Consider the following 144,179-nt stretch of genomic DNA (forward strand, 5'->3'; position numbering starts at 1 on the left):
CTGCAAATTTGACAAAATTCAATGAAGATACCAATGTGCAATTTCTAAAGATAGCTACCGCATTTAACCCAAGGTTTAAGAATCTGAAGTGCCTTCCAAAATCTGAGAGGGATGAGGTGTGGAGCATGCTTTCAGAAGTCTTAAAAGAGCAACACTGTGATGCAGAAACTACAGAACCCAAACCACCAAAAAAGAAAATCAACCTTCTGCTGGTTGCATCTGACTCAGATGATGAAAATGAACATGCATCAGTCCACTCTGCTTTGGATCATTATTGAGCAGAATCTGTCATCAGCATAGACGCATGTCTTCTGGAATGGTGGCTGAAGCATCAAGGGACATATGAATCTTTAGCACATCTGGCATGTAAATATCTTGTGACACCAGCTACAACGGTGCCATGCAAATGCCTGTTCTCATTTTCAGGTGACATTGTAAACAAGAAGCAGGCAGCGTTATATTCTGCAACTGTAAACAAACTTGTTTGTCTGAGCGATTGGCTGAATAAGTAGGACGACTGAGTAGACTTGTAGACTCTAAAGTTTTACATTGTTTTATTTTTGAATGCTGGGGTTTTTTGTACATAATTCTACATTTGTAAGTTGCACTTTCATGATAAAGAGATTGCACTACAGTACTTGTATTAGGTGAACTGAAAAATACTATTTCTTTTGCTTTTTACATGTAATAAAAATAAATATAAAGTGAGCATTGTACACTTTGTATTCTGTGTTGTAACTGAAATCAATATATTTGAAAATGTAGAAACATGCAAAAATATTTAAATAAATGGTATTCTATTATTGTTTAATCATGCAATTAATCTTTTTAATTGCGCAATTAATCACAATTAATTTTTTAATCACTTGACAGCCCTAATATATATAGATATAGATACACACGCACATGTCACTTTCAGTATAAGTTTGGGACCAGTTCGTTATGGGTTATATAAGCTGAGCTTGGCCACGCATTTTGTAGGAAGAAAAAAAAAATTCAGGTACAAGTCAAAGCCCTGGCCCTTCTAGCCACCTTCTTCTCACTTCCACTCCAGTAGTTACAGGGACAAGTACCCTGATTTGCACCTGCAGTTCAATTACAGGCCCAGAAAAACAGGTGAAAATTTTGCAGGCACAAAAAGGACAAAGGAGGCTGCCCTTTGGAAAATGTGATTAATGATTTTTTTAGCCACCTTATTTTATTGTATAACCTGATGTTCCTTCGGGAGCTGAGAAACTGCTTCCCTCCCTTGTTCCCTATCAATAATGGGGTCAAGGCACACTGACTGAGAACACTATTTATAGAGATCCTGATCAAAATCCCATTGGGATCTCTCCACAGAGTACTGGATTTGGCCCAGAACGACATCTCCGCTGAAAAGCAGCAGCAACACAAAAGTGCATGGTTAGCAACCTTTGTCAATAAGTGAAGGGAACAGACCTGTTGGATTTGACCCAACCTTGAATATCCCAAGATCTCTTTTGTAGTTTACTGGCAGAGGAAGAAAAATAATGTAAAATGACATGGAAAATTGGAATAGAAATGCCGCCATTTAAAAAGTGGAGATTCACCTCAGACATTGGACCCATTTTGTTCAGCCCAAAGTACGATGGCTCAAGATACAGGAAAACCAAAATATCTGAAAATAAGCCAAGATTTTCAAAAAAATGGGGGCCTAGGATTAGGCTCCTAAATCCATATTTTGACACCCAAGTGAGAGGTTTGGCCTATCATAAAGCGCTGAGCACTCTGAAACTCCCATCAGCTTCTGTCATCAAGGGCCACTGTGATGCTTGGGTGAGAAGATGTGGGCAGAAAAGGAAGCAGGGAACTTTGAAGAGCTTTTCAGCAGTAGATTTTCAATTTCTCCCAATCCTAATGCCGATCCTCTGTATTTACACCACCAGCTGCTTCTCCTGACCAATCAGAGACAGGAGGAGGAGCAACCAGCCTTACTTTGGTGTCTCACACTGGTGCGGCAGTGGTGGGTCCCAGAGGGATTTGGAAGTGGGAGGGTGAGCATTATGCGCCTGGGATCCTTTACTACCAATGTTATTCATCATGGCATTTTTTAAAAAGTGTATTATCATTTGAAGTGGTGGGTGGTAAAGTTCTCTTTCTGGAGCAGAGGGGTCATCCCCAGGGAATTTCCTTTTGAATGTCCCCTCTGGCCTATTTTTAATGTTTAAAATTACCCTTTAGTTGTAGCCTTGTGAGTCAGGATAACGGTCATCCTTGGCAGGGATAAATCCACCAGTGCAGTAGGAAGCAAACCACCCAGGTCTTTCTTTTCAGTGAGCTGGAGGCTCAGAAATGTCCATGATATCTTTACTTAAAGCACTAATTTATGGTGAGCATTAGTTCGCCTTTCACAAACAGCTAGATGAGAGCCTGAACAAAAAGGTGTGGGTTCTTTTCTGCTATCCAATTTTCCTTCCTGTTCTGTTAAAACAACAACAACAACAACTGCATTGCTATTGCACATTAAACACCAAGATAGGATACATTGTGTGTTTGAGGCAATTCAAGTACATTGTGCGGACAGAGAGAAGTCAGTCTAGAGGTACATTAATGAAGAAGCAGCATACAACTGTAATAAAGATTTTTTTAAAAGTAAAGATAATCTGTGCTTCACTGAATCCATTGAGTGGCTATTAAAAATATACTTCATAGCCGCAGGACAGATTTTTTCCCCCAGGAACCTACTTTTGGAGTCACTGAAATCCTCCCTCATCTTAGCTAGGCTCTGCCCGTAGTCCTGATTCTTGTGACTTCCCCAGACTCTGACTACCTCTTCGGACCTCTGACTGTGGCCTCTGGGGCCGTTAGATTCTCTTGTGAGCTCCAAAACTCCCTCTGAAGTTTCTTCACAGCAGCCATGACCCCTCACCGTAGCCTCTGGCTTCCTCAAGAGAGCTGAAGGTGGCGTCACATCAAAGTTATGTACTCACTGGCACAGCGCTACTTACTGTTGCAGGAGAAGACAGTGCTACCTGCCTTTGAGTCCAACAGAGTTCTGAGGTCAGCAATGATGTTGCAGTTTAAGATTAAGTCTGGTGGCCTAGCACCAGGACCCTGCACTTACATGCTGTGTACTCTGGTTTATTTCCAGTCCTCCTCATTCCATGTTCTGGAGCAAAGAGGGAGGCCAGGCTCTCAGCAACTGGAGGGAAATGCCCTAAGTCTTAATTGCAGCCAGTGTCCTGTGATTGATGAACTGTGCTGATAGGCTCTGAAAGGGGGAGCTGTCCAGGCTTGCTTGGCTAGAATAAAAGTAGCTAAGACTTTGGGCCCCAATAGAGGAGGAGGAGGGTAGCAAGGCTGGGGGAATCATCAGACCTTGGGACAGGTAACTCCCCCTTCCTGGGAAAAGTACATACACTTTTTAACTAGTAAAATAAATAAATCAGCAGCTTTTTGCATTTTGATGGGGTGCTTTCCTCTCCTCTAATAGGCTAGAGTGATTCGGAGAGGAGGCAGGTGATCTCACACATTCAGTGTAAATTCATGAGGGGTTATGGCATCTGCAGCAGTGAAGCTAGTGCTTGCTTTGGACAGGGATATAGGGATTAAATGACACCTTGTAGAGTTACAGACGAGTATGACCTGCATACAGCCTGTGTAGCTTAGTCTGGTTGTGACTTCTGCTGCATTAGAGGCCAGTTTTTGAGGTGATCCAGTCGCGATAGTACGTCACTCGTGTGTAGACTCCTGGCTTATTGGGTTTAGCACATTCATCTCCCCAGCTCACTATTCCTGCGAGGTACCACATTCCTCTCAAATCTGGACTAACCAGGGGGCCACCAGAGTCACCCTACGAGAGGAAGAAAAAAGAAATTTAGTGTACCAGAAAGGAAAATATAGCTATTTTCACAGGCAATAGAGTATGGAAAGGGACAGCTTCCTTTGATGAAAGATGGGAAGAGAGCATGATTTAAAGGAACACCATCAACCTGGAATTTAGTCACTTTCCAAAAACCAAGGGTACAGCTATACCGCAAACGAAGGTGTGATTGAAGCACAGGTAGGCATACCCATGTGAGTTTTAATCTAGCTAGCATGGGTAACAACAGTAGTGAAGATGTGGTGACACCAATTTCAGTGTGTGCCAGCAACCAGAGTAGGTATCCAGAGTCTCTGGTGGGCTTGCACTGAGATGGCTAGCCTGTGCCAAAGCCCATGCCACCACAGCTTGGGTGGGGGGAAGGATAGTTCAGTGGTTTGAGCATTAGTCTGCTAAACCCAGGGTTGTGAGTTCAATCCTTGAGGGGGGCATTTAGGGATCTGGGGCAAAAATTGGGGATTGGCCCTGCTTTGAGCTGGGGGTTGGACTAGATGACCTCCTGAGGTCCCTTCCCACCCCAATATTCTATGATTCTAGACTAAAGCTACCATGGGCATGTCTACCTATGCTACACTCACACCTTCATTTGCAGTGCAGATATGCCCTACAGCAGTGGTTCTCAACCAGAGGTACGCATACCCCTGGGGGTACTCAGAGGTCTTCCAGGGGGTACATCAACTCATTAGATATTTGCCTAGTTTTACTGCAGGCTACATAAAAAGCACTAGCAAAGTCAGTACAAACTAAAATTTATTACAGACAAGGACTTGTTTAACCTGCTCTATATAAGATACACTGACATGTAACAGGTTTCAGAGTAGCAGCCATGTTAGTTTGTATCCACAAAAAGAACAGGAGTACTTGTGGCACCTTAGAGACTAACCAATTTATTTGAGCATAAGCTTTCGTGAGCTACAGCTCACTTCATCGGATGCATGCCGTGGAAAATACAGTGGGGAGGATGAAGTGAGCTGTAGCTCACGAAAGCTCATGCTCAAATAAATTTGTTAGTCTCTAAGGTGCCACAAGTCCTCCTGTTCTTTTTACTGGCATGTAAGTACAATATTTATATTCCAATTGATTTATTTTATAATTCTATGGTAAAAATGAGAAAGTCAGCAATTTGTCAGTAATAGTGTGCTGTGACACTTGTATTTTTATGTCTGATTTTGTAAGCAAGTAGTTTTGAAGTGAGGTGAAACTTGGGGTTACACAAGACAAATCAGACTCTTGAAAGGGGTACAGTAGTCTGGAAAGGTTGAGAGCCACTGCCCTACATGATAAGCTGTTTGTGGTTCTTTGCCAGCCATGGAGTCCCCCTGCCAGTTTCTGTGGTTTTACAATCCCATTTCCCAATTATAATTGTTTAAATCTCTCTCTGAACAGGGGAATCTGACTAAGGGCTTGATCTCAAGCCCACTGAAATCAGAGGGAGTCTTTCAGGGGAAACAGTAAAACAGCTGTACACAAAGTGCTGTCAAACGCTTACAGCAAATGGAACAAGAACAATATTTTTCCTGCCATCCTTTTCCTTCTAAATAATCTAGGTGTTACTTGTAACTATAGTAGGTTAAAACTAAGTTTTCAGTCAGAACTGTAGTTTTTAAGTTGATGACATTTCTTAAAATGTTAAACACATTAGCCCCTCTCAGATTTTAAATTCAGACACTGTGTAAATAGCATTACACATAAATCAGATTGGTCTGGGAAGCTTACAGAATTTCAGGCAAGTTAGTGCTGGTATAACAGTGAATATATTCCCGTCCCCTCCCCAACTTTACCGAAAAATATAAATGACAGCCCTTCAGCCCTTTTCTATGTGGAGCAGAATGGGAACACAGGAACTAGGTTATCTGGACTGAAGATATTTAGGCCCCAATCCTGCAAAGACTTTTGCATATAATAATTTTGTGCACATTGAATTGAATGGGAATACTCACATGCATAAAGTTAAGCACATGCAAAACTCTTTGCAGGATTGGGGCCATAGTGGAGAGTTGTTAAGTAGTTAGACCCAACATTTAGACAAACTATTCAGAACCTCAATAGAAATTTTAAAAATAGTGCCATGGAGACAGTTTTTGTCTGTATATGTTCCTGGCAGTCATTGCATGTCAAACATTGCAGCATCCCATGTACATCTTGTTGCTTTATAACAATCTTTAATTATTGTTTCAACCAGTTTTCCTGGTCCTGAAGCTGTCTTACTGCTCCGTAATGCCAAAGATCAGCCCTAGCACCTTTTAAAAAAGATAGGTACGTTTGCTGCTCTCCAGACCAGAAATTGATTTTAATGAGTGATTGCATTTTAATGAGTGATTGCTCAGCCACTTCATCCCTAAACTCCTTCAGAATTCTTGAATGGTTACTGTCTGGTCCTGGCTGCCTGCCGCTGCTGAATTTTTTAATGTTTGACACTTCGGTGTCAGAGGATGCCCCATTTTTATCACCTGAAAAAAAGCAGGTCCAGGTATCACTCAGAGTCAAATCTAGCAGAGACAGTACAAAGTAATTTATTCCTTATGGGACAGATTCTCATTTATACTAAGGCCACTTTATGCCACTCCAGCGGTGTAAACGGGCCTTAAAATAGGCATAATTATAATTAATCTTAACTATGCTGTCATGACTAGCTCTGGCATAACAATTTACTCTCACATTAAGGCCCCTTTATAGAGCAGAGCCTGAGTGTAAATGAGAATCAGGCCCACGTTCTAACAGAAAATAGATCACTTGACAACAAGAAGTCACTAGCTGCATGGCAGGGATGGAGGAAGGCTGAAGCACCAACACGGGGAAGCCAGGAGATGGCAATACTTGTGGGAGCTGATGGGGAGTGACAAACTGTGCAGGCCATTGATGGGAGATAAAGATCACAAGCCAACTTTGAATTACCGGGCTCCAGTTCAATTTTGCACTTTTGGAATTTTACAAGTACTATCCTAGTTCTGTTAATATGAGTTTTATGTGCTAAACTGCATGTAATAAATGTTTTATTTTACAAACCTATTAGCCAGAGTGTCTTGGTTGAATCAGAACCCATATAAACAAAAAACCCAGGGAAGGAGCATACACAGTATTAGTTAAGATTTGGGGATCACTATATTTAATCATTTGAAGTCATTTTCCCTACTAATTCTCAGTATTGAGCTTTGACCTACCTGACAGGCATCTACTCCTCCTTCCAAGTATCCAGCACACAACATCCCAGGTGTGATGACCCCATCGTACACTTCTCTCCTATTGCAAGTGTTTGAGTCTATGAGTTTCACTGTTGCTTCCCGGAGAACATTAGAACTCGAGCCTGAAGGGAAAAAATGACTCTACAAATATAAATCCTTTGCACTAGCTAAGATGTGGAAGAAGCATTTAGCATCTGTTCATGGGTGAGAGTGCTGAGCTGGGTTAAGAGCTGCTCCAGCTTGTACCACTTTTCATAGATGGAAGTAATATACGGGAGGAGTTGTACATACATTCTAATCAACATTATTTTATAGGAAGGGCTTGAAGGGTTCCACAGTAAAGAGCTATGAGAAGATGACACACTCTCATATGAGGACGTAAGGGTAGTATCACTGAGGTGCGAGAGGAGGCCTACCAGTCTATTTACTTCTAAGTACAGTACCATACAATGGAGCACAGGCTAATAATTTCAGCAGGTTACCTGGAGCCAAGATGGCTAGTTCTATGGCTAGTTTTGTTCTGACTGCATGAACCTGAGTAAGCACCTATCTCCAGCTCAGTTTGCACCTCTGCTACATAGGTTATAATACATATCTCACAAAGGTTTTGGGAAACCCCAGTCAAGGTCAGCACCCTGTTGTCATATTCAATGTACAAACACATTGCTAAACAGTGCCTGGAAAAAAGAGCTTGCAATCTAAAATGTTATGGACAGAAACAGAATGTCAGACTCCTCCCTAGTTTCTGTTTCAGTGGCTGGCAGCTTTGTCTTTTTCCAACCCAACATTAGAGAGCAAGTAAATGCGGAATGTGTTTCTAATAGTTACACAAATCTATTCATTTTTTGCAAGTATTAAACAAGATGTGACCACACAGCTGCTCTCAATTAAACAGTTAGTTGGACTCATCATTAATGTAAAACGTCAGATGTTTGGGTTTTTTGCAGATGGACGCACTCACCATCGTTGCTCAGTGCTCCCCAGCCTGTGATGACAGCGTCAGAATTATATGGGAAAATCTGAGATGGATCTGGCAGACAGACGCGATGTACGATATTTGTAAAATCAACTCTTTTCGAGAGTTTCACGACCGCTATATCATAGTTGTGTGCTGGATAACGGTACTTTTCATGGACAATAATAGCCTTGACAAAGTGTTTCATTCTTGAAGGTCTTAAAAGAGTTCCAAAGGTAACGGTCCATACACGTGGGTTATTTGCTCTGGAAAAGATGAAAGAACTTTGTAGATATATTTAAGCCATGGAGATAAAGGTCTCTAAACTTGGTCCAGTGTAGGTAGCTCAAAACCTCACCCATACTTCCCCACAGAATCCTTGGAAGATCTTGGTGGAATGGGGAATTGGACCTACACCATCCCATCTGTATTACTCATTAGCCAAATAATAAATGTGGCCAGGTAGCTTCCCAATACACAAAGTGCATACAGCACACTGCAGCAGGTAACCAGAGGTGTTTGCCTTGTCGTTTGCTGACTCTTAATCTATTCCAGTCTTTATATTGCCACACGCTTCAGAAGCAATCAGTCTTCACTATCTCCTTGGCTATTCAAAAAAGGAGTGATGGAACCGTCAAATTCTAACCTCTGCTCCAGGGAACAACTCACACCACTGTCCATAGAAGGAAAGGGATAAGGTGGCCTAATGGCTCAAAAAAACATGTATATTTGAGCCAAGCTGTGATAGCATAAAGACATTCCTCTTGCTCTACCTGACGTTAGGCAGAGCAGCTTCCTTTGGAGCATCTTTCAGAGCCTTTTCCTCAGGGACTATTTTCTCCAGCATCAGAAAGATTGGTCACCGCTCTCTGCCTGAAACCCTGAAACTTTAATACAGCCCTTCCAGGGCTTGGCATTGGTTCTCAATGGAGCACCATTTGATGTGAAGGTCGGTACATACCACATCTTACTGCAGCCTCTTTCAGAGCTGGGAACTTACTTTCTAAAGCAGTGAGCTGCGGACAGAAGCCACGTGTTGCTGATCAGTGTTGCACCACAACGGTGGATGTTGTTCTGCTGTAAACTCGCTTGCCATGGCCAGTCCCCAAGCTCTGCAGATGCCACCCCTCCGACTATTCTTTTTGATGTTGAGGATGATTTTGATTTTGCTGATCTATTCTGTTGTAACCCGCAGACTGTCAAAATGGGGAGAGAGAAAATAAGTCATTTCTCAATGTACTAATTGTGCTTGTTGATGCCTCTAGGCACATGTACAAAATGTACCATAAGAGAAAATGCAATTAGACCCTGTAATGACATGTCAAACTCAAAACGCTCCCTGAAATGGAGGCTGTCCACACCCACCCCTTCAAGTAAAAGTCTGAGAAAACAGATGAGTCTTGTGGAGAGCCATGAAGGTCAACCAACTCAGGCTCAATTGCATAACTAAGGGGAGCAAATTCTAGAGTCAGGAGCCCTTCACCCTGTACCCCAACCCCAGGGATTGTCAGTTTGAATGTCGCAGCTGGTCTCAGTTGCTGGGATAAAGCATCTCTCTAAGATAGGCGGGACCCATACCATGTAGTATTTTACAGAAAAAGCAGCACCTTAAGTTTCAGCCAGACAGGACGTGGAAGGCAGTGCAACATATGGAGCGTGCATGCAACGCTCTCTCAGTGAAACACTACTATAGAAGCTGGCAGCTGCAATTTGCACCAACTGAAGTTTCCAAATGGTCCTTGAGTGTAGCCTCAAGTAGAGCACGTTGCACTAATCCAAGCCAGAAGTGACAAAGGCATGGATAACTATAGTGAGGTGTGCATCTGGCAAGAAAGATGACAAGATCTTTGCCAAGAGGAGACAAAGACAAGATTCTTGGTTTCTGCTACTACCTGGAAATCCAGGAGTAGCTGACAGTCTGTCAGGTGTAAGGCCCTCAGCTGCACCTACTCAGTACTCCTGATACCTTAATGAGCCAGCTAGGCTGCCTGATGGGCTGCCCTGCCTGATTGGCTGAGAAAGCCAGAAGGCCAGTTCTTAAACCTAGCAGCGGCAGTAGCTTGCTGGCTGCTCAACACACATGTCCACGGACTCTCTGCCTTTTTGTGCTCATCTCTCCGAGCCCTGCTCCTGCTCTGCTCTGCCACAGCTCCAGCCCAGATCCTGACCAGCCTTGTTCCCATCCTGTCCCAGCCCCGCTCCTGCGTTCCCTGACTCGGGGTAATCTGGTTCCAATCCTCGGCTCTGGCTCCTGACTCCGACCCTGTCTCGACCCCAGGCTCTGGAATTCAGCCTCCAACCGCTAGGCCTGACTGCCTGTGACCTGGTCTCCTGACAGTTCGAGCAGCCCAAATTCTAAAACAGGGGAACTAGGCTGACAAGGTTCCAGATCAGTGGCTAGTACAGATCCCTCCTGGCCAATCTTTCCCTGCTCCTATTTCTGCTGTGCCCGCAGTTGTTCCCCACTGACCAATGCAGAGTGGGGCTCGTTATTAGCCGGCTGACTGGGGAAGTTGTGGCCTGGGCATTCCCATTCCTAAAGAAAGTAAGCCCACTCCTGGGCCAGCTTGAAGACTTCATTCAAACCACGGCCATGATCTTCGAGGGTAGAGCCGAGAGCACCCTTCGGGCATCACGGCAGCGACCTCAGCATGTTGCTAAGTATGCCAGAGCTCCGCTGCTTGGTAGCAGAGATTGAATGGAATGAGGCCACGCAGTATTATCATTTCTGCTTCAGCCTAAATGATGACATCAAAGATGAGCTCACACAAGTGGACTCCCCGCCTACTTATTGACCTCAGTATAAAGATTGACAACTGCCTGATGGAACGCAGCCAGGAAAGTAGTTCAGCTTCCCAGCTCCTGCCAGTCCTCCTGTCTCCAGCCCACCAACCTTCAGTGCTTTCCCCACAGCCCAAACCCATTCAGCTCAACAGAGAAAATGCAGCATCGAGCATCGGGACTATACCTGTACTGTGGAAGACCAGGGCACTTCGCATTGGACTGCCCTGTGAAGGTCCACTCTGCACCCTTCTCAGGGAATGCCAAGCTGCAGCCCCCAGAGGGTACCTGCCTCTTATTGGTACCCAGCATCCATACCTGTCTGCCGATACATTGGGAATGACTAGGTGTGTACTGACATCTCCAACTCCCTCTGCAAGCCCACACCCCTCCATCTCCAAGGTCCACCTGGAGGTACTGGTGGATTCTGATGCCTCTGGCAACTTCATGAATCAGGACTTTGTATGAGTCTATCAGATCCCCACCCAACGCAAGGACACTCCAGACTTGGTAGAATCTATTGATGGCTCGCTCATTTCATCAGGCCCAGTTACCCCCCAGACCACACCCCTGAATGTAATGACTCTCCAGGGTCACCAAGAAACCCTTCAGTTTGGACTTATCTGAGCACCACACTTTCCAGTTGTTCTCAGCATGCCCTGGCTCACTACTCATGATCCACGCATTCACTGGCGGGCAGGCACAATACAGTTTGGCTCCCCACATTGCCAACAATTCTGTCCCTGGAATCCAAATATGGGGATCGTAGACTGGGAGCCTTCCTTGAGATTCCGAGTCTGAGCAAGTTAATCCCCAGGGAGTCTTATTACCCACTGCAGTCCACTACACTGCCTCCATGTTACCACTTAAATGTAAAGATTTTCCCGATGTGTTCGAGAAACAGAATGCAGATGTTTTGCCACTCCATTACAGCTATAACTGTCCCATCATCTTTCAGCCCACTCCAATCCTCTTTGTCCACATCTGCTTCCTTTCGGAGCCAGAACTTCAGGCTCTCCACGACTACCTCCAGGAATATCTACAAAAGTGGTTTATCCGTCCTTCCATGTCTCCAGCTGGGGCTCCAATTTTCTTTGAGACGAAAAAAGATGAATCAATAAGGCATTGTGTGTTGACTATCAGGTGTTAAACAAAGTCACAATTCTAAATCAATGTCCTCTCCCTCTCATTAACGTGCTTTTACAAAAGACTCCGCTCTGCAATGGTTTTTACTAAGCTGGACCTTCACGGGGCCTATAACTTTGTCCCGAATAGAGAGGGAGATGAGTGGAAGACCTCCTTCCATATCTGGTACAGACACTGAGCGCCTGGTCATGCCATTCAGCCTGTGCAATGCCCCAGCAACATTTCAGTACTTCATAAACAATATCTTCAGAGATGTGTTAGACTGCCATGTAGTCATTTATCTGGATGACATACTCATCTTTTCTGACGATCAGGCTTCTCATGATCAGCATGTCCATGGCATCCTAGACTTTGCCAATGCCATCTATATGCAAAGCCCAAAAAATGCAAATTTTTTGACCTGGATACAATAGAATTCCTTGGTTACTTATCTCCTCTGAGGCAATAACCAGGGACGCATGCAAGGTGGTAGTCACCTCCGACTGTGCTGCACCAAAGGACACCAGTGGGGTCCAATGGTTCCTAGGTTTTTCTAACTTCTACCGGTAATTTATTGAGGGATTTTCCACCCTAGTTGCTCCTCTGACCACTCTTCTGTGAAAAGGAGTCTGGTTCACCTAGTCCTTGGAAACCCATATAGTAGAGAGAGGGGAATGGTGTTTCTACTGGAAGTGGCCAGGTTTCTTGTCCAAGTGCTCACAGCCCACAAGAACCTGGAATATCTTCGAGCAGCCAGATATTTCAACCAACAACAGATCCACTGGTCCCTCTTCTTCATCCAGCTTGACATCATAATTCCCTGTTGCCCAGGAGTCAGAAATGGGAAGGCTGACGCTCTGTGCCATAAGGCTGAGTACCTGGAACAGGTGAGAAGACTCCCTCTGCAATTCTAAAGGCATCCAACTTCATCAATGGCACAGCAGAAAACAGTGTAATGGAGTCACATCAGCTCAGATCCGCCAGACTCTGGAGAATGTGGACACCTCATTCGGGCAAGCCTCACGCAGGGTGGGAGGCTCAGGTGAGCCCCGTGTAGTGTCCCGTTTTCCCTTTGGGAAATATGGTCACCCTAGTAAAACCAGAAGGAATTGGGAAGATGCATCCCCCATGACTGTGCAAGGCTCCTAAGTTCACTGCGGCTCTGTGTCAAGTGTAAGGTCAAATCATTCAAGAGAAAAAGAGGAAGCTTTTAAAGGGCCAGAAAAATGCTCAGAGACTATTTTTTAAAATAGTCAGGGAATTGCCAACCATGCAGTGCTTTCACTTACAGTCATTGAAGAGGGTTTCAGCTCTCTCTCTCCTCAGATCTGAAATAAACAAACAAACAGAGTGAGTTCAGCACAGCCAGGGCTTTTTAACCTATTAATGCAGCTTAAATTAGTCCCAGCCCACAGTAAAGGGTGGGGTGGAGCTGAACTGCTACAGAGGAATCATCTGGAGGTGGAATATTTCCCGCTGTGCATCCACTACTATATCCCCTGATGGGGTACAACTTGGTCTCTCTCGAAACAGCCAGCCATCTCCTATGGACCAGAGCACAGGGTCTGAAATTCTGCCCGGGCACTGCAGAAGGCTCCGTATGCTCCCCCCACCACACTCTGCAGCAGCGTAAGGGTCAGACACAATCTGGCCCTGAGACTGCGAGCTCTTCAGGGCAGATACCATGGCACAGCTCCCCAGTGGGTGTAGTTCGTCAGCGTTGGCTCTGACTTCAATGGAGCTAAGACAACTTCCCCCACCTGAGGATCTGCTCCCACAGCTTCTTATTTGGACTGGGAGGTGCCTGGCACAATTTTGGAGGCGGAAATCAATAAATAAAATTAATACTAATAATTTGGTGTGTAATTGTGGGGCATTGATGGCACTGTTGAAATACTTTCCTCCCCCAATTCATTACATCATATCTATGGTGTGATTCAGCACTCGCTGAAGTCTGTGTAAAGGTTGTCAGTGATGTTAATGGGCACAGGGTCAGGCCTACAAACATCAATATAGTCCCCTGGCTACAACACCCCCTTTCTAACCGGAGCCCCATTCCTGGTTACTTGCAGGCCAGTGGAAAAACGCACCTGTTCAATAACATTTTGAAGTTGTCCAGTGACTCTTGAACAGCAACCAACACCTAGTATCACCCGATACCGATCCTCATCCACGTCCCTCTCCTCTGCCTTCTCTACCGTCACCGAGTATCACCCGATGCCTATCCTCATCCATGTCCCTCTCCTCTGCCTTCTCTTTACCTTACTCTATCTGGGTTCTGATCGAAAACCAATACCAATCAGTGGGGATCTTTCCACTGAATTCAATGGGCTTTGGATCACACACCTTGTCTGTTGTGTTAATAATCAGTGGCATTCTGCTTCTAGGCTTGACACTCCTTTCTATATGTTCAGTGAATTCAGTTTGTTTGCAGTCAGCAACTACTGCATCTAGGCTAATTAATTTCTTTACATTAAGTTAAAAAAAGGTATGTTATGATACAAAAACCAAAACCCACCTGTCCACACACACGTCTTAACTTCTGCGAGCATTAGCAGAGGGAAAGATAATGTTAAAGAAATAGACTGCTGTCATTGTGCAGCTGCTGTGTTACTTTGTAGGGATGGGGGAAATTATTTATGACTGAATTTAAACAATGATTCACTGTTCTTCTTTGTAGTGGAAGATTATTGGCATAATCAAGGTAGATGATTTTGATCAGTGATCAAGTGGCCACTTGTGGGCTCCAAACACAGTATAAGAGTTCACTCTTGTACACACTCCACTGCAAAGGATAAATCCATAACTAGGCTCAGAAGGGTTTGATTTTAACGTTATGGATTTTGAGGGATAACATTGATGTTTATTTCCAAAATATAGTCATTCAAAATTTACTGATTTAAAACACTAACAGCCAGATTTTCACAAGTGCTCAGCCCTCAGCAGCTCCCACTGAAAATGTTGTTTCATGGGTTACGCAATGAGAAGAATGGGAGTATTCATTTCTTACTAATTTCCAGCCAGATGCAATTAACAGCAAAGAAGTGCCCGCACCTCTTCTCTACAGCTGCAAGATATAAGAAGCTTTCAGCATTCCCTCTTTGTTAATCTCAAATATTGACAACGGACTCCTTTTTCTTTTTGCCACTCTTGGGATGGAGAGACATGTAACTATTAAAAGCTTAAGTATAAAGCCTGCAATTAATTACCATCACTTACATTAGGTTGCAAAACCAATCGGGGAGACAAACGAATCAGCCAGCCTGTTCCAGCCAGTGCCAGAAGCAATTCAGTTGGTATGTTTTCACTGATCTGAGTTTTGCTGTGAGTCTTGCATCTGTACTGCTAAGCAGCTGTCTCTCTCTCTCTCTACTTCCCCTTCTAGCACCTGATAGTTGCCTAGGTTATTTATGTTGGAAGTGGCACCTACCTTATACTAGGCCAAATTCAGCTGTGACTTATACTTGTTGCCTTCAGGGGGGTTGCATGGATGTAACTGAAAGGAGAATTTGGCCACTTACTTTTTGCCTTTTTGGGAAGGTGTAAAGGTCTACAAGGAAACTAATGTATGTTCCCTCTGTCTGTACAGCTTCATTTTTAGCATGTTTTATGATATTCCATATAAACTAGGTCTGTGCAGATCATGCAAAGTCATGTCAACCCTCCACTGGGGCGGGCAGCATGATGGGAGGTGCCTGCAAAGTACATGAGCGTATGTCCTAAGGTAGGAGTGTTACTTTTTTGTGGGGGAGGGGACAGCTGCACAGTGGCCTGGCCCATGCCCTCTACACTGAAGGCTGGGAGTGAAGTGGCATAGGAAACACTGCAGGAGCTCATCCCCACCAAAGGTCCCTCTAGGACTGGGAAAGGGACCCCTCATGTGATCAGATCACTGGCGTCAGGACTGCTTTGAGCCACTAGCGTGTCACAAAGCAGGCTTTGCACTGTAGAGAATTGGAGCTCAGGTCAAAAATTTCAAACATGGGTTTATAAAGTTAGGTGACAAAGGCCAAAACCAGGGGCCTAAAATTAGAGCATCTGTGAGGATTCAGAAGCCTTAAATACGTGGCATGATTTTCACAAGTGATGAGCATGAGCAGCACCCATTTAAAAAAAAAAACAAAAAAACAAAACAATGGGAGCTGCTGGGTACTCGGCCTTTATTGTTGTGCTTCCATATGGATTTAGGTGTCTTGGCTTCATGCATAATTTGAAAAGTTTGGCCTTAGTTTTTCCCCCTTCTCTGTGGTTTTTTTTAATGTATTTTGAGTGAAGTTAAGGCCCTAAAAGGAACTGGATGGATAGCCTCACAAGGTGAATCCACAGCATCGTCAACAGCTGGACTTCCGCATGGTTCCCTGCCAACATGCCTCAGCCCTGTCTCCAAAGGGTGCTTATTTATTCCATAACCTTGCTGATCAGGCTAGCAATTAGGGCCAACTGTGCTGTTCTGTCCTGTCTTCTTGGGCCAAGACCAAACCACTGTCTCCTAATGTCCTGGGACCGACATGGCTACAACAACACTATTTATATCATTCAGTCTTTCTGAACTGGGAATAGTTTCCTAAATGTGTAAAGACCTTTAAGTAATACAGTTGCCCTCACATGTAACCAATTAAGAAATCTTGAAAGCCACTTTGTGAATTATTAGTTTCAGTCTCCTATAAATCAGATAACTGAGGTATAAATTTCATTTTTAATTGCAAGTATATGTACTTAAGCAGATATCGAAAGTGAAAGAATATGTTTAGATTGTTAATAGGGTATTACAGACCAACAACGAAGGGTGGAATTTTCCAAGGAGCTGAAGGTAGCTGGGTACCCACCTTCTGTTGGGTATTTGTACATTCCAGCCTACCTTTTTAAAATTTCAGAGGTATGAATGTTTCAGAGATTTAAAGTTTCATAAACGAACGCTGTATAATGAATGTGATTTGCTCCTCACTAGGAATGTCCAGAGAGGATATATAGAGAAAAATATATTCATATTTTAATGTTGCTAAACAACATTTCAGTGTCAGTATCAGAAAAGCTAGTCTTTTACCTCTTACTGATTTTCTTTTTGGTTGCAGGGGCCATTGTTTGTATGAAGGAAGGAAAAAATAAAGTGTAAGATCCCCATTAACATAAATGGAGCCTGGATTTCACTCAGGTAGTTTACACAGTGCAAATGCATGCATAACTAGGAAGACTCATGCATGTCAACAGTTTTGCACAGGTAACTGCATTATCTTCTAGGCACACGAATTTCCCATTTCAGTTCCACTAGGAACTTTTATTTTCCCCAGTAGTTTCTGCATGCAATTTTTGCATAAATATGAACAGAACTGGTGCTTTTAAAGGCAATCTAATAATATAGCTTGCTCCTGTATATTCGAAAGTGTTTCCAGGTACTGCACCCAAACGTGCAGGGTAGTGACGATTAAAATGAAAAATATTAAGAAAGAAAAATATGGACACCCAAACCATCACTAAGCCATCTGGGGCATAGGACTGAATCAAAGATATTTGTGCTTCTTTATCTGAAATAAAAGTAAGCCCCTCAAAAGCTAAGTCTTCTGGCACTGTAAAAGTGAAATGGGTATTAATTCCAATCGAAACAGCCCTTCTTTAAGTGGCAAATTCTTCACTGTTTAAGATGCACAGATGCAGTTAAACATTTGTACAAAGACCACATATTTCTGTTGGCAAGTGAAATTGGCACTAGGAATAGGCTAGCTAGTGGGGGTAAAACAATAAATCGCCGAATCTTTGCCAAGTATTCAAACTGACCCCACACTACAGCTCTTGGGGGGGAGGGTCCTGAAATTTAGTAATTAACCCCCAATATTGATTTTGGGCACCTCTGTACTTCAAGGTTCCAGGCAGATGAGAAGAAAACATGAACAGGATGATCCAGATGGACAATAAAGAGTACTGGAAATCTCATGACAGACTATGCAGTTTTACAGGCGTATATCCCAATCCTGCAAACTTTTATAGCGCTTGGGTAACTTTAAGTATGTGAGTAGTCCCATTGCAGGATTAGGGCCTTAAACAGTTTGGACAGTTCTAAAAGGGTGTGATAAGAAATCCAGTGTTGTAGGTGCTTAACTGAGCCAACCCTCTTGCCCTTTTTAGAATTTCTCCTGTCACTAAGCAATAGACAATTGATCACCACTACTGAGGTCTGGTCATGCTGAGCAAGCCCCAGACACCCAATGAAATAAAGAAAAGGAGTACTTGTGGCACCTTAGAGACTAACCAATTTATTTATTTATGCTCAAATAAATTGGTTAGTCTCTAAGGTGCCACAAGTACTCCTTTTCTTTTTGCGAATACAGACTAACAGGCTGTAACTCTGAAATGAAATAAAGCTTCATCTTTGCCTTTCGTGATCAGTTAAAAATAGAAAGACAAAAAGTTAAGCAAACTCTCAAGGTTCATCTAGAGATTTATTCACCTTTGTGTTGCGTAGGAAAAGTCGAGTCCAAGCCCAATCTGTCACTATAGTGTGAGGAGAAGGAGTGTTTCTGAAGAACAAGCTCAGGGTCTAGCCATGGCTGCAGAAGCAGAGAAGCAAATGTCATACCTGTAGCAGGAGTACGTGGTTTTGCTGCACAAGGAAAACAGGCCATGAAGAACGCAGCATGCGCTGTTGTAACTGCACAACCAGTCCATGCCAAGCCACTGGCTTAGGTGGAAAGATTCCTGCTCTACAATACTTCTTAGATCCTCTGTACAACACGGCCTCTATACGGGGGGGTAAGGGAAGGTCTGGCCCACTATACATTACCCCTTCTAACAAACAGCACACCTCTGATTTCCAACCATTTCCACAATAAACTCCTCAAAAGGGGACCACAAACTATACCTTGCAACATTAAGCCTTGCCTTAAGGGGACCAGAACTAGCAGTCTTTAATAACAGTTTGTGACAGGATAGGGAGACCCCATCCAGCGCGGGGTGAGTTCACCCTGTCCTTCAAGCTGCCCTCTGTCTCCAGGACGTGAGACCTAAGGGCAGGAGTCCGTAGAGATGCTTTGATCCGTAGGGTTTTAAGGCCCAATGGCTGGAATCTATGGAATCGCCTTGCTCCAAAGGGCAATAGGGTCACGTGACCCACATCCGGGGGGGGGGGGGGCAGCCCTTCTCTGCCGGGCAGTAAGGCCTAGCTGCCAGAGTCCATAGGGGTATCTCGGGGTTTGCAAGGCAGTAAGGCCCAATGGCCAAAGTCAAAAGAGATACCCTGGGTCTACAGGGCAGTAAGGCCTAGCAGCCAGAGTCATTAATGATACTCTGGATTCACCAGCAGCCAGGTCTAGTGGCCAGAGTTGACGGAGATACCCCTCCGGGCATGGCTGCATGGCCTACTGGCTAGAGTCAATAAAGTTGCCCTCCAGGCAGGGCTGTATAGCCTAACAGCCGGAGCCACCTTCTGAGCGCAGCTATATAGCCTAGTGGCCAGAGTCAATAAAGTCGCTCTCTGGGCGGGGTTGTACGGCCCAGCGGTCGGAGTCACTAAAGTTGCCCTCTGAGTGGGGCTGTATGGTCAAGCAGGGGCATGGTGGCCAAGTAGGAGGATCTGGGCCATCCCTGCTCCACTGAGTCCTAGCCCAGGGCCTTGGCAGTGGCGAGTGTGTCTGTCACTGGGTCAGCGGGGATCCATCCGCAACACTCAGGACAATGGTTCCTGTAGTTCTGACCTCCCTGGGGTGTCCATAGGTAGCTGGGCATCTGTGTGGGTCTCAGCACCTCTGGCTTCTGTGGTCCAGGGCCCCAGTGGTTCCTGGACAGGAGCTGGCAAGGAGCTTCCGGCAGTCAGCCCAGCCAGGCTGCTCCCTCTTATACCGCTGCTACAGCTGGAGCATGCCCAGTAGGGATGTGGGGGTGTGGCTTCCTCTGCCCACAGTGAGGAGTTAACCCTTCCCCGTCCAGTGCGGTGTGAGTTCACCCCATCACACAGTTAAATATTATTCAGTCTATTAATGTATCTTCCAGCCAGCTTTTGCATACACGTTGAATAGCGTCTGGTTGTTTCTTTCTGCAGGTGCACTGTTTTTGTACTCCAGTTCCATCCAGACATGTTGAGGCGCAACAATCTCTCACCAATGCTTCAGAAATCAGTCTCATCTCTTGTTTTCTTCTCAGCAGATCAGTAGGGAGGAAGGATGGGCCAGTAGTGACGGTGCTAGCCTGGGGCCATGTCTAAATGAGTGAACTTACAGCAACACAGCTGTACTGATGCAGGTGTGCCACTGTAAGATCGCTTGTGTAGCCTCTCTATGCCAATGGGAGAGAGCTCTTCCGTCAACATAATAAAACTACATCAACAAAACGTTTTTTCACACCCCTGAGTGACATACATTTTACCAGCATAAGTGGTAGTGTAGACATGGCACTCAGAAGACTAGGGTTCCAGTCCTTGCTCCACTACGGACTTGGGCAAGTTCCCCTGTTAGTCTCTCTGTGCCCCAGTTCCCCATCTGCCCAATGGGGATAACAGCACTGCCCTGCCTCACAGGTGGTTGTGAGAATGAATACAGTAAAGATTGAGACTTGCTCAGGAGCTACATTAATAAAGGTACATGGAAGTATCGTGAAAGTTGGGGTCTCTCATTACTGTGGTGTTCTAGGAGTGTACCAGAAAACACAGAGACCAGCTTCCTGGGGGTGGGCAGGGACTCTGGACAAAGCTGGGATAAATTCATCCCACTGCATACTTATGGAATAAACACAGTAAACTCTCTCCTGAAAACACACTTCTGATTCTGCTGACTATGTTTGAATTTTAATTTCCTCCTGAAAGTTGAGCAATTTTGTGACAATTGCCTGAGGGAATTTATCTGCAGATGATATAATTCTCAGCACATGCCCCACTTGCACTGAGCAGGGCTGAGGCAGGCAGAGGATGGTGTGAAAGTTAAGACAAAATATCACTGCTTTTCTTCTCTGGGTGCCCCGTTCACTCCCCTACCAATGTCAGTGGGAGTTGCACACAGACCTATGATTTTTTCTGTCAACAAAATTGTAATCCTGTCCCTCTCAACTTTTATTTAGGAAGGCTGTCCCTATTTTAACTCAGATTTATCGGTCACAATTTATATTAAGCTTCCATGTGTGAAAGGTTTATAAAGGGTTACTAAATGATTTCTAGATTTCACAAGCATGTTACATGAGTATCACGTGTTACAGATTGTTAGAAGCACATCAAAAGGTGTTATAGTTATAAGCAATCTATTGACCTGATAGACTCTATAACAATGAATTAACCATTTACTGGAAATATCTATTAATCATTAAACCACCCATAATAAGTAGTTTATAATTGCATCTGTTCCAGACTGGGATGTGTTTGGAACAAGTTGATTAATTAAATAGTGATACATCACCAGGACTAGATGGTATTCCTCCAAGAGTACTGAAGGAACTCAAATTCTGTACCAGATGACTGGAGGATAGCTAATGTGACATCAATTTAAAAAAACAACAACTCCAGAAGCAATCCTGGCAGTTACAGGCCATAAGTCTAACTTCAGTACCAGGCAAATTGGTTGAAACTATAGTAAAGAACAGAATTATCAGACACATAAATGAACACGATTTGATGGGGAAGAGTCAACAAAAGTCCCTTTTGTAAAGGGAAATCATGCCTCACCAATCTATTAGAATTCTTTGAGGGGGCCAACAAGCATGTGGACAAGAGTGATCCAGTGAATATAATGTACTTCGACTTTCAGAAAGCCTTTCGCATGGTCCCTCACCAAAGAATATTAACCAAAGTAAGCAGTCATGGGATAAGAGGGAAGGTACTCTCATGGATCAGTAATTGGTTAAAAGACAAGAAACAAAGGGTAGGAGTAAATGTTCAGTTTGCACAATGGAGAGAGGTATATAGCAGGGTCCCCCAAGGATCTGTACTGGGACCAGTGCGGTTCAACATAATCATAAATGATCTAGAAAAAGTGAGGGGGCAAAATTTGCAGATGATACAAAACTACTCAAGATAGTTAAGTCCCAGGCAGACTGCGAAGAGCTACAAAGGGATCACACAAAACTGGGTGACTGGGAAACAAAATGGCAGCTGGAACTCAATGTTACTAATGGAAAGTAATGCACATTGTAAAACATAATCCCAACTATACGTACAAAATGATGGGACATAAATTGGCTGTTACCACTCAAGAAAGAGATCTTAGAGTCACTGTGGATAGTTCTCTGAAAACATTGGCTCAATGCACAGCAGCAGTCAAAAAAAGCTAATACAAATGTTAGGAACCATTAGGAAAGGGATAGATAATAAGACAGTAAATAGCATAATGCCACTATATAAATGCATGGTACACCCACACCTTGAAGACTGCGTGCAGTTGTTTGCCCCCTCTCAGAAAATATATTAGAAATGGAAAGGTACAGAGAAGGGCAACAAAAATGATGAGGGGTATGGAACCGTTTCCATATAAGGAGAGATTAAAAAGACTGGAACTGTTCAGGTTGGAAAAGAGATGAGTAAGGGGAGATATGATAGGAGTCTATAAAATCATGAATGGTGTGGAGAAAGTGAATAGGGGAGTGTTATTTACCCCTTCATGTAACACAAGAAGCAGAGGCATGCAATGAAATTAATAGACAGCAGGTTTAAAACAAACAAAAGGAAGTACTTCTTTACACAACGCACAGTCAACCTGTGGAACTCATTGCCAGGGGATATTGTGAAGGCCAAAATTATAACTGGGTTCAAAAAAAGTATTTAGATAAGTTCCTGGAGGATAGGTCCATCAATACCTATTAGCACAGATGGTCAGGGATGCGACCCCATGTTCTGGGTGTCCCTAAGCCTCTGACTGCCAGATGCTGGGACGGGATGACAGGGGGATGGATCACTTGATGATTGCCCTGTAATATTCATTCCTTTTGAAGCGTCTGGCATTGGCACTGTCAGAAGCCAGAATAGTGGGCTAGATGGACCATTTGTCTGACCCAGTATGGGGTGTTATTTCACTGGCTATTAATGAAAATAGTGTACATCAGATATACTCTTGTCAAGTATATCTGAAATTGAGGCTGTAGAAACTTTAATTATGGTTAAATAAAAGTTCCTTGAATTATTTCAAAGTTGACTTATCCTTTGTGCAATTTTTGTCCCATGTTTTTCTTATACGTCTATCTGTCTGTGTGTCTAAAACACCTATCACTTTAGGACCTAAGCGTTGGTCTCCCATTTGGGTCATAAGTACTATTTGCCATCCATGTCATACAAGCTATTGTGTTTTCCTCTCAGTGAATCTGTAATTTAAGACATGGAATCTCCTGGCATCGTGTCTGATTGACAAAGTGAAAGTATCAGTAAATGAGACACGTGTGGTGTTTAGATGTTGCTTGTAATTATTAGAATTGGGAGCACTGGCTGTTGGGAGTCTGAAAGGACAGGAAACAGGAAGGAGGGGGGAGGAGTTAAAGAGGCTGAGGGAGAGCTACTGAGGGTGCAGCAGCAGCTTGGAAAAGAGGTTTCCACTTTAAAAAATAAAGTCCCGTTGAAGTGTGTTAGTCCCTTGCCTGGCTACTACAACAACACACTTCCAGAGCAGTCCGTCATGTTTATGAAGGGAGGGTACAGGGAGAAAGCAGAGTGTCACGCAGAGCCCTGTACTTCACTAGACTCTGGTGTTGACTCAGACTGCTCTGGGAGACTGGCCACTTGAGCATAGGTATTCAGTGTGGTAAACTAACCACCAGTTTAGGCTCTATGACCACTACTGACTGCAACCAACGGGCAATTATTATTATTACAGAAGCATCTAAAGACCCCATTGTGCCAGGCACTGCACAAACATGTAATCCCAACGAGCTTACAAAGTAAATAGTCAAGACAGACAAAGGGCAGAGACAGGAAGCACACAGAGAGCTTCAGGGTATGTCTGCACTGCAGTAAAAACAACCTGTGGCACCAAGTCTCAGAGCCTGGGTCAATCGCCTTGGGCTGCGGGGCTAAAAATAGCAGTCTAGGCATTTGGGCTAGGGCTGGAGCCTGGGCTCTGAGACCCATCCCCATCACCTGGGCTTCAGACTGAGCCCACACATATACACAGTGACTTTTAGCCCCATCGCCCAAGCAACGCAAGCTTGAACCAGCTGAGCTAGGCTAGCCACGGCTGTGCCGCAGGTCTTGTATTGCAGTGTCAATGTGCCTAAGTGACTTGCCCAATTAATTTCCTGAATTCCAGCGCAGCACCTTAACCATGCAGCAAATCCTTACAGAATAAAATGTTAAAAGAAATTTGCCTCTGTTCAGTCTCCTACACTCCAGCCCACCCAGCCTTTCTAAACAGTGCAGGGGTCAATACTGAAACATATCAGCAATGCCAGATCAAGGGCATGTGAGCATCAGGTCTTGATAGCGCCATGTGCTTTTTCAGAGTGGGGATGTATGATCTACTTTTCTCCTCCAGGTTGTTGTCACTTGTATCCAAGTGGAAATATGCAGGCTGCCAAATACACTATTTGAGACATAACCCAATTAAGTATTCAGGAAAAATCCAGGTCAGATACTCATCTGCATGGTAACAAAGGAGGGTCCAATCAGGACAAGTGAGACCATCTACCTCCTAGATGCTGGTCTCTGTGCTTGTAAAGCATCTAGCAAGTTTTGGGTGGTAGATAAATAAATAAAAATAATAATAGATGTCTTCTTATATGAAACCAATTTGTGACCCATGTTGTTCATGGTCAAAACCTCTGGCTCTGGGACAGATGAGAATACGTTCTGCTTACTTTGGTGTGGCACCAATGATCTTCCAACTAGTTTTTTTTTTTTTCCAGACAGAAGCAAATAGGCAGCTTTGCACTTGGCAAGGCCTGCGACCTGGCAGAGAGGGGAAAATGGGTTAGTTATTGCCTTCCTTTTTTGGTCCCCTTGCTGGAGTGGGGAAGGGATCAGGCTGTGAATTGCTTCCCCTTCTAATCCTGCTGACTGAGAAAGGGTGGGAGGAAGGGAAAGAAATTAGGCCATGTACGCCTTCTCCTCTGGTACCAGTTCTGCAAAGGAAGAAGAAACTGGGCCATGATTCACATCCCTCTCCACACCAATTGTCAGTAGGAGAATGAATCTATTACCTCAGGTGTTTCTAAGGCACCTATCATTGCTATCTTCCCCTCCTGCTGCCTTATTGTTATCTGGTGAAAATGGGACTTTTCTGGTGAAAATGGGACCTACTTTCTCTTCTAGGAGAACTTGTACTATGAGCTACTGCAGCCTACCTGGAGCCCACAAAAGAATACGGGCTTGACTGGCTTCCAGCTGCACCTGCAGAAGCAGGCATAATATTGAGAAGAGACAGGAAGCTTTGGAATATCTCCCAGGAGCTCACAGAAGCAGATGAGAGATTCCAGACATCTCTGTATTTTCTACTGTGTTTGGTGTACAAAGACACCATTATCTTTCTGCTGCAGAAATATTAAATACAATTACAAATTATTAAGTATAACTGTAGTATCTTCAGTATATTATCTACCAAATCTAATCTGTTTCTGCAGATCTCTCTGTCAACACTATTTCCTTTCCAGTGTGTAATGATGAGAAAAAACATAGACACCTGCTGTATTTGTCCCTTTTTTCAGCTTTGCAAAATTCCTATTTCCTGGCTGACTTGGTGCAAGGTGTTTTTGTTGTCAACAGACTAGCACAATACTGTCAGTCTTCCCAACAGATCTGTCTCCACCACTCTGGTATGGGAGGGCAAACCAAACGTTGTGCCCGAGCTGGTGAATTTTCACCCCAGCTTTGCAAAGCTGCCCTTGATCCCGGCTGCAGGATCACCGATGGGGCACCAGACTCACGGGCACTTTGTTCCAGCTGCTCCCCAGCATCACTAGTTTTGAACCAAGTACAAGTTGAGACATCGTGTTGAACAACAAGCTGATTAGATACTAGGAGGAAGGTTTACTCATTCTCCCTATTGGAACCTCCTAGTGTGCCATGCAAATGAGTACCTGACCTGGATTTTCAATAAGGGTTCAGCCAGTTAGTGATGCTTTTTTACATATTATGGCACAAACCCACAGGCTTTTGGTAAATGACATACAGTGAAAGGGTCTATGATGGCTTTAAGAAGCCATTAAGAATATGCATAGGAATACCCTTATGTTTTGTAAGAGCCACAAGAAATAAGATGGAATGAGGCAGAAGTTGGTAAGGATACCTCAGAACCGGGGCAAAAGCTTGGTGCCCTCAGAATTTACTTGTCCTTTTTGTTCTAAAGGTTGATGCTGGATAGGGCACTTTGTGTTACATGTTGTTTGAAATAGTTAGGCCTAAACTGCAAACCTGAGATCTTCCTCGGGACTCCCAGACACCCCAAAGTTCAGTTGAAGGATTTCACTTCTGCCTGTTGCAGGGATAATGCCGAAACATAAAACATTTGGATCTGGGTGCAAACATTCCAGATCACCTAGCTCCCTCCAAAGCACAGGGATACTCAGGTCTGGAAGGCTCGGATAAGTCCATCTGTCACTCTAAAGGATTGTTAGAACTGCTTAAAATCTATTTATTTGCCGAGGCGTGGATCCCAAATGGAAACTCTTATTATTCTTTCCCAGAAAGAGCAGGGCATTGTTTTACGTTTACATTGTCTTTGCATCACATATGTAAACTGCACATTGTATGGAGTACTAGAACTATGCTGTCATCATTGTTTCACATTCAGATCAGGGTAGACAAGAAAAAGCAACACAAAGATTAGCCGCAGTACTTCTCATCCTATAAGTAATCAGATAACTTGATAAAACCTATTCTGAGACATCATCTTGCTGTAATAGAGTATTTAATGAACAATCTGATTCCATTTAACTAGTGAGTTACTGCAAGCAATTATAGTATCCTAACAGTCCTGGCCATGATGCATCTGTCGATTAGAAACACAAAGCTTCTGCATCATTTTATCTAATTCCCATCATTTACTAGATTCTGATTATACGCAGCTGATCAGGCAACCACTGTGCTTTCCCCTCTGCAGCTCCTGAAGTGTGAGAACTCGCTAACAAAACTCACAAAGCCAGCACCTTTTGCTCGTCTAAAATCCCTCCTTAGAACCTACCTCTGCCTTAAACCTGCAAATGACTCCTCCCTGCTGTCAGACAGGCTGGCAGCCTCCCACAACTGCGGAGACCACTGAGACTTCTAATTTATGCAAATCTCTCTCTCTGTTACCTAGTCCGCCCTCATCCCCTTCCACCACCATCTGTCGCATTGTTCACCTGCTGCATATGGTTGAAATCCCAAATGGTGAGTTTTCTGGGTCAGGGACCTTAGTTTTTTTGTTTATACACATTCTAGCACAATGGAACCCTGATCACTGAATGGGATCTGTAGGCATTGCTGGAATATGAATAATAATAAATAATAATACAAAGCAGAACTTTTGCTACAAAGCTCACTGGCAGGGGGGTGATCGGTCTGATTTTTAAACCAGTGGAGTCTCCCACTTCTCCACATCACAGGTTACAAATGGCTCGTTCCTGAGGAAACACTTGGCATGAGCCAGCTCACATTTAGGTCTTACTCCATTCCTGCAAGGCAGCCCATCCATTACAAGAGCTGAGAGAAGGAAGGAGAGGCAGCTTGCTGTCATCTGTGACTGGGAGAAACCCTGGATCCAGCAAACATGGAGTCTGACCAAATGCTCCTGCACTGTCAGCACTGATCTTGAAATTTCAACATATCCGTCTGGCCTGCACTTATCTGCAACAGATAGTCTAAATGCACTGTTACGGGAAAACAGGGCAGTACAACGCCCAGGAGCATATTATATCATCTCAGGGAGGATTGCGTGACTTAGAAGTGGCGCAAGAAGAAAGCTTGCAGTGCTGGAAGGTGCAGGTGTTTACTTCTTTCTGTCCAGCTATTTACCCTTGGATAGTCTAAACCAACTCCCACCTCCAAAGGAAGAGAGACTAAGTGAAGCTCGCCTATTCATATGCAAAACAAAGGCCGTAAATCTACATGAAAGTTTCCTAACTGGGCAGCAGCACACAGAGGGAACTGATCCTTAAAGCAACAGTTCTGTAACTTTTACTGTACCAAAATGACAGTGCTGAAACTTTTAAAATAAGTGGAAACATTCACTGGGTTTGATGGGGGAATGATGGGAAACTCACCAAAAAACAAAAAAAAAAACAACCCCAGAAAGGAGGTCAGGAAGGATGTTTTAGAGCCTGACCCATGCATGGCGACACAGCTGGAATGTGTTTTCAGATGCTCTCACCGTGTCACGTTTCTAAGGTTAAGGGAAGAAGCAAAGTGCCCTGGAAGCCAAGGAGCGTGCTTATTTGTTTTACTGCCGGCTGCAGTTCAGCAGTACCAACTAGGGCTGTCCATTCCCACAGCTACCAGCATTGCCCTAGGGGTGAAATTCATCCTCCCTGTGCAGAAAAGGCCAGCACAAAGCATATGGCCCACTGAAGGCCCCCTTAAGCACTAATAAGAAGGCTTAAGGGCACACAAGCTTTATTCTAGCCCTAGGCTCAGGGATGACTTTCACCCAGAGTTCCTCTGAGAAAAGATATACAAAGGAAACAACTCACATTTACGACGCAAAATAATGTGCATTATACAAAGAGAGGCAAAGCACAAAGAACAAACCAAGAGCAAAACAGAGCCATGAGACACTTACCTGAGATTGTAGAAGATGCAAGATCTATTCTCACAGGCCCAGAATATTTATTCAGTTTCTTCTGTAGGACACTATCGACTTTTCCCAGGAATGCTGCTTTGTTATCAGTGGCGGAGAAAAGGAACGTGAGCACAACCTGTGCCATTACTCCGCCAATGTCAGGGCTGCAAACCAACAAGACACAGGTAAGTGACTTACCTGCTTCTCTCTTCCTACACATCCTGGTTTTTCATTAGATCCTACAGTGATTTCAAATTAATTTAAGGGATTATGTAGATTGCCATAGGTTGTGTAAAGAGAGAGGGAAGTGCTGAAAAATCTGAGCAGGTGCCAGGACATTGTGACTAAACAGATTTATGCAAAAAAGCTACACCCAGGGAGAAGCAGCCCTTCTTATGAATGGGCAGCCAGGCCAAAATTCCCAACCCTGGGTGCCTAGAGACGGGTCAGTCATTCTGTATTGGGCACCCAAATAACCTGGTCACCTGCAGCTCCCCTTGATTTCAATGCGTGGAGACTCAGCAATTCTGAAAACATCAGACAATTAGTGTAGGTGCCAGCAGCCTATATATGGTATTAGGGGGCTAATTTTAGGCACCCAGCTTTGAAAGTCCGGGCCACAGTAACTCACAAATAAAGGAATCTACAGGCCTTAGCAAAGGGGAAACCTGTGCAGAAGGGGAGGGGCTGACTAAAACCATTCTGCCACCCCAGACTTGGATGGAGACAAGACTGAGTTCAGTGTCTCTGCCTGGGAACCCTGGAGCAGTGTAGGACTGCAGAAACCACATAGTAATCACTAAAACTCTCCAACAAATCAAGGGTCCACTTTAGTTACAACTGAAAAGTTCCCCCCAACTCCCCATAAGGGGCTTTTAACAACATAACAGTATCATTAAGAAGAACGGGTGGATAACTGGTTCCACATACAGACACCTCTGTAACTTGCAATGACTATTGGAGTGGTCTTTTTAAGATTGGGAAAAGGCAAGAGTAATGAATTAATGCTAAAGAACCACAGGTTTAATCCAGCCAACATTTAGACATGTAATGTAACTTTAATAACGTCAGTGTTCTGCCAGACTAATACTGTGGCTAGATTTTAGAATGAATAGGATAATTTTGAACTGATATGTACATGATCTTTGTTAGTGTGGAAACTAGCTCACTGAGTAAGGTACTCAAAACTTATTCCCCAGGGTATAAACTCATCACTTGAGAGGATTAGGAAGAAACTCCTCCACATATGAATGACGGTGAAGGCTAAATTGACAGCAAAGGATCCCAGGTATAGACTCCATTGAAAGTAGGAAAGTTATACAAGGACTGAATTTGTTCATTATCATTATTTATTTATTACTTTCTCAGCAGCATCAGTTACTAGCCATTGCTAGAGGCAGAGTATTGAACTACCTAACTCATAGGTCTAATCCAGTATGGTAACTCTTATATTCCTACATGCTCTTTGTGTATATACTTTCCCATGACTGCTGACCAATCTCTTTGTGTATATACTTTCCCATGACTGCTGACCAATTAAAAAGAGAGGGTGTGTCAAGAGACTCTCTCCTTTCCACTCAGCCTCTTCTTCCTTCCCAATTCATTAAGTGATGACGCAACCTACAGTTGGTGACATCAGTTACTTCACACTGGATTCTGTGCATGAATTGTGATACACAAGCTTTGTGTTTCAGTATCACTGGATGACTCAGACTGCAAGGAGAAGCTGATTGGAAACAGAGAGCTTCTGATAATTCTGTGACATCTTGGCCATCACAGTGCCCAGCACAATGGGGTCCTGGTCCAAAACTAGGGCTTCGAGGTGCTACTTTAATATAAATAAATAATAGACAGAAAAGGGAAATACATTAAAAAAAACCATGATTCAAACGGCTTATACAGAATTCACTGAATCAGCCTCACAATGACAATCTGCAGCAAGTAAAACACTTCTCAAAACCAGAATTGGGTTTTCCTGTTATCTGCTGGTGCTGGGCAATGGAGAGCCCCATTACTTTATACTACACTCAAAAGGCACCAGGCATTTTACAGTCACATGGTCCCTGCCACAATCTAGACCCCGTAGCTATAAATGTCCTTTCCAGCAAGCTGTTTTGTTTAGCATCAGCATCAAGGTTATTATTATCGTCAAGTGATTATCTTATCACACGTGTCACACTGCGTTTTTCCTCTTCCTTCCCCACCCCTACTTCCTGTGCTGAACCACACAGAAATTATGGTAAATTCTTGCAGGCATACCTCTCCAATCACTGAGATGGGTACCATTAGTCTCTAGAGGTGATCCTGGCAATTACAGACTGGTAAGTCTAACGTCAGTACTGGGCAAATTAGTTGAAACAATAGTAAAGAATAAAATTGTCAGACACATAGAAGAACATAGATTGTTGCGCAAAAGTCAACATGGTTTCTGAAAAGGGAGATCATGTCTTACTAATCTATTCTTTGAGGGGGTCAACAAACATGTGGGCAAGGGGGATCCCGTGGATATAGTGTACTTAGATTTCCAGAAAGCCTTTGACAAGGTCCCTCATCAAAGGCTCTTTTGTAAATTAAGTTGTCATAGGATAAGAGGGAAGATCCTTTCATGGATTGAGAACTGGTTAAAAGACAGGGAACAAAGGGTAGGAATAAATGGTAAATTTTCAGAATGGAGAGGGGTAACTAGTGGTGTTCCCCAAGGGTCAGTCCTAGGACCAGTCCTATTCAACTTATTCATAAATAATCTGGAGAAAGGGGTAAACAGTGAGGTGGCAAAGGTTGCAGATGATACTAAACTGCTCAAGATAGTTAAGACCAAAGTAGACTGTGAAGAACTTCAAAAAGATCTCACAAAACTAAGTGATTGGGCAACAAAATGGCATATGAAATTTAATGTGGATAAATGTAAAGTAATGCACATTGGAAAAAATAATCCCAACTATACATACAATATGATGGGGGCTAATTTAGCCACAACTAATCAGGAGAAAGATCTTGGAGTCATTGTGGATAGTTCTCTGAAGACGTCCACGCAGTGTGCAGCAGCAGTCAAAAAAGCAAACAGGATGTTAGGAATCATTAGAAAAGGGATAGAGAATAAGACGTAGAATATCTTATTGCCCTTATATAAATCCATTGTATGCCTACATCTTGAATACTGCATACAGATGTGGTCCCCTCATCTCAAAAAAGATATACTGGCATTAACCGGTCCCATATGAGGAGAGATTAAAGAGGCTAGGATTTTTTAGCTTGGAAAAGAGGAGACTAAGGGCGGATATGATAGAGGTATATAAAATCATGTGTGGAGAAAGTGAATAAGGAAAAGTTATTTACTTGTTCCCATAATATAAGAACTAGGGGCCACCAAATTAAATTAATGGGTAGCAGGTTTAAAACAAATAAAAGGAAGTTCTTCTTTACACTGTGCACAGTCAACCTGTGGAACTCCTTGCCTGAGGAGGTTGTGAAGGCTAGGACTATAACAGGATTTAAAAGAGAACTGGATAAATTCATGGAGGTTAAGTCCATTAATGGCTATTAGCCAGGATGGGTAAGGAATGGTGTTCCTAGCCTCTGTTTGTCAGAGAGTGGAGATGGATGGCAGGAGAGAGATCACTTGATCATTACCTGTTAAGTTCACCCCCTCTGGGGCACCTGGCATTGGCCACTGTCGGTAGACAGGATACTGGGCTGGATGGACCTTTGGTCTGACACAGGATGGCCATTCTTATGTTATGTTCTTATCAGCTCCACCTCACACTCCAGGAAATGTACATTAAAAGATCCAGAGCCAAACACTTTGAGATAGGGGACGTGTCGCCTCTCTCAGTAAGTGATGAGCATTGGTATGATTTATAGTGCACCACAGAGAGGCATGGCACTTCCTGGCCAAATTACAAACGACTGCCCTGTCCCAAAGAACCTCCAGGCTAAACACATAAACGAGTACTAGAGTTTAAACCGCTGATGCGGTCTCCTGGATCGAGGCCTGAGGCAGGATAATAACAAAGACTGGAGATATAAGGAGGGACCCACCCACACCAATACGATCATGAAGTAGCTTTGGTTTGTCTTGAGGGTTTAGTACATGTGAGTGAGTGTAATATTGTGACTGCCCAGGCACCTAGTCCTTATAGTACACTTTAAGGAGAGAACTGAAAATGAAAAATAAAATTCTACATTATAATGAAGGAATAAAGGCTTGACTCTCTCCCTTTCAGTTTTGGACAGCTCAGTGGCGTGCTTGCAGTATGAGCTACTGCCTACTGCAGATCCCAGCAAAACAATGCACCTAGTTTTGGTGTACATAAATTTCACCAACCTTCTCCGTCATCTACAGGCCACAACCAACCAATTCAAATGAGGTTTAGTGGTTAGCAGATTACATTCCTGCCTTGTTTAACCGAAGGTCAAAAGACCATCATGAACTGCGCTTTCAGGATCGACTTCCAGAGATGTAAGCGTGTATCCCTCCAATTCCTCCAGCAACTCAGATCGTACGCTTGGAAACTCCAGGCATAGTAATGGTGGACTATCAGCTAGACAGACTGTTCTCCATACTTCCTACGGCTATAGTCCTGCAATGAGCTCTGTGTGGCCAGACCCCTGCACCAGCAAGGAGCCCCACTGGAGCAAGGGTTAGCAGGCAACAGCAATCACCGGAGGTTTGGGGGGCCCCACAACTGGCTATTCAGCAGGATAGTCTGAGCTGGAACAGGATGTTGGGGCAGGATGAACACCCCATTACATCTTCTCCTGGATTTCCTGGCTGTAATTTTACATACCTCAGTCTGATAACACGTGACCGGATATATTTTTTTCTTAAAACAGAATTCTGAAATGTCTTGTCTATCTGTTGAAAGAAAGGGGAGGAAAAAAACCAGTTAAAAATACTCAGTGTAAACGGAGCGTGTGTGTTTACAAGGCACTCTGTTATAACAGTATCCAGCTGTAGGCCTGCTGCCTCCTCATGTAACAATTCACAAATTCATAGATAAAAAACCAGAAGCAAGAGTTCCGATCATCTCATCTGCCTTTCCATAGAACACAGGCCACAGGACTTCCTGGAACCAATTCCTGATTGGACTAGAGCAGATCTTCTAGAAAAACATCCGACCTTGATTTTAAAATTTCCAGTGATTGCAGTACCATCCCACTGCTATCCCCTGGCTCTTAGATACATGCAAGTCTCTCCTACATCACACACAGTGCTGCAATCCACGCAAGCCTTGCCTCCTAAGATCAGTTTGCCCTACAGAGTGCCTTTACAAGGACTGAACTGTGCTTACCTGACCCTTAACATGCACGTGTGGCAAGGCCCCTCCTTTACTTAGCTGGGCTCAATGCTCCCGCTCTGGCCATGGGGGTGGGGGTCCTGGAATAAATCAGTCCCACTCCGGAGAGTTTTTATTCCTCATTCGGGTTTTATTTTCCAGTGTGTACTGGGGGGCCTCAGGGTAAGCCCAAGCTGTACTCTTCAGCCAAACAAAGAAACAAACTTGGAACACAACAAGGGAATATCTTTCCCTGCCCCTTTTTGGGGGTGTCATCCCATTATGCTGCCCTCTGGGTGCCAGTCCCTAGTTTCGCTGTTTCCTCTAAAGGGAGGAGAGCAGCCTTCCCCCTCAGGAGAAGCCTCTTCTCCCTGCTGCACCTTGTCCCCCATTTCTCCTCCTCTCTCACCAGAAGACAGATGTAAAGGTCACAGGCAGACCTTAATTGGACTCAGGTGTCCCTAGTTGACCTGAGGTAACCCCTTCTCAGCTCAGAGGGAAAAGGGCCTCCAGCATTCTAGGGACCTCCTTGTCAACCTCCTCCTAGCCCTGGCCAAAATGGCCATCTACAAAACCAGGGAGAGAAGGCTGGCCGATGGGGTTTCCTGTGACTGTGGGGCCTATTTCCGCTCCTCGGTCCGTTCATGCGTCCGGGTGGAGTTCCTCTGGGCGGCGTCTGCTGGCTCCCTTGACACTTTCGAGGAGCAGTGGGCACTGTCCAGGGTTCTCTGTTCAGTGTCCCCGTCCAGTTCCCTTCGTTTAGCCCTGTGACCTCACTCCTGTTCCTGTTATCTCATTAGTTGTCCCCCGCAATTATTTGGAATCCTGGACCTGTGGATCCTCCCCTTAGGCTGGGGGAGGTCCTTTAGTAGTGGGCAGGCTTCCTGGATCCCAACAGGACCACACACACAAGTGACTGTCCTGAAAGAATAGCCTCTCCAGCTCCCACTGAAGGCAGTGGTCAAAGTCCCATTGATTTCAGTCAGACGCCCTCCCCACACACAACGTCCCTGCCTTCCACACCAACCTGCTGCCCCTTCATTTTTATTGTCAAAAACTATTTACATCAGAGGTTTATTTACACTAAAGGAAACAATCCCACAAAATGTGATGTTTGCTGGTGTTTGTCACACATTGCATCCTACATTTGGGCCCTGTCCGGTTGAAAAGGGCAGTAGCGTAAGACCGGCCCGAGAGAGTGCAAGCACACGTATTACAATGTGGCCTGATACAAAGTCTGATCAGCATGAGTTCAGGATCACTGCATTACTCAGAAGTTGCAAAGCCATCAGTCAGCTGTGAAGTGCTGTCGTAGCCATGTTGGTCCCAGGATATCAGAGACACAAAGTGGGGGAGGTAATATTTTTTATTGAACCAACTTTGGTTGGTGAGAGAAACAAGCTTTCGAGTCATACAGAGCTCTCCTTCAGGTCTGGGAAAGATACTCCCAGCATCACAGCAAAATGCAAGGTGGAACAGATTGTTTAGCATATGCAGTTAACACATATTTCAAGGGCTCATTTAGGTGAAGTGGTCTGTTAATACCCCTCACGTCATGGGGGGAAAGGAAGGGAGGGGGGATAGATAGCTTGGCTGGGGGGCGTTGTTAGTGGGTTATAGATGGTTGTATAAGCCATAAATCCATAAATATAAGCCATAAATCCAGCATATCGACTCACCTATGCAGGTCATCACACAAGTACCAATAAAGTCTTCATACCACTATGGATTCTCCACATGTATTACAGAAAAACTGCTTTACAAATGCTTCACAGAGTTTTAAGACTGTGTATTATTAAAGATTTTTCATATCTTTTAGCCTTCCAAGCTAAACCATGTCTTAGCTTGGAACCATGTCTAACTGTACAGCCCGCCAAAGGAGAGAAAAAGAACAACGAACAAAAAGAACATTTAAAGGTCTGATATCTTGGAACCGTTCAGGTCAAGAAACAAGTGCTATGTGCCCCACTGGAAAGCTGGGGATCTTTCCTACTCAGGGATATAAAGCTCCTGTTCCTAGCTGAATTGTCATGAGCTATCAGACACTAAATCTGACATTGGTGCAGGCCTGAATATTGCCGGTACTCAGCCAGCATAATTTTGAGGTGAAAACTGCACATTTGGGGGAAAGACGAGGAATACTTTCTGGCAGGTTTTTTAGTGGTTTTATTTTTTTAGTGGCAGCTGTTGGAAGTTGCTCAGGGGTTTGGAATGTTAGCAGTAGTTCAGCAGGAGACGGATTAGTACACACAGGTGAGGCAATTGAAGGTGTATGCTAAATGCACTTTATCACATAGCTCTGCAGTTCATCACCTGCTTATCACCACAGTTTAAATGGAGGATGGATTTGCATATATATAGCAAGGGGCTGCATTTCCTGCAATTCTGCAGCCAGAGATTTTTTTTTCCACAGAGCCATCCCACTGCTGCAGAATTGGGCCCTATAAACTAAACCTTCACTTTTGACTAATTATGTTTCTTGCCCTTATGGTTGGAAAGAAAACCTTTAACATGTTAACTGCTTCATTGCTGATCGTGTCAGTAGAAACAGGCAGCTGAGGTGCTGAGCCAGCTTTGTTGCGTGTAATGGCGGATCCTACTCTTTGAAGCTCTGTAGGGCAGGGCCTCCCTTGCTAAGTGTTTGTACAGTGCCCTGCACCATGGAGCTTCAGTCTTGGGTGCAATCTCTTGGTGCCTACGCAATACCAATAATACAGTGACTAATAGCAATGGGTTGGCTGGATGCTGTCAAGTGTTGCTGGGGTAGGGAGCTAGGAATCTAATCCCTCCAAAATATGTCAGATCATCTCTTCTGCCAATGAGAAAAGAGAAAAACATCTCCTCCCTGCTGCCAGAGACCTCAATCTCCTCTGGGCTGTCCAAATCCTAAATCATCCCCACTCCTTCCGAGTGCCCCAGTACCATGACTATCTCCTGTGTAGCTATCCAGACCTCCAGGTTTCCACCTAGACCCCTTCTACCATGAATTTCTGCACCGTCGTTAGCAAAAACTGCCATCTGCTGTCAACTGAAAACCTGGGGTCAGCATAGAATATCTCAAATTTGACACAATAAATGGTGCAGGGGAAATTGCACGCATTGGATTACTTGCTTTCATATCAGATTCCATAAACCCCTCCATCCTGCGTTGGTCTGAGGCGGATGCAGAATTCGGCACTGATGTGCTGCACAGACACCTGGGAGCCTTGCTGCAGAAGTTAGGTCCAGATCCTCAGCTGGTGTAAATCAATACCGCTCCACTGAAGATAAAGAAGCTGTGCTGATTCACGCCAGATGAGGATCGGGTTCAAAGACTTTACACACATCCCCACCCGCATCAGTGTAAATGTCTAGAACTATAGATGTATAGATATTTTCTCTCAGCTTTTGTCCATCTATTTAAAAGCCATCAACTCCCAGCTGGCAGAATCACTGCTAACTGTACTGGGAAAGCCTCATCAGCCTTTCAGAGCACTTCTACATGTTGATACCACCAGATATGGCGCCTCCTTATTATCCTTTGTTTTCTTGCCTCTGTTTCTGACAGCTTGAACAACTCATTTGGTTTTGGGTAATTTGGACTCATAACATGCTCAGCTCCACCCTCCCCACATACACCCCATTCTGGAGCAGTATCTGAAAATACCGATCAGGAAATCTGTGACTTGCCAATATAGACAGAGGATGAATCATTGTTTTGCATCATACAGAAGAGTCAAACTAGCCTGAATATGAGTCAACCATTGGAAAAAAGTCTTTGTTTTCAGACTAAAAGAGATCAGGTGATCCAGCCAGACATACCCAGGATGTCCTAGTTCCTTTCCCAATTATGACAGACACTGAACATTTCAAACCTGAGCAATCAGTGTAAGCAAGTAAGGCCAGTACTGGATTTCTGTCTGTCATTTGTGTAATTCCACACTTGAATGTGAAAGGGCATTTTCCCCCACACATTGAATGTTATCACTAATTTTCCTCCTTTAAGAATTACATCAAGACATCAGTACTAGTTCTTTCTTCTAATAACTCTGTTAATGTCTAATGGAACACTCCAAAGGTGTTAAAGGAAATTCCTAAGGATGCAGGATCTACCAAAGGATGTGGCAAAAGGCTAGGAACTTCCCTTTAGGAAGTTTGCCAAAACCCACTTAACTATGTGGGTGAGATTTTCAAAAGCACCCAAATGACTCAGGAGCACAAGTCCTATTGACTTGCAAACATTGGTCCTATATCTCCAACCAGTGTCAGATATATTTATTCCACATTCGGGTTCGGAAACTGCTCTTCTTTTGTACCCTATTGGTTCCTTTGGATCTAGAGCTTGTTCTGAGTCTTTTTTTCCTACTATCACTATAAAATGTAACTAATCATTTGGTTCAATTGCTTTCTTTATAGCTTTTAAATTGAAAGTAATACTAAAATATTAATTACCAATTATGAGTGTTATTATTTACACATGATAGCTTCCATTTCCCTGTGTACTACATACAAGAGAATATACCCATGTAACATAATTTAATAAAAAGTTTAAGAGAGTGACATTTTACAAACACTTACAAACAAATGGATCCAGTTTATAAAGGGGACAAAATGGATCACAAGAGAAGGGAATAAAGGCTCCCATAGTGAGAAGGTGTGTGTTGATGTTGTACAGCCACCATGGGCTATGGACAGGGCAGAGATCTACAGTGTAGCTGGGCACCATCATCGTACTGATGACAATCTATCCTCTGTTTAGAAATGATCTCCCCAAGAGTGTATCTACACTGCAGCTGGGAGCATGCTTCCCAATTGCCCTGTAGACGTGCCCCAAGAGGTTGCATGTCTACAGAAACCTGTTCTTCAGGAACATCCCATCTTAAATACCTTATTGCTGACACATGGTTGGCCAACCCCACTGATTAGCTTCCATCTCAGAGAACAGCTCCAGACATCTCAGCAAGGCCTCTTATTTGCCAAGGCATCATACCATGGAGGATGCATCAAAATCAGCTGAGAGGTCTCAGTGCGGAACTGCTCAAGAGCTGTAGCCAGGAGCAGATCATCTGGAAGTTTGACAAGTGAGTTCTCCACTCCAAAGCAACGTCTTAAGCCAGGACTGAGCTGGTGTCCTCCTCAATCACTTTCTCTTTGAGAAGATGGAGGCTGGGTGGTAATGGGAAAGCATTTTGGCATCAGCTGATGGATCCCTGAGGGAGGAGGGACCTCTGCATGCTTTCTGGAAGCAGATACACCCCCTTTACTAATTGAGACACTGCTAATGCCAGCCAGTAATGACTCCACAGCAACACCATTTGCCTTAAGCAAACAAAATGGAGGGAAAGAGGGTGACAGCAACAATTTGTGGGCTTCAGGCAGCCCAGAAATAGAGAACATCCTCAGCAGAACTCAGATAAACACAACTAGTGTAGGATGGTCCACCGGGGGCCTGCACCTCTCCTAATTGAAAGGGCAGGAAAGAGTAGTCCTCACTCAGACTATGCACAAAGGAGATCACAAGCATGTCAGAAATCAAATGGAAGAGACTCCCAAAGAAATATAATCAGGTATAATCCGATTGTGCACTGCTGTAGAGAGTTCATCTGGATGCTTCCTTGGTGTGTCAGCCATTGAGGACAAAACACTTATCAAGTATGTTAGTTCCTGAAGAGGGAATTTTACTTCAGAATTTAAACAACCACGATCTTTATCCCTAATGCAACCAATTTGACAGACGCTTCATTGCATTATAGCTTCATGACAGCAGTACGATTAGTAGCAGCCACTGTTAAGGTCACCTAAGTGTTTCCATTCCTATTCCCTGCTTTCAGTTGTTCAAAACTAACTTTCTAAAACTTTCACCCTGCAGCTGAAGTTTTCTGGGCCAATGCATGTTTTCACAAATTCCGAGAGAAATGGGTCAGACACTTTGGGGAACAAGGAGAGGGTTTGGTTTTTTTTTAACTGCACTTTCCCCTTTATAAAAACATTTTGCATTTTGTTTTTTGAACTGCCAAAGCTCCAGAGCAGGTGCAGGTGAGAAGCTGAAATTTGGGAGGGAAATAGCCCACTGGAGAAGAGTGGTTTTCAGTATCCCTGGGAAGATTCATTTTAATGTAGTCTAGTTGTGAGGGTTTGAAAAATCATAATTCACACATGCACAGTTTTTTGTTTGATTCTTCCCTCCCCCCAGTTGATGGCATGTTTTAAACAACTGCCTCTTGGGATATCAACTATGGACCGCTTAAGGCTTTTATGAGGGCCAGATTCTGATCTCAGTTATACCCGTGTAAATCCAGAGTCATTCCACTGATTTAATTTTCTTTAAGTCAGTGGAATGACTCTGGATTTACAGCTGTGTAACCAAGATAAGATTCCATTTCAATCATACACTCCAGATCTGATATCCCAATTTATTGGTAATTGCTCTTCATGCCATTTAGCTTATTTTACATTTTCTGTCTCCACTTATACCTGGGTTTCTTGTGCATCTTTTCTAGCCATACATTGGCAGGGGCTCCTGTAACAAATTTGTCTGGAACAGAGCCTCAGGTCAGTTCCAAAAAGTTTCTTTCTAGTCTTTCCTCTTCTCACTACTGACTTGGGACCCTGCTCCAGTGAACAGTCCAATGCACTTGGGGCATCCATTAGACCTGCAGGCAAATGACCTGCTTTTGCCCTTTTTTGTAAAAAGATCCTTCCTGGTACCTTTTCCCCAGGCTCTCTTGTATGCAAGGGAATGTTTATTACATCTTGCACCCTGATAACCCAAGAGGAAAATGAAAAAGCAGCTGGTATGGATGTCATCAGGAAAAGTACTTTCCATTAAAAAAAAAAGAAGAAGAAATTGAAAAGAACTGTAAACTAAGGCAACTATTGGGTGTATATTTGCAGTTCTGGAGATATGTATTGCTTTAGTTAAAGGAACACTGTCAACTTGAAATCATGGCAACTACAAAAAAAATTGATTAATAAGTAGTTTCAGATACCACACTGGATCTGCTAACTCTGGGACCTAAATTACATTTCCCTGGTTTTTGTGACTATTTTTCTCTCCCCTGTTGCTAAGTGAGAGACCTATATAAACACAGGTAACTGACTAAGGCCCTGATTCGGTACAGCATCTCATCTGAGAAAAGCACCTTAACACATGCTTAATTTTAAACAGATGTGTATGTTCCACGGACTTCAATGACACTTAAGCATGTGCTTAACTTTAAGCATATATTCAAGTACTTTCCCAAATACTGAATGAACTTAAGACACAAATAAAGAAATGATGCCTTTTGCATGTTACTGTCTTTCTTAGGGTACAGTGTGCATCAAGTCTCTGTAAAACCACAACTCGGTTATATCCTACAGCTTTATACTGAAAGTTGAGTGTGTTATAAACCTCCAACTCAACAGCTAAATAAATCAGTCATCATCATGCCAACTTCCTCCATTGTTCAGCCACATTTCCCCGGGTGGCTGAGCTGCAGGGAGGCATTTGGTTTTGCTGTTTGGGGTTATAATTCCAGTCTAGCTCCATGCTGTGTGCAGGGGTCAACAGGATACTCTTTTGTCACATTTGAGTAACACATGCCACGAAAGCTTATGCTCAAATAAATTTGTTAGTCTCTAAGGTGCCGCAAGTACTCCTGTTCTTTTTGCAGATACAGACTAACACAGCTGCTACTCTGAAACATGCAGAATAGCATTTTCACCTCTACAGGGAGCCCTCATTGTGACAGAACAGATTAGTAGCCATGTTTTTAGAGAAACAAGAACTATTCAGTTAGTTAACGTTAGGGTGCCTAAGTAGAGCTTGTCGAAAAATGGTATGTGTATTTCAGGGGGGAAATCCCCTCCCCTCCACAAAAATGTTTGCTGTTGTTGAAATTTAGGCACCAAGAAAGAAGTAGAACTTCTATTTGTGTAATGAAAAAATATAAACTAACACGTGCAGTGTTTTTCCAATTGTAAAAGGGAAAAGAGGCAAAAAAGAAGAAAGGCTGGAGAAGGAAAAAATCCTAAATTAAAAAAAAAATAAAGAACCTTTATTTATAAAGCTAGAAAGTTTTCAGTTTTTCAGGATATGCACATATTTTTAAAGCCCAAATCTTCAGCAAAACAAAAAAAGACCATGTTAGTAGGAAAAAAAATCTTTGAATAAACCATTTTGACTGAGTCCACTTCTAAGTCCTCATTTAGATATCTAAGTAACCTGAGCACCCAGCACCTGTCTAAATAAGGACGTAGGAACCTAACTTTAGGGAACTATATTTAAAAATATTGTCCCATTGCTTTATGAAACTTGATAAAAATAGGACCACCACATTGCTGGGGACTTGATATTGCAAGACCCGCTGCCTAGGACTAGCCTTGATGGCCCTTTGAAAGCTTTGGCTAGTGCAGAATGTAGCTACAATACTTGCCTTCTGAGTGAGGCAGATGGAGGAAGCATATTTCCCCAGTGGCTCATACCCTGCCCTCACTGCAAATCCATTTCCAGGTAAAGTTCAAAATGTTGGCCACCAACTAGAATGGCCGAAATGACTTAAGCCCAAGTTTTAGCAAAGTGGGTCATATTCAGAGGGGAGTTTAGGTCGGGAGAGACCACGTCTAATTCACACCTTTTTCCAGCCCTTTCAACATGTAAATTAAACCAAGCCAGGCTTGCTGAGACTCACGCCCACTTCACAATGTGTAATTTACTCCCTCTCACACAGTAGCTGGTTTTACAATTTGGCCAACTCAGTTTGGGTCTCACAGGTGTAACTCATCCACTAAGGGGATGGAAGCAAGAGCTGTATCAGGACAAGCAGTAGCAGGAGGGTACAAACAGGTGTATGGTAAAGTAGGCCTCTGCTTTACTCCACTCTTCCTTAGACCTCCTTCCTCTGTAAATTATTCTAGTTCAGACACCTTTGGACTCTCATATACCCTCCTCCCAATACTAGAGAGACAGGGTGGGTGAGGTCGTATCTTTTACTGGATCAACTTCTGCTGGTGAGAGAGACAAACTTTTGAGCCACAGAGAGCTCTTCTTCAGCTCTGAGTGCCTTTCCCAGACCTGGAGGAGAGCTCTGTGTGGCTTGAAAGTTTGTCTCTCTCACCAACAGAAGTTGGTCCACTAAAAGATACGACCTCACCCACCTTGTCTCTCTAATATCCTGGGACTGACACAGCTACAACTACACTCTTCAGAATATGTAATTCCCACCATCCTGTACATCACCTCCCTCTTCTCCTCTTATCCACCACCACAATTACAGACACTGGGTGTACTCCATCACCCTGTCCCAAAGGGAAAGCTCCTGGAAGCTGGTGCTCCAAGAAGATCTACTCCTGCTGTATGTATGCCTAAGCCAAAACCTGGGCACAGTAAGGCACAGATCCAGCAAAGCACATTCTTCGGTTTAAGCCTGCAAGTGGTTCCACTGACAAAAAGAACAACTCACGTTCTTAAGTGCTTTGCTGGATCCAGGTCCTTAAAGTCCCTTACAAGATACACCTGTTCGTACTAGCTTTTCAGTTAGCTGTTGGCCCTGGAATTCCATGCAGTCAAGTTTTTTCCTACCTTCTGTTCTTTAAAACCATGGGAATATGTAGGTGGTGATTTCATAAGGTCCTAAAAAGGATGAGTTCCATAAAGCAATGGATTCCTTTTTGTTTGTGTTGTAGCAACCAGGCAAGGTACTAACAAACTTCAACAGAAAATTATTTTTTAAAGTGGAAACCTCTTTTCCAAGCTGCTGCTGCACCCTCAGTAGCTCTCCCTCAGCCTCTTCAACTCCTTCCCCCTCCTTCCTGCTTCCTGTCCTTTCAGACTCCCAACAGCCAGTGCTCCCAGTTCTAATAATTACAAGCAGCATCTAAACACCACATTCCCTCCTCTCTTAAGAAACTCTAATTAAAATAAACATTGTTGTTCTAACCACAGAAACAAATATGAAACAAGACACTATACTGTTGGCAGAAATATTACACTGAAAACACTGTAGATACTATATAACATAATCTCTAGTCCAGACAGGTGGTCGTCTGGGTCTGACAGGCTGTCTTTGAAGCCCCGATTCCAGTGCAATGTCTTGTTGTGTTGATACTACAGTGAAGTCATCCAATGCAGATTGGGTGTTGGCATAATCTCCTCTTGATGCATCGGCAGGTGCAAGATAAGAGGCATTCCATACCAGCCCATCACAAAGTCGATAGGTGTAAGGTCCCTTCTTCTCTATGATTTTAAGAGGAGCTGTGAATTTATGGTCCCCTTTGCATAAAATTCCAGGTTTCCGTATTCTAACGAAGGAACCACACTCAAACTTTGCATCCTTAGCACCCCACCACTTGTCTGTGAAAGCCTTAGACTTTGCTTGGTTCTGTTCAACTGTTTTTCCTCACATCGGTTGGGGCATCAGGTTGTGCCTTTAACAATCCAGCAATGTTCAGTTTAGTATTCATCTGTTTCCCATGCAGTAACTGTGGGTGATCTTTGCATTGTGGCATGTCGTGTAGCCCGGTATGCTTGCAAGAAATCAGTAGTGAAGGTTATCCACAATCGCCCTTCCAGTTTAGCCGTTTGCAAACTCTCTTTCAAACTTCTGTTAAACTGTTCGATTTCCCCATTGGCTTGAGGGTAATATAGGGATGACCTTCTGTGTAAAATGTCCCTCTCTGCGAGAAAAGTTTCAAACTCCAGGGAAGTAAATTGACTACCATTATCTGAAACCACTTCTTTGGGGTTACCTTCCCTGCTAAAAACTGAAGAGAGGAACTTAATTACTGTAGCAGAAGAGATTTGCGATGTAAACGCTCCCTCAGGCCATTTACTGAAATAGTCTATTAAAGTGATGGTATAACGGCAGGTTTCAGAGTAACAGCTGTGTTAGTCTGTAATCGCAAAAAGAAAAGGAGTACTTGTGGCACCTTAGAGACTAACCAATTTATTTGAGCATGAGCTTTCGTGAGCTACAGCTCACTTCATCGGATGCATAACGGCAGTCACTTGGAGCAGTATCAAAGGGTCCTACAATGTCAATTGTCACTTTTTCCCATGCAGATTCAGGAAGAGGAACAGGCTGTAATGGAGGGGTACATGTCACTGCTGTCTTATCATGCATTTGGCAAGTGACACAGGATTTTATGAGTGCTTCAGTTTGAGAGTCCATCCCTGGCCACCAATACAGATCCCGTAGTCACTGTTTGGTTCTGACAATTCCTTGATGAGTATCGTGTGCCAGGTGTAGGAGTTTTGACTGTAATTCTTCTGGCACAAGTGTGTGTACCTTGTAGCACACAGCCATTGAGCAAAGAAAGTTCACCCCGAACTCTAAAATAAGGCAACGAAACTGGGTCAAGGTTTTTAGGGTTACTAGGCCATCTCTTTGTCAGAAATTCCCATAGTTTTTGTTGAATTGGGCATGCTGAACAAGCGGCTTGAAATTGTTCTTTTGTAACTGCAGTGAGAGCGCTTGTAATAAGTGCAACTACTATGTCCTCATCCTCCAGTGGACCATCTGGTGAAGGCAAAGGCAGGAGAGAAAGGCCATCAGCTACCACATTTTGGTTTCCAGGCTTATATTCCAGTTCATAATTGAAAGAGAGTAGTCTTGCAGACAATCTAGCAATATGTTATCCTGCTCTTCCCAGTCTTTTCTGCAACGAAGTCACAGCCTGGACTGTGCCTCCTGGATCCATGCTCATTGTTTTGGCTTTAGCTGTAGCTGACTCAATATGAGTAGCAATGGTTATTGCTTTTTCTAGTGTAAATTGTGGTTCTAGAAGTAAGCGTTCTCTTACACTAAGCATGGTTGTTTTCTCAATGAGCTGGTTTCTAATCTCCTCATCTGCCATATTCCCAAAGTCACCAGTTACAGACTCCTCAGGGAAGCACTATACTGCATTATAGTCTCCCCCATTTTCTGCTCACGCTGGCGAAATCTGTAGCGATTTATTTACATCTGAAATCTGTAGCGATTTAAATCTGTACATTTACATTTAAATCTGTAGCGATTTATTTATTTATCTACATTCACTTTTGGCACAAAAAAGTTCTTTAATGCAGTGAGTGCAGTCTCATATTTATCATCTGCAAGGGGAAAAGTGTAAAATATACACTGCCCTTCTGCTCCAAGGCAGTGGATTAGCAGAGCATACTTTCTTACTTCAGAAATCTCTGTAGCAGTGATTGCAAGCAGGTAAGTTTCAAACATATGGATTCAGACAGTAAAAGCAATTGGAGGCTCACCTGGGCTTTGCAGAAAGGGTGCAGGTGGGTTCAGAGGCAGAAGATCCATCCTCATCGCCAAAACTTTGTAGAAACCGGGCAAGGTACTAACAAACTTCAACAGGACTTTATTTTTAGAGTGGAAACCTCTTTACCAAGCTGCTGCTGCACCCTCGGTAGCTCTCACTCCGCCTCCTCAACTTCCCCCCATCCTTCCTATTTCCTGTCCTTTCAGAGTCCCAGCAGTCAGTGCTCCCAGTTCTAATAATTACATGCAGCATCTAAACACCACAGGTTGTTTATTTTACTTAGTCCTCATGGTCATTCAGTTGAATTAGACTTTGCCAGAGTAAGGACTGCATAAAAAAATTAACAATCACGCCACCATATGGCCCTAAATTTGGGATTGTTAATGGCTCATAATCCATGCTATGTAAAGTGAACCCTATACCAGATTGATGGGTACCTTATAAATGGATCTAATAAATAGAACTAGCTGTTTAGTCATTGCATTAACTCAAGTATAAAAATATAATCAGACAGGCCAAAAAAGAATCTGAAGAGCAATTAGCCAAAGACTTAAAAACTAACAGCAACATTTTTTTTAAAATTACATCAGAAGCAGGAAGTCAGCCAAACAGCCAGAGAGGCCACTTGATGTTCGAGAGCTAAAGGAGCACTCAAGGAAGATAAGGTCATTATGGAGAAGCTGAATGAATTATTTGCATCAGTCTTCACACCTGAGGCATTCTTTTTAGATGACAAATCTAAGGAACTGTCCTATATTGAGGTGTCAGTGGAGGAGGTTTGGGAACAAATTGATCAATTAAACAGGAATAAGTCACCAGGACCAGGTGGCACCCAAAAGTATTGAAGGAACTCAAATATGAATTTGCAGGACTACTAACTGTGGTATGTAATCTATCATTTAAATAACCTACTGTAACAGATGACTGAAGGATAGCTAATGTGACACTAATTTTTTAAAAAGGCTCCAGAGGTGATTCTGCTAATTACAGGCTGATAAGCCTGACTTCAGTACCGGGTAAACTGGTTAAATTATAGTATCAGATACATGGAGGAACAGGATTTGTTGCGGAAGAGTCAACATTGCTTTTGTAAAAGGAATTCACGCCTCACAAATCTATTAGAATTCTTTGAGAGGATCAACAAGCATGTGGACAAAGGGGATCCAGTGGATATAGTGTACTTGAACTTTCAGAAAATCTTTGACCAGGTCCCTCACCAAAGGCTCTTAAACAAATAAGCAGTCATGGGATAAGAGAGAAAGGCCTCTCATGGATCGGTAACTGGTTAAAAGATAGGAAACAAAGGGTAGGAACAAATGGTCAGTCTTCAGATTGGAGAGAGATAAATAGTGGTGTCCCCTAGGGGTCTGTACTGGGACCAGTCCTATTCAACATATTCATAAATGATCTGGAAAAAGGAGTAAACAGTGAGGGGTCAAAATTTGCAGAGGATGCAAAACTACTCAAGATAGTTAAGCGCAAAGCAGACTGAGAAGAGTTACAAAGATCTCACAAAACTGGGTGACTGGGTAACAAAATGGCAGATGAAATTCAATGTTGATACGTGCAAAGTAATACACATTGGAAAACATAATCCCAATGATACATATAAAATGATGGGGTCTAAATTAGCTGTTACCACTCAAGAAAGAGATTTTGGTGTCACTGTGGATAGCTCTCTGAAAACATCGTCTCAATGTACAGTGGCAGTCAAAAAAAGTGAACAGAATGTTGGGAATCATTAGGAAAAGGATAGATAGTAAGACAAAATATCATATTACCTCTATATAAATCGATTTTGAATACTGCGCGCAGATGTGCTCACTCCATCTCAAAAAAGATATATTGGAATTGGAAAAGGGTAACAAAAATGATTAGGGATATGGAACAGCTTCCATATGAGGAGAGATTAATAAAAGTAGGACTTTTTAGCTTGGAAAAGAGACAACTAAGGGGAGACACGATAGAGGTGTATAAAATCATGATTGTTATGGAGAAAGTAAATAAGGAAGTGTTATTTACTCCTTTTCATAACACAAGAACTAGAGGTCACCAAATGAAATTAATAGGCAGCAGGTTTAAAACAAATAAAAAAGTATTTCTTCACACAACACACAGTCAACCTGTGGAACTCCTTGCCAGGGGATGTTGTGAAGGCCAAGACTATACCAGAGTTCAAAGAAGAACTAGATACGTTCATGGAGGGTAGGTCCATCAATGACTATTAGCCATGATGGGCTGGTATGATGTCCCTAGCCTCTGTTTGCCAGAAGCTGGGAATGGGCAACAGGGGGAGATGGATTATTTGATGATTACCTTTCTTTTCATTCCCTCTGGAGCACCTGGCATTAGCCACTGTCGGAAGACAGGATACTGGACTGGATGGACTGTTGGTCTGACCCAGTATGGCCGTTCTTATGTTCTTAAGAATTCTTCCACAGACTCTGCCTCAAAGAATTCTTTCACAAAAATGACACCACTCACAATTACCAGGTCCCCACTAACTATCATAAGAAAAAAAATAATCTGACTGGATACCGTAGAGTAGATGAAACCACATGCTTGATCATTATATTGATTGCTTCAGGAAAAAACCTGACTGTAAAAATCTTTAAACTCACATCCACCAAAATCTCTTCACCACCAAGAGGACAGCCATACAGTCCCTGAAATCTCACCACCAGAGAGTGATCAAACCAGCAGACAAAGGGGGTGCCATCATAGTCCTCAACTGTTAAGACCAACCAACAATTCTCTGACTCCAGCTACTACAGTATAAAGAACTCAAAGAAGACCCCACACCAGAGTTTACCCAAAAAGTTGAGGATATCATCAAATATTTCCCCAAACAACTCCAATAGAAACTTTACAATCTCATCCTCCATGAATGCACCCTAAAGACCTTCTATATACTTCACAAGATACATAAACAAGGGAACCCGGGCAGAACCATCATATCTGGCCATAGCACTCTTACTAAAGGAATATCAGGACGCATAGGAACCATCCTCAAACCACTCACCACACAAAGGGCCAGGTTCCTCCAGGACACAACTGACTTCCTCCATAAACTCTGCAACATTAACCTCAGAAAACCGTCCTTGCCACCATGGATGTCACTTCTCTATACACCAACATCCCTCACAGTGACAGCATAGCTGCCTGACTGTAATATTTACAAGACAATGGACAACCCTCTGAGAGCCATCCCAAACACATTGCCAGATTCATCCATTTCAATCTTCACCCACAACAATTTTACATTCAACAACAAACACTTTGTCCAAGCCATGGGAACAACCATGGGTGCTAGGACACCTCCCCAGTATGCCAACCTCTTCATGGGCTGCCTTGAAGAAGAATGGCTGGACAAACGCACCACAAAACCGATGATATACTTGAGATAAGTTGATGATATTTTCATCCTCTGGATGGATGACAAACTCCCTCAGATTGCCACAACTTCAGAAACCGCCACCCATCCATTAAACTCTCTCTGGAACACTCCCACGCTAGCATAAACTTCCTGGACACCACGATCAGCTTCAACAATGGAACCCTACAGACAACTATACACAGAAACCCACGGATCACCACACCTACCTTCATAGATCCAGGAACCACCCCAAACACACCGAGAAATCTGTTACCTACGGCCAGGCACTCAGACACCACAGAACATGCTCCAAGGAGAGAGTCCAGGATACACACCATAACACACTCAAAACTATCAGGAATTGGGGCCTGCAGCAGAGCTAGTTTCCAAGCAGCCTCGTCAGTACAGCTGGCCTGCAACAGCTGCCTGATAACCCCAGAACCTCATTGGCTTCCGAGGCCAGCAGGCTGGTTCTTAAGCCAGCTACAGCAGCAGCTCGCTAGCTTCTCAACACTCATGCCCACCAGCGTGCTTGCTCCTGCTCTACCTTATTCCTATCTGATCCTGCCTTGCACCCAGCCTTGCCTCTGTCCCGTCCCTGCCTTGAACCCTTCCTTGCCTGCTACCCTGCTTGCTCAAGTTCCTGACCTCTGGTTTTGAACCTCGCCTCTGGCTCCTGACTATGGACTCTGGCTCGACCCCTGGCTCTTATATCCAGTTCCTGACTTCTGGTCTTGACCCTGGCTCTGGCTACAGCTCTGACTACAGCTCTGGCTCCAGCCACTTGGCCTGCTGCCTGCTCTGGACACTAGGCTAGACCACCCTCATCCTGGTTGGCTGGCAGAAAACTGCCTTCCCCAAACAAGAACACTCCACCCGAGAAGTAAATCGATTCAAGGAACAGGCCACCCAAATACCCCAAGGGAACCTGCTAAATACAGAAATAACCCCCCTCCCTCCGACTGCACACCCCTACTTGTCACCTACCACCTCACACTAGAATCCATACAGGGTATCAAACAGCTACAACCCATGTAAAGTGGGGACCCCATCCTGAACGAAATCTTTCCTGAACTCCCTCTTCTGGCCTGCAACCAACCTCCCAGCCTCTCCAAGCTCATTATCAGAAGCAAGCTCCACACAAACCAGGCCACGCCAACTCAAAGCAGCACTAGACCCTTCCAGAACAACAGACGCAAAACCTGCAGACATATTTCCACTACTACAATGATCAACACCCCCCACAACACAGCTTTCAAGATCCATGAGTCCTACACATGCCTATCACAACACATGGTGTACCTCATCCAGTGCACTCAATGCCTTAACAACAACAACTATGTGGTTGAAACCAGACAATCACTACACTCTCGAATGAACTCACACAGGAAAACGATAAAAGACAAAAACACCCTGTCATCTGTGGGTGGACACTTTTCACGGCGCAATCACTCTCTATCTGACCTCTCAGTCCTCATCCTCAAAGGAAACCTCCACAACACTTTCAAAAGACGAGCCTGGGCACTTAAATTCATAATTCTGCTAGACACTAAAAATCATGGACTGAACAGAGACACCAGATGTATGACTTATTACAACAATCTGTAATCCATTAACCACCACCCCCTTTTTTCCCTCCCATATGACTGCAGAGGCGTCAATGGGCCACTCCACCTTGAATGAACCCTTAGTATTGTATTAACTACCTATGCTAAACAATCTGTTCCACCTTGTATTTAACTGTGCTGCTTGGAGTACCTTTTCTGGACTGGAAGAACTCTGTGTAGCTCAAAAGCTTGTCTCTTTCACTAACAGAAGTTGGTCCAATACAAGATATTATCTCACCCACCTTGTCACAGTTAAACATGTCCCTCTAATCAAGTAGCACGGGTGTAAATGAGGACAGAATCTGTCCCACATCATCCTGGTAATCTAATCCGGAAATCCTTGGATATAACCAGTTCCAAAACAGCCACTTCAGTGTAGTTCATTTCAAAACTGACCATTTTCCCCACAATCCATTTTGTAATAATTTCCCATTGACAATAAAAGTTATTTGTATAGCATGCTCTACAATACTTTTCTTATTGCCTTTCTAAATTTTTAAAAACAACGGAAAATTATGGTTTTTAAATGCCTTTACAATATTTGGTAGAGAAGTAACTGGATTTGATGCTCTGACAAGGTATTATCTGCAAACCCACATTATTTGTCCTCAGACATACTCAAGTATTATATTTCAAGAGTGATATTCATTGAAGTAAGCCTATCCTCAACGTCTATACTTAACGAAGTGGTGGATTCTCCACCACTTGAAGTCTAATTCAAGATTAGATGTCTTTGTAAAGAAGATGCTCTTGATCAACCTCAAGATATGGGCTAGGTTCAAAAGTAACTGGCTGAAATCCCGTGGCCTGTGTTTTACAGGAGGTCAGACTAGATGATCATCATAGTCCCTTCTGGCCTTCATATCTATGCATCTAGCACCTTCCATCTGAAAGGAGACCTACAAGTTTTATACATGATGCACTGATTCATATACCCCCCTGCTGACACTCAGTCAGTGCCGGGATGGGAAATGGGGGTGGTTTTCAGATTATCATGAAGGAAGAAGGGGCAGACCTGCAAACCTTCAGAGACGGAGATTTCTTGGGGAAATCCAGTTCCACCCCACAGCTCTTGGGGCATTTGTGCAGAGATCTGGCCTCTCCACACTTCTCCTTCGGCCGCACAGTTTGCTCTGGAGCCACACTGCCACCTCCACCACCGCAGCCCACCCAGCCAGGAGCTGGCTAAACACCACACCCCGGCAGGAGAGTTGTGGGAGATAAGGGACGGGACAAGGCTGGAGGAGGGGTTTAAATTTAATGCAGGAGGCCATGAAGGGACGGACCTGGCCAGGCCCGTGGCAGAGGAGGAGGAATCTGAAAGTGGGGATTTTCAAGCCCTCTCAAAAGGAAAGCCCCACCCGTGCAGTCCTCATCATACTTGGGGCTCTGCAGTGCCCCCTCTAGAGGTGGAGGTCACCCAGCTAAGCCACTGCGCGGAGAGCTGAGGGATCCTTACCAGGGTGAGCCACGGTAATCACTACAGATGTGCAGCCCTTCGGTGGCTGGATCAGGGTACAGATGGGGCTGGCGCTATGGCTGTGCACCCCCACTGAGGTTATTATTGAGCGGGATGGGAAGCTGGCCTCTGGGAGGACTAAGGGAAAACAGATTGATTTGGTGGGGGCAGCAGAAACCGAACTAAAAATCTGACATGGGGAAAGGTAGGAACTGTTGGTTTCCAGGGAGTGGAGGCAGAAAAGCCAGCAGAGAAGAAATGTTCTCTGAGGAGTCTAAGAGGAGATCAGCTGGGTTGTAAGGGGACCCACTATAAAATAAGCTTGGGAGTGGGGGGCATCCGGAAATCATGAACCCCCTGTCCATGCACCTGGGCTCCCTAGATACCACATACAGGAGGAGAAGATCTGATTGAGTGTATTTTAGGGTGGGAAGGGAAGATAACTTTTCAAGCTAGCCAGAACAGCGCAACCTGAGCAGAGATTGGATCAGGACCCCAGGCTAACATCTTGCTCTCTCAGAGAGGTCTAAGGGAACTCTAAGGTCCACTCGGGGTAAGCAAGCCGGGAAGCAGAAACCTTTCATTATCTCCTTCCCCATTTCCTCCAGCTCCCAGCATCATCCCGGGAATATGTTTGCCAGACATTCCAGTCAGTTGTGGGGTGCTGATCAGTGCACCAAACTTATCAGCACTCTGGCATGATTTCCAACCTTCCCGTCGGTCTTCAAGGAGATAAGGAAGCAGGAAGCGTTATTCATACTTGCAGTGTCAGTGTCCCATGCTGAAGCTGCACTGAGTACAAATGTGTACGCAGCTGCTCCCAGGGAAGGTATTGGAGTGGGGGTCCAAAATATTCCACCAGCTCTCTAAACACAACTCGTCTGTGACCTGTTCTGAGTATGGACAAAGGAAGCCTATTCAGACAAGGATCGGAGCGGGGAGAGACTGCCAGGAGTTGCACAACAGGTGGTTTGAGTGTATCAGATTGTTAGGGATGATTCACTTTTGGTCACCATGTTTATCATTATGAAACGTACTGCATTTATCTACAGAGCATCCCTGTGATTAATGGCAATGGGGAGGCTTAGGGCTGTTAAAACATTGAACCCAGAGGGATTCGAATAAATCCAGATAAATTAGGAAGCAGGAACAACCACAAAGGGACAGGAAGCTGGGTTTTAACAAACAGGTGAAAATCCTTTGGATTGAAATGGTGGCAAGTTGAGCAAACTGCCAATTAATAAGAATGCTTTGAATTGTCTGGAGCAGATTGGGCTGAATTAGGAGGAATCTCATGAGTAGTGGAAATGTTTTTCCTAGAACTGCCCCAGAGTAGAGGAACTCCTTCAAATACCACAGTCAGCCTTGATCTTTCTCTCAGTTACGTCAGCTGGAGTTTTGCCATTGGTTTCATGAAGGGGCAGGATTAGATCCACTAAGAGTCTATCATTATTCATTTATATACTGAGTTGTTTTCTAAATTGCCAAGGGCAATTTTAAAAAGGTAGTCTGAATACATTCCATTCATCCTTTTTGGATAGGCCAGCTGAGGTTAAGAGAAAAAGGAGGAGGGGAAGAAGAAATGGTACAATTTTTTTCGTTGGTGAGAGCTAGAAAACAAGGTGATCGATGTTTTACAACTGGTAACGTTTCTGTGGCAATGGACAAGAGTGCACCATGGAGCGAGTCAGGTCCAAGGGAGATGGGGAGCTCAAGCCACCTGCAGAGAAGTTCACCTATGGGGCAAGGACAGCTCTTGGGAGAGAAGATCGTAGGAGTGGCTCCAGGAAAGCCGGTGTACTCCTCGGGGTCTTTATTAGAGCAGCACGAATACTGTTCATTCGATAATACATCTAACTATGAACGCATTGCGTATCAAATAAAATTAATCCAGGAAACAACATTATTCTTTCAATTTGTGGAGGATTTTTCCCCCTCCACCAAATTCTCTGATTCTCACACATTTGAAATCCCCACACGTTTGTAGGTGTTTACAGTAGCATCTGAAGCCCCAACTAAATTCAAGGCCGGTTGTGCAAGGTGCTGTACAAACACAGAGTAAGAGACAGTTCTCACATTGAAACACTTGCAATCTCAGGTCTCAAGACAGACACAGGGTGGAAGGGGAAAATAGACGCACGGAGAAGAGCAGTGACTCAGACAAGGTCATACAGTTGAGCTGGTCATTGGCAGAGCCAGGAATACAACCCAGGACTCCCAAGCCAGGACTCTGTCTCCTAAGGCAGGATGCTTTCTATAGTTTACGTGTTGAAGTGAAGTGACTATGTTGCACAGCCCTCAGTAAATGACTGAGTAGTGCTGGGAGAGTGGGAAGTGCTGATTGCCCTGGTGTGAACAGCTAGGCAAGGTCACTGAACAGAAGGTGAGAGAGACAAGCATCATGTCGTGAGGAATAAAAGACATGAGCACAATTGCTTGCTTATTGCTGCAAAGGATTGAACTCTGCAATTATCACCGGCAGAGAAGTGTAATTTCCTTTCTTATTTTCTCTTCCAGGTGCAGTACATATCTATTTCCATAGCTCCTCTATGAGGGATAGCCAGTCAACTCATGCCTATCCCGTGCTATCAATAGAGTTGTTACCCAGTGCAGCATACCAAAGGGACTGAAAAAGGGCTCAATGCTGCCGGGGGCTGGGTGCCCTCAGCTCCCAGCAAAGCCGTCGTTGACAGCTAGGGCTCTCGGCACCTTGCAGGCCCAGACACTGTAATACAATTTTTTCCCCTACGGAGAGAATCATAAACAGCAAATGGGATCAAGATTAGGTGGCTTGCTGACCCAACCAGGGGACTTGTTGAATTACTAAAGGGAGCAGGAAGGAGACTGAAACTCAAGTGTATTTTCATTCCGATTGCAGTAGAGGTCCAGTCCCAACGATCTCATCTAAATCGACGAGAGAGAGTCAGAGTGGCAAGGGAAGTGGCTTATGTCATAGAATATCAGGGTTGGAAGAGACCTTAGGAGGTCATCTAGTCCAACCCCCTCCTCAAAGCAGGACCAATCCCCAACTAAATCATCCCAGCCAGGGCTTTGTCAAGCCTGACCTTAAAAACTTCTAAGGAAGGAGATTCCACCACCTCCCTAGCTAACCCATTCCAGTGCTTCACCACCCTCCGAGTGAAAAAGTTTTTCCTAATATCCAACCTAAACCTCCCCCACTGCAACTTGAGACCATTACTCCTCGTTCTGTCATCTGCTACCACTGAGAACAGTCTAGATCCATCCTCTTTGGAACCCCCTTTCACATAGTTGAAAGCAGTTATCAAATCCCCCCTCATTCTTCTCTTCCGCAGACTAAAGAATCCCAGTTCCCTCAGCCTCTCCTCATAAGTCATGTGTTCCAGTCCCCTAATCATTTTTGTTGCCCTCCACTGGACATTTTCCAGTGTTTCCCACATCCTTCTTGTAGTGTGGGGCCCAAAACCGGACACAGTACTCCAGATGAGGCCTCACCAATGTCGAATAGAGGGGAACGATCACATCCCTCGATCTGCTGGCAATGCCCCTACGTATACATCCCAAAATGCCATTGGCCTTCTTGGCAACAAGGGCACACTGTTGACTCATATCCAGCTTCTCGTCCACTGTAACCCCTAGGTCTTTTTCTGCAGAACTGCTGCCGAGCCATTCGATCCCTAGTTTGTAGCGGTGCATGGGATTCTTCCATCCTAAGTGCAGAACTCTGCACTCGTCCTTGTTGAACCTCATCAGATTTCTTTTGGCCCAATCCTCTGATTTGTCTAGGGCCCTCTGTATCCTACCCCTACCCTCCAGCATATCTACCTCTCCTCCCAGTTTAGTGTCATGTCCAGTCACACAGCAGGTCAGTGGCAGAAGCTAGGTCTACCTGCCAAGTCTGTCAAGGTTCTGAGTCTGTTCCCGCTCCACCCACAAGCTTTAGCTCAAGCTGTGGCAGCTCATGCTTCTAGCTCTGGACATGCCTGGTTGAATCCACAGTGTGTTGGCCAACTTGGCGGTTGTCAGAGATAAGCAAACCCTGACACAGGCCAGCCCTGGAGCTCAGGGGACAGGAGTCAGAGGTTTGTGGCATAACAGCACATCATTCTGATTTCACGTTAATCATCCCCTGCATGTTCAATGATAAGTTTATAAAGGCAGGGAAGGAGAGAGAAATCCTGACATACCAGTCTCTCGATCCTTCCACTCTGGTCTCTAAACTCTCCTGAGGATTGACTGGCCAGGCCATCGCTGTACTGGATACTGGTGACTTTAAAGTTGCCATTGTAATAGAATAGCTTCTGATCTGAAAGGAAAGAAAAGGAATGGGTAATACTTGCCTTACAGCCCATCCAGGGCTGGCTCAGACCACTCTGGGGTCTCCTGCAAAAACATTTGATGGCCCAAGAGTGGGCAGGTCTCCATCTGCATGAATGCCATTCAGACAGCAGCAGTCCAAGAGCTGGCAGTGGTGGATAAAAGTTTCCTGTTGAACAGAACAGGAATGGGGGTTGACCCTGCCATTTGGGTCGAGCAGAGCTGTAACAAAGGGGGAAAGATCATCCAATTCCCCAGAAGGGTATCCCCATCAACCTCTCCGGCAACAAGCAGCCGTTCATATTCAGCCCCCCACAGCGCCAGAGCATGGGCAAGAAATATCGTTCTGGCACCCTGCCCTCCCTCCAGGGCTTGCCCAAAATTGCGTGTGTTACAGTGGTGCTTAGGAACCCCACTCAAGGATCAGGGTCCCATTGAGCCAGGCACTGTACAGGCACATAGCAAAAGAAGAGCTCACAGTCTGAATGAGACAGGACACAACAGATGGACCAGACAGACAGGCCGGGTGGGAGAGTCAGAATAGAATGGATAGTTTCTCAGAAAGCTCAGCTGGTCACTTGGCAAACCAACGCCACATGGCAGTGATGTGCAGGCATCACAGCAGAGGTGGGTTTAGCAGAAGGATCTGAAAAGAGTACAAGACATGAGCGAGAGACAAGAGCGACAGCGACACTTGCTAGCCCCTGTAGCAGGAGGCAGCACTGAGCAGCGATTGCTGAAGGGGGAAAGAAGCAGGAGATGTAGACGGTGGTGGTTACTCCCCCTAGAGGAGTTTTAATTCTGTTGATGGAAACACTGGCTCCCAGTAACATGCAAAGCACCTGAACCCGAGGGAGCTGCACCATACTACATGCCCAAACAGTGAAAATACACGCAATACTTACCATAGGCCAAAAAATACACCAGGAGGCCGATGGTGATGGCCAACGCCATCGCTGCAGCCACGGCGATTAGAGCGCTCTTCCAGGGCTCGAAAAATTTCGGTTTGGTGGCCAACTGGTGAACTCTGAAAAGCAAAGGGGGAAAAACATCCCCTGCCTATCAGTAAATGTACCAAGAATCCCAACCTGTAATTTCCCCAGCGACCTCCCCGTCCCAGACAAAATGCTCCAGGGCCGTGCTGCCACCCCAAACAGCCAAAAAGCCTGAGTCAGGCCTTAAAAATCAGGAGAGTTTAGGAAAAACAGAAATGGGTTCTTTCCATTTGCTTTCTGGGTATTAAGCCTTTAGGGCTCGCCTGGGTCACATTTTCAAGTTTCTCTTCACGGTCCAGAGTTCTAGAAACCTACTACCTCTTTTAAATGAAAGCCAAGAGGCTCACATAACTCCAGGAGCAGGAGCTCTAATAAAGACACCAAATATCATGAGACTTGCAATAAAATCGCAAGAGTTGGCAGTGAGATAGGGCAAACATAATACCTATCTTTAAAAATGGGAACAAAGAGGACCCAAGGTATTATAGACCAATCAACCTAAATTCAACACTGGAAAGGTACTGGAACAAATTATTAAACCATCAGTTTGTAAGCACCTAGAGGATCATAGGGTTATAAGGAATAGTTAGCATGGAATTGTCAAGAACAAATTACGCCAACCTAATTTCCTTCTTTGACAGGGTTGGCTTAGTGAATAGGAGGAAAGCAGTTGACATGACAGATCTTGATTTTAGTAAGGCTTTTGACACAGTCTTACATGGCATTATCATAAGCAAACTAGTGAAATGTGGTCTAGATAAAATTATTAGAAGGTGAATGCAAACCTGGTTGACAGGTAGTAAACCATTGGTCCTTTGAGTGCTATCAAAATGAAAGGATATATCTAGTGGTGCCCCATGGGGTCACTCCTGGGTCTGGTCCTAGCCAATATTTTTATTAATGACTTAGGTAATTGAGTGGAGAGTACAACTGGCAGTAGTCCTGAAAAGAATCTGAGGGTTATAGTGGATCACAAATTGAATACGAGTCAACAGTGTGATGCAGTTGCAAAAAAAGCTAATATCATTCTGGGTGTATTAGAAGAAATGTTGTATGTAAGACACGGGAGGTAATTGTCCTGGTCTACTTGACACTGGTGAGGCCTCAACTGGAGTACTGTGCCCAGTTCTGGGCACCACAATTTAGGAGAGAGGTGGACAAATTGGAGAAAGTCCAGAAAAGAGTATCAAAATGATTAAAGGTAGAAAACCTGACCTATGAGAAAAAGTTTAAAAAACCTGAGCATGTTTAGTCTTGAGTAAAGAAGAGTGTGGGGAGACCTTATAGCTTTCAGATCTGTTAAGGCTATTATGAAGAGGACAGTGTATATTTGTTCTCTATGTCCTCTGCAGTTCGGCCAAAAAGTAATGGGCTTAATCTGCACCAAAGAAGACTTAGGTTAGATATTAGGAAATACTTTCTAACTATAAGGGTAGTTAAATTCTGGACAGGCTTCCAAGGGAAGTTGTGGAATCCCCATCATTGGAAGGTTAAGAACAGGTTGGACAAACACCTGTCAGGGATGGTCAAGGTTGACTTGGCCCTGCCTCAGCAGGCTGGACTTGATGACTTCTTGAGGTCCCTTCGAGCCCTACATCTCTAAGATTCTATAGTGGGGGGCCCCTCTTGGCCACATTTCTAGTTGTTAAAACAATCTGCATTAGGACTTGAGATGAAGTCACCTCTCACTGAAGAGTTCCTCCTTAAGTTTCCCCATAAGCAATGCAGAGTTCAAGATACTGCATCCTCTGAAGATCTGGAGATACCGACCCTCATGCTGCATCAGCCTACTTGACGGTCTGGGTGATATCTCAAGCATAAACTGGTCAGAAAATGGGTGAAAGTGGCAAAAGAACATAACTTTCACTAACTCTGCAAGAATCAAATCATGGTCCCATTGAAATCACAAGGGGTTTTACCTGGATTTCAGTGGGATCAGGATCTGGCTTGGTGTTGCCTGGGGACCATTGTTTAGCCCCTTTAATAACCAGTTTCAAGTCTGATTAGAGTCAATGAGACTTGTACGCACGGACACCAGGGCTGGCGCTGGCCTCAGGAGTGTTTTGGGAAGGGGTGGGGTAAGTTAAAGCAGGGTGTGGAGGTACGTTATATTCTACAGCCTGACGTTAGCTGCTTTTCCTGCTACACACGCCCCCCCCTCCGCCCCCATCGGCCTGCAATTTACACTCATTTTGCTCACCTGCTGAATGCCAAATGAATGTGTTACAGTACTTCACCACCTACACCCATTTTTCAGTGCAACGGGTGTAACTAACCCTGCTGTTTACATCACCATGGCATTTGGACCAGTCTCCCATGGGAGCTATGGATGCCTCCATTCGCTCCAGGCTGCATTCGGATTACAGACCACAAAGGGATCAAACATGAACAAGACCAACAGGGGTCCTTTTCTGTTGCAGGCTTGCTCCCTGCACAGTCTTTCCAAGTGCTTGCTCCCAGATTAGCTTTGAAATCTTCTAAAAAGATGCACCACTGAACAGGATAATGACAGTGATTGAACACTATGTAGCTTCAGCATTACAATTATAGCTGTGCCCAAAAACCTGCAAAGCTCAGATTCACCTACAGAGCCCCAATCCAGGGGAAAAAACCTTCAGTACATAGGTTTCAGAGTAACAGCCGTGTTAGTCTGTATTCGCAAAAAGAAAAGGAGGACTTGTGGCACCTTAGAGACTAACCAATTTATTTGAGCATAAGCTTTCGTGAGCTACAGCTCACTTCTTTAACTTTAACCACACAAGTGGTCCCACTGAATTTTTGTGTGTGCTGTCATGTCTTTTAAACTCGCTGTTGGTTATGGCAACACTTTGACAACATGAAACCAAAATATGTTACTTGTAATGCAATCGTCTCCAAATTGCAATATGCCCATCTAAAACCACATTACAGTACTCAAAGACTTCAGATTAAGTATGTATCTAAGTGTCCTTTGCTGGATCAGGGACCTAGATTTGAACTTTCCCAAAATTTAGGGGGAAATGGATTGAACTGGGACCTTGGATCAATTACAGAGAAAGGCAACAGCTGCTAAATTTGAATAAGGATCCAACTTCCCTAAAGCTGGCAGTGTCTGGTTCAGACCCTGCTTTATAAAAAATACAAACAAACCCAACTGCTCATGTAGAAACAAGAGCCAATGCTGATTCAGCCATCATTGAAATGCTTCTATGCTGCTTTCGAATGAACAACAGAGTCATTAGCTGTTGTTTTCAGCATCACCAACACCCTGAAGGTTTTGATTTCTATTTCCTGCCCAGGTTTGCCGCAATGTGTTTTCAGTAAGGAATAATGGGATTGCTGTATTACGGAGATAAGGCAGGTGCTGCGGGTCCAACAGCTCATGGCTGTTCTAGTTCCAAAACAAGTTTGAATTCCCAAGGGATCCTTGCAAGGACTGAGGTTGTTGAAAAGTATGCAGAGTGGGCCAAACTCTGTGATCAGTTAGAGCCATGCAGCCACTCTGAAGTCATTGCCGTACGGTGAGCATCAGCCAGGATGGGGTTCTGTGCAGGGCACTTAGAAATGTCTTTCGTGAGATGAGCCTTCTGAGAAGTCAAGCTAGTGTACTCCCTTGCTTCCAAGATCTACAACGATTTAATTCGGAGATTTGCCCCGTATTTGCGGGATAAGTGATGCAATTCTTTTACATGTTCTCCAAATAGCAAGCTTCCTTTCCAGTCAGAAGGAGGCTACACAGATGACAGAACGAGGAGTAATGGTCTCAAGTTGCAGTGGGGGAGGTTTAGATTGGATATTAGGAAAAACTTTTTCACTAAGAGGGTGGTGAAACACTGGAATGCGTTACCTAGGGAGGTGGTAGAATCTCCTTCCTTAGAGGTTTTTAAGGTCAGGCTTGACAAAGCCCTGGCTGGGATGATTTAACTGGGAATTGGTCCTGCTTTGAGCAGGGGGTTGGACTAGATGACCTTCTGGGGTCCCTTCCAACCCTGATATTCTATGATTCTATGATTCTACACACTTTACTCGTGCCTGGTCTATGCAGTTTTTGTACTGGCATGACTATTTTGGTTAGGGGTATGATATTTTTTTCTTAGACTGAAATAGTTACATTGTTACGACCCCTAGCATGGATGTAGTTTTATCAATATAAAAAGCCCCTAATACCAGTATTATATATTTCCTGTCTCTTAAAGGAATAAGCTATATCAATATAAGCACCTTTATACCAGTATAACTGCATTGACAATAGGAGGGCTGTACTGCTTTAAATATACTACAGCAGCTCGTGTAGAGACAAACTGTGCAAGATCGCACTGGTGCTCCGTTTCCACATTGAAATGCAAAGCGAAGTAGCTGAATATATGCATATTCTGTTACAGATAAAAAGCTGGAAAGGGTGCTGCTACGGTTGGGAAGGACATAGGGTGAACTAGTTCTTTTCCTTTGTATTGTTTTGCAAAGTCAATGCCATATTTTGTACAATCTTAAAAAAAGTTTCAGTGCATTTAAAGAATAAATTTCACCAATCCAGAACCAAGATTTTTTTTTGTTTCAAGTTTCCAGGGACAGATTATAATCAGCAGTAAATTTAAAATAATGTTAAAGTTCACCAACAGTAAAATGTCTTACTAAATTAGACCCCTCCAAGTTGCAATGCAATGGCATTGCAGGATCAGGGCCTTATTCTTTTAACTCCATAATAAACTACTCCCTGGAGATAATAGTTTCATTGACAATTTCAGTGGGATCACTTGTGGAGTACAGTGCTATTCAGGGAAAGGGTATCACAGTCTGTCCCTGAGCAATTAGAGTCACACAGGCAAAAATACAGGACTCATGCCTCAGAAGCTTTACCCTTAAAAAAAGGCACCTTAAGCTGTTCAGTTTGGGGGCAAGAGCGGCCAACTAAGTTAGGGGAAATATAAGGGAACAGCCTCAGCCACCATACATTTCTAAATGAAATCCAAAGCTTTCAGGTCTAGGTAAGTCTGGCTAAGGATTTCCACTTGAATTTGCTTTTCCAGCCCACGATCCAACTCCCCCATCAAACCCCAACTCTCCCAGTCATCCCGCCCATGAGCCCCACCCACACATCAAACTCCAGGTTCCCCTCACATCCAGCCCGTGAACCCCCCCCCAAACCGCGACCCCCCCCTTTTATCCCGACCAGTGGCTCTCAACCTTTCCAGACGACTGTACCCTGACAGAACTCTTCGGTACACCTTCTCGGTTTCAGGAGTCCGATTTGTCTTGTGTACCCCCATCTTTCACCTCATTTAAAAACTACTTGCTTACAAACTCAGACATAAAAACACAAAAGTGTCACAGCACACCATTATTGATAAATTGCCGACTTTCTCATTTTTCCACATAAATATAAATATTGTATTTACATTTCAGTGTATAGTATGCAGAGCAGTATGAAGTCATTGCGTGTATGAAATTTTAGTTTGTACTGACTTCGCTAGTGCTTTTTATGTTGTCCATTGTAAATCTAGGCAAATATCTACGTGAGTTGATGTATCCTCTGGAAGAACTCTGCATACCCCTGGTTGAGAACCACTGAGCCAGACCATTCCACCATCTTGCACTTTCAATCTGTGACCCTCCAGTTAGTTTCCACGCCTCCTCCTGCTGCCCCTGCAGTGAATCCCTTCTCCTCTGAGGATCTGTACATTTCAGAATGGTCCATCATGAGTAGGGTGACTGGATGTCTGAATTTTGTAGGCACAGTCCTGATATTTGGGGCTTTGTCTGATATAGGCACCCATCACCCTCCACTCTCCTCCCAATTTTTCACACTTGCTATCTGGTCACCCTAATCGTGAGCCGCATTCTGTCTAAGCATCCTCACAGAGAGAGATGGAGTGAGGTTAAGCCACTGGCTTTTGGACCGGGGGAAGAGAGGAGATGACTGATGGCCTCACTCCAGGTCCTTCAGGCGCATCTTAATGTAAACAAAAGAATCTCCACAAACAGCATCCCTTGCTACCATTGCTCCCTCAAGTCCTGCTCAGAAGGATTAAACACGTCACCTACCTTTGAAGGTCCCACGGCACGCCCCGGTAGGCCTGGTAACCTCTTTGAGATCGACTGAAGTCTCGAAAGCACCGTGAATGCTGCTGGTACATACAGTCATCGCACGGCTGGGTGTTGCAGGGAGAATAGGGTGGTAAGCGAAGAGGCTTCATGGAGCTGCTTGTGGTGGAGTGCTCAGCAGCGTGTGGGTTTAATGCAACATGCAGGAACCGGCATGCAAGTAAAACCCCAAGCAGATGTGAGCACAGAGACAACAAGGAGACTACAAGCTGCCAATCAGCACTCAGTTGTGTTTGACATTGACAGGCTCACATGGCAGAGCGGCCACACCCACTAGGTGAGAAGACTTGTTCTTCACCGGACAGGATTCATAACAGGAAGCTCTTCACATTTCCTGCCAGTATACTCCCTCTTTGGCAAGCTGGTGTCACTGGGCTGTGACCTAAATGCTAGCACCCTCTAGTTTGAACTCCTGGTCAAATCCCTGTTCCTGAGCCTGCATCATTGGCTTTCCTACAGTACCCCTCCTACACGACGATGAGAGAGAGAGAGCAAATAAATGAATACAAAAACAAATGGCTTCTGCCTGTCTAACTCTCCCCAGCTGCTCACTCCTCCCAGACTCGCTTGGCATCAGAGATCACAGCTACGTATGCATCTGGCCAGGTAATTACATGTTAGGTACCTTGTGATTAGCATAATCCCTGCCTTTGGGCCTGCGTAGCTCAGGGCTGCAGCCCTCACATGTGACGTGGGGCAACCGAGAAGGTGTACCGAAGAGTTCTGTCTTTCATTTAGAGGGAGTGTCCATCCCTCTCCCTTGCAAAGACAACCTTGAGCCCGATAGAAGCAGACAGCAGTTGACTGCTGGGGTTGAAAGCTTGCCACTGATTTTTCCTAAAATTCAGCTAATTCGCACTTCCACAAGACAGACTTTTGAGGTCTTTGGAAATCACAGCAGTGGGTCCCTTGATACCAGTCAGCTCTGTGTTTTTGGGGAACCAGGGCGTAGTATCTAGCCTGTCTGACTCATGAAAGACACCGCCCCACCACCACCACCAGTCTCTGCTTGAACCAAAACCGATCAGAGAAAAGGCTTGCAAAGAGCAGTGAAAGGCGTTGGGAGACACACCTAGACCCCTTCTGACAAGGGTGACAAGATTAAGACATCTCCATTAGCATACAGAATGAAGACCAGAGACAACTCCCCTAGCCTCATCTGCACGAAAGATGGGACAGGGATTAGCATAAAGAACGAAGAACAGAGAACCGCACTGAACTCTGGGACCAGAAAAGCAGGGACGCACTGCATCATGGGAATCTCCGCTCCAGATGCTAATGAACCCACGCCTGCACGCACCCAGCTCAGCAATTATCAGACCAATTCTAGTAATGAATCCTTGATTGATATCCAAGATACTGAAGTAGCCTAATTGCATTGTAAGCTCCCTGGAAGAAACCACCACCCATAGCCAAGAGTGATCAGGTCCTATTGTCTAGCCTAAAGAAAACCCTTAAGTCATCAGTTTACCCATAAACAAATCTAGTGTTCTCCCTTGAACCATTGAATTTTCTCTACAAAAACCCCTACCTATGTCCAAGTAAGTGTTCTGATGCGTCGCCTCAAACTCTGCATCAGTTCCACTGGGACTCCATCTCCTGACTGATCGTGCTGGGGGCTCTGCCTGTCTCCGGCACTCAGGACCTTGAGCTACCACCATCACCTGGGAACCCTGACTAGTTCAAGCTTCAGGGAGCAGTGAGATCCCCTTCTTTCTCTCTCTGTTCTCCTTTCTACCTCAGGTATTAACCTTTAATAATGTATGTTATGTTGGTTTAGGCTATCCTTATGTAGTTATCACTATTATTCAATAACTAACTTTTATGGTTAAGCTGGTTGCTTCTCTCTCTCTCCCTCTCTCTCTGAACTTTACTCTTTTGTGTTTTTAGCTTCCCCCATTTACTCTGCAGCAACGCTTCTCTTACCTAAGCTAAAGATCCTTGTAGCACCCAAAAATACTGTAGGGTTTGCTCATCAAGTGGGTTACTACCAGTACAATTGTGATGTGAAGGTGGGATAGGGATGGGTTAAACCTGTGGTATATTAAGCGAGGGGAGGGATAGCTCAGTGGTTTGAGCATTGGCCTGCTAAACCCAGGGTTGCGAGCTCAATCCTTGAGGGGCCCATTTAGGGATCTGGGGGCAAAAATTGGGGATTGGTCCTGCTTTGAGCAGGGGGTGGGACTAGATGACCTCCTGAGGTTCCCTTCCAACCCTGAAATTCTATGATTCTATGGGGGGGCAGCTGAAAGTGCTGCTTGGCCCAGCCTCGAGACCAGGGGCACATAAAGGTGACAGCTTGAAGGTGCCACTTAACAAAGCCCATTGAGTACAGGGACATATGAGGGGATCAGCTGGAGAGTGCTGATTGACCCGGTTTGCTCAGACTTGCTCTGTGTGTGTGTGTGTGTTTGTTTGTTCATCTAGTCCTCGGGCTGGAGGAACGCAGTCCTGGAGAACCTAGGTCCTGCAGGGTAGCTCCATTGGGAGGGGACTTGCAGAAGGAAGGGGTGGAGCTCCATATGAACACACAAATGACACAAGCAGTACATTAATAGAATTACAGAACATCCCCCCCCCCCCGAAGAGTAACCCTAATAAATGAGCATACCCCAAAGTAACAGGCACATCTGGTAACATCCTCTGGTTTTGGTTCAGTTCGCAGCTGGGTGAGGGCGCTGCTACCTAGGGTTATGCTGATAGCATTAGGCCTGCTTTATGTTCCCCCCCAGCCAGCTATCTGGTTGAGGTCAAGCCCACTCCTTTGTCAGCACCTAGTGTGATTTGTCCTCACTCTTAGGGGCCGCATGGTCCAGTAGACTAAGGGTGAGATTTTCAAAAATGCTTATTTTCTAAGAGGAACTTCAATAGGATTTGGGTGTCTCACTCCCAGAGGTGTTTCTGAAACCCTCACCCCAAATACAGATTGGAAAGACAGTCTGACACTGGCTGTCTCCACGGCCTTGGCCAATTCAATTACTGTGATGGGGGATGCACCCCACACCAGCCCTGATAAGGGTAACAAGGGCCTAAGAGGCCACTTAGGTCACCTGAGAGAGGAGGGTCAGGGTTAACTGAGAACGAAGCCTGCCTGGGACAGCACAGAAAACCAGGGAGCTGCAAGTAAATGGGGGCTGAGAGGAAGGAGTCTGCAATTGTTCCCTGGGAGGACTCCAGGAACAAGAAGGAAACCCCTGGGGGAGAATCACAGAGCCATAGAGTTGGAAGGGACTGCAAGTGTCATCTAGTCTAACCCCTGCCAAGAGGCAGGATTTCTTGTGTCTAAACCGTCCAAGACAGGTGGCTCTGTCCAGCCTCATATAGAAAACCTCCAGTGAAGGAGCTTCCACAACCTCCCTCGGCATCTGTTCCATTGTCCTACTGGTCTGACAGTTAGTAAGGTTTTCCTGAGCTTTAATCTAAATCTGCTTTGCGGTAGTTTGAACCCATTGCCTCTTGTCCTGCCCCCTGTGGCAAGAGAGAAATTTTTTTTTCCATCTTTTTAAGTCATCCTGTCAAGTATTTGAAGACCACTATCATGTTCCCCCCTCAAGCTCCTCTTTTCCAAACGAAACATTCCATCCCTTTGATCTTCTTTGGCGCTTGCCTCTAGAGCATTTCCAGTTTCTCCACATCCTTTCTATCCATTGGTGACCAGAACTGGACACGCTACTCCAGCTGAGGCCTAACCAGAGCCGAGTGCATGGTAGTAACACCTCCCGAGACTTGGATGCCGGGCCTCTGCTAATGCAACCCAAAATTGCACTCTCTTTTTTTGCAACAGCATCATCATCTGTCAGATGCCACCAACAGAAGAAGGAATCTGTGTCAGAACATTTTCATTTTAGAATTTCGTTTCAGCATTTATTTTATTTTATGGATTTTCTTCATGTTTATATTTTTTTACGATGGTATTGTTATGAGCTGGGTAAAACGTTATGAGTTGGGTTAAAACCCCATTGAGGTTGATCAGTGTGAACTCGCCCTTCAATTAACGCAACTGTAAACATAAGAACCACCTAGGACAAAAAGTGGATGTGAGCCCACCCAAGAGTTTTTGGGGTGAGTATTGTTTTGGGTGGCAGTAAGAGAAAACCAACAGACACTGAGGTCACAGACAAGAATAGAGAGAAAGAGGCACAGAGAAGAGGCAAGAAAAAGCCAAGAAGGAGCCAGCTGTGAGCAGTGTATGACCCTAGAGCTAGCTAGAGAGAGCTTTTGGGTCTGATCTTGGCGAACGACACTTGGGGGCAGGTAAGCTAAGGAAATGCTCCTTTTTGTTTTTGGTCCCTTCTGCATTCAGAATAGGGTGGGCATTGCCACATCCCCAGAATACCGGACATTGCAGTACTTTCCAAAACAGCATGGGTCCATCCCCACCAGTGATACCCCACGGTGAGGTTATGCTGGAGGGGACAGAGCAACATACTCTGCAAAACAGTGTCCTGCATAATATCAGACAAAACCTTGTCCAATACCAGCCAGAGACAACCCTTCCAAAAACAGGACTGTCTGGCTTATAACTGGATGAATGGCCTGCCCAGTTCAAAAAATAGGGTATTGTACATTCCTTGTAAATAAACAAGATTGCATCAAAGAACTACTCGGCTATCACCCATTTCTCCTCCAGCTGGAGCACCCACAGAACACAGCCCTGAATTTTGACTAGCCACTCGGGTCAAAAGTGGAAACATTGTTAACTATTTAATAATAAGTATGATTATTTCCATTATTTTATAATGTGCTATCATGCCATAATAGCTGAAATATTCTTTTATTATATAAATTTTTAAATAAAAGGCAGCTGCTACTTCGATAAGATTTTCAATCAATACTTCTTATCTAGATCAAAGAGTTTCCTGTTTGTGTTGTAATCAAAGGGTTGTGTCAAACTGTGTCATATTAATCATGCCTATTGACAGGTCATGAAATAATGTAAAAATACAAGTACTCCAACATAAAATAAAGATCTAAATAAAATTTCAAATTTTCCCCAAACTGAAATTTTCCAGAAATTCCATTTCGTGGGGAACTTCAAAAATATTTAGTTTTGTTCCATGTAGCAGAGCGAAGACTCACTGGTAGCAGAGCGAAGACTCACGCCTCCTGCTGGTCGTTTTGGAATTAGCTCGTCCAGTACTCGGAGTGCCTCCTGGTGGCCAGTGACTCACCTGCCTCAGGCCCCTGTGTCCCTCCCAGACCCCAGTGCCTCTTACCCTGGGGTTCTGCCCATTGCAGTACCCCCACATGCTGGGTCTCCCCTCCCAGGGGAACCCCCAACCTTCTAGGCCCACCTTGCCTAAATGGCTACTGCTAGTCATCATCTAGCCCCTTTCTCAAGGGGCAGACTGCAGTCTGTAATGGCCACTCATCATTGGCAAGGGGTAGGACCTGCTGCCTTTACCTATCCCTGGGCTGCCCCTCTGCAGCCCCAGTACCTTTTGGCCTTCAACAAGGCCTGCAGCCTGGGGGTTTACCAGGCTGGAGCTCCCCAGCTCCCTTTGCTCTTCCCCAGCACTGCTCCGCTTCAGGTACCTTGCTCCCAGGCAGCTAGCCCTTCCCACTCTAGGGCTAGAATGAGACTCCTTCAGCTCCTGGCCCCCCAGCCCTCTTATCAGGGCCAGCTGGGCCCTGATTGAGCTGGGCACACTTGTGGTCAGCTACTCCCTCAGCTGCTCTCACTCCTTTTATCCCAGCTACAGCCCTCTCCCGGGCTGCTGTTAACCCCTGTTCTGCTGAAGTGGGGCAGGTGCCCCACTACATTCCAAATCAGAGCTAAATGAAATTTCAAAATGAGGAGATTTCACACAAGTTGGACATTCCAAGTTTGGAGCAGCTCCTATCCATCTTATCTGTTCCAAGTCGAAGGTCAAGATGTACAAAACCTAAGCAAAGGGGTTGGCTCCCCATCTGCAGAAGAACACTGGGGGGGTCAAAGGGAAACTTTACAAACTACATTTTAAAGCTTTTTTCTGCAAAGGCGAGGGCTCGAAACGTCTTTTCTTTTCTTTAAGCGAAAGCTGAGATTCTCACATCACAGCACGCGAACACCACCACATAATATCAGGATCCCATGAGCTGGCACTTTAAGAAAAACTCCACATCTCTCGACCACAAGAAATGGCCACACTTCACAAGTGCGCACTCACTTGGGCTCTAGCTACACTTAAAATGCTCCAGATGCACAGTGTAGAATTCTGCCATCAACATGGTGCTGTCTACACACAGATTTAGGTCATTTTACCTGTCACTCAGGGGTGGGGATCTTTCACACCCCTGAGTGACGTAGCTGGTTTGATCTCATTTTCTCGTATAATCCAGCTCTTAACTTTAAATGTAAAATGGATGAATTAAACTAGGGGTCTCAAGGATCATTTTACGATGGCTTTGTCCACACCTAGGTTACGTCTACACTAGATCATTTACAGTGGCGCAGCTGCACCAATGCAGCTCTAAATCGACGGGGGAGAGTGCTTGCATCAACTTAACTCCTGCCTCCATGAGAGGCGGTAGCTATATTGGCAGGAGAAGCTTTCCCACCAGCATAGAACTATCTACACCAGCACTGAGGCTGGTATAATTTAGGTTGCTCACGGATGTGGATTATTCACACCCCTGAGCACCATAAATTATGAGTAATCTGTAGTGTAGACGTAACCTTGAAATGTTCCAGTGGCATAGCTGTAGTGCATCACATTTAATACAGCAATGAGAGGGGTTCTCAGATCCTACGGTAATAAGTACCTAAAAGAGAGAGATTATTGCCAATCCATTTTACATGGAAGGTGCCCAAATCCTGTGATAAACACTAGCACAGATCTCTTAGGCATTTCTGAAAATTGTATCTCTGTCTCTCTACCTAAGTGACTGAGGCACTTCCGCAAATTGTATCCTGCATTCACACCTAATTATGGTTCACAATCAGAAAAATCTCTCCAAAAGTACCCAAATCAATCCTGTGTCCTGGCACTTTACTTCTGTATACATTTTAATCCTTTAAATACCCAGATTGCATCAATGAAGACACTAAGCAAATAGAATAAAATAGAAAATGTTCCTTGACATTTGCATTTGGTGGAGCGAGACCTCTTTGCTCTCTCCTCCCACCATCACGCCCCTCCCTCCCTATGTTAGTGCAAACCTGGTCAATTTCCAAATACTTCATCTTTCCAAGATGTGGAATAATCTCTCTAAACAGCAACCGCTTCTCAACCAGCACGATGGTGCAGCCACCATGCCCACCATGAATATTAACGAAGTCCAAAGTCACAGGAATCTTTTAAGTGAGAATCTTTACCAGGAAATTCCCAGCACGTCCCCAGTCCGGGCACAGAAACAGATGGCCACACCACACCTCTCTGCACTATGCACCAGTGCTCCCTGTCCTGAGCTACCAACCGGTCCAGCAAAACAGGCCACACAGCATTTACCTCTGGGCGCCAGCTGGTGAGGAGATGGAAGAGCCCTTCTGTCCAACCTGCACTCTGCTCTGACCTCTCAACCTGACGTGTGACATCTTCAGCATAGAGGTAAGGCTTTTATGGGCTGGATTAGGATAACCACGGTGTGACCCTTGTGTCCGGTGAGGTCAGCAGCAACAAGGGCTGGGTTCGATGGCTAGGGGTTTCTCCAGTCAGCTCTATCTTTAAATGATGCAGAGGGGCAGGTCAAATGGTATCTAGGGCTCCTTAGGCAGCGTCTATCCCACCATGTATAAACACCTGGCCTCACCCAATCGCTTCTTCACTGGGATTTGTCATTCCTTCTCTCTGCTTAGCAAATGAGCTTCAGTTTAGGGGGAACCCCTCAATCAGGGCAGGCTAAACACAGTTCTACAGTCAGAAACATGGCAGACTCCCCAAGCTGGTGGTGTGATCTATAATTAGATTTCGGCAAGCCAGTAAGAAATGTGAACTCCTGGATCACTAAACCAGTCTCACCGTGGAGTCACAGACAGTCCCCTTAGACTCTTTACTCTATCTTGCCACCCAGACAAACCGAACTTAGTGATAAATGGTCACTTACACCAAAGATCACACCACATTCAGATTGCTTCCAGTCCCAAGAGACCAGTCACTGACCCCCAGATCAATTGGTACCCTAGATCTTACACCAAAGACAATGCCTGTAGCCAATCCTGCAATAAACCATAAAGGTTTATTAACTAGGAAAAATAAATGAGAGTTATTTAGCGATTAAAGCAACCAAACGTATACACACCCATGAGTCACCATTTACATCCTAAGAGTAACTGAGTTGTAGTGATCTGTCAATTCAAAGGGTCTTTCAGGGTGGACCCAGGAAACAGCACCTGGGGATCTCTGGCTTCAGTTTAGAATCTCTGACCCTTCAACGTTCAAAGAGCCAAAAAGATGGAAATTATTCCTGTGGCTGTTTTATTTCCTTCATTCAGTTTCCAAGCCCACAGGACAAACTTCCTTGCATGTAATACTTCCCAGGTGCAGATAGCGCCGTTAACCATTCCTCTGTATTGCAGTGATCCTTGATGGCCCATCTGATTGTGATAGTCCTTCTGGATGGGCGGGGATGATTCCTGTGCCTGAGTTCATAAATTCAGGGCATATCATTTTCAAAGTTATAAAGCAAAATTTACATATTTTCTTGTAGCCTGGAATACAGACACAGCAAGTGCAATTAATGCAAGCAGCAACTTACAAGCGTTTCATAGAGTCTAAACACTGAATACATTCTGATAAGACTAATATCTATTTCGAACAAAACTCACATACAGGTGACCTGGTCTCCAGCAACGAGGGTGTCAGTTCTTAGCTAATGCCTGCAGCCTGGGCACGAGCTGACATCTGGCCTGCCAGCATCATACCGAGGGTGCTGCGGGTACTCTGAGGCGGGGGTGGGGGCCGGGAACACCGTGGGTGCTCGAGGGGGAGCATCCTGGGGCACTGTGGTGCTCTGGGTGGGGCCAGCATGCAGCCTGGGACCCCCCGCTGCTGCTGGGAGGGGGCAGGTGGCACGTGGCCTGGGACCTCTGCTGCTGCTAAAGGGGGCAGGGCAGCCCGAGACCCCCGCTGCTCCTGGGGAACGGAGGGGGTGGGGGGGCGTGTGGTGGCCTGAGACCTGCGCTGCTGCTGGGGGTTTGGGGGGGGCGTGGCAGCCTTAAACTACCCCAGTAGCAGCTGGTGCAGCTGGCTCAGGGGGCACTTTCTGCCTTAAGAACCTTTGTGACCAAGGATAGGAGCTGTGCCCCGGCCTCCAGCACGAAAGATGCTCTGGGAGGACATGCAAGGCCCTACCTATGGTGAGGCTTCTTGAATAAATCTTAAGCATCGCATCAGCTGGAGGATACCGACTACCAAACTAGAGCTAGCCTGTTTCCAGCCCGAGCACCTATCCTGAAGCTAGTTCCCCTCTAGCCATGAGTTTGTCCATTTCACTGGCTAATCAGAGTAAGTCTTCGGCAGCACATTGCGGGGAACCATGCCAGAGCGTCCTGGAGGCTTCAGTCATTGGCAGGCCAGTCGGTCCTCGTGCACACTGGGCTGCCATTGTGTCATGGACAAGAGCAGGGATGGTCAGGCCTAGTGGTCAGAGCCCGAGTCAGGCAGCAAGCAGGGGAACAGAGCGAGAGGGGACTGGAGCAAGGCAGGAACAGGGCTGGAGCATGGGTGGGAATAAGGCAGGCACATGGCTACTCCAGTGCAGCGCCTGGCAACACCACTCAACGAGCTGGGGGTTTCAGCGGCAGCCAGTTAGCTGAGCCCAGGCCCCGCTGCAGACCCTCGTTCCTGATGCTGGAATCAGACTTGAGACCATGTGACAACATGAAAGGGTCCATGGCATTTTTCCCCCCCCCCCAGGGTAACAGATTTAACTCTTGTGTCCTGTTATTATTTATTTGTATGCTGGGAGCACATCCAAGATCAGGATCCCATTGGGCCAGGTGCTGTACAAACACAGAGCAAAGACTGTCCCTGCCCTGGTCTAAATTGTTGTGGGCCTTTAGCCTACGTTTCACCCCAGGAGTGGCTGCATGTCAGGAGTGGTGGCACAATCTCAGTGTATGGGAGCTTGTCAGAAACCAAAATCTCTGTTCCAAGGCAGATGCCAACATTTAAAAAAAAAATTGTTCTGAACTGGAATGAAAAGGTCAAGGTTTCTAAATTTCCCGTGAGATGGAAAATCCCAAAACTTTACTTCAGGACCATCAGAATATTTTGTTTCAGTAAGATAAAACTGTCGCTTTAATAAGGTAAGAAAGTGCCATTTCAAAGTGATGGTGATTCATTTTGTTTTGATGTTCATATAAATATTATATTTTAATGTATATATCAAAATATATTAACATTAATATTTGGAGTCTACATGGAATTAAATAACATCAACACCTGTCAATTCGATAAGGTAAAAGTGTTTCTTTTCAACTTTATCACTTTGATTAAGTGAACCAAGAAAGTTAGAATGACTCGTTTAGCCTTTTTCCCACCAAAAATGGCCAAATTGACACCTTCCTGCAAAACATTTCAATTTTGCCAGACTGCAGTTTTCTCTGGTAATTGTTCTGGTCCCATTTTTCCAACCAGCTCTCCGGTACAGACCAGGCCAGGTGCAGAAGTTGGTACAAGATGATGCAAATTATACTGCTCCGTAACCCCAGGCTTCTGCCTCTCTTGTGAGATTCCCCACCTCGGAAGAGCAGGCGTTGTTGTCATCACCCTCCGTTGAGGTTTCTGTCACTGAGGGGGCATAGAGGAGGAGTTTGGTTGCAATCAGCACTCCTGACCAGTCCAAGCAGTGGAGAAAGTGAGCTGAATCATATTGCCATGCATTGGGGGGAGGGGGGGGAGGTATTTTGTCCCTACAGGGCTGCCTGGGGAAGGGGAAGTTGAAGCTGTTTTCTGGTACTATCTCCTGGTAGATCTGGTGCTTTGCAAGCCTCATGCCTGGGTTAATTCTAGCCTGGATCTGGGCACTGGTGTAAGTGTAAACATACCATGAGCTTCAGCCCTTGTGAGAACCCAAACAGCAAAGAGATGAAAAATCTTCCAGTCAGCTATTTTTATTTCCCTCCTCCAGCATTCCAACCAGTGGGACGAGGCCTCCTGCATGTATTTCTCCATGGGTGGATGGGGCAATCAACAAAGCTTTTGTCCTACAATGGCCCACTTAATTTTAATAGTCCTTCTGGAAGGGCGGGGGGAGCTACTCTTCCTGTCTGAGTTCACAAGTCAGGGCAGGAACTCTTACCATTATAAAACAAACCTGTGTTTTACCGTGTAGCCTGGAATACAGACATTATATGAGAGATTAATGCAGGCAGCACCTCACAAGCATTTCATACAGTCTAACTGCTAAAGAAAGACTAATACCTACTTTGAACAAAGCTAACATGCAGGTGAGCTGGTCTGATTTCCAGCTATGAGTTTTTCAGTTCTTAGCTAACACCTACGGCCTTGGCCAGCACTGGCCGTTGGATTACCAAGTACAAATCCCCAGAATGCTAAGAGCACAGATGTAGTCGGAATACATTACATAATAGGACAAGGTCGAACTTCTTGAAAGTCAGAGCCATGCCTGTCAGTCCGGGTTACTGCACGTATGGAAAGCCAGAGGAGAGCAGATGCAGCCCATTCTTGGAATAACCAGCTCCTGAGATGCTGATGTTCTTTGTCTGTGTAGAAACAGCTTATTAATTGAGTAATAACACTGAAATCTTTATTCACTGAGTTGCCCGACTGTATTTTTCAAATTGTTGTGTCGGGGCAGCTATATTTGAGTCTGTCAGCAAGTTGCTGGGAGACATCAAAATTTCATGTTACGGAAAAGCTACATTCAACTTTCCAAGGGAGCAAGAGAATCTTTCCTGAGCTCAAGCATTCCAATTCAAACCAGTCAAAAGAAACTCCACCCCCACAGCTGCCCCAGCAAGGTACAAAGTTACAAACACAAGATAAGGAGAGCACCCTCAGTGGCTTTAGGTCATGGTATAGCTACTGAGCCATAACCAGGGATGCATTTCACTGAGCCATAACAAGGGATTCATTAAAACAATAAAATCAAGCGTTTCTTAAGCAGCCATGTCTCTGACTTATGGCTCTTCATTGCATCTGGTCAGTGTGTAGTTACTGAGCTTTGGGAAAAGCCCTCTGTGCACTTTGTCCCTCCATACAGTAATTGGGGGCATTCCTAGAAAAGAATGCAAGATGGGGAACTGGGTGCAGCCTGTACTGTTTTTGCTGTATCTTGTCTCTGCTCTCTGCTGATGCTCTGGGCCCTTCTCAAGTGGATATTGGCACTTCAAACTCAGACACCTCCTGTGCTTCCAAATGACTAGTTAGCATGTGATCCGTAGGAGTCTTCATACATCCCACCTTTACTTCTAGTGAGAATACGGCTGGACCAAACGTTCTGTATTGTTCTTGCCGTATCTCTTCTGATGCTCTTTGAATAGGCCAAAAGAAAAGGAGGACTTGTGGCACCTTACAGACTAACCAATTTATCTGAGCATAAGCTTTCGTGAGCTACAGCTCACTTCATCGGATGCATTCAGTGGAAAATACAGTGAGGAGATTTATATACACACAGCACATGAAAAAATGGGTGTTACCATACAAGTTCTGTAGCTCACGAAAGCTCATGCTCAAATAAATTGGTTAGTCTCTAAGGTGCCACAAGTCCTCCTGTTCTTTTTGCGGATACAGACTAACACGGCTGCTACTCTGAAACCTTTGAATAGGCCAGTTTTTCTCCACCACTGTTAGCTGCTACAGAGCAGATCAGATGAGCTCCTGCACTTTTCATTCACAAGAGCCCTCTCTTCCCTGTGTGAGACTGGTTTGCGCAAGAGACTGGACACCCAGTATTCATTCTTCCTCCTGCAGAGGTGAGCGGCAGGGTTTGCTCCCCTGCACAAGCGGCAATGGGTTCCACCCTCCAAACTCTACAGATCGGAGAGGGATCTGCCAAGGGCGTAGACAACTCTGCGCAGAGCCGGTCAGTCACTACCCTGCCTCCCAGCTGCTCCTCCAATGCTATCATAGTGCCAGCAGCTCCCCAAACTGCAGCTTGCATTTGGACCCCACATTGTGGGGGAAGCGGGCCCAGAACACCAACATATGCTGGGCTGCCCTGCGGAAAGAGAGAATCAGACAGAGCACAAACCTCATGGGTGTTGGAGCAAAGCTGTACCGATAGATAATGCACAGGCCTAAGTGAAGGAAGTATCGCAATGAACCTGCAGGTCTGGGTGTCCTGTCAGATATTGGCTTAAGCAGTTAGCATAAGGCTTTGAGGCCTGTGAATTTTGGCATAGCTAAATGGCCTGCCAATCACCCTGAGTTTTGGGGAACTGGGAAACATGTGTTGAAGGGGGAAGTGTAGATCAGGTATCACAAGAATACTGAACTGATACCAGGTTTTGGCTATTTTAGGACAGGAAAATCCACAGCTTTCTGACCACAAGAGTGCCATGGCAATGAATTGACATATATGGTAAGCAGAGCTCATGAATATATCACCCTATGGGGTAAGTGCACCCGAACATTAATAGGGTGAGGCCATCCAAATAAGGAAAGGGGCTGAAACCCCGACTAAATAGGCATTAGACCTAATGGTGTCATCAGCATAACACATCACAGAGGTTGTATCCCTGCCTGTGTGCCTGGGGGAAAGGCAGAGATGGAGGTACTTGACAGCCACGGGCGATGGTGATGGCGAACGTTTCAGGTTGTTCTGCAGGGATGGTGTGAGTATATGGCTGTTCAAAGGTACACGCTTGTATTAGCTCTGTCTGCCTCGCAGGGTTAGAGCGTTGGTGACTTTGCTAACTGAAATAACAAACGACTATGCATACAGCAGGGTTTTCCTATGTGAGTGTGTTGCCCCCCGTGCATCTTGGGCTTCCCACTTGAACAGTCATTTTAATAATACCGGGCCTGATCTTGGGCCAAGACCTATCAAACCTCAGAGTGTTAACTAGGAATTCTTAAGTAAGCAATATAATTAATACATAATCTATGGATCAGGCAACACATCCCCCACCCCATCCATATCACCTGGGGTCAGCTGCCCATCCCTCACATAAGCACGGGGGAAATAGAGTTTGGTGCAAACTCCCAGAGCTTCACAGAGGTAGAGTGAGGTCTTTTATCCCAAACTAACTGCTGTGGAGACGTGTAAACCGTGGAGCTGGGCAAAATCTTCCAAACAAAACTCTTTTTTGAGGCGGGGGGAGGATGCATACAAAAAAATGCAGATTTGGAGACACCAGAATGTTTCACGACTTTGTGTTAGTTTCACTGAATCGTTTATTTAACCCCCCTCCCTCCCCCACACACACTGAATGCATCCGATGAAGTGAGCTGTAGCTCACGAAAGCTTATGCTCAAATAAATTGGTTAGTCTCTAAGGTGCCACAAGTCCTCTTTTTCTTTTTGCAAATACAGACTAACACGGCTGTTACTCTGAAACCTGTTATTATCTTTAAGTGCTCCTTTTGTATCACGATCGTCCAGGGGCCCCACTGGTTGTTTAGCAGGCTTCCTGCTTCTGATGTACTTAAAAAAACATTTCGAGTTTTTGGCTAGCTGTTTTTCAGTCTCCTTTTTGGCTTTTCTTGTTACATTTTTACATTTAATTTGGCAGTGTTTATGCTCCTTTCTATTTAGTCACTAGGATTTCACTTCCACTTTTTAAAAGATGCCTTTTTATCTCTCACTGCTTCTTTTACATGGTTGTTAAGCCACGGTGGCTCCTTTTTAGTTCTTTTACTGTGTTTTTTAATTTGGGGTATAGAGTTAAGTTGAGCCTCTATTATGGTGTCTTTGAAAAGTGTCCATGCAGCTTGCAGGGATTTCACTCTAGTCTCTGTACCTTTTAATTTCTGTTTAACTAACCTCCTCATATTTGCATAGTTCCCCTTTCTGAAATTAAATGCCACAGTGTTGGGCTGTTGAAGTGTTCTTCCCACCACAGGAATGTGAAATGTTATTATATTATGGTCACTATTTCCAAGTGGTCCAGTTATAGTTACCTCTTGGACCAGATCCTGCGCTCCACTCAGGACTAGATCGAGAGTTGCCTCTCCCCTGTGGGTTCCTTTACCAGCTGCTCCAAGAAGCAGCCATTTAATTTTGTCTCTGCATTTCGTCCTGAGGTGACATGTACCCAGTCAATATGGGGATAATTGAAATCCCCCACTATTATTGAGTTTTTTATTTTAATAGCCTCTCTAATCTCCCTTAGCATTGCATCGTCACTATCACTGTCCTGGTCAGGTGGTTGATAATAGATCCCTACTGTTATATTCTTATTAGAGCCTGGAATTACTATCCAGAGAGATTCTATGGAACATGTGGATTCATTTAAGATTTTTATTTCATTTGATTGTACGTTTTCTTTCACATATCGTGACACTCCACCCCCCTTCCCTCCCCCGCATGACCTGTTCTGTCCTTCTGATATATTTTGTACCCCAGAATGATTGTGTCCCATTGATTGTCCTCATTCCACCAGGTTTCTGTGATGCCTATTATGTCAATATCCTCCTTTAACACGAGGCACTCTAGTTCACCCATCTTATTATTTAGACTTCTAGCATTTGTGTACAAGCACTTTAAAAACTTGTCACTTTTTATTTGTCTGCCCTTTTCTGATGTGTCAGATTCTTTATGTGAATGTTTCTCATCTGATCTGGCCCATACTTTATCCTCTTCCATCCTCTCCTCCTGACTAAAACCTAGAGAATCTCTCTCAATAGACTCTCCTCTAAGAGAAGTCTCTGTCCGATCCACGTGCGCCTCTGCAGCAATCGGCTTTCCCCCATCTCTAAGTTTAAAAACTGCTCTGCAACCTTTTTAATGTTAAGTGCCAGCAATCTGGATCCACTTTGGTTTAGGTGGAGCCCATCCTTCCTGTATAGGCTCCCCCCTCCCAAAAGTTTCCCCACACTAAGCAAAAAGGGTGACCATTTAAAAAAATCCATTTTAATAACAGTACACATGAAATTTACATTGATTTTGTCACCACTCCTCTTTTCCACCGTGGATCATATTGAAAGATATTTGCCATTCCGTCTTTAGTTCTGCCATGGATTCCTTTTTTCTCACACTCTGTTCTAGGACAGACACTGACCCTGCCTTCAGAAACAGGGAAGAACTTATCAGCTAGAGAGAAATAGGAGGCAAACAGTCCAACTGTTACCCCAGCTAGTCAGTAAGTCCCTGAATTTTATGGACACGTTGCCTCCTTGGGCTGCTTTGGTTTTCTGCACTGTCTCACAGGGAAATTTTCTATAAGAACTAAAATGCTACCTTTCCTCCAAAAACGGGATTGCATACAAGGGACCTGGTCCCGCAAAGACTTACTCACTTGCTCAATGTTATGCTCTGTGACTAGTCCCATTGACTTCAACAGGGCTTCCCTCAGTGCACAGCGTTAAGCATGTGCTTGCGTTAGTCTTTACAGGATTGAGCGGATAGACTCCGATCCCAGTAACATTACATCCATGGGAGTAGGATTAAACCCACTGCTCTCGCTATATGACAGGGACCGGTCATTAAGGCGACTGATTTGGGGTGCTTCAGTCTTTTGGTGCCCATCTTGAGAGGATTCAACTTTCGCAGGCCCTACTGACTTCAACTGGAGCTGTGGGCACGCAGCACTAATGAAAATTAGGCCCTAGGGGGGTCTCAGCTTGGGCACCCTAAGTTAGTGGCACCTTTTGAAAATGTTGGCGTTAACCTTTTCAGCCTTGTATATGACCTTCTAGAATGGTTTCCAGTTCAACCGGTTATTAAATATGAAATATAAGGGCCTGGTTTTCAGAGGGTCGCAACCCAGCCTCTGATTTTGCACCAACAATCAACTGCAGGTGCAAAATTATGGAGGTAAATTAGCCCATTTAGACAGCCGGTTATCTGATTTCTTGGCACAATCAGCACTAAGGCTGAAGAGAGCCTAAGGGAGTTAGGTATGCCATTGAAATTCAGTGGGATTTGGGTGCCCAAATCCTTTAGACCCCTTGAAAATCTCAGCCCAAAGTACTTTGCCAACTAGTTCACAATCACTTGCATAGGGGGTTCCCTATAAATAGATTCACAGATTAGATCACCTTCCTAGAAAGATGACTTATCACCAGAAGAATCAGATTTGCACTTTTTGTCTCGCCCTGTGTATTATGCAGTATGTTTGTGAAGCTAAGTTCTGCTACAGTGACTATTCTGCTCGCTGGACTGAACAAAATGAGTAGGCACCCTCATGGATGCTGGTTTTCATATACTACATCAAACAGAGCCCTGAAATACAGCAGAGCCTCTTGCTGGAGCTCAAGGGCACTGTGTTGCATGAGAGACATCAACTTAGAAATGCATTAAAGTGCCAGTGGTAAGAGCTGAGAGGAGGTTTATTGGTGATGAGAGATTGTGCGCGGTGATGGCTTCATTGACCCCAGATCTTCCAAGGATAGGCTGAAGGTTGGGTTTTTTTTTTGGTCTGGTGTATGAGGTAGCTGAGACTGGTAGCACTGGACTGGATGCAGCTGTCAGCAACCCAGCATTTCCTCTGTTGATTTCTCTCTCCTCTGGTGTATATTACTGACGGCTGGAGGTGGGACGTCATTGATCTAGCAACTTGTCGGCTATCTAGCAAGTGACAGGGCTGCTCAGCTCCCCAGGGGGCAGAGTTAAGGTGAGACACTGGGGAAAATATGGGGATTCACCGGATGCCCAGTGCAGAGCACGTGTGCTTGACACACCGGCACATAGAGCCTCGCAGTAGTGGAACTGCTCCACAGTAGTGAGAAGCAGAGGATTAGGGGGTTTTAAAAGGCACAGGAGAAATGGCTGTTTGAGATGAGGAGTGCAAGGGCTGGCCTGTATCCCAATTCATGCCCAGCAATGGGATACAGACTCTCCTCCCTCCACCCCATCAGGAAGCAAAGTAGAAGCTAAGAGGTTATTTAGACTGTGAGCGCTTTGGGGCAGGGACTGTCTGCTATTCTTGGTTGGCTCTTGGGCACTACTGTGATGCACATGATCAATAAGTACGGTCTCCTGGGTCAAAGCTCCTCCCCCAGGAAGTTCAGCCACATTGGAGGTGGGTGTTCCTTTTTGCTGGTGGGAAGCTCTGTGTGTTAATTACACACTGGCCAAGGATTTCTGTGTGTGGCATAACCGAGTTCACAAGTGGCCTCCCTGGCCATCCGTTGAGTACCTCCAATAGAATGTGCTCAGTGACACAGCCCCATGTAGCGCGGCAGGAGAAGACAGCCCTACCTGCCTTTGGTTCGAACAGGCTTCTGGTGCCAGTAGGGATGGTGCTGTTTAAAGTCAAGTGCTGTGGCCTACTGCTAATGCCCTGTGCTGCCATGGAGTAAACTTTGGTTGATTTCCACCGCTGTGGTGGAGTAATGCAGGAGGCCAGGCACTCGGCAACTGGAGGGAAATGCTGTGGATCAATCACAACCTGTCCAGGTGACTGACGATTTGCGCCGATGGGCTCCAACCAAGGGGGCGTTTTGCTCAGCTAGGAAAACCATGGCCAAGTCATCTGATCCCAGCAGGAGGTGTGTAGCATAGAGGGTGGAAAGCAGGGTTATTCTCAGTCCTGGGTTGAGGATGCAGAATAACCTGCCTTTCCTGGAAGCAGTAGATACACTTTCCTAAGTGGTAAATCAGTCAGCAGTTTGTGCTCCTTGTGCAAGTTTGATTGAGTCTGTTCCTCTCCTTCGACAGGCCAGAGCAATTCAGTTCAGAGACGAGTAACTGAGCGGTAGGAATGTCACCACAAGCTAAGCCGGCGCTTGCTTTGGACAGTAAACGAAGCATAGACTGGTAAAGAGTGTTGTGGAGTTCCTGGCTTGTGTACCCAGCCTGTGCAGTTTAACCCACTTGTGACTCCTTCAGAGGCCAGTTTTTGCAGCGATCCAATCCCGATAGTAAGTCACTCGTGTGTAGACGCCAGGTTTATTTTTTTTAGCACATTCGTCTCCCCAGCTCACTATTCCAACAAGGAACCAGACTCCTCTTCTATCTTCAGTGACCAGAGGGCCACCAGAGTCACCCTACAGGGGAGAGAAAGGTGGAATTCAGCAGGAAGAAACTGAGAGCAAAGCAGGTGGATTTATTTAAATATTAAAGCAAATCTTAAAGCCAATTGTTCAAATTCATTTACTACATAAGTAACATCACACTTGAGAATAAGGTCACAGGCTGCTGGCTGGTGGGTAAGTTATTTCTGGTATTCCTGAAGGACTTTTTCTATCAACTTCGCTGATAGAAGCTATATCTTCCCCTCTCAATATATGCAAGGTGAGCAGAGGAGCTATGTATTCTTTCATCCTCTGGCGGGAGACTTACTCCAATAGTATGGTGTCATTTTATCTTTACACATCAATAAATGAAGAAACATACAGGCATGCTGGGGCCCAGATAATTATGTAGATTGGATACACACAACGTGCAAGCCTTGGCTACATATACACGCGGCTGCTCTGGCCAGGTTCTATTGGCTTCTAAATCATGGAATACAGTGAGCACCACTGGAAGGCTCACAAACTATTTTAAGGGATATTACCCTATTCCTAGCCACTAACACGCGCCTTTTAGGAGTCAGTTAAAATCCCAGCTTTGAAATGGACGACTTCATTCACTTAGCCCAACATTTTCAAATCTAGCAACACAGAGTTAGTCTCCTACCTTAGGCACCGAAATGAAAGAGACCCGTTTTTCAGAAGTGCTAAGCACCCAGAGCTCCTTAATGTAGCAAACCGGATGGTCTCGTGCCCTCTGTGAATCCATCTACTTTTACGTAGATGCCTAAATACCGATTTAGGGCCAACATTTTCAAAAATAGCAGCCTAAATTCAAGCTCCTGTATCCTTACTGAAGTCGTTCAATAGGTGACGTGATTTTCAGATGTTCCTAGCACACAGCAGCTACTCTTGACTTCAGAAGGAGCTGTTGGGTACTCAGCACTTTTGAACATCAAATCAACTACTTAAGTGTCTAAATAAGGCTTTAGGAACCTAAACGTAGGCACTGAGGTTTGAAAATCTTGACCTGATGGCCCTTTCCCTCTTCATTGGTTTCCCCATCTGTAAAAGAGGTGTACGAATTCATACTGACCTAGCCTACAGGAGCACTAAGATTCAATTAATGTTTATGAGCCTTTTGACAATTAAACAGGGTAAATATTTTTGTAATTATCATAACTAGCCAAAGTGAATCCATTTAGGATAAATGAAATAAGTCCTCTCAAACCAGTCAGCTAGCCTGTGGAAATTCACTGCTGCAGAAGGTCTTAGAAGGTCAACTACTGTAGCTGGAATTATCAAAGGACTGGGTAATTCTATGCCCAGCAATAACACCTGTTTCCATGCATGCTTTGATAAAGGTAAATTACGCCCACACTCCAAATTGATCACCTGCCCGGGGGACAGGAATTAATTCATTGGTTCCCAATATAACAGTGGTCAGATCAGCCAATCTTATATAATGGGCTAGCCCCAGGATCCACAAGTGAATGCAAGTATTTATTCATGTAATTACAAACTTAAAATACATGTTTTAGATTGCAAGCTCTCTACGGTTTGGCCCCTATCGTTGAATGGGTTTCTCTAGCGCCTGGCAAAATGGGGCCCTGATCTTAACTGGAACTCCTGGGTACCACTGTCAGCCCAATACTAAAAACAGAGGGTGGGATTTTCAAATGCACTCAGCCCTGGCCTAGCTCTGCTCCTGCTGGCGCCAATGGGAATATTCTCATGGACTCCAGGGGTGCAGAGCTAGGCCAGCACTAAATGCATTTGAAAATCCTGTTCTAAGCTGCCCTCCTAACAGCTGCAGCCAATCCAGCATTGGTGCATCTACCAGATCACAGAGTATACTGCTCTGCAAACTGGAATGTGCAGGGGACGATGATCCTCAGTGTTACTCAGACCCACAGGACAATGGAGATGCCGCTGTCGATTGTGAGAAAGGCATTAAACAGCCTCAGTAGAAATCAACCTTCACTGCATTTATTGAGAAGATGGTCAATGTCATTGTGTGTCCACCTCAAACATATGTTGGTGAAACCTTTATACCTATCACACCCTCATGTATATACTCTCTCTTATAGATATATACACACACACACAAATTATACACACAGGGCCAAAGCCTCACCTGCAGTAAATCAGCCTAGGACTGCGGAAGTCAACGGAACTATGCTAATTTACACCATCCGAAAATCAGGCCCCTACAGTTTTGTCATTACAGTTGTTCAGGGTACATGCCCCATGTTCACTATTGCAAACCCCCACCCCATGGGCACAGAACCTCGCTCCCCCTTCCACCCCGCTGCCCGATCTTCCCTCCCTCCACCCTGCCCCAGCCCCGGCCAGAGCTCAATCTTCCCTGCCTCCGTGGCCCTGGGGCTGGAGAAGTTCTGTGCCCCCCAGTGATTACGGGGCGGGGGGGCTGCTTGCCCCCTCTTGAGCACGTCCCTGCCCCACCCCCTTATAGTCTCCTATTTCTTTCTTTGCGTCATCCCTGGATTTTTACAATCTCCAAAAATAGCAATCTGCTATCATGGGTCTCTTTGGTGCAGATATAAGTAATGTGCTCTGAAGTTGTGGATTGTAATAGACTACCCCTTCCCTCCCCAGCTCCCACAGGAGCTCTGTAAATCAGAACCCTGAGCTGGACGCCGGTGTAGTCTGTTAAAATGCGTATGTTCAGAGACCACCAGGCGCAGGGAAGTATCTGTCTGCAGTTCTCACGCTGATCAGTTCTCCGCATTGATATTAGACCTACCTGGCAAGCATCTATTTCCCCCTCCAAGTATCCAGCACACACCATCCCAGGTGCGATGGCCCCATTGTACACTTCTGCTCTATTGCAAATGTTCGTGTCTATGATCTTCACTTCCGCTTGCCGGAGATTATTAATGCTTGAACCTAAAATGGGAAAGAAAGGATTTAGAATTTACAAATGGGTTCTACAAGCCAAGGCCTGGGGGGAGCAGGAGGAGCTAACAAATGCTCAGCTTCCATTTCAGCGCCTAAAGGAAGTGGCCAGGTTGACACTTTGGGAAGAGAACAGTTTATCCTCCTTCGGCCTCTCACTTGCCCCAAACCCAGCTGCCACTTCAGCATCCATCCCCACAGGGCGCCTTAATCCAAGTCCCCCACCCCATTCATTTTTTGACCTCACCCCTCTAATATAATGGACACAGGGATTTCTGGTGCCGAGGTCCCAGCTGTGCACTGTGGGGAGTTAATACATGTCTGTGAGATCAGAAAGCCCCAATGAGAATATGGTTTTGGACAATCCATGATTACAGCGAAAGTCTAATATAGGTATAAACCAACAATGCTCTTAAGGTTTAGCGTTAAGTCCCACTGATGTCAATCTGTCTTAAAGTTAAGCATGTGCTCAGTGGTTAAGTGAAGAGAACTTCTAGGGCAAATTTAAAGGTTCTGGAAGCTAGATAACACCAAGCCGATGCCAGATGTATAAACAAAGTCAATGGGACAGAAAGGAAGCTGGTGACTGAATGCATGAATGAAATGTGCTTAGCCTTGCTAATGGCATAAACAGCAACGGGGGACTCTTTTCTCGTCCTTGCACTAGTGGCTTGCAGCTCTGCCATGTCCCAGAAAATGCCGAATACAATGAACTGAGCCAACCTGCATATAACACGCAGATGCTCAGCCTGGTAATTGATTTGAAGGTCGGATGGGACCATTCTGATCACCTGGTCTGACCTCCTGTAAAACTTCACTCAGTGACTCCTGCAGTGGAAAGAATTATTCTTTGAGCCCAACAGCTGCTGGTCGAGCGGGGGTGTCTCGTTTAGAAAGATATCCAATCCCGATTTAAAACCTTTGTGTCAGAATGAATGTCCCACTTCCTTTGGTAAGCTGTGCCAATGGCTAATTAGCCACCAGACTAATCAGATAAGAAATCACGTTCACTTGCATAATGAACTGAAAATGAACTAAAAACATAACGTCATGGGAGGGCTCTTTGAGGAGACACTCACCTTCATTCCGTAAAGCGCCCCATCCCGTGACAAAGCAGGTAGTGTTATGTGGGAAGACGTAAAATTCCTCGGGGAGACAGACCATGCGAATGACATTTGTAAATTCCACGGGGGAGGAGAGCTGCACAACAGCGATGTCATAATTGTGGTTTTGAACGGCATCAGAGTATTTTTCATGAATGATGATGTTGCGGATGGATCTTCTGCTTTGCGGAGGCCTTATGACAGTTCCAAAGCTAGCCGTCCACCTACTGGGATTCTGTTGTCTGAAAGAGATACAAGATTAGATCACAGGCATACACAGACAATTTTTCAAAGAGCTCAGCTCCCAGTTAGGCACCCAAATGCAGAGCTACATGTGTTGGGAAGCACAGAGCTTGGCCAGAACACTGCTGTGCTCCAGCAATCCCCTGAGGGATGTTGCCAGCTGGTATAAGTTAGAACAGCCCCAAGGTTGCTCTAACTTGCACTGGTGGCTGAATTGACACCGAGCAGCCCGAGGGCTGGGCGGAATTGAAAGGTAGAATACAGCCATCTTTGACTTCCACCACCTCTCAGGTCTCTTCCCAGGCACAGCTCAGAGCCAAACTGAAGGATCAGAACCTGGATACATCTAGGGGTTCTGTTTTGGTTCCAAATGTCACAGAATTCCAGATTGGTGTCTGTAAGGGCACACAGTCTTTTACAGCATCCTTTCTCCAAGCTGGGATCTTACCCTCTAAAGCAGTGAGCTGCAGTTATAAGCCACGTGTTACTGATCAGCGTTGCACCGCAGCGGTGGATACCGCTCAGCTGAAGACTAGCCTGCCATGGCCACTCGCCAACCTGGGCAGAGATGCCTCCCGTTATTCTGTTTGCGTAGGAAAGTGATTTACTTGTTCGTATCCCACAACCTATCAAAGAAAGGACCGACTTAGCTGGACTGCTCCCCAGGAAAGAAAGACAGGCTTTTGTTTGGTGTATGTTCCCAGCATGCTGAATACAAATGGCTGCTTGCATTTTGTTAGTTATAACATAGCTGTCATCAAATGAACAGCATTCAGATAAACAGATATGACACCACAGCTGCACTGATATTCAACCACAGTCACACAGGGTGAGATTTCACACACACACACACACACACACAATATTAGGCACACAGAAGACATACATAGTCAAGTATAATGACAACAAAAACCAAACAAACAATCTTAAAATAAGAATGAACCAAAATATATTGTATTTATAATTATGCCATTTAAATAACCACCCCACCCTTGTATCTAGATGTAAGCAGAGTCAGGATGAGCTCCACCCTGACATCTGGTGGCGAGTCTTGGTGGGTTGTGGAAAAGAACTTCAGGGGCTGATCTCATTTGCATAGGCACACGCCCCCTGCCTGTAGGAGCCCCAGTTTCTCTGTTAGTGGGGCAGGAATAAACTGTTATTATCCTGATTATGTGAATCAAGGAGAGTGGAACTGTACTTGGCCTTTTGTTATGATGGAGGGACTCACCATCAACTAAGCAGCACTCGCTAGGCAAGGGTCATGGGTTCCAACTCCCAGTGAATGGAGAGAGGCTGGGGACAGGTATTAATATACTTGGTGGTATGGGCCCCTTGGTGAGGGCCTTACATGCTAATTGCACTTCCTCCTGTCTCCACTGTGGCATATCAGAGCTAATTTTGATTCTATGAGGAGTCTAGTTACAGGCTGCTGAGCTGAATTCACTTTGGGCTAATGGTGTACCAGCACTGAGGCTCCCCTACTACAAACTGAAATCACAAAAGAGCTGAACTGACTAAGAGCTGAAATCACTGAGCGTCGTGTTAAGTAGTGGGGGAGCCTGAAGATATATTGTGGAGCAGTTTGTGGGACGGCTGGCAGAGCGGAGCGGCTGGTGGAGCGGAGCAGTTTGTGGGATGCCTGGAGCAGCTCATGAGGTGGCTGGCAGAGTGGAGCCCCATGGAGAGGTGGGGCCATCAGCTTTCGACCACGTAAGGTGCCCCTTTACTCTCCACCCCCATCTCCACCCAGGTTGGGAGGTAAAACTCTGCAGATAAACTTTCGAACTCTGGGGCTCCCCTGACCAGGGACAGAGACTTTTGGGTCATTGGACTTTTGGGACTTTGGGTGATTTTGGGTTGCTGGACTCAAGGACCAAAGGGAAAGGACACGCCCCAATTTGCTTGGGGTGGGGTTGTTTTTGCTCATGGGTTGTGTTATGAATCCTGTTGGTGGTGTTTCCCCAACATAATGCCACATTGTTTCTCTCTGTTATTAAAAGGCTTTTTGCTACACTCAGACTCTGTGCTTGCGAGAGGGGAAGTATTGCCTCTTGGAGGCGCCCAGCGGGGGTGGTATATATTTGTCCCAGGTCACTGGGTGGGGGCTCGAGCCGGTTTGCATTGTGTTATTGGAATGGATCCCCTAGATACTGAACCGGGCCCTTGTTGCTGCCAACTCTGACGGGCAGAAGGGTTACATAAACATATTAATCCTCCCATCTAGCTGCATAAAGAAAAACAACATTATTATTATAAATAATGAGAAGATCTCTTAAAGAATAGTAAAAACATTTAAAAACTAAATACATATCTAAATCATAACCCAGAAGTAAAACACAGTTGCAGGTAGGATTAATCTGTATACATGGATTTAACCAAAATAAGCTAAACTCCGTCTACTATTGCCCATTTCCTGTAAGGTCAACATTTGTCTGGAGGATGTAATAAATATGGATTTTTGTAGAGATCTATTAAAGTATATTTTGTATAACTGATTGTGTCAGGTCTTGAACTGAGCAAATAATTGATTTTTAGATTTGGGGACTGAACTAAATATCCACTTCGATGAGAAACAAAACCAAAATATTTTCAAAATTTTTCATCAACTCAAAAGATGTGTTTGAATCAATAACAGACCTGAAATGTTTTTGTCGATTCAAAACTTTGTTTTTTAGTTTTTGTTTCAATTCAGCGGATTTGGGAGGGGGGGGTTGGTTTTGGTTTGGGAGGGGGGAAGAGGTCTGACAAAAGTGGGAATTTTCTGAAATATTTTTATGATTCCTATGCACGCCTCAGTTTGCCTCTGTACTTTGCATTGCTACCGAATGGCTACACAAGAGTTAAAAAGCTGCTCTTGGGGCAAAGCAGGAGACATAAAGTGTTATGTCATGTAACAGTCTGGGGTGGAATGAGTGGGTCGGTAAAGGACTGGCTGAAACCGACACATATCAATGGCGGGTTCACAAAGATAACAGAAGCCCCAAGAACTGAGCAACTGACACTTATCCAAGGGACGCCCTGGCAGATGGAACTCAGCATAGGCCTGCAGGAACTGGACAGAGAAGTGTCATGGGGCTGAGATAAGGGCTGGCTTTTGGGAGAGAGACGGCAGCTCTCACTTGGGACTGACAGAGAGAGATGGCAAGCCAGAAGGACTCCCTGGCAGCTTTGCTGGGTGGAAAGCTGGCTTGGCCAGAATGGACTCTGTCTATTTCTCCGTGCTAACCTAAGGACTTGCCAGTGCTGTGTTCGAGGTGACTAATAAATCCTACTCTGTTTTGAAAAGGCTGCCTGGGGTCACAGCAAATGTTTGCTGAGGTGCACTGGTCCCTGAAGAGTGTGAAAGTCTCAGACCAGGAGTCTATCTCAGCTGGTCTCGCTAGGCAGAGCTCATGATGTGGGGCAGGAAGGATGAGCCCAAAAGCTCAGTCTCTGAGGTGGTGAGGCCATACGGCCAACCCTTGTGGGTCGACCGTCTGGCTGACTGACAGGTTTCCTCCAAAGGGCTATTTAAAAGCTGGCTGCAGCACAGATCCGGTGGACGGAGTTCACCCTTTTTGCATATTATCTTAATTGCCCAAATTTGAATTTGAAATGCCATTTCAAGATGAAAAGTCAGAACAAAACAACAATCTGAAATGAAACATTTCTTTGAATTTTTTTCCCATTGTTTTCCCAGCCACAAGTATTTGTTGACCCAAATTCACAAATAATTTGGGAGCACGGAGGGCGGGGGGGGGCTGGAGGGAAGGGCATTTTTTGACAAAAAAAACTATCGGTCGAAAATGTTTTGCCCAGCTCGAGTCAGGTCACGTTTAACTTAAAATTCAGGTGTTATAAGAGCACGCCTTTGTAAAATGAACAGGAATGTTTTCATTATGGTTTTTTAAATGGAAATTGCAATGGAACTCTTATTAAACTGTGTCTGCAACCTCAATACTGCAGGATAGCCAGATGGTGGAATTGAATGGAACCCAATTCTAAAGAAGAGTGAAACTGACTAGTCTATCTTCATTGCCTAAGCTTAGCAAAAGGCAAAAAGCGACGTAAATTAGATGCTTAATATTCTTTGGGTTTAAATCCTATCGGGAGTCCTGAGTAACTGATGTAAAGATTACGTCTAAGTGCCTGACTTGGCCTTCTGTACTCCTGGAGTGCTAGCTAACTCTGCAAGTCATTCACTAGTGAGCTCTATGCCAACTGAAGAGTCACGTACTGCTCAACGGGAGTGAAGTCAGGCCCCAGAATAAACCACTGCTCACAGACATTGTCCCTTTAAACTTATGCCTGTAGAAACACATGCCTGAGGCAACAGAAGGCTCTTGCACCATATTGTGTAGCCAGAGGTAACCCTGGGCAGAGACGCTTTCAGCAACAGTCTCTGTACAGTATGAAGATGGTGCCAGAGCTCCGTCAGCCAGTGGTTCAGACCTGAGACCCCATCTCCAAGTACCACAATAGGCCTGCCTTGCCGAGAGGCACCGGGGTGCAAAGAATGGGGCAATGAACTAGACAAGCGTTCAGGTGACCTGGGTTCTAGTCCCATCTCTGCCACTTGCCTATTGTATGACCTAAGTCACTTTACCTCTGTTTCCTCTCTCTCCTTGTGTCGACACAGACAAAGACCTGCCTCTTAGTCTGTGCTTGTACAGCACCCCACACAATGGGGCCCTGATCTCAGCTAGAGCCTTTAGCCCCTGCTGCAATACACAACAGCAACAGGGGTCTGGGTGATCCCCAAATAAAAGCTATGACCTCAGCCTTTTCTCTGTGACCTGTGTAAAGGCTTGGCTTTCTCTTCCTCCACAGTGAAGCTATATTTGGTCCCACATCCTCTATGTCTAAGTGTGCCCCCTGAACATCACCTTTCCCATTGTCCCCCAGACCTCAGTCAGGTACGGTATGCTGCGGGTCAATGCCCAGGGTAGAATGCTGACATCTCCAGAGCATGCATCAGCACCGGTTATGTAAAAGCTGCCAGCCCAAGCTGAACTGGGGCGGCGGGGCCAAGGTTGGTCACTCTGTCCTCGGAGTCACTGCTCAAGGCTTGACTGAGAGTTCTCACGGAACCGAGAGCAAATGCGGCACTAGCATCAGGGAGACGCATTATCAGTCCAGGGTGAGCACTAAGCCCTTCACGAAACCAGAGTGCTCTGCCTGAAAGAAGACATCGAGGCCTACTGCTGTCACTCGGGGGCTGCACCTTTACCACCGGGAGCAGCAATGGGCCTGGGGCAATCGGAGGCTTCAGTCAGTTGCTCCTGGAGGCTGGTTGTATACCGGGTGAGAAGTGGGATGCTCAGCGCTTTGCTGGCAGTAATTACAAACCAGGGAGGAGCTGTGTCAACCACCAACAGGGTATGCACCATGGCAAGCAGGACTTCAAAGCCTTGGGCCCTCCAGCCATCTCAACGCATAAGGTCTAGCTGACACCTTAGGATGTGCCAGGGTGAGCAGTGTAGATCCAGCAAGCAGTGTATATACAGATGCTCATGGCTGGATCTGCAGAAGTGCTCAGTACCCAGAAGCTCTTATCAGCATCTACCTGGGACTCAGAACTGTGGGCAACTCCCCCTGCAGAGAGGAGACCATGTCGACATTTGTGAACCAATCTCAGAGCTGTCTGGTCCTTTTCGAGGCAGCCGTATCTGCTCAGGAGAGGCACAGTCCAGTCTGCATTTGGAACTGGAGCTGGCTGGGAATTTTTCAGTGAAACTTCTTTTCCTTTGGAAAATCCTGATTTCTTAAAACCAAAACGTTCATCAGGGTGTTGTCTCAGGTCCAGGATGGAATTGCTATGGGTGTGAGACACGAACCCCATCATCACCCCAGAATAACCAGGGGCATGATGTTTAGAGCCAGGAGCAGCAGAAACTCCGTAAAAGTGTGTGTTGGGGGGCACTGGCATCCAAACTGTGGCCCCCGCCCGTTCCCCCAAGATCCCGCCTTCCGCTCACTCCTTTCTGCCTCCTCTCTCCCATTTCTCACCCTTACGGACAGTAAAAAGTGGGAGGGCTATGTCTTTCCACTCTTAAAAGTGATGGGGCCATGACCCCCCCTGGCCGCCCCAGTTCTGGCACCCCTGAATAGGGCAGTCAGCTGGGACGTGGGTGACTCGGATTCTAGTCTGTGCTCTGCCAGATATAGATCAGGGTCTTGAACCCACATCCCAAGGGAGTGCCTGGACCACCAGGCTGTTGGCTATTCTGGGGTGCTGCCCCTCTCATTTGTTTCTGAAAAGGTTCAAGAAGCCTTGGTTTCATTCCAGTGCAGAACAGGAAATCCCACACCATTTTCATGGGATGGGAAAACCATTTCTTGCTCAGCTCTATGGGGAACAGCTCTCAAAGTCAGAATATAAAACCTGTCCAGGCAGTACAGTGCCATCCAAAGCCGGGCGGAAGCCAAGGCTCCAAGGAGGAGCTGAAAATTCTCAGGACATCTGTGGTGGTGCAGTCATCAGCCTCAGTCAGCACGAACATGCAAGTCCCAAGGGCTGGGAATGCCTGTCCGGTGGACTGACCCAGCTGGTACCCAATGTCAAGCCACTAAACAAGGTAGAGTTGTTGTGGGGAGCAAGGTGGACGTGCATCTACTGCAGCCAGTTGTAGCTAATCAGTGGAGCTCCTTCACGACCAGAGTCGGAGAGGAACCAGCAGCTGGAGCAACAGGGGATGCCTCCACCCCACTTCAGGGACGGCGATGGATCCAGCAGTGGTAGGATAGCCACCTTGAAAGCTCTCACCTTGGTCACACACAGCAGCACGGTACGGTAGCTAGATCGCCGGACAGAGGCATGTTCTCCAAAGGCTAACCTCTGCAAAAGATAGATCCCTGTGGGGACAGATAGCTCCAGGCAGGTAGGTCCATGCCTCTCAGGGGAGTGTTCATGATGGCACCTCACCAGCAGGTGGCCTACACCTCCACATATTTGTATGAGCAAAACAAAAATACTTCCCTCCCCATCCCCCAACAAAGTTTTAGGAACAAACAAGCAGAGTGGCAGGCTTCCAGCACAGAGGAGCGTTTCCCCAGGCGGCAGCAGGGAGGAGGGATGAACCAAGCAATCAAAGCAGCAGAGTAAAGGACTCTCCCACCGTCACTGGGATGGGTGGGGAATTATGAGCCATCACGGCTCTTACATACCATATCTGTTAGCTAGCTCAAGAGCTCAGGACCAGGACCTGCATCCCAGCACGTACATGAAACACGGTGCTGCGAATGGGATCTGTCTGCAGGCACTGTGTCCTGAAAACCTGTATGGCAGGTACGTCCGTTCTTTTCCATTACTGCAGAGTCCCCGAGCTAGTAACTATGCACAATGGAGAATAAAACCTAGTATAGAACTGCGAAAAATGACACTGTCAAGTCCATGAATTGTGAACAGCTGGGAACTACTTCAACCATAGTTACTGAAATTGCAACACCCCACCTAACTACAAAGAGATGTGCCAATAGTCTAACTACAATGCTGAATAATAATATGGCATAAAGACAATCAAGTCCAAAGGCTATGGGCTTGATGCAAAGTCAGTGGAAGTCTTTCCGTTGACTTCAGTGAGTTTTAGATCAGGCCCTATTGATGCAATGTATACTGTACATTTCCTAGCTAGGGATTCCTGCAAATAAATCCTTCACTTCTTGAGTCAGCAGGTACAAATAATATCGGTTACATTTGTCGCCAGAAGAAAATCAATCTCCCTGTCCCTCGTGTGATTATTAATGGCTAGTGTGACAAAGTTCCTCCTCTACCTTGGTGGGTCTTGCACTTATTGGCGGATTTGCTCACCTCGGAGATTCACGGCAGCCCTCAGTTTGGCCATTTTCGTGAACCCACAGTCCAGGTCAATTCCTCCTGTGTCTGACCAGGAGCTGGGAGGTTTGGGGGGAACCCGGGCCCGCCCTCTACTCTGGGTTCCAGCCCAGGGCCCTGTGGACTGCAGCTGTCTAGAGTGCCTCCTGGAACAGCTGTGCGACAGCTACAACTCCCTGGGCTACTTCCCCATGGCCTCCTCCCAACACCTTCTTTATCCTCACTATAGGACCTTCCTCCTGGTGTCCGATAATGCTTGTACCCCTCAGTCCTCCAGCAGTATGCCTTCTCACTCTCAGCTCCTAGTGTCTCTTGCTCCCAGCTCCTCACACACACACCACAAACTGAAGTGAGCTCCTTTTTAAACCCAGGTGCCCTGATTATCATAGAATCATAGAATATCAGAGTTGGAAGGGACCTCAGGAGGTCATCTAGTCCAACCCCCTGCTCGAAGCAGGACCAATCCCCAACTAAATCATCCCAGCCAGGGCTTTGTCAAGCCTGACCTTAAAAACTTCTAAGGAAGGAGATTCCACCACCTCCCTAGGTAAGCCTGCTTTAATTGATTCTAGCAGCTTCTTGATTGGCTGCAGGTGTTCTAATCAGCCTGTCTGTCTTAACTGTTTCCAGAAAGTTCCTGATTGTTCTGGAACCTTCCCTGTTACCTTACCCAGGGAAAAGGGACCTACTTAACCTGGGGCTAATATATCTGCCTTCTATCACTCTTCTGTAGCCATCTGGCCCGATCCTGTCACACTAGAATGTGCTTGGATCCTGTTTTTAAACACTACAGTTTGACTGGAACACTGAAGAATGGATCTAGGGCTGGGAGGCACTGAAAATATATGCCAGGGAGTAATTTTGGCTTATGTTTAGCAGAGATCAGGGCCCCTAGAGATTGTGCCAGGCCCTGTACAAACACAGAAAGAGTCCCTGCCCCACAGACCTTAGGGTCTAAACAGACGAGGTAGACAGACTGGGAGACAAACAGTATTATTATTATACATATTTTATAGGGAATCGAGGTCCAGAGAGATTAAGGGGAAGACTTACAGACTTACTCTCACACTTAACGTTAAGCATGGGGGTAGGCCCGTTGAGTGGATGCTGGGGAAGCCCTACAGTCAGAGGTTGGGAGGAGCAAAGGGCCATCTCTCCAGACCCCCTCTAAGGCCCAGGAGAAGAGGAAAGGAGCTAGCCAACATTCTGGCATGAAGGCCACCCCCTAACACATCTAAACGACCAGGCGAAAGAGCAGCAATGGCAGCTGGGAGGAGCAGCAAGGACCAAGAAGGCCTCCTGACTCTTCTACATGTCCAAGAGGCAAGAAGCAGGACACTTTCTGTCTTTCATCAGCACTAAAGTCACCTGCCTTCTCTTAGGGGAGACCTCTCAGGAGCCCACAGCCACCAGGAGACGCAAGCTTGTCACCGTGGAAAGCTTGTCCCTACTTCTTCCTAAACAACACAGGTCATCCCCTGTGGCTGAAATGGAGGTAAGTCCCCATGTAGACAATGCCTAGGTACTTATATGGCCCCCGCATCACCCCTCTGTCCAAGCACCTAGTCCTACAAGCCCTACAGTGCCAACCCAGCTACAAGAAAGTGAGCTGATTTCTCTTCTGCCTCATGCATCCTCAACAGAATTGTTACCTGAATTTCAGCTGTGTAATATCCTTTCCGGGTGCCAGGCTGACCTGCAGATTTTATAGCACAGTCAGTCAGAAGAATCACCTTTCTGCTTGTAGACTGAGCACACGTCATGTAGAAATCACTGAAACCCAGAAAGCATGACATGTCTCTAAGGACCATTAATAAACGGCTTGTACTTACAGTTGTTGAAAAGGTGTTCTCCATTTTCCTTCTTCATCCCTGAAATGAAACACACAGCAGACAGTCAGAACAGCTCACACTTACTGTCCCAGTTGGTCAGGGTGGATTTCCTTAAAGTCCTTGCGGGACATAAGTGATGATTGTTTTGGAGCGCTGCCGGGAGTATTGTAATAGGAGACCAATGAGCATGCCTTACTATTTGTGGGGATTTCGCAGTTAGTAAGTCTATTTGGGACTTGATTAGGCTACTGTGGGGTTCCCCAAAGTACAAGCCCTCAGATAGTCACTTGGCTTGAAGAGCGATCTTGGATGGAGTGTCTGTAAGTGCTGGTCTAAAGTAACCCTGTAAATGCAACCAACTGCAAAGATAAGCATGGTATAAAACCCTAAATGGATTAGTTTAGACAAGATAAGGCTGGAAGTCACTGACATCATCATTTGCTGGATCCAAGTTGTAATCAGCTACTGATCTTTCTTCTAGAAAGTTTACATGCTAATCTAATGAATGGACACCCCTATTTGCTCTCCCTCATAATACTAGAACAACAGGGCAATCAATTACATTAAAGGTGGCAAATTTAAAACTGATACAAGAATTCCCCCACCACACACACATATAATGCACAATTAATCTGTGGAACTCATTGCCACATGATACCACTGAATCCAGGAGTTTAGCAGTATTCCAAAGAGGGTTAGAGCCATTTATATGTATAATGAGACCATGCAGAGGTATATTAGATAGGAAACATACATAAGGGACATAATCTCCTCTGATTCAAGAGATTAACTAACCACTAACTGCCTGGCATAAGGGGAAATTTTCCATACAGACAGATTATTCCATAATGCTTTGTTACAGTAATTCTTCCTCTAGAGCATCTGATATTTGCCACTGTTGGAAACACGATACTGGGCTAGATGGATTCCTGACCTGATCCAGGGCAGCAATTCATGTGGTCCTACAAGTTACACAATATGACTAGTGTAATTATCCTGACATTGTTTATGTTGAGGCCCGGATAACCAAGAAAAGCAATTGAAAGATAGCCACTGTACTTCACAGCTATAAAGCTGATCAGATTATGTCTCAGTGTTGCCATTTAAAAAGTAACCATTGCCTGTAATTAGATCATTAAAAAAACTTATCTGGTTGCATGCAACATGTCAGCACAATTAGTTATTTAAACACCCTTGCCAACACCTCACCTCTCAGTATAAAAGGAGCATAATTCTCATTGTAAGCAATCAGACACCCATATGGGAGTGTTACTGTCCAGTGAGAAGGAGAACTACACTCCAACTCATTGCGGGGCGGGGGGGGGGGAAGGGAGGAGCAAATCTCACATGCTGGCCCAGTGGAGTCACTGGCTTCTCTGCTCCGCATGCAAATGTTTCTTCTCTTCCAAGGAGGGCCATGAGGAAACCACGTTAACTGTGTCCAACTCCATTCCTTGGAGGCATTCCATCCATTACAACAGAATGGTGGCTGGCTGTCATCTTGGCCTGGGAAGACCCCAAGATCCAGCAAGCACGGAGTCTGACCCAGTGCTCCTGCATTGTCATGGTTACTCCTGATGCTTCCACATACCCATTCGGCCTGTACCTATCTGCAAGGGATAGTCTAAAATAATGTGGTGATGAAGTGGGGTGGGTGACTCTAGCCCATTAGGGATTAAAGTATTCTTCTAAAACCCTTGATTCCTGTTCCGAGGAGACATGCTTAGATGTGTATTGCTTTATCACAGGACGGAGGGATTGGGTGGCTCCAAGCATGGGGCTGGCTGGGAGTACGGGGAATGGCGGCACTTCATAATGGCACAGGTATTTACGTCTTCTTTCCACCCAGGCATTCACCCTGAACAGGGGGCGGTTCCTCCCCCACAGGAAGAAAGAATAAATAAAGCTCAGCCTGATTCACATGCCAAGACAAGAGCCTAATGTGTTTTTTGGAAGTGTCCTCAGCCTTCAGCAACACAACAGAGGGAGCAAGAAGAGTGGGAAACGGAGATCCTTAAAGTGACAGATCTGAAACATTTGTTCTGTCAAAATTATAACACCATTACTTCTAAAACCAATGGAAGATCTTGCTTCACAATGTATCTGCTTTAAGAATATTCTCTGAAAAGTATTTAAAAAACCAGCTTCTCAGATTAATCCTATTTTCCAGCTTTTCCCTAAAATAAAGGAATCTTCTCAGAGAGTACAAAATGGTCCAACTGCAACATTTGCTGCCTTCTGATAAGCAATCAATCGGACCCCCATGGGGAATATTATGGTCCACTGAGATCAAGAACTAGGCTACAAAACTCATTTAGTAGGGGACTGTCAATAAAGCAGGCAGGAAATTTTTTGATGAAATATTTTTAGATGAAAAATGCCAGTTTGTCAAAAACAAAGCTTTGTGGGACAGGGTCAGTTCTGGCAACTCTCCCACTGTGAACACTTCTGGAAAAAAGGGTCAAAATTGTCAAAAGCTTTTGCTTCAACATTTTCTAAAAACGAAAAATTCTGGTTTTCGGGTTCAAAATAAGTGTTTCAAAAAGTAAACTAATTAGACTAAAAAAAGAGGGGGGGGGAATCAAAACTGAAACCAAATATTTCAATTGACCCAAATCCAACTCTTTGTTTGTTTACCAAAAGCTGAGTTTGACTCTTCATCCTGATTCAAGATAGGAAAATGTTTTGAACTCTCAAAATATATTCATTAGATGAGAAAACAGTTTCTTGCCCAGTTCTGTCAGATGATAACAGTGAGGACAGAAAAATAGGGGCCCTTTTGTGGAATACTGCCAGTTTTGCATCTTTTTAATAGTGTGACAGCTTTATATTTGGGCACCTGACCACAGAGTGGAGAAGTGACCTTTTATTCATTTGAGTCCACACCAAAATTCATTTTTTTCTGTGGCAGGAGACGAAGGACACAAAAACTATCTTCATTCAATATGGAGTTGGATTCTGGGGCTAACTGTGGGGGAAAACAAGTCCAGAAAGGTTTCAGAGTAACAGCCGTGTTAGTCTGTCTTCGCAAAAAGAAAAGGAGTCCTTCTGGCACCTTAGAGGCTAACCAATTTATTTGAGCATGAGCTTTCGCATCCAATGAAGTGAGCTGTAGCTCACGAAAGCTCATGCTCAAATAAATTGGTTAGTCTCTAAGGTGCCACAAGTACTCCTTTTCTTTTTGCGAAGTCCAGAAAAGAAGCTGCAAAACAGGAGACATAAAGTGAACCAACAGGAACACTCTTCCAGAATTTCCTGCACCATTGGTTTAGAAAATTTCAAAGCAGAAGCAAAATGCTCTGAAAACAAAGGAACCTGGAGCCAGAGTTTTTGCTGCTGTAAATCAGTGTAGACCCACTTACTTCAGTTGGGTCATACTGATTTATGTCTACTTAGAATCTGGCCCACTGACTTCAGTGGCATAAGGTAAAGTTGCATCAGCTGGAGATCTGGCCCATGTTTGTATCCTTGTTATAGCTTTATAGTACCCTTCCAGGTTGTCAGCTGATGAGGGTGACAGGGCTGTTTTGGGAAGAGGGAAGAAGGAAACAGCAGGGACTCACATCAGCGCTATAAAACAAATCACATTGCACAGAGGAAAGGGATGGCCCGAGCAGCAAAATCAAGGAGAAAAGGGAAAGCTCAAGAAACTTGCCTGAGAGTTGAAAAGTCGAGGGGTCAATTTCCAAGCCCTCGGTGTTTGTCTGCAGCCGCCTAAGCAAAATGCTCTTGATTCTTTCCGAGAAGGCCTTTCTGTTATCGTTTGAGGCGAATTCAAACATCAGCACAAGCTCCACCACCACTCCACTGGTATCTGGGCTGCAAACCAACATGACATTAAAGACCGAGGTGAGTGAGCACGTTTGCTATTTGTCTTCTCTTTCTACATGGCTTTAGTTTTCATTAGGTCCTCTGGGCCTTACTTGGGGACTGACACACAATAGAAGACAGGGGGATGGGAAGGATCTAAGCAGCTAGCAGGGGATTTTGACTGAGCTCATCCTGTCAGAGTGATTGGGGAGGTCAGTGGGAATCTTGCCAAGAGCAAAGAAAAAGACAGGGGCAAAGGATGATGTTAAGGAGAGCAACATCTGAGGGTGGTGGTGAGGGTGAGCTCAGCACACGACCATGTGGATCATGGTCACAGGGTGACATATGGCCATTGGAACCACGGAGCAGTAACCAGAAGAGGTTTGTGCCCAACAGCTCTGACTGAGGCACCTGGATTAAGTGTGCTGAAGGATGGAACTTCCACCACTTCCCTTGCAGCCTAAATTCACCCTTTCCGAGTTTCACCCGTTGCTCCACAGCACTCTGTGGTTCCCCTCCTTCCTTAGTGACCATGCCCCGGATACGCTCCCCAGCCATTAGTCGGCACTGAATGAAGCTCCATGTATTTAACTCTTTCCTACTTTCCTTGAAAGCCAACCCCCCTCCAGCAACTTCACCACTTCTCTAGCTCAGCACTGAACTCCCTCCCAATTGTCAGTACCTGTGTGGTAACGAAGCGCCTGGACACGCTATTCCCCCAGTGCTCATATCAGTACCACACGGTGTCATCTGTGCTATAGAGCAGCCATAGTCTGCAGCCTGCCTCTCCCATGACGCTGCCTCTGGGTAAGTTATTCAAACCTGCATGGGCTTTTCTTGTTTTTGCACTGCTCTATCACCCTGCATGCACCTCTCCACTTATGAGCATCTGATATAAGGTTCACTGAACCCACTCCTGGGACATCGAGAAGAGAAAGATCCTGTTACTCTGGGCCACTTTGCAGAGCAATCTGGAGACCTTGAACTGGGTCAGGTCCCACTAGAGCTCTCTGCTCCTCTTGGGTCAAGTGGATACCTTAAGTGCTCAATCTTGGCTTCTTGGGGCCATAAAGACACTGTTGTGGGAAAGACAGAGGCACTGGGCCTTCCTCTGACTCCCCCTGCCCTGCCCCCTGTGCAGACACTTATACCAGCTCAGCATGGCAGCCTTTCACACCCATTTTGCACAGGGGTAAGTGACAGCAGAACGGGCAGGGGGCAGCCATAACCCCAGTGACTGCAAACCGTGGAATAGCCTCCAGGCCAGCATCTTGCTGCTGAAAAGTCCTGGTTGATGGCAACAGGATGTGTTTCCCCTGCCCTCCTGCTACCCCAGACTGGGAGAAAGGTTCATCCGAGTGAACCTCAAGTAGGAAACAGACCTGCTGAGGAAGAAAGCGGCATTTCATTTTACATACCGCAGGTTGACGACATGGGACCTGATGTACTTCTTATTGAAAATGGAGGCTCGAAATGTATTGGTCACCTGTTAAAAGGAGAGAAAATGTTTGTGAAACAATACAATCGGGTGTAACAGCAGCGCACTCTCAGCTAAGGCATTCTGTTTGGAGAGCATCCAGAATACAAGACTACAGTGCTCAGGCTCCTAACTCTATCAAAGCCCAAACTTTTTGGCCTGAGGGCCACATCAGATTTCCGAAATGGTATGGAGGGCCGGTTAGGGGAGGCTGTGCCTCCCCAAACAGCCAGGCGTGGCCTGGCCCCCAATCCCTATCCGATCCCCCCTGCTTCTCACCCCCCTGACTGACCCCACAGGACTCCTGCCCCATCCAACCCCCGCTCTCCCCTGACGGGCCCCCCTGGGACTCCTGCCCCATCCACCCGCTCCCTGAATGTCCTTCATTTGACCCAAGAGTCTTGCTTTCAAAGAACCATCCAACTGGCACGGTGCAGTCACAGCCTCCGGACCCCTGCCCCATCAAACCCTTCCTCTCATTCCTGACTGCCCCCCTGGGACCTCTGCCCCATCCAAACCCCCCCCTCCTTCCTGAATGCCCCACCGGGACCCCTGCCCACATTCAACCCCGCTGTTTCCCGCCCTCTGACCGCCCCGACCTCTATCCACACACCCCCCCCCCGAACTCCCCTGCCCTCTATCCAACCCCCCTGCTCCCTGCCCCCTTACCGCGCTGCCCGGAGCGCCCGGACAGGCAGCCGCGCCGCCCGGCTGGAGCCAGCCCCGCCACGGTGCAGCACAGAGCACCAGGTCAGGCCACCGATGGAGCCCAGAGCATGGTGCCGGTGGTGCAGTGAGCTGAGGCCGTGGAGGAGAGGGAGCAGCGGGGGAGGGGTCGGGGGCGAGCCTCCCGGGCCCGGAGCTCAGGGGCCGGGCAGGAGGGTTCCGGGGGCCGGATGTGGCCCGCGGGCCGTAGTTTGCCCACCTCTGCCATAGATGAATGTCCTTCATCCGACCTAAGAGTCTTGCTTTCAAAGAACCATCCAACTGGCATGGTGCAGCCACAGCCCATTCACAGAGCTGACGAGGTTCACTGTACTCAGCTTAACCTCGTTCGAACACATCACAGAGTACAGGGGAGAGCGAGCGCAGTGTTCCCATCAATCAGGACCCCCCCCCCGACGGGTTAGTGAGTTAGGGGATGGCTGCCCTGAGCTATGAATTATGTGCTTTCCGCTCAACAGGAGAGTGTCCACGTGTTGCTTCTGTTCCCATATTCTCAACCGCGTACCCACCCCAGCAGCTGCAGAGAACATATTTGGCCAATTGGCTAGCATTTCATGCCCCCCTGGTTTCTGGCACTGAGATTCAATAGTGAGACACTGATCGGGACTGCACCGTCTAAGTATTCACACAGCACCAGTGTTGGGCTTGAGCCAAAACTCAGTGAAGCCAGTGGAAAGAGCCACACTGATTCCAACGGGCTTTGGATCAGGCCCTCAGTTCCCAAAGCGCTGTTCCAGCATGTCCCAGGCTTGCTGGAAACGAAGTGGTAGTAGCTGTTGTAAGAATACACACATTAAAGATTGTGAGGCACTTAAATACGACTGAAATGGGGCCAGAAAAAGGCCTCAGACAGACAGAATGCCATCCTTTCTATTGGATTATCTTAGCCTGCTTTATAAGCCTTAATGAATTAACCCTGTGAAGGAGGAATTATCATTCTCATTGCTTCCACTGGGAAACTAATGCATGAAGGAATTGAGTGACTTGGGTCACACACCAGATGAATTCCAGAACCAGGAACTGAATGCAAATTTCCTGATTCTTAGCCCTCTTCTTTACCCCCAAGACTATCCTTCCCTTTGGATGGAGCCTGGACACTACGGCCTGGAGTAGAACAGCATCTCATTCCAGTCACGTAACCCAGGACTCTCAGGGACATTCTTGGGGGGAGAAAGAACAATTCTGACTTACCAGCATCTCGATGCTTGTGCTCAGGTCTCTGTATTCTTTTGAGGTGTGCTTGTCAAACTCACGGTTGTACTGGACATTAGTGATTTTAAAGGTCCCATTGTAAAAGTACATATCCTGATCTATAGAGGCAGAGAGAAGCAACGGTCAATGCCTAGGTTACCATTTGGAGATAGGTAGCATGGCAGAGCTAGGTAGCAGATGTCATGGCTCCCAGGCAGGCAGAACAGGACTCTGGGTTTCTGGTTCTAATCTCACTTATTCCACGTCAGTGGAGTTACATGGACTAGATTTGCAGCTGAGCTCTGCTCAGTGCTGTGGGCAAAGGGGGCTCTAAGCCACCTTTAGCTCCTCCAATCCTTGGGCAACCAGAGACTCGCTTTTGTCTTCAGTGTTAAGCTGCTCGAAGGTAGGCCAGCTGCAATAGAGCCCTTAGGGACCACTCTGTCAGCCAGGGATTGGCAGCATACAAGACACACAAGCCACATACCCGTTCCGTCCCAGCACAACCCTTCCCCTCTGCTCCATGCCCTGCTCTGGGATGTCCCTATCCCCAAGAGGGAGCAGTACAGGCAGCATAGAGCTGGCTACACCACCTTGGACTTCCCTGCGCAAGGCTCTGGTCCACAGAGCGGATTCGACCCAGGGTATTGCATCCGAGCCTACATTGATTTCCAACTCTGAAGCAAGACAGCAGAAGGCACTGTGCATCACAGAACCAGAGCTACAGAGTGACTGGAGGCTTTCCCAGCCAGCTTTATCCGCCACTCTGGACAGGATGGGCCACGTGCAAAGTTTATGAATTTGCAATCTCCTTTGAACTAAATGTTGCTCCTTTAGCTGAAGCAGTAGGGGCTTTTGCTTTTGGATCCAGACATCCTAGGTTCAGTCCTTGAAGACAACCCAGTCAGGGACATCATTACATAAAGCACTAAAATAGGAACATAATCCTGCAGTGGCTGGATGCTAGTAGACCTCGGACTTACTGTGATAACTGTCCATCAACCGCTCTACCTGGACCCCAGCGGAGGAGACAGAAATAGAATGGACAGAGATTTTAAATCCCTACTTTAGACAAATGGCTGGTTTTTAAGAGGTGTTTTTAGGAAAGTGCTAATTACACCCTTAGCATGGGATTAAAAGGTCCTAAGTGGGCTTACATCCTGGGGTGAATTCCATCCTTTGTACAACACACAAAGATCACAAGAGTAAACTCCCAGCACGTACAATTCACCAAGACTGTCACACTTACCAAAGAGCAAAAAATAGACAAGCAGACCGATGACTAGTGCCAGAAAGAACACGACTGCCAGAACAATAAGGGCTACCTTCCATGGTTCCAGAAGCTTCATTCTTGTGTCCAGCTGGGTCAGCCTAAGAAGGGGGGAGAAAAAAAAATCAGACTTTGTCATAACTATAATAATGATCCCTGAGCCAGATTGTCTGCGCAGGTAAATTGGCTCAGCTCCATTGACTTCAATGGAGTTACGCTGCTTTACCTGAGCTGGAGATCTGGGCAGTTACCTTCACACACCCCACCTTCTGACGGAATAGCAACAACACTGTGCTTAGCCAGGAGGATGGCTACATGGGTGCATTGGGCATTTCTGCACTCAGAGGAGGCATAAAGGAGGCTCCAGGCGCACATACTGTATCTTTCCTTTCAGGAGCTTTTGAGCTGACATGCACTCTGTAAGGCGCTTACTCTGGACCCAAAGGGCAGACAGGAAATGCTCATTTCCTACACCAAGTCTCTATTTTAGTAATTTAAAAATGAAACAAAATATGCTTTTGTATGGTTTCCCAGCCTTTGTAACATTCGCCTTGTTCTATGATCACTCTCTGTTTATGTCCTATCCAAAGCCGTGGACACCCCATCCTCCAAGCTGAAACGAATATCAGGCAGTCCTGGATGCAGCAGAATGCTTTCAGCTAAACTCAGCTAAAGCAGGGAACTTGTAGCGGGAACTTGCTGGCCTCGCTGTTAGACATTACAGGAGGTGCCCAGAGAGCAAAATAATTGCCTTCTATACCCTAGGGCTGGGAGGGAATCCAGGCTCTGGGGGTACAATCCATGGAGAATGCTGAACACTCAGTCTCTACAGAGGCGCCAGCCACAAATACTGCTCACGTAAGGGCCAGATTGTAGTTGGGACACAAGAGATTGGGAAGGTAAAAGGAGCCTCACCCCCTTGCTCAGGGGCCAGACCAAACTGCCTTCCCTTCTAGTGCCCTCAGGGATGCGAATCAGTCTAAAGGGGGACACAGAGCCTATAGGTGTCAGAGTGGTAGCTGCGTAAGTCTACAGGGCCACCCACCGATCAGCGGACATGGCCCAGGGTGCTCCTCGCACTGCAGTGAAAGGAGTGTAGCCATGAACATGCACTCCCTGTCTGAGTAACAGCGCACGTCGCCGCACTCTGAACAGCTCCGCAAGCTGCTGTGAATGGCGTCTCACTCCGGCATCTCGAGCGGGTGGACCGTGAGCTGTGGGCAGAGCTGATAAAAGTGCCACCAGTGCTATTTTATTGCCCATTTTAGCCCTGAGGCAGGAGTATAATTCTTGTCAGGAGTCCCAGATAATTCCCAACTGCCCAGCTCAGAGAGACAGTTGAAGGGCAGGTTCTGCCAGTCCCACCTCCCTGTCTGAGTCAGACAGGCCAGGCAGACTCCTGTGTGGTGCTCCATATATCATGACCAGCAACATATGCCCTGGCCCCCAGGCAGGCCACTTTATCCAATCTTCTGAAAGCCGCTGTGATGCCAGCCGTGCCATCTATCTGAGGGTTCCTTCCTGAGTCTCCCCTCATACTGCATCAGCCCAGGGCAGCCGTGCTATAGCAAGGGCAGTCGTGTACAAATGAGCAACCTTGAGGCTGGTCCGTTTTGCAGTGATTACACCTATCAGCCTCAGGAGTGCGGAACCACAAAGGTGAGTAGAAGCCACCTTTGCACTGCTCCCCACTCCTGTCTTAGATATTTCTTATTTGGCCCCTCTTCCCTGTAGTATCTGAGTGCCTCACACTCGTTAATGTATTAATCACAATAACCCTGTGAGGTAAGTGTTTATACTGGGGAACTGAGAGACCAAGTGACTTGCTCTAGGTCACACAAGAAGTCTGGATGTGAAAGGGTTTGAACCCAGGTCTCCTAAGTACTCGGCTAGCGCCCTTCCTCGCTAAAGATGCTATGGCCCACCTGAGGACCTGTCTCACAGTACACAACTGTCATTTGAAAAGAGACAAAACGTCTCAAATAATTAGCCAGCGAGTTGCAACCACCTTGAAAAGTCACCCCTAACAATTGTACCTGAGAAGGGGAAGTTACTCCCACACAGATCAGAAACTTTATTTGGAATCCTGACACTGTAGTACTGGATAGTCCTTTTCAACTTAAAAGGGGAAAATCCCTTTTCCCTTGTGGGAGAAGAGTCAAAGTGACTGGGGCGGGAGGGAGGAATTCTGAGAAAACCCAGAGAAAGAACCAAAATATCCAGTAAAATCAGTCACCTCAGGGATGTTTGGTTAAACAACAAAATATGTCTGCAAATATTATTATTGAATATTTGGACTGCAGTAGTGCCTATGAGCCCCAATCATGGATGAGGATCTCACTGTGCTAGGCACGGTACAAACACAGAACAAATATGATCCCTGCCCCCAAAGAGTTTACAATCTAAGTAAAAGGCAACTTTCCTCACACATGCCCCAGGTCTAGAGACATAACTAGACTCTCATTCAGTGAGAGGTTTCTACAGCTGCAGATAAAGCCACAGCCTGACTTTTGCCCCCTTCCGGAGTGAAATAGTTAGGGAACACCTTGTCAGAAAGCACTGAAGTTTTGGGGATGGAGACAAGACCTAGAATCAGGGCCATCCTTACCCATACGCAAGGTACCCATACCAAATTGCCTGGTGCCCTGCGCAGTTGTGTGCTGCTCCAGACCCTGCTCCAGCTCTTCCCGCCCCTGCTCTGCCCCAGCCCTGCCCCCACTCCCCTGAGGAGTACAGCAGGTCCAGGCCTGCACTCACCGGCAGTGGGAAGTGCAGGGACCTGGCCCCAACTGCGCCGCTAGTGAGTGCTGGGGGGGTGGTTCTCCCCTGCCCCCCAAGCCACTGCCCCCCCCCGCAGAGGCCTGGGGCCCGCCCCCCCCCAGAGAGGCCTGGGGCCAGCCCCTCCTTTTCTCCCCCACAGAGGCTGCATAGGGCCCCAGAATTGCTAGGGATGGCCCTGCCTAGAATACATATTTAAAATCATGCCATAAATTAAAGCAATGGTCTCAGAAAGAAAAAAGAAAAAGAAAGATTCCCACTCCACCCTGTCAAAGGCTTTCATTGCACAGAGCAATCATCTATTATTTATTACTTAATGCCTTTCCTTGTCAAACTCAGTTTGATCAGGTGACAAAAGAGGCTTCAAGCGTGAAGCTACAACCTTGGAAAGTATTTATACACCTAGATTAAGAAATAAAATCTGGAACAATAGGACCCACACACTGTATTTGAAATTCTTATCAGGTTTTAAAATGAAGGTGATATTGGCCAGATTGGAAAATAATAGGAGGGTTCCGGTGTCAAAATATTGCAAATATACAATAAACCCATCTCTCAGCCCTGCAGTTAACAGCATGTGGGTGAATTGCTGTGCAGATATGGAGCTCCCTTGACTTTAATAGTACAGTGGGTGACAGTATGCCTGCATGCTGTCAATTGCAGGGTTAAAACTCTAGAGAATTCACTACTGCCTGTGAAATTTCATCCCCCTGCAAGCTCATCAAGTCCAGGAGGAGAACTCATCCTACCTTATGGGGAAAACAGTAGAAATAATCTTCTTATGTTGAACTGGCCATCTATCCAGCAAAAGTGCTTATCTGGTCTCTATCACCATAGTCTCTCAGCCCCTCACATTTTTTAATATAATTATCCTCACAACACCCTGTGAAGTAGGGCAGTGCTATTATCTCTGTTGTACAGAGGGGGAACTGAGGGACAGAGAGTCTAAGAGACTTGGCCAAGGTCACACAGGAAGTTTGTGGCAGAACAGATAAGTGAACCTGTCTTCTAAGTCCCAGCTACCATCTTAACTCTTGGGTCTTCCTCTACTTTGCCATTCTTCAGGAACCTGACTTGCAAGTCCCTGATTTGCCCCCCTATTTCAAAAAGCTTTACATCTGACTCCCTTTGCTGGTTCAGAAATCTGACTGGTTAGCTCCGTGGCTGTTTTCTTCTATGAGAACTACATTACTATCCTTTATGGGATTCATTTCCTCAGAGAATCTAAACGGATGCTCTGGATATGCTTTGAATGCTGAATCAGAGAATAACTCACCATTGGCTTTTCTCTCATCCTCTGCAGAGGGGCTTGGTCCATTATTACATTAATAATGGTCTGGCCTGAGATTACAGTATTACTAGTGGTAGTTGATGAGACATATTCTACTAAGGAGCTAGTTTGGAAAGTGAACCATGGAAACTGAACCAAGAAAATGAAGTGAAGTTGTATTCCTCGGTGTGTAATAACCTCCACCTATCAATCAGCAAAAGGTCTGCAACCAAACCCCTCTGCAGATGCTAGCATAGCCTCTTGGGTGGGGGTATTTGAAGTAGATGAGATTCTGGGCTACAATTAAAATCCCCACCCACCAGGTTGCATTTTCTTGAATGAGCAAAGGAAGGGAGAGGACTCTGCTAAAAATAAAACCTGGGATCAGGATTGCTGGGTGAATAAATATTATAGAAGATTAATTCTTCTCCTTATATCATTGCCCTTGTTATTATTATTCTACCTCCCTTATCATTGAAAGTTGACTTATTTATTAAGATATAGGTCCAGATTCTGTACTGCAAACAGATATGCTTGGTGTGGGACGGGGATGAAGAAAGTAACCCCGCGCTGACTCTATGGGACCCTATGCCAGGTATGACCTGGCATAATGCAGGCACATTCCACCCCCTTCGCACAATGTTCAAGAGCCAGCTATACCATCTTACATCAGCTCAGAGCACTCCTATGCTAGGGGAATTCACAGCTAGCAGTTAAGACCAAATTCCAGCTATTTTGCACCATCTGAGTAAGGAAAGACTACCTGGACAACCTGCTCCTCTGCTCTTTGTGTTGAAGGTGGAGGCCTAGACCAGCTCCACTCAGCCCCAGCACAATTTAATATGCCTAAGAGTGTTCGGATGGGTTTTACTGAGGGATAGCTACAGGGATATCCTGCCTTTAATCATGACTAGCTTGTGCTTTCTTTTATATTTTGTGACAGTGAGCTTAATCCCAAGACACCCATTTAATTACAGGAGCAAGTACTCTTTTAACAATCTGAAGTAATGAACCTTTCCCAAGCCAAATAACAAGGCTGAAGAGGAGTCAATTGTGTGAAAGGGCAAGGTAAGGAATTAGTTAAACTCTCTCGTGTAACAGGAATTGTTCCTTGAAATACCACAGCCCAAACCATTGAAATCTATGTTGTAATACAAATCGATCAGTATAGCAAAATCTGGGGTATGTCAGATGTCCTATACAATATGATGGGCATAAATTTAAATTTGCCACCAAATCAGAAACCAGGCCAGAAATAGCCATGGACACCAGGCAGCGGGAGGGGGACACTGGAGTAGGATAAACCTGAGCTGAAAAATATCTTCATGGCCCCCACCAAAGTAGTACCTGACCTCTTCACAATCTTTAATGTATTTATTCTCACAACACCGCTGTGAGGCAGGGCAGTGCTGTTATCCTCATTGTATGGATGGGGAACTGAGGCACAGAGAGACTAAGTGACTTGACTAAGGTCACACAGAAAAAGCTGTGGCAGAACTAGAAAGCAAACCTGGTTCCCATGTTAGTCCCCAAACCACTGGACCAGCCTTGTGTTTGGTCACATCTGGGGGAGATTTCCAAAAGGCTTGTGCTACTAAATTCTTAGGTGCTTTTGAAAATCTACCCCCTAGGGCTCTGACGGCTACATTTAGGTACGTAAATGTGTGACCGGGTGCCCAGCACTTGTGAAAATGAGGTCACTTGCTTAGAGGTCTAGAGATGGGTGAAGGAACATAACTGTAGGCCCTTACTTTTGAAAGCTGTAGTCCATGTCCTTATCACCTCAAGGCTGGTCTTCTCCATACTGCTGAGTCACTCAACACTTCATGATAACTCAACCCGTGACTGCCTGCCTGTTGGGTAGGGTAGGTGACAAAGAACATAATGGATGCATTGCCAATTTCACAGGCTGCCAACTCCGAGATACAAAGTCCTCATTAAGGTAGAACCTAGATATTTCAGAGACTACTTCTTGGCCTATTCCCCACCACCTTCAGTGGGAATCCTTCTGTCCCCAGGAACAAACTTGCAGGAGATGCCAACAACTGTTCTCAGCAGCAGGGCCTCATCCAGGGCCTTTCCTCCCTGCAGAAATCTACCTTATCCTAAACTGCCCCTGGCTGCTTTGGAAGTCTGATTTAAAGTCCATTGAAGCCAAAGAGGAGAGCTCCCACTCATCAGTCTCTTGGGGGACAGCACAAAATACCTGTCTTGGCTCAAGCTTTTTGCAAAAAAATAAGGGATGGAATCTATCCAGCAATTACTATGCTAATTTTACAGTAAAACTTTGTTCCCATGTAAAGCAAAGTCATTATGTCTGGATATCTTCATCTGGCAAGTTTCAAACACAACCATGTATGTCCTGAGAGGCAATTATCAGATTATTCAAAAAGCACGCACAATTAGTTTCCTGGCTGGTAATCCCCTGACTCCGATCCATGCCAGGAAAGTAGTTTGTCACTGAGGGGAGAGTATGCTCCCTGCTTGGGGGGGAAAGTGTTGCATTCCCTTGATTGAAGTGCGGTGAAGGGAGCCCAGTTACCAAGATTAGGGGCAATGTATAAATGCATGAAGTAATCCTCTCTGTTTAGATTTTATTCTTTCGTTCCAGATTAAAGCAGCTGTTGCCACTGGATTTTCTTACGCAGTAAGTATTGTGCAGTCAGATGTACCAGTAAGATGTGTAATGTGCTAGATTTCATAAAGTCATTTGAATGTAAGCGTAACACAGCGTGGATAATTAAATCCAATTTTTCATGCTTTGTTTCAGCTCTGTGCAAAACACCCAACCCCTGAGCCAATCTCCTTGACTCTTTTCTGCAGCAGCTATACAAGAGTATCACTCACAGCAGCTATACAAGAGTATTCCCCCCCTCCCCCCACTGCGATCAGGGTCCCATTGTGGTAGGCACTGTGTAACCACATAGCAAGAGACAGTCCCAGCCCCAAAGAGCTTACCATCGAAATAAGCGAAAAACTAATATAGGGTGGGAGGAATGTTGCCATCCCCTGTTCACAGAAGGAAGAACGGACACAGAGATAGTGGCTTGCCAAAGCCACGGAGGGATTTGTAGCAGAGCCAGGAACTGAACCTGGGGGAGAGGTGGAGGGAGAGAATCCACAAGGAGCCTCCATCACTTACGTCTCGCCATGCAAGGGCTGGCCGATCACAAGCCAGGCACTCCTTGGAGCACAGGGTCGGCTCCCACTTAGCAAACCCCAGGGGCTACGGCCTCCTCCGAGGAGTCAGGGAGAGACTGGGAAGGGATGAGAAGATGGGATATTGTCTATACCCCACTGCACCTGCCCGCCAAGCTGGCCAGCCATGAAGAATGTCACATGCTGCACTGTCCTAAGGGGAGGAGTTCTGGAATAGAGTGTGGTGGGTCCGTACGGCTCCCTCGTGCCCATCAGCTAGAATGCAGCCTACAGCCTTACAGCCTACAATCACAAGGGTTGAAAATTCACTAGGAACTGATATGCCAAAAAGTTATTACAATAGCACACAGAGCTCCAGACAAGATCGTGGCCCCGTCATGCTAGGCACTGTACAAACATAGGGGACAATAAAGTCCCTGCCCAAAGATGCTTACAGTCTAAGATGAGGGACAGCAGAAGGTGGCGGGGTGGAGGGACTTAGGCCAATAGCTACACCATAGTTTATATCTGTACACACACATTTGCATTCATTAGACACAGCAGAGTAGGTGCTAACTCTCTCCCCACGTGCTCCTCAGTGCAGCCATCACAGACTGGCTGATGTCTTAAAAGATCCCCAGCTGAAGTGGGCCACGTGAGGAGCAGCATAGAGGGGTACAGACCTTGCAGATGCATTCCGGCAGGCTGTCCCTTGCGTGCGGGGCGGTGAGGCAGGCGGCATGGAGGGCATTCATGTGAGAAGCTGACGAACAGGCGGACGAGGCTAGCAGCATGGCACGATATGAAAGCAGAAGGAGGGGCCAAGTGGTGAAGGTGAAGACAAGCATCTCAAATTAGAGGCGGCCAAACAGGGAGAGCCAGTAGAGGGATTCAAGGATGGGAGGGGTGTGATCATCAGAACAGCCAGAAAGGAGGATGAATCTAGCAGCAGTGTTTGAATGGACCAGAGAGGGGCAAGGTGGGTGCTGGAGGCCCAGAGTGAGAGAGTTGGATGAGAGAGAGAGAGAGAGAGAGGGAGCGAGAGCGCGAAAGAGCGCCCGGGGAAAGGCCAGGTCTGAGAAAGGCCATGGAGAAGAAAGCAGCAAGATTTTGACACAGCCTGTACGTGTGTGACAAGCGAGAGGGGAGCTGGAGGTGAGTCACATTTTAATCCTTTTATAGGAAGGTTTGTCTGAAGCTATTGTAGGTCCCTGGCAGACATCCCTGCCCTCTCCTCTGGACCGGCCAAGTCAGTGGCTCATAGCTGGCGCAAAGCAAATCAATAATGGGGGGGATAGCTCAGTGGTTTGAGCATGGGCCTGCTAAACCCAGGGTTGTGAGTTCAATCCTTGAGGGGGCCACTTAAGGATCTGGGGCAAAAATTGGGACTTGGTCCTGCTTTGAGCAGGGGGTTGGACTAGATGACCTCCTGAGGTCTCTTCCAACCCTGATATTCTATGATTCTATACTCTGGGGGGCAGACGGGAGGAGATAACTCCAGACCAAGATCACCACCCATGAAAGGGAACAATCACTGCACACAGGGGGCAAAATATTGCAGCTAGCCTACCTGGGACACCAAGGTATTATGCTCCTGGGGGCACTGCACTGGAGGGGCTAGGATTTCTGCCAGGCACGAGCGGTTACCCCACAACATAGATGTCTACTGGTGACGAGGGCAGTGCAGATTCTCTGCCTGAGAGTCAGCAGTTCTCCTCTTGCACTGGGCAGTTCCAGCTTTACCCAGCCTCACCAACTTACCCTATCAGATAAGCTGTCTTTACCATGCACCAGCCCTGCTTCCAAACATCAACCTGAGTCTTTCCCTCTCTGGCATCATCACTTGGAATGAAGATTCCGCCACCTAGATTATTTCCTCAGTGACACTGGCATACAACCCCTTTGTTTCATATTATTTCCTCAGCAGCACCGGCTCAACCCCATTAGTCTTGCCAGGAATGCGTGGGTGCTGATGAGTACATAATTTGAAGGCAATGGGGCTGGACAGGTTTAGTTGAGGGCATGACCTGAGGACACCACAAGGCCACGTGGACCTTCACCCCATGCAAACCCCATTTATATCCTGTGGGGTGTCTTCTGTGGGGTGCCTGCTACCTCCCTCCAACCTTCTGGACACATGGACCTCTCTTCCATCCCACGTCTTTCAGGAGGTCCAGGCCCTCAGCACTAAAATCCTGGAAAGCCTCTGCAAGCCTTTTGCATGTGCCATTCCCCAATCCGCCCGTGCAATCGTGGTAACTGCTTGCACAAATGACGTGCACAACAGCGTATGCCTTTTTTGTTGAGCAAATGCACCTGTGAGTTTTAAAGAGAGGTGCACTATCTTCAGGAGAAGAATTTTTTCGGAAAGTCTCATCTGAGTGGGGTTGAGAGGTTTAAACAAGGACCGGGTTCCGAATAAAAGACCACCAAACCACTAGGGTCAACAGAGGCTGCAGTTCGCAAGTTTTACAGATACACTGAGGTTTGCCCTTCACATATTTGCAGATGTGGGGACAGAGGGCTCTCTTGCTTGCTTTCCAAATGCCAAACTTCCTTTCCCACCAGAAAGAGTCCGCCCACTTCACTGAGATGCAGCCTCACACCAAGCTGGGAAAACTCGAGCTCTCAGCCCCTCTGCTCAGAATAATCAAGCTCGGAAAATGAACGCAGCTCTCTGTTGGACTTAGTGCTCTGATGGGCAGTGCTGGAGCACATCTCATCCCTGCTCATTTTGCATACAGTACAAACTCATCATTATGTAATAAGTTTTATCTGCTGCTCAAAATAAGTGCAGGAGAACCATGTGCTACAGCACCCCCCCCCCATGCTCTCTCCTCCTCCCCTCCTAGTGCAAGTTTAACAGATTTGCAAGGGGGAAAAGATACTTGGGAGGGAGATTTTCCACTGAATGCATCCGATGAAGTGAGCTGTAGCTCACGAAAGTTTATGCTCAAATAAATTGGTTAGTCTCTAAGGTGCCACAAGTCCTCCTTTTCTTTTTGCGAATACAGACTAACACGGCTGCTTCTCTGAAACTTGGGAAAGTAGGGGAATGAAGGAGATTGAAGGGGATTCAGAAGTAGAGGTGAGAAATACTCCTTCCAGCTACTCCTCTTTCACAACGAAAATCTCAGCTGCATTACAGTAAAGGGTGTGGTGAGAGAACCCCAAGACTTACCCTCCTGCAACTAGAGTCGGTTGGGAATTTTTCAGTTGATTTTTTGCCAAAATAGATTGATTTGCCAAAACAAAAACTTTCCTCAGGAAAGGGCCAATTTCACCAAATTTCTCAACTCCAACTTTTTGAAAAAGCCTCTCTCATTTTTAGAATGAACTTCTGGTTCTGAGTGACTAAGTTTAGAAATTTAAGCAAATTAGAATAATTTTTTTAAGTGGTTGAAAACAAAAAATTTTTGATTGACTTGAACTGCATTTTTTGTTTGTTTATTTGTTTGTTTTTTTGGTTCAAACAGATTTTCAAGGTTTCACCTTTTTGTCCTGATCCAGAATGGAGAAAAACTTTTGAAGTCTTGAAAATTCATAGGATGGGAAACAGTTTCCCACCTAGCTCTAACCTGCAATCTACCTGAAGTCACTCAGTGGGAAGACGCTCATGAAAAAGGACTCATAAAACAATGCCTTATGCTTCTCTCAGAGAGAAACTTCTCTCCAACAGCCTGGGCATTTCCCACCTCTACCTGAGAGGCCTCGTGCTAAGGGGAGTGGAAAGTCGAAACTGAAATACACCAATGCCTTGGAGCTCTTTATAGTTTTGCTTTTGCATCTTCAAAAGCTTCATTTACTCCCTTGGGCCCACCCCACTTCACAAATTTTTCTTGAGAATGGGCCAGTTGACATTGATAGAGTTGGAGTTAATGTTGTGTAATCTTGCATAGGCTTGGTTGAAAGTCACCCAACAGAATGCTCTTCTGTTGGGCAATACCAATTTGTCCCAGTCCGCACATTCTCCAGGAGTGCGTCAATTGCAGTGAAAGCCATTTGACAAAAATGTAAAGTTTTGAAGTGCTATATTATTAGTTATAATTTAATATAAAAAGTCAGAATGGAAACAATATGGAACCGAAATCAATTTTTTTCAAAGTTGTTTTGTAGGAAGTTAGTTCTTTGCACTTTCCTCCAATTCAGAACCAGAACAAATTTTGAAATAGCAAATCTGCCTCACAACAAAAATTCCAGTTGCTGTACAGCTGTAATAGTTTAACATCGACAGAGAAAGACCTCAGTTCTGAAACATTTGGGTGGGGGCGGGAGTGTGCAGATCAATGTTGCATGTTTTGAAGGAACGCATCCCCTCTGCAGGGATGCTCGTTCCTAAATAAGCGACTTGATTTGTGGAGGAGACAGTCTTCCCCTTCTTGAGCTCCAAAACCATATGTTTTGCATAGTGTCTGCACCCTTTGAGGGTTCCACCCTGCTCCACTGTCATCCTGTTAATGATGTTGGTGTTGATATGAACGCAACCCAAAGAGGAAACGATTTAATCCCACGACAGCCTACTCCATTGCTCTCTGAAATGCTGCTGTGACACCGGCTACACCCAATGGGAACATTTCATAACTGAGCATTATTTATATTGCAGTAGCACCTTGGCAACCCAGGACTCCAAGGTGCTGGGACTGCACAAGCAGAACAAAGACAATCTCTGCTCTACAGAGCTTGTGGTCTAAGAAGCCCATTGGGTATGCTCTCCCGGCTAGGACTGTTTGGAGTCTGACTCTATAAGCACTTCCCACTTGCTTGGGACAGGGTAAAGGGTGACCCAGGGCACAGTACTCCGATCCAAAATAAGCTGTCAACAAATTCAGGCTCATTTGCTTCAGTCACAATGAGCTGTAATGGTAGGGAGGTCCCTTTGTCCTTTACAGTGACTGGAAGGCATCCTATTGCTTCTCTCTCCCTGGCTAAGATTTCCAAAGCTACATCAGTTTATCAGTTTTACAAAAGGAAATTTATATTCTTCCAGTGATTGCCACAACTATATCCAGTTCTGCTCATTTTCAGAGTCTTCATGTTTTTGTTAGCCTGACATGGAGCATTGACTACCATGTATTCTGCATTACATGCTGTTCTGGCATAGCCTTGTGCTTGTCATGGGGGCTGCACAGTTCCTGAGACAGATTCCTCTGCAGTCATATAGAGAGCCTGGTGATTCACACCTGAGTGTACCAGTGACATCTCCATCCTCCTCTGTGTGCATGAGAGGGGATGTACTGCCCAGGTCTGTCACTCCAGCTTGTTGAAGAAATGCTGCTCCAGCGGATGAGATGGTCTCAAGCAATGGAAACTTGGATTCCTTCGGGTGGATGAGGCACTCTGGGCCAAGGTGACCTGGGTGTCTCCTTTGCTTTTGTGGACTGGATCATGTAGCAAGTGGGCAGAAGTGCATCCCCCAAGAGAAGAGCATTTTCCTTGGTTGGCTTGAACACCAAAGCCACCTCTGCAACTCCCTCCAGCTCCTTCCAGGGTCAGTTCCTTTCCACGAGCCTCTCCCTTATGTCCAGGCAGGACCAATGTGTTGCTTCCTGAGACACCCAGGGTTGTGAGGCCCCTCGCTACCACCTGCCCTTAGCATGGGGAAACTTGCCTTGAAAATAATGAGTTATAAGGCCAAAAGGACTGAAGTAGGGAGGACATCTGGGTCAAAGAATAACTAAGAATAATTAAAGGGAAAGTTTCTAAAAAAAGAAGACCTCTGACTGACATGGGTAACAGCAGATGGTTTTCAGTAAGACAAAAAAGAATCTCTCTTAAAAGGACCCAACATCGCCCTTCCCACCTCACAGACCAATGTTATCTCCTCTGTGAACCTAGGGACCACAAAAAAGCTGCTGGTCACCAGGAAGGAGGGGAACAAATAAGTAGGAAAGGCCTATCTGGACTAAGACTGGAAGTAAGGGTGAACGGTCTCCAATTAGTTTTTAGCTGAAGCCAGTCATTGGCAAGGACATCACTGGTTTGTTATAGGGTATACAAAGTAAACTCTTAAAGGGTTCATTGTGAATACCTGCCTGACCATGTTGGAGCCAACCAATAGGGGTTTGAGCATCCCTGGGTTTAGCCCATTTGTAAGTATCTTGATCAAATGCTTATAAGTGTTTTATTACTGTTTGGATATACAGTACACCCTCACTATAGCGCCCTTCATAATAATGAACTTTCAGATATAACAAAGCAGGTCCCTGGATCCCCCCTCAAGCCCTGCCAGACCTGTGGCTGCAGCGGGGGGCAGGAGGAGCTGTCATGTCTCCCACCCCCCACCAAACCCCTCGCTATAATGAACAAATGGCTTGGATTCTGAGAGGTTCATTATAACAAGGGTGTACTGGAGTAAATTACTTATTTGTTAGGCTTTAGGCACCTTTACAGTAACTGTATAAATACCATTTGGCCTTTGGATTTAATAAAGGAATTTATGGTTAAATTAGTATTTGGTGGATTCCCATATTAATAATTTCAAATAATAACAATTCCAACATTTTGGCAACCCACATGGGACCCCAGACATTAATTTCAGTTGCTCTGAAACCCCCCCAGGGTGAAGGGGGAGTGACTGTCCTCTGGGGCCAGCATAGAATTCTCTCCTAAAGATAGGTTTCAGAGTAGCAGCCGTGTTAGTCTGTATCCGCAAAAAGAAAAGGAGTACTTGTGGCACCTTCGAGACTAACAAATGTATTTGAGCATAAGCTTTCATGAGCTACAGCTCACTTCATCGGATGCATACAGTGGAGCTGTAGCTCACGAAAGCTCATGCTCAAATACATTTGTTAGTCTCTATGGTGCCACAAGTCCTCCTTTTCTCTCCTAAAGAGAAATTCAGTAACTTAAGGAGACTACAGGAGGTACTTTGGATACCCATGTAAAAGAAGGTTGGTAGAGGGCGGCAGAGATCCACTGAATACCATAAATGAATTCCTGGCAGAGCACAGCAAAGATCTGTTGAATGATGTAAACAGATACATTATTGTCAGAACACGGCCACTGAAATTTTAAAACCAAATGCTCTGTGGGTGCCCATGGAGACAAATATCAATACTGCCTTCTTAAACAATCCCTAGGTAAAGAAAATACAGAAGGTTACTGCGTTACAGGGATTGTACTTGGTGGTTAAGTCTTTCCAGGCAAAGTGCACCACCTTGAAGGAGGAGTGCAAAAAAGCACAAAAATAAGCTCCGTGCCTCCGAGAGAAACTGGCAGATGAAGGGGTTACTCTGGGAGATAAGTGATTGAAGGACAGAGAGTGCAGAGTTAAAAGGAGCGTTTGTGCACATTAACACTGCAGAGTTGAGAGGGAATTAAACAGTAGGGGGTTATGGAAATGTGGTAAGAAGAGAATGCTTGGTTTGATAATAAAACCCAGTTATGGCATTACAGTCACACCAGGTGGAACCCTGGTAGTGAAACAAATTATACAACGGGGGCTGGTTGTGGCTACCAGCACCCAGGGGTGCTGGAACTCAGGGTGCAGCAGCAACGCCTGGCTTGAAGTGGTTTCCATCATGTACAGGGTTTACAGTTTTGTTCAATGGCTTTCAGCACCCCCACTATAAAAATTGTTTCAACACCATAGCTACCATCACTGTTTTTGTCCCCAGGTGCCTTTACAGCCATTCTGAAGGAAAATGGACCCTTGTCCCAAAGGACTGTAAATAATCAATTGTAAAGAACTGCTGCAGGCAGAGAGACAATCTGATTTGAATCATTTGACTATAGACGATTTAGTCAAAATCACAAACAGGAAATAAGGGGTTTCTACTGGAACTTGACTGCCTCTGAATGTACAAGAAGGGAATGTAATCTGGGTACAGTTGTGTACAAATAATCAGAGCAGTGCAAGGGATGTTAAGCAAAAATGATTTTTGGAAAATGTAAATATGTTTGTGTAATTGTGTAAGGTTTTAAGACTAACACAGTCCTGGTTTGTAAAACCCTTATTTTAAAATTAATTGGCTTTTTACAAATGGCACTGAAAATCTATTTGAATCTTTCATTCAAAGGTGCAAAACTGACAGCCACTTTTTGCCCAACACAGTAAGCTTTGCTATTTAGCACTGAACTCTTTGGGTACTTCAGTGCTTTTATAAAGTTCACTATCTTGTTAAAGAAGCAGCAAAGGATGTAGGCGTGGCTGTGGTGGGCCAGCCAGAACCAGGAAAGTGGGGAGAGACTCCGGATCCTTTTTCAGTAATTAAATAGCAGCTATAAGCTGCAGGAGAAGAATGAAAAAATTAAAAAGACAGTGCATCTCTGGGGAAACCGCTTGGAGGAGGTGCACAAGAGAAGCAATGTTAGGAACACTGAGCTTTGAGGTGGCTCTGAGTAATCAGACTGTCACTTTAATGAGGGTACAGGCAAACTCTGTAAGCGCCAGACAAACAGTTACACTTCATATGAAAATTGATACAGCTAATACAATGCTATAGCAAATCAAAAGCGGAAGTTCAACTATGGAAGGAATGTGCATTTCCCCATGTAATAGGCAGTAAATGAAATCTAAACAAAACACGCTACTTAATTAACACCCTATAAAGGCTCCATAGAGGAGCCACAATCTGTGTTTTCTTTTTCAGACTGCTGTGTGCTTTGGGAGCAGAAACCAACACAGCACCAAGAAAGATCAGTATATAAAGAACAACAACAAGGGTGATCATCCATTAAAAATATTACCCAAAAGTTATGATTAATTGTGCTGTAAAGTAAGTGTTATTAGGGAGTAAAAAATCTGCAGGGGTGGTGTTTTGTAAGCGCAAAGGGGAATAATTGTACTGAAACTGTAAGAGAGTGAAACGCCCTAGTTTGAAAGGGGAAAAAACCCCAACAACTAATGGTTTAGGGTTAAATCTATTAAGAAAACGTTGTGCAATATGTAGCTGATATTTTGGTGCACACTGCTGAGGGACAAGCCATTTAAAAGTACGGGAAGCCCTGTTTGGGATTTTGTTGGAAGCTGGACTGAAGCTAAACCTGAAAGAAAGGCCCATCTAGTGCAGTAGGAGGTTTCCGTCCTCCTGGGTCTAACCCCTGCAATCCGGCACGCAAGCTCCAGACAAACAACAGGTTAAGGTGATTTTGGAGCTGCCCCTCCCTGCTTCAGGAACAGCACTGATCGCTGCTGGGCATGACAGGGATTTCATCCCTGACTGCACAGTCACTGCTACACCCCACGCTCTACCAGCTGTGGCAGAAAAAGGTACAGTGGGAAGAGACCCCCCCCACACCCCCCAGAATATCCAGGCAGTGTGTAATTTAAACAAAGGCTTTAGCACATAGTGCCAGGCCCTAGCGCTCCAAATGATGCAAAACCTTTGGGACTGTTTGTAGCAACCAGGGACACACTTGGCCATTCCTGCTGCGGTAAGTATCTCGGGACTATCGTGACAGAGAAATCCAGTGCTTGTGCTTCCAGGGTACCGAATAGAGTTAAAAAGTCCTGTAAAAAACCATGTATTGGCTGCTTGGTGGGCCCTGACACATTTCAGATCTCTGGTGGGGGCGGAACGCATGCAACCATAAAGGTGGTACAGGGTCTAGTCTGAGATTAGCACAGAACACCAAAGAGCACCTGTCATAAATATAAAGGGAAGGGTAACCACCTTTCTGTGTACAGTGCTATAAAATCCCTCCTGGCCAGAGGCAACATCCTGTTACCTGTAAAGGGTTAAGAAGCTTAACCTGGCTGGCACCTGACCCAAAGGACCAATAAGGGAACAAGATACTTTCAAATCTTGCGGGGGGACGGGGGATGGGGAAGCTTTTGTTTGTGCTCTCTGTTTACGTGTTGGTTCTCTCTTGGGACTGAGAGAGGCCAGACAGAAATCCATTTTCTCAAACCCATCCGAATCCAAGTCTCCAATATTGCAACCAGTATAGGTGAGCCAGGCAAGGCGGATTCGTTTATCTTTTGTTTTATGTGAATTTTCCTGGGTTAAGAGGGAGGTTTATTCCTGTTTTCTGTAAACTTTAAGGTTTTGCCCAGAGGGGAATCCTCTGTGTTTTGAATCTGAATACCCTGTAAAGTATTTTCCATCCTGATTTTACAGAGGTGATTCTTTTACCTTTTCTTTAATTAAAATCCTTCTTGTAAGAACCTGATTTTTTCCATTGTTCCAAGATCCAGGGGTTTGGGTCTTTGATGATTTTGTAACCAATTGGTTAGGATATTATTTTCAAGCCTCCCCAGGAAAGTGGGTGTGTAGGGCTTGGGGGGATATTCTGGGGGAAGATGTCTCCAAGTGAGCTCTTTCCCTGGTCTTTGTGTAAGATGCTTGGTGGTGGCAGCGTACGGTTCAAGTCCAAGGCAAAGTTTGGAAGTTTGGGGAAGTTTTTAACTTAAGCTGGTAAGAATAAGCTTAGGGGAGTCTTTCATGTGGGTCCCCACATCTGTACCCTAGAGTTCAGAGTGGGAAAGGACCCTGACAGCACCAAATTGAAGTCTGTCCTGTTAAACAACCCTCACCTTTGCCAGCAGGACTGTCCTCTACACAAGTATCTTGGAGAAAGTCCCTCTAACCCTTTTATCTACAGTGCAGTATATAACTTAAATTCCGAGGGTCTGACAGTATACATCTATCACCAAAGAGGGACCCCAGTCACTGGATTTTGCAGCTTGGGCTCCCTCAACTCTGGCTGAACCTGTGTGGGACAGGCTGGGTACACACTCAGCCCAGTCCACTGAATTGGCAGCTGTGCAGCGGCATTATCACTCTGTAATAATGGACAAGCACTGGCTGGTGTGATATGTTCAAACTCGCAGTGGGTCTGTGAGGCCTTGACAACATACCTGCTTCGGTGGAGTATGAATTTATTTTGCAGTGCAGATCACAAGCCTTTATGCTATCAAGCCCTTTGGCCCCATGTATGGAAACTAAAACTAAACTAGGTAACTCAGTGGTACATGTGGTTAAAGTAAAAGCTCATTCCAGATGTGGGGAAGTGAGCAAGGAAAACAACAGAGTAATGATGCCGTTAACCCCAGAAAACCCCCCATATCTGGCACCAAGGTGGGGAGGCCCCTACTTTATAATGTAAATAGCCAGCCCTGCAGTTTATCCAGTCCGAGTAGAAGCAGGATCTAAAAGCCAGACTCAATGGTTACATGCTATCAAGTTAAAAGTATTTGAAGGCTCCCACCCAGGGAGCACCAGAAATTGTGTTTGCTTTTTAGGCTTGTGGACAGTGTTCCGAGAAGCTGTTTAATCTTGCAAGTCTACCGCTGCGGTGCATGGAGAAGGAAACACAATAAAATGCAGAAATAATCTGAGTTTAGGAATACGAGGAAGCCTCTGTCATTGAAGTGACAGCCAGAAGCCCAAGTCAGTGGTGTGAAATAAACAATGCCACTGCTTATCACATACAATTCTGCAAGTGGCCTAAGAACAAGCAAAAACATGAATTGTGTCTGCCAGAGCTCAGCCAGTTGTACGGCAAAATGATAAAGGACTATTGGAAAGACTTTGTTAATAAAAGAAGTAAAGGCAGCCGAATCAAGTCAAAGGCGAAGCTGATGGAGTCTATCCGCCAGGGATGTAGTTTGGAGCCAGGGCAGTAGTATGAACACAAACGGATATGAAGACCCTTTGGGAACACAATGGAGCATTCCAACACAAACTGGCTGCCAATGTATTAAGCTCAATGAATGAGCAAGGCAAAGCACTCGTTAATTAAGAGTTTGGAAATGTATCAGCTTTTGAATGGATACGTGATCTAGTTCATTTGTTGAAGGAAGTACAGCGTAAAATGAATGCAACAGTCAACCAAACCAATAAAGATAATCAAAGTAGGGCAATAGCACGGGCCGTAACATGTTCTGTGTCTGGAGAGGATGCACGAGGCAGAATCAAAGTCACTCTCACAGATACAGAACAAGGTAAATTGCTCTTTTATCATCACAAAGAAATTAAAAACTTGGTATGGCAAAGATCATATTAATTAATGTAAAACAAAAAAACCTCGTGGGGTCCAATAGCAGGGGGTTAATTGTGAAAAGGATACAGACCTCCTTATCCCACTCACGCAATTCATCCCAGTAACTGCAAAACAGCAGGTCATTCAAACCCTGGTAAAAGTACAGCCAGTAGGAGTACTGGAAGACACTGCAACACATAAGGTTTGAAAAAAGTTTGTTTCTCCTCCTGTTGCAAAATAATGACAAGGTCTGGAAAGCCCTAAACTCGTCCTGTTTGCACCTAGGAGGCACCCGCATGTCTGACAGGTTTCACAGTGGTAGCTGTGTTAGTCTGTATCAACAGAAACAATGAGGAGTCCTTGTGGCACCTTAGAGACCAACAAATTTATTTGGGCATAGTGAGTGTAATATCTTGCAGACAGAAAAGGAGGACTTGTGGCACCTTAGAGACTAACCAATTTATTTGAGCATGAGCTTTCGTGAGCTACAGCTCACTTCATCAGATGTTTACCGTGGAAACTGCAGCAGACTTTATATACACACAGAAATCATGAAACAATACCTCCTCCCACCCCACTGTCCTGCTGGTAATAGCTTATCTAAAGTGATCAACAGGTGGGCCATTTCCAGCACAAATCCAGGTTTTCTCACCCTCCACCCCCCCACACAAATTCACTCTCCTGCTGGTGCTAGCCCATCCAAAGTGACAACTCTTTACATAATCAAGTCGGGCTATTTCCTGCATAGATCAAGGTTTTCTCACATCCCCCCCACCCCCATACACACACAAACTCACTCTCCTGCTGGTAATAGCTCATCTAAACTGACCATTCTCCAGGTTTAAATCCAAGTTAAACCAGAACATCTGGGGGGGGGGGGTAGGAAAAAACAAGAGGAAACAGGCTACCTTGCATAATGACTTAGCCACTCCCAGTCTCTATTTAAGCCTAAATTAATAGTATCCAATTTGCAAATGAATTCCAATTCAGCAGTTTCTCGCTGGAGTCTGGATTTGAAGTTTTTTTGTTTTAAGATAGCGACCTTCATGTCTGTGATTGCGTGACCAGAGAGATTGAAGTGTTCTCCGACTGGTTTATGAATGTTATAATTCTTGACATCTGATTTGTGTCCATTTAGAGTTGCTGGCATGTGGGTTCACTCTGGGGGAGCTATCTCCAAACTGCGCAGTACGGTTGAGATGCTGGGGAGCTAGTGAAGTAAAAACTGCTCATGCTGGAAATGGTAAATATTGTGTGATGGCTGGAAATAATCATTTTCAGTGTGGATCCAAAGACTGATATTTTGACTGGCCAATATTTTGCTTCACACCAAAGTTCACCGCAGTGATAAATGGAAAGACTTTGCATCCCACACCCATTTTTCGTAATGTAGCTGAATTACAGGCTGAATTCAGATGACAAGAGAACGCATTAAAAGCAATACCCACGTTTGGGCATCCTGTTCTTCCCTTGAGCCTGGGTCTTAAAAGCTTAATAGCCAGGCACAGGAAATTAGGGAGTTAACTAGTCCTTCCTGGTGGGAATAAGTGTACAAAGTGGGATAATATGCATGATGCGGATTGTCATTCAAAGCTTTGGTAGTTATCAATGTCATTGTGGTAATGATAATTTTAATTTTGTACTGTCAAGTTTATTAGTTGTACAAGATATTGCAAAATCATAGATGTTTGAAATGCTTAATATAGTAAAAACCACATATTATGTAGGGTTTTAAGGTGAGGAATGTAGGATAAGTATAACAAAGAATTAGGGCTTGTCTACACAGGCATGTTAAATCTGAACCACTGCAATGGATACAGTGGTGTCAATTTAGCGGGTCTGGTGAAGACACAATAAATCGATAGCAGAGTGCTCTCCCATCGACTTCAGTACTCCGCCCCTCAGGGAGGCGGAAGGTAAGTCGGTGGGAAAGTGTCTCCTGTCAACATTGCACGGTATAGACACCACCTTAGGTTGATGTAAGCTTCATCGAAGGGGTCCCTGGGTCACAGCCACCCAAAAGTTGTGGGGGGACCAGGGCAAAATCTGAAACTGAGACCCCTGCCCCCATTCTTTCAAAAAAATTATTACAGAGATGAAAGAGTTTAGGAAGAATAAGATGTATATAGAGACCTGATCACAGAACAGCCACAATATAAATCAATAACACTTTTGACATTATATTCATTGTAGAGCTCTACTTTCAAAAGACAGGAAAAAGGAGATGAAGTGGCTTGCTGATCTACAATATGAACCAAGAATAAATCACCAAGTTGGACAGGCTAATTTGAAAAGAAAAAACCCAGCACTTCTTCTCAAATAAGGTGAGGCGTGATTAGAGGTGGTTGAGAAATTATTTCTCAAGAAATTTTTTTGGAGGTTTTTGACAACCCCCCACCAAAAAAAATGTACTGAAAGTTTCCATTTTACCCAGAAAAGAGAGTCACTTGCTGTCCAAAAAAAAAGTTTCCATGGAAAGTTTTCAACCAGCCCTAATTCTAATAGTGGTCCTGGGGCCTTATTCTGCAAACACTTGTGCACGGAGTAACTTTGGGTTACTGAGGCCTACTTGTGTGAGTAAAGTTACTCACAAGCATGTTTATGGGCTCAGGCCCTTGAGTCAGTTATCAGTGATTTACAACTCTTCTTCTTTTCTGTTGAACTGGGACATTTCCATAAGGGGACATTTCACTTTGTCATTTCATCTTTTTCTTTCAGCTTGTAAACCAGGACACTTCCTAAGTGCTGCTTTGATATCAACTTTTTTTAATTCCCATCCTCATCGTGAGGTTTCTTTCTTGCATTTTCCATGCACAACAAGCAAAACAAATACCTTCAGTCTGGATAACTTATTTGGAGTTAAGGAAAACAAGCAAAGAACAAATGTAATCTCAGCTAGAGAGCACACACCGTTCCAGAATCTACGTCAGCTTCTCTCCTCTCCCCTCCCCTCACATGCCATTCAAGATTTCCAATTGTTGCTGCAACCAAAGCAGATCCATCCCAATGGTGGCAGCACCAGTGAAAACAAGTTAACCCCACGACAGTATGGTGATTAAAACACTGGCCCCTTCACTAGCATTTGCTCCACTGCTGGTTCTGGTGGAACTGCCCTGACCAGTGCTAGTACCCGTGGGGTGTCATATAGTCCAGGCCACATGTGTCACTCTAACAATCATTGTGAATAAACTCAACACTGTCCTCAGCAAGAATGCTAGTCAGGAACTGGATTTTCCATTTCATGGGAAATTCCACCCTCTCAAAGTTTGCTTTTGTTCCAAATCTCAGAACAAAATATCAAATTTCAAAAACGAAGTTTGGGAAAAAATTAACTTGGGGTCAGTCAAAATGTGTCATTTTGAGAAAAACAAGATGTTGTTTTAATTTCTCTTTTTATTTCATTTTGGGTTTAGTATTTTAGGTTTGCAATATAAAAATGTAATATCAACTAAAATAGAAATATCCAATAAGGTCAATGTTATTGAAAATTGTTGAATTTTGTTCAAATGAAATTTCATTGAAACAGACACATTCTTGTGGATTTTGATGAATTTGTATTTGCCAGTGGAAAAAATGTTCTGATGGAAACTTTTTGACCAGCCCTAGACACAGGGAGTCTCCTTAAATTTAAAAGGTATAGCGCACATTCATTGCACCTCCCCTTCTTTCACACAGCTATGTACCCGACCACTTATGGTAATCCTACAATGGATTCACACACACACTTACACTTCACTATGCTCAGTCCTGCAAGGAGAACCAGGCAGACAGAGGTGTGCCGCAGAGATCCTCGTGGAAGACAGTGGGGTTTTGTTTGTGTGCAGAAAGTTGCCAACGCAGTTCTCCTGGCAGGATGGGAATCTGATTATGGAGCTGTGTAGCAGTCTGTGTTTAAACACACAGCGCACACACACACCACACACACACACACACACACACACACACACAGAGTACACACAGTGTTAGTTCCTACAAAAGGCATGTGTTCATTCGTATCTCATATGAATCTGCTGGCCTGGAGTGGTGCAGTATACGTCCTGTGCAGTTTATCAGTACAGGTCAATGGACCACTGGCTCTGTAAGCTTAGAAGCTGGTGCAGCAAAGCCAGCAGACCTTGACCATTTCATCACATCCACCTTATAAGTTCTGTTTGTGCCACAACTCCGCTTAAAGCCCAGACTCTGGTGTGCTGCCCAGACTTTGCTAGACCCACAGTACCAGCTCAGGACACTTGGGTGATATGCCATCCCGACTGGTGTGTCTGGTAAACCCCAGACTGGTCCGGTTGCTAAACAAAGAGCGAGACAGCAGGGCGTGGGGGAGGGAGTCTATTCCTAGCTTTGCAGCAACCTCCTTGTGTGACCCTTACAACCTCTTGGGTGACTGGGAAATCCTTAGTTAAAAGGTGCTTCAGAAGCAGTTGCTTAGCGACCATAGAAATAATTCCATTAGAGTTCAAGGTGTCACAGGGCTGTTCTTAAAGAATGGAAGAGACAATCACACTTCATTAAAGGGCCACACAAAGCAAACAGTGCGTGTGCACTTTTCTGTTCTCGGTTCTGATACAACCTGTCTCCCCACACCTTCTATGTCCCACAACGACGACAGACGCCACACCCCAGCACTCTGCTCTGAAATACTCAACACACAGGAAAGAGGCACCGAGCCGCAACGGACACGACCTCACATCGTCCTCTGGTTTCCTCCCTTGACAAGCCAGCTGCAATGCTATCTTGCCTCTTCCCAACTGACTCTCACACACGCCATACTAAGAGCACAAGATTTACATCTGTCTACTTACGTTCCTGTCTTCCCTTAACAACTCCTCCCCGCTCCACCCCTCTAACAATGCTTCAAGTGCTGTTATATCAATTTAGATGGAATAAAGGTGTTAACATAATCCAGTCACTGTCCAACTTTAAACACTGTTAAACAAGGTCCAGGACTGGGTATACAGAGACCTCAGCCTGCTCGGCACGATGGCAAACACACCAGTAAACATCCTTTTAACCTTTTGTTCAGGATAAAGAAAAGAAGGGAAAACAGTTACAGCATTGGAAATGTAGAGTAGTAAGTCAGGTTTTCATTTTAGCAACATCTCTTGTTCCCTTGCCCTTAGCTGGAGAGCATTTTAGAAGGAAAACCCCCTTGTTTGACCATCTCTAGATGGAGTCAAAGATGGTAACAACTGTCCTTTGGGAGAGAAGAGAAGTCAGTTGAGCTGGACTGGAGCGGTTGCTGTTGTAAACGTCCCATCCTATTTTACCTCAGGGTGTATCTGGGATCCAGCTGAAGCCGGGAGAGTAGGAACTGGCATCTGGGTCCTGCTCTCTGGCCTGGCCAGGACATCTCTCAGGACCAGGATGACAAAGTTCTGGGATCCCAGGATATGATGGGGCCAGCAGCCGTGATGCTGAAGTTCTCTCCAGTAGCCAATTTTTCTCCCCAAAGACTCTTTCTTTAAGAGCCCACTGATCTGGGCTTCCCCCTGCCCTTCTCCTTCTTGCCTGGTTCCCCGGCTGGCCTCTGCAGTGACGGGGACTAGGAGAGCAGGGCAATACCGAGTCCTCTCCCAAGGGCCCCCCCCCAACCATACATAGAAGCACCTCAAGAGGAAGAGGAAGCTCCGCATTTGCACCAATGCGGTACTTCCCCGGGGGGCTGAGGACAGGTCAGTGAGGGTTGGGAGGTAGGGGCCTGTGGAGCCAGCAACATAGTAAAATGGCTGGTCTCCCCTCCTCTACCACCATCCAAACATCACTTCTCAGGGATGCACAAGAGAGGAGGAACTGGCACAAACCACCAGTTCTCAACCGTGGAAGCCAGTTAAATCTCAGGAAACACCTAGCCAGCCAGGGCCCCCTTGATCACGGCATGGCTGAAGATCGCTGCGCTGTGTACCTGCACCTGTCCTGAGCTACCAGCCACCAACAGTCAGACAGGGAACGCAGCACGTACCTCCGGGTGCTGGCTGAGGAGCCCTTCTGTTCTGTCCAGGCTACGTGTCACTCGGAGCTTCACGATCTGATGTGCAGCACCTCCACACAGATGTGAGGCTTTATGGGCTGGATTAGGATTTTTAAAAAGGGAGTCACAGGCAAGTTAGAGAAAACAAGTCCAACGAGTCTTGGTGACAGAGGCTTTACCCAGTAATGTTTCAAGGGAGTAATCATAACAAAAACAGTACACTTATTGCACCGTCTTTTATCCAGGAATCCCAGCGCCTTTTGCAAGTAATTAATTACTCCTTACAACACCCTTCAATCACAAAAGTCTTGAGAGTTTTGCAAGGAAGAAAAATTAATCTCCTTCTGCCAGCTAAGTAAAGACAAGGGAGACAGTAATGGGCAGTACCTAGACAGGAGATCTACAGAAAAACTGCAGAGCACTGCAGAAATACTGTTGAAGATTCACAGCCAGATCCTTAACTGCGGTAAATCGGTGTCATCCCATTAACTCTAATAGACAGCTATGCCAGTTCACACCAGGTGAGGATCTGCCCATTGACTTGAGTGGAACTATGTTGATTTACACTAGCTGAGGGCCTGTCTCTAAAGGTATTGCTAGACTAGGCCATGTCTACACTACCACTTATGTAGGCAAAACTTATGTCACTTAGGGGTCTGAAAACACACACCCTTAGTGACAAATTAGCTACCAGTGCTGGCTGGGGTGGTTTAATTATGTCAATGGGAGAACTATTTCCCACCAGCACACGAGAGATCTTACAGCAGCGTAGCTGCATCTGTACAGCTGTGCCGCTGTACGCTCTATAGCTGGAAGTTTGTGGTCCTCTTTTAAACTTGAGTTAATTGATTGCCAATTAGCTCAACTTGACTAATATGATGGCAAGTTCTAGATTAAAAATGCCACAGACGTAGGTGTCCTGAAAAAATGTATTCTAGTAAATCAATCACTTGTGTGATGTAACAAACATTTGCAAAGTGTCTAGACTCGCATTCATAGTGGTGTTAGTTCTGTTGAGTCAACTGCCTGTCAATTAAGTCAAGTTAAAAGAAAAGCACAAAGTTGAGTCTTAGCCAGTTTCTCTCAACCTTTTCAGGTTGGGGACCTCTTGTTCAAAACCAAAAGATTTTCATTAACTCTTTACATGTTTTACTCTTCTATAAAAGAAAGTATCCATGATAATGATCAGCTAAATAATTAACAAATGTGTGTTTTGAGAGGCTGACATAATACTTGACTTTGAGAGGTAAAGATGTGTGCAGAGCAGAGGAGCAAAATTTTCTTTGCTTTAGACTGTAATAAGTTTTGAATGCCTTGTGACCTGCCCCATCCCAATTGCCTTGTGATCCCCAGGTTGAGAACCCCCAGTCTAGACAAACGAAGGGTAGGAAGAGCTCTTCCCTTTGAGTGAATACGGAATCAGTACCTAACTGTGCTGTTAGGAGGCACTGTGTTGCCAGAATAACAATGTTTGGTTGGTGGAATGTTAAGCACACTTTGGGGTAACTGAATTCAGTCAAAAATTCCCCCTGTGGTTTCAGCTGGACACAGTGTTCTTCATGTTACACCAAACTTCTGTACACTGCTGAATAGTCACCACACGCCACTCCAGCAGAGGCTGCACTTCAGTCATGATAAAGCGACTCCTGTTGTTATATATCAAGGTCTGATTCTACTCTTGCTTCCATTGTTTGTACATTGCTTGTTATTCCTTTGTCATCAGTGGAGTTACTCCTGCGGGGAGACTCAGGTCTGCTACGTGTAAATTAGTTTGTGAACTGCTGGGAGGTTTTTCTGGATGAGTGTGGCTGGATATGCCATATGTAAATCATGATTAAAAAGCAAGGGCCTCTCAGGTACATCAGTGGTCTCGAGGTTGCAGAACAGAGAGTAAGGAAGCATGGTTATAATTTGGGGATGATAGGCTGTGTAATTAAACATTAGAATCATGGGGTTAGAGACAGTGCTTAATTTGTAATGAAAGAGTTGCCAGGGCTCAAAGATTAGGTGCTAGAACTCAAGTAATTTTTTTTACATTCATAACAGATGCAGCAAGCCCAGAGGTGCCGGGGCTATGAACTGCCAAGCCCAGAGGTGCAGTGGGCCTCAGCCCTGGCAAAACTTAAGCACCATTTGGAAGGGAGGGTCATCTAGTCTAACCCCCTGCCAGGATCCAGGATTCGTTGTGTCTAACCCATCCATGACAGATGGCTAACCAGCCTCCTTTTGAAAACTCCAGTGAAGTAGCTTCCATGGCTTCCCTAGGTGTCTGTTCCATTGTCCTACTGTTCTTACAGTTAGGAAGTTTTTCCTAAGATTTAATCTAAAGCTGCTATGTGGTAGTTTTAACCCATTGCCCCTTGTCCTGCCCTCTGTGGCAAGGGAGAGCAATTTTTCTCCATCTGTTTTATGGCAGCCTTTCAAATAGTTGAAGACCACTATCATGTCACCCCTTAATCTCCTCTTTTCCAAACTAAATATACCCAGTGCCTCCAGCCTTTGCTCATATGGCCTGAATTCCATCTCTTTGATCTTGTCATTTGCCTCTGGAGCCTTTCCTTTCTGAAAGACAATTCATGTCTCTAACACCAGTTGACTGGAGCACCTTGAAAGGGAAGAGAGAGAGCTTTGTGGTATATTAAAAGCTGTTAAAATTGTAAACAGTCACTGTAAATTCTATGGGGTTTTCCTGGTCCTGCTTGCAAGTTAGGGGCTCTGTAGAGAAGCACGTAATCTGGGTCTTTTGGAGCTAGAACTGTCTAGGGGTTTGGACGGTTAGGATTCATCTGCACAGGGACAAGGCCCAACCAAGTCTCCTTGTGTTATTAAATTACATGGTGCCTTGAGGGTGCTGTTGTTTGTGTTCCAAGTTCTCTCACATAGGGCCAAAGGAAAATGAAGCCAAACTGAATGGTCCAGTCTGGGATGAGCTGCAAATGAAACACTTCATCATGTATACTGAGGAGGGCTCTTCTTTCTGGGGCAATACTGAGCAAGCAGTACCAAGCACGACAAACCACAGGAGAACTTGGACCTGCTGCAAGTGCTGCACCCGAATCTCCTCTCACTTAGACCAGCATTAACCCCAATGGCGCCCACGGAGTTTCTCCTGATTTACACCAGCGTAAGTGAGGGGAGACTCTGGCGAGGTAGGTGGTTATAGATCCTGATTCTCATCTGCCCTGCACCTCAGGAGGTCTGACTGCAGGGCAGAACGAGGGTAGGACTCCACCATTCCGACTGGGCAGCTTTCCACCCCTACATCACACCCTTTGTGCAGCCCTTTACCCCTGTAAGGCAGCCTGCCATCTTGTGCTGAGAGAGTAAGTGTAGCTCGTGCTGTTGTCCAGTTCAGTGTCCGTTACACGCTTAGTGGTATTTGCCTATCAGATTGCGTGGCTGTCAGCACAGCAGCTGGGTGGGTGGAAAGCGAGTAGGCACTTGTTGCACTCAGAGCTGGAGTGGTCCCAGTTCCCACACACTTCATTGGTACGTTGTCAAACAGCAGGAGAAGCAGCTGCTGGAGGAATTCATGCAAATTCACACCCCCCCCCCAACTCCCACCCTACCGGCAAAGCCACTGGATTTGCAGCTCCCCAGAGCTGAGCTGAGCTGGAAGCCTACATTCCCCCAGGGTGTGCACAGCCTGGCTCCACATACCCTTCTTCCACCCCAGCGTGGGGCCGGCCGTGTGGAGGCAGGGAGCTGTATCCCCGCAAAGGGCTGTAGCCATGGGCCTGTTCCTTTTGTGTGCCAGGCGGCTCCAAGAGGGACTCCCCAAGGCAGAATTCCTCTCGGAGCTCCCCTCGCAGTGTGGGGAGGAGGTAGGCTGCTCCACACCCCATCCAGCACTGGGCAGGGCCCAAAGGAGCTCAGAGAGAAAACAGATAACAATAAATCAAATCACTGAGCAGCAATTGAAGACTCAGAGATCTGTAGACTACAGGCTACAAAGCATCAAACCCAGGAGTCCTTCCCCAAAACAAAGTTTCCACCGGCTTCCATGGGAGTTCTTCCGCAGAAAGGACTGCAGGACTGGGCGCCAGAAGAACAGCCGGAGTAAGGCAGTCCTAGGTGGTAGAAACCGAGCTAAGCTGGGAAAAAGAGAAAGGAAACCAGATATGTCCATGATTGAGGTCAAGCAGAGAAAGCTTTGTGAGGATTCTCCAACAAACATGTAGCGCCTCCTGTCTCCCAAACAGCAATGGATCCTAATTGTAACTCTTACAGGACTTCCTTCACCGGCTCTGGCTATGTCCAGAATTAGAAACCTATGATGTCTTACAGCTTATTTTTGCTGCAGTGCAGATCTCTACTCCCCACATTACATAAACCCCTGTCATTGAGAGACAACACTAGCTATGCATCACACACACACTTTACATGGACAGGACATGGACTTGGAAACCACATCATTACCCTGATGCAGAAATCCCCACATGCACCAGGGCTGAAATAACGTCCATGAAATGGATAATATATGAATGAATGCATATTGCTCTTACACCTTACAGGGGCCTAAATTAAGTGTATCTACTCTAGGAAGGGATAGCTCAGTGGTTTGAGCATTGGCCTGCTAAACCCAGGGTTGTGAGTTCAATCCTTGAGGGGGCCATTTAGGGATCTGGGGCAAAAATTGGAGATTGGTCCTGCTTTGAGCAGGGGGTTGGACTAGATGACCTCCTGAGGTCCCTTCCAACCCTGATATTCTAGGAAGGGTTCTAGGAATTGCTGTAGACAGGTGAGTGAAAACCTCTGGTCATCATGCAACTGTGGTCAAAAAATGCCAAAAAGAGGATCAAATGACATGGTCAATGAGACAAAGGATAGCGTATTGCCTTTATACCAGTTAGTGGGGCGGTTTCTTCTGGAATACTGTGTGCAGTCCTGGTCATCCCATCTCTAAAGGGACATTGCAGAAACTAGAGGCAGCTCAGGGTATAACTCCATAGGGACACTCAGGAAAGTAAATTCACACTTTCAGCTAATGTAGATTAAAAATGGTTTAGTTAAACTGCTTTAAACCTCTGTGTGGACACACCCATTCAGAATTAAGGTAGCCTTAAATCAGTTTAGTTTAATTCGGAAGTGAATTAAACTTAACTGAATTAAAGCTATTCTAATTCTGAACGAAAGTGTCCACACAGACATTGAATGCAGTTTCATCCACTTTAATACTTTTAGTTAATTTAGATTAATTTTCCTGAGCATCCCTATGTAGACAAGCCCTCAGAGATGAGCCATGAGAATGATCAAGAGCCTGGAAAAGCTCTCATACGAAGAGAGATTGGATTGTTTATCTTAAAGAAACTAATCAGAAGGAACATAAGAGTATATTAGATAATGAAGGCAACAGAGAAAGTTGATCAGCAGCTTCCTTTTCCAATTCATAGCACAAGAACAAGGAGACATCAGAATATTCAAAACCAATCAAAGGAAATACTTTTTCATGCAACATGTAATTAGACTCTGGAACTCTCAGCCACAGGAAGTCATTGAGGTCAAGAATTGAAGATTTGATTTGCATGGACATCAAAAACATCCAAAGTTATCATAATTAAGGAAAATAAAACTTTTGGAAGGTATTTCAAACTTTATACTTCAGGGCTTAAGTTGATCTCCAACTATTTCAGACCAGGATGAGACCTTTAGTGAGGGGCAGATTAGCCTACATCTGCCTCCTACAGGGCTCTTACACCTTCTTCTGAAGCATCTGGTTCTAGTCAACATCAGAGACAGGATACAGAACTAGATGGACACTGGGTCTGATCCAGTCTGACAATTCCTATGTTCCTGAAATGTGCTATAAAACAAGACACTATGGCTTCTGTGTAGATCTGCTCACCACTGAGATACCCAGACTAAGGGCTAGAAGCATGACTGTGAGGACAAGATTGTCTCTCGATCTATACATGTACAAAAAGGATTAAGGAGATGAGGCATTCCCTTCCATGTTACGGTGTAGAATATCCACAAAAACAAGGAGTCCGGTGCCACTGGACTCCTTGTTGTTACAGTGTATGTCACCTGTAGCTAAATTTGAGGGCTACATGCCCCCACAAGGTAAATGTTGCCCTGAAACTTCTGCCAGGACAATGAACCATTTACATTCAACCCTCTTTACCATAGTAGCTCAGATTCCATAAATGTCCTAAGAATTATTTTAGTGCATCTTTCTTCTGTGATGTCCTTGAGTCTTTGCTGTGAAGATCCGTATATTCCTCCAAATCAAGAAAAATAAGAACTTAAAATTAGGCTAGGATTTAAAAAGGGGGTTCCTAAAATGAGGTTCCTAAGAAAGTAGGCTGATTTTCAAAAGTGCACGCAATGGGAGCTACTGTGTGCTCATCACATTGGAAAATCAACCCAGCAAAGACCAGATCTGAACAAGTATTTGGGTACACAAAGATTCAGATAGCTGCCTAGAAGGATTCAAAAAAGTGCCTAAGTAGGTTCACTCCATGGGAGTTGGGTGCCTAACCCACTTAGGTGCTTTTCAAAATCCCATTAGGCACCTCTCTCTGCATCTTTAGGTGTCTAAATACCCTTGAAAATCTGGCCCTGAATGTGTGGAGCACCAGGAGCTTGCATGTAAGTCCCTGGAATTTCAGCATTATGCACCATGCATGACCACTTACTCCTGGCAATTATCCTTCCAACTTCAATAGAGCAGACGGGTCAATTTTCCAAAGATAATATTAGTATCTCATACCGGTCCAGTATAATTGGCTCACAGAAAGGAATGTGTTCGGGTATGTACCCTGTATTTCAGCTCTCCTCTCTGTCTCCTTGAGGCTATGTTCTGTTGGGATTCCCAGTGGATTAGCAGCTGGGGTTATTATGCTAATCATTTGTCTAACTCAAGGCAAAAGGTGCCTGGAATCAGAGATAGACATGAAACCCCCAAAAGGCACCTAAATTGAAATACATAAAATGTTCAACCAGTGAGGGTGAGCTGTTAACATTAGAATATACGTGTCAAATTCACTAATAAGAAAACTACTGGCAAATAGAAGACAACAAATTACAGTATACAATTAACTTAGTTCACAGCCAGCTCTAACCATAATTACTTAAGTAGTACTTTAATATTATCGCAACATCATCATCCCTGGAGAAAATGCAGGCTGAAACATGGAAGCAAAGATCTGGCAAAGAATTCCAAAAAGTCTCAGTGTACTCAGTGGCCACATCCTCAGCCCCTTAGGCTTTGCGCCATTCAATGGGGATTTAGAGTCATAACCTCACAGCTTCTTCTTTCTCTAACCCACTTGGGGCCTTGCCTACATGGGAAACTGATATAATGCAAGTATTCTTATTTCAGTTTAACCTAACCCTGTTCCCACGCGACTTAAGCTTAAAAAAAAAAAAAAGCCATTTTCAACCCAAATAAGAGTGTCAACACAAGAGTTTGCGCCATTTGGCCGTATCAGTTTAAATTCACACCTTAAGTTATAATGGTGCAATTTCCCGTGTCGACAAGGCATGCTGGATCAGCTAGCCCCACCTAATTACTGTCTCCTAAGACTCCAGTCAAGAAGGAACAATTGTACTTTAGCACCTGCTAAACCGGTTGAGTTAAAGCCCTTAACAGATGAAATAAACTCCATGCAATCATGGTCTTATGAGGTCGAAGGCGACTTCGCAGGATCCCGTGCCAGCAGGCACCCAAGGCAGCAGAACGTTACACTGCTGAGCGGGTATTATATGAACTTTGGTGCCGCAGTATGAACCACAGATGTATAAGGAGCTTGTTTGCCAACGCTATGGTCTGCCAGACCGAAATACAGGCATTGACTGCACATTTAGCAGGCCCAGAACAGAGAAACAGGACTATCAAACTACCAGGGCGGATAAAAATCAGACTTTTTTTTTTTAAAACTGATTTTTTTGATCAAATGCTTTTTGAGGAAAACACAACTTCCTCAGCTCTCGTCCCCTAAAGCCCCTACTCTACTTGCGCTATATTGATGACATCTTCATCATCTGGACCCATGGAAAAGAAGCCCTTGAGGAATTCCACCATGATTTCAACAATTTCCATCCCACCATCAACCTCAGCCTGGTCCAGTCCACACAAGAGATCCACTTCCTGGACACTACAGTGCTAATAAACAATGGTCACATAAACACCACCCTATACCGGAAACCTACTGACCGCTATTCCTACCTGCACGCCTCCAGCTTTCACCCTGACCACACCACACGATCCATCGTCTACAGCCAAGCTCTGCGATACAACCACATTTGCTCCAACCCCTCAGACAGAGACAAACACCTACAAGATCTCTGTCAAGCTTTCTTACAACTGCAATACCCACCTGCGGAAGTAAAGAAACAGATTGATAGAGCCAGAAGAGTTCCCAGAAGTTACCTACTACAGGACAGGCCTAACAAAGAAAATAACAGAACGCCACTAGCCGTCACCTTCAGCCCCCAACTAAAACCCCTCCAACGCATTATTAAGGATCTACAACCTATCCTAAAGGATGACCCAACACTCTCACAAATCTTGGGAGACAGGCCAGTCCTTGCCTACAGACAGCCCCCCAACCTGAAGCAAATACTCACCAACAACCACATACCACACAACAGAACCACTAACCCAGGAACTTATCCTTGCAACAAAGCCCGTTGCCAACTGTGCCCACATATCTATTCAGGGGACACCATCACAGGGCCTAATAACATCAGCCACACTATCAGAGGCTCGTTCACCTGCACATCCACCAATGTGATATATGCCATCATGTGCCAGCAATGCCCCTCTACCATTTACATTGGTCAAACTGGACAGTCTCTACGTAAAAGAATAAATGGACACAAATCAGATGTCAAGAATTATAACATTCATAAACCAGTCGGAGAACACTTCAATCTCTCTGGTCACGCAATCACAGACATGAAGGTCGCTATCTTAAAACAAAAAAACTTCAAATCCAGACTCCAGCGAGAAACTGCTGAATTGGAATTCATTTGCAAATTGGATACTATTAATTTAGGCTTAAATAGAGACTGGGAGTGGCTAAGTCATTATGCAAGGTAGCCTATTTCCCCTTGTTTTTTCCTACCCCCCCCCCCCCAGATGTTCTGGTTTAACTTGGATTTAAACTTGGAGAGTGGTCAGTTTGGATGAGCTATTACCAGCAGGAGAGTGAGTTTGTCTGTGTATGGGAGTGGGGGGGTGAGAAACCTGGATTTGTGCTGGAAATGGCCCACCTTGATTATCATGCACATTGTAGGGAAGAGTGGTCACTTTGGATGAGCTATTACCAGCAGGATAGTGAGTTTGTGTGTGTGGTTTTTGGGAGGGGGGTGAGGGGGTGAGAGAACCTGGATTTGTGCAGGAAATGGCCCACCGTGATTATCATGCACATTGTAGGGAGAGTGGTCACTTTGGATGAGCTATCACCAGCAGGAGAGTGAATTTGTGTGGGGGGGTGGAGGGTGAGAAAACCTGGATTTGTGCTGGAAATGGCCCAACTTGATGATCACTTTAGATAAGCTATTACCAGCAGGACAGTGGGGTGGGGTATTGTTTCATATTCTCTGTGTGTATATAAAGTCTGCTGCAGTTTCCACGGTATGCATCCGATGAAGTGAGCTGTAGCTCACGAAAGCTTATGCTCAAATAAATTGGTTAGTCTCTAAGGTGCCACAAGTACTCCTTTTCTTTTTGCGAATACAGACTAACACAGCTGTTACTCTGAAACAACTACCTAAAGATTGTTTTAATTAAGATACATAAAAGCTCAAAGATCTCTCATCATGGAACACGGATTATAAATTCTAAAGTATGAGACAATATATTCATGTAACGTTTAAGAAAACTTTTGTAAATGAGTTCCAATAGTTCATGGATTAGGGACCCAATCTTATGGGATTGGGGGGGCTACTGTATAGCTTTAGGTTAATCTTCTATCTATGTACTGGGACTCAGTGCTCAGTCTAGAAGCTATCAGAGATGCTTAATTTTGCAGTTCTCAAACTGTGAATTTGTGTCTCCAGAGATAACATGCTTGTTAACAGCAAAAATATTTTAAATATATAAAGGTGAGAAATAAGAGACCTCAATCCTATTGTCCCTCTGCAAATTTGCATACACAGAGTCAATCTCTTACCTCTCTCTAAAAGTGAGAAAAGTTTCAAAAAGTTCAATGAACAGAAGATTGTTGGGGGCAGAATAGATTTGGACAAGGAGCAGAAGTCTGGAGATAAATGTGAGAAGGGAGGGACAGGCAGTGAAACTGTTTGAGCAGCATATTCCAGAAGTCTTGAGGTCTTTTGGAGTGTAACCTTCATTGATATGAGATCTACCATACCATTCTCTCCTAGAAGGCAAAAACCTACAATGGCAGGAGGCCATAAAAGAGACCCAGTTTGGAAATATTTTAATGAAGTTCCTCTACCTGTGGGTAAGACAGGCATGTGTGCGAAATGCAAACAGCGCAACAAAGAAATGCAAGGCCTGGTTGACCGAATGAAACATCATGAGAAGTGTTCCTTCTCAGGAGGAAGCTGCGTGGAAGATGATGAAAGGAACATGTAGGATCTTCAGGTTGGTAAACTTTATTTCCTACTTCTTTCTTGAGGACTGCCTGTCTTCCTTCTGGATTGTTCTTGAATTCTCATGTTTGAGCAAAAAAATATCATTGTTACTCTATCGTACTATCATTTCAGATGCAGTTGTGATAAAAAAAAATAAAGAGCTGAAATAGGCAGATCGGCCTTTCACAATTTCACCTTTAAAGTAGTACTGAGTGTCAGTGAATGCAATGAGTAATATTAAATGAGCAGTATGGTAATAATAAATAACTGCATTGGATTATTTTGTTTAGGAGAATCCATCCTCAACATACAGGATTCTGAAGACTATCTACCTTCCAAATCACCATCATTTTCTATAGTTTCAGAGTTATCTGCTAATGATAGTGTTTCAGTCACATCATGTATGTCACATTGCCACAGTATACCACCTGCAGCAAAAAGGGAAAAAAAATCTCCATCATCCAGAAACAACCTTAGATAAGTGTGATAAGAACCAGCAGATTACAAAAAAGGTAATTGATGAAAAAATTGCCTGGCTTCTTTATGCAACAAACTCTCCTTTCCGTATGATTGAGAACCCACACTTCATTAACATGCTTCAGTCATTAAGACCAGGATAGTCCACCCAACAGGGCAGATGTTGCAGGCAAATTGCTGGATAAAGTACATGAAAGAGAAATTGAGCAGTGTGCAAAAAGTCTAGAGGGTGAAATTGTTAACCTGAGTCTTGATGGGTGGAGCAACATCCACAATGATCCTGTTGCATGTGCTTGTGTGACAACAGAAGAAGGGAATGTCTTCCTTCCTGAAACAATTGATACATCAGGAAATCTTACAAGAAGTAGAAGTAAAAGCTATAACAAACTGTGGGGGAAAAAATTCAAACGTCTAGTACGCAGCTTGGTCACAGACAATGCTGCAAATGTATCCAAGATGAGAAGAAATTATTTAGAAGAGAGTCTCAAGCTAACAACATATGGTTGCAGGGCTCATTTCATGCACCTCCGAGCCAAAGACTTCAGTGCTCCAGAAATAAAGGCTAATGTTGTTAAAATTGCAAAGTACTTCTGTAACAACCACTTTGCAGCAGCTGCTCTGAAAAAAGTGGGAGGAACCAAGCGAACTCCCCCACAAGACGAGTGATGGAACTCAGTAGTGGACCGTTTTGAGCACTATACCAAGAAGTGGCCTAATCTGATGACAGTTTGTGAACAAAACAGTGGAAAAAATAGATGACTCTGTCACAGCCAAAGTTCTCAGCACTAGGCTTAATAGAAATGTTGAACACACGCTGCCTAAAGCCTATTTCCGTAGCCTTGAACGGAATGCAGGGAAATCGCTGTTTCATTGCTCCTTAGAGACTAACCAAATTATTTGAGCATAAGCTTTTGTGAGCTACAGCTCACTTCATCAGCTGTAGCTCACGAAAGTTTATGCTCAAATAAATTGGTTAGTCTCTAAGGTGCCACAAGTACTCCTTTTCTTTTTGCGAATACAGACTAACACGGCTGCTACTCTGAAAACTGTTTTATTGCTGACGCTGTTGAAATTTGGAAGGAAATGAGTGAGATCTTAAAAAGAGAAATATGCAATGACAGCGTTAAATTACAAGCACTAAACAATCGAATGGGACAAGCACTATCTCCAGCTCATTTTCTTGCAAGTATTCTCAAGACTCGGTACCAGGGTCAAACCTTAATGGCTGCAGAAGAGGAGTTGGCTAGGACATGGACATCCAGCAATCATCCCTCCATAATGCCAACTATAATAAACTTCAGAGCTCAGGGTGAACCCTTCAAGAAATATGTTTGCTGATGATGTTTTAAAGAAAGTCACACGAGTGAACTGGTAGAAGTCACTAAGCACTTGGATTCAGAGACTGTTGACAGGATAATCTCACTTTAACAGCAGTAGCTTCTTCTGTCGGTGCAGAAGGGATATTTTCTTCCTTTGGACTAATTAATTCCAATTTGAGAAATTGTTTTGGACCTGAAAAAGCAGGAAAACTTGTTTCTCTTTTCCGGATTATGAACAAACAGGAAAATGAAGGTGAAGATGACTGAGTTAGCTGCTAAAGCCAATATTTTAAGTTTCTCATGTTGACCTGGCGGACATAGTCAATTTAATTTTTCGTATTTTTTTGTTGTTGTTTTTTTTAAATATTTCATTTAACTATTTTAGTTAAAAACAATTTTAACTAAAACAAACCTGATTTTAAAAAACTTGACAGTTTAATTAAATTCAAAAATTCATATGCTTGTTTTGTGAAAATCTTATGTTTGCTGTTGAAGAAAAAAAAATCCAGAATATGCAACGTTGTTTTAGTTAAATAAAACAATTTAAATGTCTGTCTGGTGATGTTCTCCTCCTAATACAGCATGGCTAGAAAATCCTCCAAATATTAATGATTAACCTGTTGAATTGGAGATAGTTCACCTCCCAATGACTCCATAAATATCTGCTTCAATTGCCTTTGGTAAATGAAATAACCATTCATTTTCTGATATAGCTTTAAAACTAATCTGAAAAGTTTTCAAAATAAATCCCTTTAAAAATGTATAGTGTGTACCTTCTAAAAATGAAAGCCTACATCTCTGAGTTGTGAAGAATATTATTAAGGTTATACCAACCAATAAGAATGCACTTTTATGTAGAAATCTTCCTGACTAGTGATTTAAATCAAATCCACCCTGCAAACTACTAACACACGGTGTGACAGATCACACAGCAAAACCAGTAACAACCTAATCATGAGGCAATGCATTGGGTACAGCACCAGCTGGTGTTCGTGGGGTGATGGCTTGTACCAGGGAACCCTGTTCATTCTGACACACCCGGCTTTCCGGCCAGAGGTGCCCTTTCAGAGAAGCAGCATTCTCTTTGCCCAGCCCACCATAGGTCTGACACATGTCTACACCACTCAGCCAGCAGCTTGGAGCAGATCACCATGGAGAAGGGCGTCACTGCGTCCATCCCCAGCTGGCCTCCAGACCTCAGAAACAGCTCCCTTCTCTGCCACGTCGGGATCTTTCTGATGGATCATCCTCTGGGATCGTGGCTGCCTGAAACAGATTTAACATCCTTCACTAAATATTATTCCTCTGTGTCGTGCAACAGCCCCGTTCACGCCCCTGCCTTTATTGGTCTGGTTAAAAATCCCAATATACCCACTGTTCTGAAAAGGGTACCAGACTGGTGATGCCTGAGTAATTATGCGGCCATCTATATGTTTATACTGTAGCATCTGGGTAGATCTGAGTGACAAGACTCTTGTCTATTGCAGGATCTAACCCCTACACCCATCCCCAATACCTATGGCCCTT

At 45.2% G+C, this 144,179-nt stretch overlaps 2 protein-coding genes across 2 annotated transcripts; both read right to left on the reverse strand.

Annotated features, from left to right (window-relative positions):
• Positions 1 to 3,652: 3,652 nt before the first annotated feature.
• On the reverse strand, positions 3,653 to 63,931 carry LOC140909917 (transmembrane protease serine 11C). Its single transcript, XM_073340007.1, has 10 exons — positions 63,780 to 63,931; positions 57,669 to 57,790; positions 56,634 to 56,752; positions 33,321 to 33,388; positions 28,534 to 28,697; positions 13,177 to 13,215; positions 8,982 to 9,177; positions 7,988 to 8,247; positions 7,006 to 7,148; positions 3,653 to 3,814 (listed from the first exon to the last, which is right to left on the reverse strand). The coding sequence occupies exons 1-10, from the start codon at positions 63,929 to 63,931 to the stop codon at positions 3,653 to 3,655; spliced, it is 1,425 nt and encodes a 474-aa protein (XP_073196108.1).
• Positions 63,932 to 82,713: 18,782 nt separating this feature from the next.
• LOC140910922 (transmembrane protease serine 11A) lies at positions 82,714 to 106,422 on the reverse strand. Its single transcript, XM_073343073.1, has 10 exons — positions 106,415 to 106,422; positions 105,209 to 105,330; positions 103,960 to 104,078; positions 101,984 to 102,051; positions 100,411 to 100,574; positions 96,756 to 96,794; positions 87,556 to 87,733; positions 86,841 to 87,106; positions 85,610 to 85,752; positions 82,714 to 82,875 (listed from the first exon to the last, which is right to left on the reverse strand). The coding sequence occupies exons 1-10, from the start codon at positions 106,420 to 106,422 to the stop codon at positions 82,714 to 82,716; spliced, it is 1,269 nt and encodes a 422-aa protein (XP_073199174.1).
• Positions 106,423 to 144,179: the final 37,757 nt, after the last annotated feature.

The sequence above is a fragment of the Lepidochelys kempii genome, chromosome 4 (genome assembly GCF_965140285.1).
Source record: "Lepidochelys kempii isolate rLepKem1 chromosome 4, rLepKem1.hap1, whole genome shotgun sequence".
Classification (NCBI taxonomy): domain Eukaryota; kingdom Metazoa; phylum Chordata; order Testudines; family Cheloniidae; genus Lepidochelys; species Lepidochelys kempii.

What these genes read in the sequence shown, in the direction of transcription:
- LOC140909917 (XM_073340007.1), bottom strand. Translation starts at nt 63,931, where the DNA reads ATGAAGCCTCTTCGCTTACCACCCTATTCTCCCTGCAACACCCAGCCG. An exon ending in GTGCCGTGGGACCTTCAAAG is followed by an intron (nt 57,791 to 63,779) that starts GTAGGTGACGTG and finishes TTTGCTTTTCAG; the next exon opens with AGTTCACCAGTTGGCCACCA. An exon ending in TGAAACCCTCTTCAATGACT is followed by an intron (nt 9,178 to 13,176) that starts GTAAGTGAAAGC and finishes CCATTTTGACAG; the next exon opens with TCTGCGGGTTACAACAGAAT.
- LOC140910922 (XM_073343073.1), bottom strand. An exon ending in GGGCGCTTTACGGAATGAAG is followed by an intron (nt 85,753 to 86,840) that starts GTGAGTGTCTCC and finishes TTCCCATTTTAG; the next exon opens with GTTCAAGCATTAATAATCTC. An exon ending in GGGAAATAGATGCTTGCCAG is followed by an intron (nt 82,876 to 85,609) that starts GTAGGTCTAATA and finishes TCTCCCCTGTAG; the next exon opens with GGTGACTCTGGTGGCCCTCT.